The sequence below is a fragment of the Protopterus annectens genome, chromosome 8.part0 (assembly GCF_019279795.1).
Source record: "Protopterus annectens isolate FY-2018-M chromosome 8.part0, PAN1.0, whole genome shotgun sequence".
Taxonomy (NCBI): domain Eukaryota; kingdom Metazoa; phylum Chordata; order Ceratodontiformes; family Protopteridae; genus Protopterus; species Protopterus annectens.
Window position 1 is genome coordinate 1,185,979,040 of NC_056741.1, and position 144,179 is coordinate 1,186,123,218.

Below are 144,179 nucleotides of genomic sequence, written 5' to 3' on the forward strand. Positions count from 1 at the left end.
AGCTCTATTCAGTCACTTACCGCTTGCTCAGAGGTGACCTGTGCCTGACATACAAGGCCATGTCAAACCCTGATTTGATGAACATGCTTTACCTCAAAAAATCTAGATCCATCAGAGCCACAAGGGCGGGAGACTTAAACCTCAACACGGCTATTAATAGGACGTGCTGGAGGGATAGATTCATCACCCAAAGACTCCCTATGCTGTGGAACAAAATCCTGGTATATGTGAGGCAGAGCACCTCGCTGGCCTTGTTCAAGAGAAATCTTGACCAATGGATGGGAGATTGCAGATATACCCCAGGGATTACCTCAGTGTCGCTGCTCAACAGAGGCACAGCGAAATAATGGGCATAGTTCCCCAAACTAAAGGGGTGGCGTAAGCCACAAAACTATGGGCTAGGCTTGTAAATGCCCTCGGGCAGATAGCCTAGTATGAACCTATGAACCTAAGAAAATTATAACTGAAAAATGGGTGCTCTTTAGAAACATGTCTGACGTTGAGGGTATTTTTGATGAACCAATTAAATGTACTTACAGAAAAGGGCTTAGCATAAAAAATATTTTGGAGAATGACAACATAAGAAATAATGGGAGAAATGATAGAAAGAAATGTGGAAGGTGTGCACAATACCCTTACATTAGTAACAAAAGTGTTGTTTATACACCCACTAGAGATAGGCTCATACAAGCCAGGGGTTTTGCTACATGCGATAGTAAAGGGATAATATACATGGCCTCAAACTGTAAAATCCACAATAAAAGGTGGCAGGACCCAGAAATGGCAACTAGTCCAAATTTATACACCAAACCAGCCATGGTTAGCCCTTTCGTCTGTAATAAACAAACTTCATCAGATGATCATTGATGAAGTTTGTTTATTACAGATGAAAACACTAACTGTGGTTGTTTTAGTGAATGAAGTTGGACTAGTTGTTGTTTCTGGTTTCTGCTGCTTTTTATTGTGGATTTTATAATATGCATGGCCACTTGTAAGCAATGTATGTCTTTCTATATAGGAAAGACAGAAAGAGCTTTGTAACATAAAATTTATGAACACTTCTACAATATCAATACAAAAGATACTAATATTGCTGTTCTTAAGCACACCTTGAGATGTAAGGAAGCCAGGTTTTTGTTTTTTGTACTTGAAGAAATTAGTTACGATCCAACAGGGGATCCATGGGAAGAAAAAAACAGAATACTGAGAGGCATATTGGTAAATAATTTTACAAGCTAATATGCTCCCAGGGCTTAATGAAAACATCTCCCTAGCTCCTGTTTTCAAGTTAAGGGCTGGTAGACTATAAATACATTTTACTGCAGGAACTGTAACTTGATATTTTATGTGTAGAAGTTGTTATGTATTTTATAAATAACTATATATATATATATATATATATATATATGTATATATATATATATATATATATATATATATATATATATATATATATATATATATATATATATATATATATATATATATATATATATGTATATATATATATATACATTTTTACATGTTTTCTAGTGCATTTATTTTTACATTGTTGATTACCTATGCAGAGTCTGCATGAAAAATGAATTATAAGGAACTTCTAATATCAATTCCCCCGGATTCATGAAGCTCGTCGCAAGGCCGGTGTAAGGCCTGCCGCTTGCGTCTTGGATATAAATGGTGTAGTAGCGCCATATGCATATTAATGAAGGTGCACTGCCACCACATCCATGTGCATAGGACACGTGCGCGAGTGCATGGGGTGTTACTAATCACACCTATCAGTGTCTGTGGATAATGAAACGTATGCAAAGCATGCAAGACAGTTCCCGGCCACACAAAATGGAGAACCAATCAGAAATGCACGCAACACAATATGAGTTTCGGTCCATGGAACAAATGATATTTAAAATTGTGTGTCCGTAATGTACTGCACTGTCAGTAGTTATACCCAGTGGAAGTGAAGCGCATCATGTCAGCGGCCACCAATACACACGTCTAGCCCCATGGGCATGGTCACCAGCAGTCCCACAGTGGTAGTGATAGTACACAGCTGGGCAGTTTTGGCTATATAACAACCATAAAGAAACCTGACAGTCCAAATTGTATACCAAACACACACAAACATATGTATATTAAAATGTGCTATACACATGAACAGGAATGTAACCGGCACATACACATAGGATGCTATATGCTAACCAGGATATCCAAAAGCAGAACCCATGCATGCAAATGCAATACACAACAACCCCTGTATAGCACATAACCCGCACCCATGTCCGAATGTCCACCAAATCCAGCTACCAGCCTTGTGCAGCCGTACACCTACACATATCGAGTATTCCCCATATGTAGTAAGACGTATCGTCCTAGGCAGTGTCAGGAATGCAAATATGTATCCCATGTTTGTAAATATCCCATCACAGTTACGTAAATCCAAATGCCCGCACGTTCATGTTTCGGCAAAATGTGTGTACATCCCGCGTGGGATAAGTAGCCTGTTGAAACCCCAGAGTTGTTTACACGCCACGGCGTCCAGTACTGTACACATCTGGACAAAACATGTATGTGTAGTCACGGTACTGTTCAGTGTCTACACAGACAATCAAAACATACTACGCAGGATGGAACAGCTGTCCACCATGCAGGTCTCCCCACTAGGGTTGCCACCTGTTCAGATGCCCAAGATGGGACATCCCTTGTAGAAATGTGAGAATTTGCAGGATAAAACATACCCCCGGCCAGTGCAAAGGACAGAATTACACTTGTTTGCCAAGATAAAAGCTCATGTCATAGCATGTGAATAGCTTATGCTAACCCAAATAATAGTTATGTGTTTCAGATACAAAATACCTGTATCAAGCAACTATTAAAGAAAATGAGAAATATACCTGTGTCTTAAAATCACAGGACACTTGCCATGTCTTAGGTGTTGTCGCAGGACACAACTGTCCAAAGTGGGAATTCCCCTCGCAAAGAGGAAGAGGTGGTAACCCTACTCCCCACTGAATTATCGACAGTATATATTCAACCCAATCACATATCGACACCACCACTCAACCTATTACAGCAACAAAATCTGGACAAAGCCTAAAATGACGGGTGGACAAATAGGGATAGATGTAAGTACTGCTCTCACAAACTTCGAAAGTTCACAGAATAATAGTATGTACATTAGCATGAAATGTTGTGAAGGATGTGGGGTAGTCCCCGAGTATTACAGAGGTCCATACATTCTTACTGTAACAAACCTTCACATATGTTTACTGTACTACTGCATACCTGTAATTAATTCATAGCTAATTCATGTCCAAAATAATAATCCTCGTATGAATGAATACAGGAAATAGTCAAATGTGAATGTGAACACCACTCACCGTGGATAATGTATTGTAACCACCCCAACCCATATTATGTATTGCCAACATTATAAGCTGCTGACAGGTGCTCAAACACCTGTGTCTGTAAACACAGATAAAATGTTTAAAATGGACAAACTCTGTCCATGTGCTTTGTCTGACATTTGAACATGGTCAGGTCAGTTCTGTTCACCAGGCGGACAAGCTTAAACCCAGATCACCACATGAACACCCTGACAATTAAAGACTTGTATGTGTCAGGACTATAAGCCTTGGGGTTCTGAATATCCCTGCAGTGATGAAATATGCAGCTTGGGTCCAGAGCAGTAGGGAATAGGGAATGTGTAATATGTAGTACCGCATTTTTCCCAGCAGGAGAATGGATGCCTGTGTCGTAAGTGAAGCGGTGAGGCATATGTTAATGTAGCTATGTACTATGGGTATGCATATAAATGAGTCAGAACACCAAACGTACAGTGGTTACAGCATCCGGCCAACGTGAATGCAGTCCCGGTTCAACTATGACTACAGCACATATAATGTTAAAGTGTAATGAATGCGTCTGTGCTGTACAGACATTTAAATATGTAAAGGTGAACGTGTGTTTCGCATATGTCCGTTAACTGGATTGCAGATATTCTACTGGTACTGTCACAAGTAATAAAGCCCACATAAGCACAAAGACTTAGTAAACATATGTAACCCACAATAAGGATATGCATGTGCGCCTGCGCGTAACCCACAATAAGGAAATGCAAGTTCGCCTGTGCGTGTGTAATCCGCTCACAGCATAGCAAATGAATGCTGGTTTCTACACGTAAATGTCTATATATGGATATATACATTTGTGTATAGATATATATATCCACAGACTTAAACTAATGAAATAAAGAATGTACAGATATATATATATATATATATATATATATATAGATATATAAATATATATATATATATATATATATATATATATATATATATATATATATATATATATACACATATATATATATATATATATATATATATATATATATATATATATATATATATATATACATATACACACTCAAACACATACAACATCAATTGATATATACCTAACAAACATATAAACAAATGTCCTCGTAGATATAACACATGTACATAAATAGGTTACACCATAGCTAGTATGGATACACATAACAGACATGCAATTAAGGTAAATGCACTGCTGCTCTCCAAACTACTGCCCGGAAAGTATCAGTGTGCCAGATCTGTAAGTCCTACTCTTTAAACATGGATATAGGTGTCCTTTGCAAAATAGTGAATCTATAAACGCACTGTCCTGTAATGATTGCTGCAAAGAAGTGTCATCCGCAACTACAATATAGCTGTACATGCAACAGTAGCTTGTGCAAGTGTAATAACACATGGGTTGACAGAATGTAAGACATATGTACCGACATGCGGAGAGTGGATAGTGCTTAGAAGTGTCATTATACTTAATTATCGCTCACATTAAATATGTGTTATGACTACTGTGGAGGGGTGTCAGGTCTGGGAATCATGGGTATGCAATAATGGGCCTAGGTGCCTAGGTGTTGGTTGGCACAGATTTATGAGGTCTGCCCCATGGGAGTGATTAATATACCTATGTGGGTATAGCAGACGCCTCTAACTTCCTAAAATGAAGAACCCATCTACTGGATATCGTGTAAACTATTGTGGGAAGATGTAGGGAGTTATATTAGTGTCATGTTAGCGATTATCATGGACGTACATGCGTACGAATAAGATGGTAACCATACCTCTCAATCAGAATAAGACATCTGGACAAAGGCATTTTAAAATAAGTACAAATAGGGAATATCTCAAATATTCCTCTTACAAAGTCAGAACGTTGATAGAATAATGGATCAGTCAATAGTATGAATGTTTTGAGGGTTATTAATTGTAAACAACAAATGTATGTCATTGTTGTCTAACCCCACAGTCCCAAATGACTTCCCACTAAATTACCAGAAAGGCACAATATCATTAAAAAAGGAACAAAATCAGACGTCTAAGTTCGGGACATTTACCCAAAATGTGTACAGTTGAGAGGTATGAAGGTAACTCTGACCTAAAAAAATGTACAGAATTAGTGCGATTAGGTGGACAGCTGTGAAGAAAGACGTGATGACAAATGACAAAACATGTATAAGTCAAAAGCATGTACCTCAACAAATCTGGATGAATACTAATGCCCTGTGATAGTCAATGTGGAAGGTTAATAGAAAACACATAAATGCGTCCCTCAGGGTGCTATGCAGTGCCCCCGATACAGTGTTAGTCTCCCACACACGCATGTGAGCTCTGCCACTGACAGAAAGCGCAAATACCGGTGAACACATAAGGTAGATGATAACAGAATATGTTTTGATCAGCACCTGTTGGCTTTTGCGAGGAACACAACACTCTGGGCAGGTGTGTCCTACAAAAGGAATGTAATGGCATCTGGCCTGTGATTTCTCCATATATTGTGTGTAGTGGTGTAATAAAATGACATATCTTGTATCAGAAACAGATACATATTATAGGAAACAGTATCATCGACTATACCACTACAAGACAAATCTGAAGGTATGAAAAGTGCTGAAGTAGTCAGTTTAGTATTGACCGCAGGTATGTGTGGACTTGTCAAATGTCACAGCTGTACATATAGTTCCTATAGGGCTGTCACCTCTACAAATGATGAAAGTGAGAGGTGCTCTGTAGAAATGACAGACGTAGCAGGTCAAAACATACCTACAACCATGCTTACTCCACAAATAGTATTAGCACACATCAAAGCTTAGGCCAGGATTCACAAAGCTTTGGTCAGTGTACGAGTAGAGTAAGAGTAGAGCAAGGCAAGATGTCCGCCGAGCTATTCAGCAATATCCTTTAGGGGCGTGTAACACAGCCCCTCAAATGAACATTGCACGGACAATGTTAGGATATGCAAATTACCCCATTTGTAGGTGAAAGCTATGCAAATGATGCAAAATATGCGATACATGAAACAGTAAGCTGTCCATGCAAGAGTAGAGGTATGTGCAGAAATGTACACGGATGTTAACCGAGTAACGTTCTGCAAGTAGCTAAACGGAGCAATGTCATCTGCAAATAAAGGATGGTTTAGTTGAAGAAGCATGCCAATGGCCAAATATAAGGCCAGTGGCATGTATTCCCATTGGAAATTAATAAAACTCTAGTTGTCCTCCCCCAATCTCCGGTGTTTAAGCGTAGAGCAGCGCTGATGAGCTGTGCATACAAAACAAGACAAATATGTAAAATATACATACAAATTGTAATGTCAGTTAAAAGTTATTGCGTCATGCAGGTGAATGGCAAGCTGAAGACAGCATGGCTACTGAGTAGTGGTTGCTATGTGTGGGCGCACACTCAGAGATGTAACCAAGCATTAGTAGGCAATCCTATGCAATTGAGGCTGAGGATAGTGAAGCACAATTTGTCATGCCATATGGGCCAAGCCTCTACAGTGTAAGAGTAGGTTAAGGGGACTATCAGCGTAGAAGATAGATGACATCATGAGTGTGTATGTATAAAACACTGTAATCTTATTGGAGCAGTGTGTCACATGTCTGCTGTCAGTGACTCTTCAGTGGAAGAGGCGTGTTATGATTTATCCTAGGTAAAGTCAGTAAACTGACGGTGTACGCCATGGATATCACTGAAGTTCCTTGCAAACCTGGTGAAGTGTGTTTGTGCCCGTGCAAGCCTGTAAGCCCGAGTAAGCATGTGTGCATGTGTGTCAGCCCGTGTGCGTGACTTGAAGAACGAGTAAGCTACTGTAAGATTGTTGAAGCCCGTGTAATGTTGTGTAAGCCAGTGTAAGTGTTTGTACGCATGTATAAGCTTGTGTGCACACGTGGAAGCGGATATGCACTTCACTGTGCTCCTATGCGTGGCGCCGCTCACTGTGGACACAAACAGTGAAAAGGAAGGTAAACAAATAGCAGTAAGTTAACCAAGGAGAACTACCACAGCTAGCAGGTGAAAACAATCAGACTGAGTATATTACCCAGCCAGTACAGTAGGCCAGCACAGCACAGCACGTACAGCTCTACAAACAGTAGTCCACCATGTTTTTCTCAGACACACTGCAACACTGTAGTATACTAAGAGAAGTGCAAACTGTAAAAGCTTAACTGAGACAACATAATGTTAGGGGCTGCCATTGCTATTATACGTCAACATATGCAACATGTGGAGGGTTGTGCCAATGTGAATGCTGCTCAGCATCACACAGTGAGTAGACGGAGAGGAGTGTGCAGGCACAGGGTAACCTACCAGGGGCTACATGAGCTGGAGATAGTAGAGCGCTATAGAGTGGAGAGAGACCTCCTGCAGAAGATTGTGGATCTGTGTAGGCCATGTCTCACACACAGAACCAACAGAGGGAAACCTATCCCAGTGGAAACCAAGGTATGTGTTGCCCCAAGGATACCAGCAACAGGTACCTTCCAGAGATCAACTGGTGATATGATGTGGATTTTACAAACATCAGCATCCAGGGTACTGCACCAGTTCATGAATGCCATGTCAGCACATGTCAGTGATGATGTATATATCCCCAATTCCCGTAAGGTATTGGGCAGCAATATGTGTCATTTCCACACAATAGTGGAATACCCTAAGTACTTTGTGCAATACACTGCACGCACATATGCATCAAAGCACCAGCCAGTGAGTGTGGTAGGGCCTACATCATCCACAAGGGCTTCCCCTCCATGAAGTGGCGCATTGTGTGTGATGGCCAGCCCGTAATAATGAATGTGTGTGCTGGATGCCCTGGAAGCTGCAATGCTTCCGATATGTGGCATCTGACGCAGCTGTACAAAACATTTGGCAATGGGGACAACCCTCATGGTCACCTAGTGGGGATGCGGATGTGCAGTTCAACTGTGGCTGATGACACACATCAGAAATGCACACACACATAAACAGGAATGCCATAATGAGGCACACGCACATACAGAAACCTTACTCTAGCATGTGTTTGTGTCGCTGAAGTCACAGTTCTGGTGCCTGGACACATCTGGTGGAGCATTACCGCACTTGTCAACTACATGTATCAGAATTGTCTGTGGCCTAGGTCATCTGTGTCTCTCACACACACACACACACACACACACACACACACACACACACACACATGACAGTTTATATACATAGTGTGAGTGACTGTTCATGTATGTGTAATACTGCAGAACAGTTCAAACACAGCAAAGTATGTCAATAATGGACATTCATCATAGTTGTACAACCACCTTGGAGGATATGCATGCAGAACTCTCATTGCATATGTGATACAGTGATGTACTTCACAATACCATTGTAAATGCAAATATCAAATGACAAATGACATAGCACATATCTATATGTACACATTGTTACCCATTATACATATTGGGGTGTAATACCTATGTGTTACTGTTGGTAAAGTATGTATAGTAAATGTGGATAACTGACTCTGTTTAGCCTTATAGGTGTACAGCATGGGTTGGATAACATGTATCTGTCTGTATGATACCCTTGTGTAGACTAACTGTGTCATGTGCAGAATGCATTCTAGGCCACAGCATGAATTCCCAGATGTGGACAGGAATATCCCTATTGTCTTTGCTTGTAACTAACATGGCTACATGTCAAACAGTAATGGTCCCAGCAATGTGTGTTGGTCAATACCAGTGCGAACTGGTATAGTATAGTACATGTAGGATCCACATGCTACTGTGTGTCCTACATGTGTGGGTCAGTTGTGAAGATATCATATAACAATTGGTCATTCAGACTGTTGAGGTCGTGTCTACTACCATAATGCAAAACTATGACAGATAGTAACAGTATCACCCACAGCACTGTGTAAAACCATAGCAATCACACATGTGTAGACAAGTACAACAATATGTGTAGTATAATGCATACTGGCCACCAATAGAAAGTATGATGTGTTAACAGTGTGAAATACAGGGCATGTCACCATTCCAATGTGTCCACTATACATGTAGATACAGACAGTGCACCTTCACCATGTTCACATATAGATACATGTAAATCTGTACTACACACATCACACACGTACTGCACACTCTGTAACACATGCTGCCAATACTACACACGTCAGTCAAATGGCACATGGCTGGATAATACATCTTCAGAATTAACAGTGCTGTACACTATACTACATTGATGATCATAGCTGGAATGTATCATGCCTGCTTACATACACCTAGAAGGGAATCACACTTTGTGTTAACAACATTGCAACATTATTGCAGTGCTATGAAGCCACCCTGTGCATCAGCACCATGTTAGTCTGTACCTGCATCAATGTTACACATTACAAGAGGTGGCACAGGTGTCATCATATGCACAGGGTATTTAGTTTCTTTTCCAGAGCCTGTCAGTGAACCAGCCAATCAACATGTATGCATTTGTGTGTGTGTGAGGGACAACAGGTTTTGCATAGCCTAATGTTGATGCAATGTGTGTGTGTGTATGTGTTATCCCTATCTGTTTGTTTTATGTGTGTCTCTGCATGTATACTGTTTCAGCATGTGTCAGCCATATACTGGAGGTTGTGGGACAGTCACAGACTGTACCTGCCAGGCTGTACAGATCACCATTCCTGGCCATGGACACCCCTCCATGCATTCAACCATAGTCCAGTCCCGCACCTGGCAATGTATACACATACATACATGGGATCTGTATCACAACCTGTGGATAAACGGGTGTCAGTAATGTTAACCTGATCTGCATAGTATTGCCATGTAATACATAGGTATATGAGCCATAGTCATCCTCCAAAGTAATAACCACTGCTGACTGCTGCTGAGATGTGCACATGACCTTTTGAAGGTGCGGTACTATCATTGTTTTCAATGTCCCTGGTAATACCCAGCAACAAAATAACTGGTCACTACACAACTATAACCCAGGATCACTACAGCACACAGTATGTGCACTATCACAGAGCCATAGCACATTCAGATACATCCAAGGTGAACATGTACAGACAATGCAGCACATTCAATAGTGCTAATATCTGCATACATATTACAAAGATATATAACACACACACACACCTGGAAGGGCTGGGAGTTGAACACACACCTAACTACTTTAACACACTACAGCAGTACGCATTTACAGAACATGCTACCGAGATTACTGAACACAGCACTCCCAGAGGCATACTTCTAGGTGGGTGACATCATCCGCAAAGGCAAAGACGCTGATAGGGAATGTATGTGTTGTGAGGCATCTAAAAGCATTACTGTGTCCCCAGGCAGCTGGAAACTCTCACACACACACACACACACACACACACACACACACACACACACAATTGGAAGGGCCGGGAGTTGAACATACACCTACCTACTCTAACACACTACAGCATTACGCATTTACAGAACGCACTACCGAGATTACTGAACACAGCACTCCCAGAGATACTTCTAGGTGGGTGACATCATCCGCAAAGGCAAAGACGCCGATAGGGAATGTATGTGTTGTGAGGCATCTAAAAGCATTACTGTGTCCCCAGGCAGCTGGAAACACACACATACACACACACACACACACACACACACACACACACACACACACACACACACACACACACACACACTTGGAAGGGCCGGGAGTTGAACATAAACCTACCTACTCTAACACACTACAGCATTACGCATTTACAGAGCGCGCTACCGAGATTACTGTACACAGCACTCCCAGAGGCATAATTCTAGGTGGGTGAAATCATCCGCAAAGGCAAAGACGCTGATAGGGAATGTATGTGTTGTGAGGCATCTAAAAGCATTACTGTGTCCCCAGGCAGCTGGAAACACACACACACACACACACACACACACACACACACACACACACACACACACACACTTGGAAGGGCCGGGAGTTGAACATACACCTACCTACTCTAACACACTACAGCATTACGCATTTACAGAACATGCTACCGAGATTACTGAACACAGCACTCCCAGAGGCATACTTCTAGGTGGGTGACATCATCCGCAAAGGCAAAGATGCCGATAGGGAATGTTTAGAGAGTGTGCAGTCTGAAAGCATATTACTGTCCCAAGGTAGACATACACAAACACGGCAGTGCTGTCATCGGGCCAACTAAATATCTACGGAGCACTACAACACTAAATAGATACGGGATGCGCCACAGACAGTACACCCTTCGAGAGAGCAATCAGTGTGTTCAATATAGGCATCCATCGTGACATTGAAATTGGACATCTGTTGCCTGGATGACCACCATGGCTATGCAGGATGTCAATGGCCATGCCCACACACTTAGTATCACACGTCTGTTTGGAATGTACTGTGTGTCCATCTACTCAATGGCGTACTGGGCATGCTCACACACTTAGCAGTTGCAAAGGGCCATCTTGCATGCACACGGAGTCTAATCACGGAAGGGCGCAGTGTGGAATGTACTGTGTGTCCATCTACACAACGGCATACTGGGCATGCTCACACACTTAGCAGTTGCAAAGGGCTATCTTGCATGCACACGGACTCTAATCACGGAAGGGTGCAGTGTGGAATGTACTGTGTGTCCATCTACACAATGGCGTACTGGGCATGCTCACACACTTAGCAGTTGCAAAGGGCCAACTTGCATGCACACGGAGTCTAATCACAGAAGGGCGCAGTGTGGAATGTACTGTGTGTCTAGCTACACAATGGCATACTGGGCATGCTCACACACTTAGCAGTTGCAAAGGGCCATCTTGCATGCAAAGGGCCATCTTGCATGCACACGGTCTCTAATCATGGAAGGGCGCAGTGTGGAATGTACTGTGTGTCCATCTACACAACGGCGTACTGGGCATGCTTACACACGTAGCAGTTGAAAAGGGCCAACTTGCATGCACACAGAGTCTAATCACAGAAGGGCGCAGTGTGGAATGTACTGTGTGTCCATCTACACAACGGCATACTGGGCATGCTCACATACTTAGCTGTTGCAAAGGGTCATCTTGCCTGCAGATGGAGTGTACACACAAAAGGGCACAGTAAGGTATAACTGTCCTCACGCACAGGGCGGTCACACATGCAGTGACCTGTACACACACAGCTGCCATCACAGCTGTCACAGGTGCAGGTCACACACGTACACACTGCAGTGTACACTGTAGCTGTCAAGTCAGCACCATGTCATCGGTGCAGCACTACACAGCCTTACGGTCCCACAACACCATGTGACACATGACCACTGGGCTGTACAGCGGTGTACACAAGCTGTGCAGAGTACACATGTACCAACAGGGATCCAACAGGTGTTATGCATTGCAATGATACCAGTATACATGAACAGGTCGGCTCAAGACATACCATGGCCCTTACACAGCTGTGACACCTGACTGTTGCTGTACACCAATGAACACATGTCTGGGTATGTCATACATGTGATTGTGTGGATGTGTGCATGGACTGCACACACAACACATACATACATAGCCTTTGATGTACCTCATGCATAACACTGACCTAATCAATGCTACACACGCGAATGGAAGGTGGGCCCATGTCTGTTGAATGCTCACACTACAGGGGGTAGCAGTGTTGACCGGGACACATACCCTTGTACTGGTCACCTGTGACACCCATGATATCATACCGCAGTCCATGTGTTATGTATGTCAACACACATGTCCAACAATAGCAATGCATACAAACATGGCAACAGGAGACATGTGACATCTGTACTGTGCATGCAGCAACCATGCATGTGCAGTGGCCGATGTCTGTAACATAGTTGCACCTACCTACAACATGCAGACGCAATGCAGACCCATCATTGACACCTGTATACGGTGACATACAAACAGCACGTATGGAGGGATTTGTGTACATAATGTGGTGAACCACCTGTCTAGATGTATGTGTGCAGGGGGTGGCTCACAGTTGTGTCACACACTATCCTATCATGCCATGTGCAAACAGTATGCTATGTCGCTGTTACGTGACGGTGCTGACATAATGCATACACAGCGGTCAGGTGTTAACAACTATATGTCACATGGCACCTGTAACACCTACAACCTCCCATGTGCATATAGCAGAACATTTGCCAGATATAGCGTTGGTACACATAATGCAATCAGTACCGCTGCATGTCTATCAAACGTGTCATCATATGGCAGGTGTATCATTCCCAGCACTGCCATGTGTGTCCGAATGTGTGACCAGGGATGCCACATATCGCGGGGAATATGTCCCAGTTGCTACACATCCCTGTACACCATTGTAGAGATCTGTACATACGTCAGTGTGGGAAGCGTGACGTCGGCCGGTGAGGTGCATCACACACGTCGGCTGTCCGTATACATGTGGTCACCACAGTGTGTGTGTGTCTGTATGTATGTCTGGTGCTTGGTGTAGGGTGTATGCTAATATACGGTGAAATGATCACTAACCCCATGGTGACTAACCCGTAATGGTGATGCATTGCACAACCCTGTTGATGCCATAGGTCCCAGCCATACTGGCTACCTGTGCATGGCCCTTCTCTGTGACACGTCGTGTTGGTGCATAGTACTGTGAGGGTGATGACCACACAGGCAAGAGTCCCAACCTGCACACTATGGGGTGTGCGTTATAGTGGTGTATACCCCGTGAATGCGGCCATGTTCCCGTACTGTTGCAGGGTCCTACTGCTGCACAGTGTGGCATCCTGCTACCAAATGACACCTCACATCATCATTGGCCAGGCTGCTGTGTACAACCCCTGCACCATGTCACCATACCTGTAATGTGTCCTGCTATGTATGTCACATCTCTGTCCAGTGTAGCCTGTGGCACCGACCACATGCATCAGGTGCAGTATATGTGCGGACATCTGTGTCATGTTGGTGTGTCCAACAGTCAGGTTGAGGGTACATGTAGCATGCTGATATTGCCAGACGTGCCTGTGAGTAATCCACAGTTACACGTGGGGGACTGCAAACACTGCTACGTGTAGGCACATGCAAGTACACCATAGGAGGGAACCAGGGTATCACAACCAACATGGTGCTACAGATGTAACGAGACACATACCGTGAACACATCACAATGTATGCTGCACCTGCACTACATGGTATGACTGGTGCATGTCGACAGTACACAACCTATGTCACATACACTTCTCTCAGTATTCACACACAAACACTGCAACATACACATCCCTCACTATGCATACACAGGTAATATTACATACACCTCTCACTATGCTGTTCACCCTGTGCATCAGAATATTTGTGCATAAACCTGCACCGATGGTGTGGATGACAGGGATGTGGCACAGGCTTCATCATATGCACAGGGTGAGATGTTTGCCAGGGGCATAGGCTGCACCAATGGATAACATCATGTGTGTGTGTAAGGGCCGGTGAGTTGACTGGACATGTCTGTGCAGAATGCATGTGGATGTTGTGGAGCCCTACAGTTGTGTTTGCTGTGTGCGTGTATGTGTGTACACAGTTCTGCCATTTGTAAGGCCTACACGGGGTATAATTGACAGCCCCAGATTGTACAGAGCAGGTTGTACAGCTCACTGTGTCTGTCCATGACCATGTGACCTGTGTCTGCCTGGGGTTGCACGGGCACTACCAGGTGGAGGTACAGAGTGGCTACTATCCAACGGCACATGTCCGCTGGAACCGTGTCCCCACTGAGACCATCCAGGGCCACGTCCATGTGGCCTGCTGTGTCCTGGTGTTGACAGCGCAGCACCAGCTGCACTGCTACTGCTACCGGCACTATGGGAGCGGGCATGTGAGGTAGCATGCTCACGTCGACTTACACTAGGTGGTGTTGCTGGCCTACGTCCACGTGGCCTACACCTCACTCCTACCAGGTGTTCCAGCACAGACAGCTCCCGCTCGTGGATTGCCATGCCTCGGTCAAGGATTCCAACCATTTCACCTAATTGCCTATCCAGAACATTAGCAATCTGCTGTTGAGCATTTGCCAATGCCTGGATGTTGTCATTTAGGGTATGGATAGCAGCCCTCTGCAGCCCCTGCCCTTCTCTGTTCTGCCGTTCAGCACGTGCCTGTGCTGCCATTACAGTCTGGAACATGCATCTGGTGATACCAGCTGCTGCGCTCTGTCCTGCAGGTGCATGTCTGCCAGAGGTCCTCCTATGAGCAGCACCAGCCACATGCCTGTGTGGCACATCTGCAGTCATTACACTGACACCATGGTGTGTAGACACATCTTCTGTAGCCACCACACGTTCCTGTTCCACGCTAACAGATGCTGACTGTCCTTCCTCTATGGCCACTGGTGATGTGGTATGTGTTGGCAGCTGAACTGTGTGCGGGGAAGATGGGGACATAGCTGGGATGGTAACCATTGGCACAGATTCAGCCCCTGACAACCCTGCCTGTACCTCATGCATGTGTTCATCACCGCTAATATCTGTGGGGACACTAACATCAGATGGACCGCAGGAGGGTAACACACCTACATCACTTGTGAATGCAAAGAAATACTGTAAAGTACAATAGACACAGACATACACACAGACACACACACACAGACACACACAGACACACACACGAACAGACACACACACACAAACACAGACACACACACACACAAACACAGACACACACACACAAACACAGACACACACAGACACACCATGCATGTGATTTCTCAGAAGGCATGCAGCATACCTGCGATACAGCTGAGGGCATGCAGCTCTGACATTAATAGTGTTAGTAAGCATACCTCCCTGGGGTGCACACTACAGCAAGCAGCTGTCATATCAGTAGCCATGCAGTTCACACAATCATGGTAGTATGCATGCATCCCCGTGATACACCATGTGGCCCAGAACAGGATAACAGTACACATGGCTGACGTGACCTTGACATGTATTCTGCTGACATGTGCATTAACATGCATACATGCTTGACACAATGGTGTCCTGACACATGTACAGCATCATAATGGGCTTCACATTGCAGTGTTGTGTGTATGCCCTACAGATAGAATGCATGTTTAGCAAATGTGCATGAGCATGGGAGGGTAGTGTGAGCCATCTACGTTGCTATACAGTGTGAAGTACATACACTGTGCCATTGCATGGCAACATGAGGCATCTATGTTGCTATAGAATGCATAATATGTACACATTGCATAGCCATAACTGCAACACAGTCGTGATGTTCAACAGATTGTATATGGTAGACCTCAGTGACACCTCCAGTAGCTGTGCACAGGCCTTTAGGTTGTCCAGTGTACCACATCAACTGTATAATCGGTCAACTAAGGCGATAATTGGACCATGTGTGAACAATGTGCAACAGGGTGTATACACATCCCAAGTACTGTGTGGCTACATGTCTCTGGCCATCCCCCATGGCCATGTGTGCACATGTGTTGGCCAATTGTGTGTGATGGGCATCTTTTACACATGTCTGTGTTGTCCCATATGACATACACCCATAGATGTCAGATATGTCACAATCCACAGGGCTATGCAGACAATGGGTTGTATGTTTGGTATGTGGGGTATAGGTCATGCGATAGTGTGACAATATTGCAGACAGAACACTACATGTCTGGAACATGTCAGGTGGCACATCACAATGTGTGCACCCAATGCAGGGGCATATGACACAATGGTGACACCTGTGGGCTGCCCATATCACAGCTCACTGTGTGGTACTGTGTGCGTACCACACATGTTGTTCCAATGCATACTACATATGCCTCCATTGTAGAACACCTCCACCGTTGTATGCACAGCTGATCACACATGTTGCAATGACAAGTACTGTGGTTTCAAGTCGGTGTATCATTACATTTGTATATATTGCACATGGGTGGCGTGTGTGAATGAAGGGTGGTGCGAGCTGCATATCGTGACTGGAACAAACATCAGGTGTGCAATTGTTAACTGGCTACATGGCAAATAGATCTACACTGTAACATGCCTGATACTGATGACAGTCTTACCTGCAACGGACCCATGTCTGTGCGGCATGCCAGAGGTACCTGTATAGGGGTGACACACCAGTATGAACATTCTCCATGACTGTATGACAGCCACAGGTTGCACTGTGCATGCAAACACATTCACCTGTGTAATAGCATATAGTATGCACATGTGTGCATACACAACGTAGCATACTGTAGTATGCAGCATGTGTGTCCACATACCTTGCATATGTTGTTACTTTACATAATGTACAGTGACACATGCAACTACATAGGATATAATAGCCATATGTGCAGTACTGACTTACCAGGCAACTCCAGGCTCATTGGTTGGGAGACACCCACCTCCACGATGGCAGCTAGTGTTTCTGGATGCTGTTCCCTGGGTGTCCCCAGACTGGCCAGTAGCTCCTCGGTGTTTGTGTGTGAGTGGGGGCTTGGTTGGTGGCCCACCACCTGTTCCACCTTGTTCCCTGGCAATTCAAGTGGCATGCTGTTTTGCATGTCGTATCAGGTCCGTGCAGTGTCTGCACACCTGCTGGTAGGTGCGGTTATGGCCACCCACATCGTTCACCCTCATGCGTAGATCCTGCCACAGGTCATCCCGCTGCTGGGCATACTGTGGCACATGGCTGAACAACAAGTCATAGTTGTCATGGAGCTGTGGGATGAGGACATCATCCTCCTGGTGGGTGTATGCTGAGAGGCGTGTACGGGGCATTATCTGTAAGACATAATGATGGTGACAGGTCACAGTTTCAGCGATGTACAGAGATACTGCTGCACATACATTTCTATGACATCTACTACATCTGCACAGTTATCTTTGCAAAGCATCATGACACTGACACGACTGACGTGTTTGTGTCACACATGTCACACCCATTATGCATTGGATATCATCACCATATATGTGTGTCACCTCATTACAGTGTTCATACTCCATGTAAATGCTGTCTTGCTGTGGGCATGTCTATTTGCCTGCACTTGTGTTCTTACCTATCTGCACATGCCTCGATGTGTCCACAATACTACTGTTGACCTGGATGCTGTGTATATGTCATATATCAACACAGACACAGCTGTAATGGACTTGAGCAGTGACAATGCACACATACGCATGGACACCTGTACATGCATGTGTTTTGTCATATACATCTACACAGCACTGTACAACTGTTCAACATCCTGCCACGGATCACCTGTATTGCACATGTGATAGACATGGGACAATGGCTAGTCAGATGACATTCGCAGGGATGGTTATCAACCATAGCATGTGCGGGCATGGTTTCCAAGCTGTAACAGACAGCCATTGTGCCACTGCAAGGTGCATCAGTGCCACATTACTGATCCAGTCAGTTGATAGTACATCTACCATGCGGCCATCACACCATGTATGACTGGGATGACATGTGCAGCTTTGATGGACAGGGTTGCATGGTATGGTGGGAGTATGTCACATATATGGCACAGGGATCTATCCAGCCTGTGGCGATCCTAGTATTGGGACGGTGGCTGTCCATGACATATGTCATATAGCTCAGGATATGGACATGTAGCATGTCCATCATCATGGTGTAGCAAATGTCCTTCTGCAAGGTAGACAGCATGCTGCATAGTGGAGGTGCAGATTGTGAAGGCTGGTATCGCACATCCATGCATAGCCATTACCCCTTACAGGTGGTATGTGATCCAATATTGGTGACCACAGTGCTGTATATGCCTGTCCAGTGATCTCCGTGCTCATGGATGACACCCTGACATGACATGGGTACCTCATATGACTACCTAAGGGGCCTGGAGATGTCACCATGTCGGGGGGTGCACTGCACAGCACCATCCCTTACACAAAGTCCATAATGTTGACCACAGCCTAGGTAGTAGTTTACGGGTACAGGGATGTTCACCTAGCGGTGACACTGCTGGTATCATCCATCAGACTGTGCACATATGTCACACACCTCACCCACACAGCCCATTCTGTATGTTGTTCACAACACTGACACAGCTATACTGATAGGTCATGGCCATTCACAGCCTTACATACACAGATGCCTAACATTTGTCTGTGTGGTATGGGCTACAATGAGGGTGGGGTACAACACATTAACCCTATTCTACTGTAGCTGGCACTAGTGTGCTGTGCACATGTCACTCTTGCACCTTTTGTAGTTGTGAGTCTGTCAACAGGCCACTGGTGGAACACTCCTGTGACATGCAAAGGTATTTGTAATCAAATATCCGTGCTGTCTTGTACATCTGTACTGCTAACATCTACAGGGCTAATGGTTCATGGACATGCACACCATACTCAGCAGGGTTATAGTGCGGTGCCACCCTAAATGACTGTCATCACCACTTGTGGGTTGATATTATCCAACATCCTATCTGTATTGTATGGTCATGCTAGGCACTTATTCAGAACTTGTGAGCATGTCATGAGCTACTGATTACTATAGCGCCCATTCCACACCATTTCCCACAGGTACACTGGCTGTCCTACACTTCCCAGCTTGCTTAAGGTACGACAGCTGTTGTACACACGTAACGCACATATCCTGTGGGACATGGTTGTATATACAGGCATGTCCAACTGTCACGTACCAGTGCTACTGCCTGTCTATATGAGGGATAAGTCATACATGTGGCAATAGAGCAATTGTCTCATGTACACATTCAGTGCTCACCTCCCAACATACGGCACTACAGCCTGTGGGGGATGCACTTCTGCAGCCGTGCTGGGGGCATAGCTCTCAGGTGTACCTCATTACGAGGAACGTACCTCATTTGGGGTTCTAAAAGGTGCATGTTCCTCAAGGTTCCACATTGGAAGGGTCTGTCACACATTCATTGTTGTAAATAGTTTACCTGCTAGCCATAGCTAAATAGATGGGAATCATATTAATTCATTGGAATATCTTTTTTATACGTAAGACCAGCCTATTTTAGCCATCATATTCCCTTTCTAGTTGACGCTGTTAGTAAGCCACTTGTAAGTGTTCCACGTTTTGCCCATGTGTCACGCAGTATGAGGGCTAATGTTCCTCAGTTTGGGGACAGGAGGTTGACAGCTATGGCAGGGGGTAATGCTGTCACCAACCCTGACTGCACCTGACAGTCATTTGGGGATGTGTAACATTCGCAACACACCCCACCCATCACATAGTCTCACATGATCTACACCACTGGCCACACCTACGAGGACAACTTGTGCAGTACATCTCCATACTCACTGTAGTCACCAGAGGTAGCCCCCATCATGGAAGACAACATCACCAGCTTATAGCCCACAGACTCATGTGTGCCCATCACATACAGCCAATAGTGAGTTATAACATTCACAACACACCAGTCATAGCTGACTCTGTAGGGAGTCACACTGCAGTTCCACACAGCAGGCTACACAAGGCGTTAGTTGCTTACATCTTGCTGTCGGGTAACTGCTTCTGCAACATAACCTATGCACCCATGCCACACCTCACCAGGTACGATATGACTGTCATTCTCCATGTTAGTGTGACTGCCCTGTGATGCCACTTCACAGACTACGTGTGCAGGGACATGCAATAGCTCACCAGTCTTATAGCCCTGAGGGTGTGAGGCAAGCCCTGGGGAGCATTTTGCATTTGTCCGGACACAATACTACTGTACAATGACTGACTGTGTCACTTCAACAGTTGCCTATACTCCTATTGTCATTCCACAGGCATCTGGTATCTGTCCGCTATGACTGACCTGGTCAAACACAATGCTGTGGCACAGATGACTTGCACCTGTCAGCCCTGGGAGTACAGCTCATGTAAGGCACTTGCTGCTTCTATACTGCCTGTCTTGCACAGTTTCCAATAACTGTCACCAGCAGGGCTGTAACTGGCAGGCACGATATGGAGTCATGTGACACAATGCTTGCATCTTCCTCTGTGATGCACGCAGGCAAGGCATACCTTATAATGCACCACTCAAACATCTCTGCAGTGACTGGGACCTGCCTCTAGGCTCTGCAGAGCACACCTGCAATGACAGGTTATAGACAGACCATACCTTTCAGGCACATACCTGGACCGGCACACCCAGAGCTGTGGGGTTCCCATATCCCACTATGTTTTTCACACATCCTGTGAAGTTACTTAGCACAATGCATCAGAGGTGCTCCACGTGCAACTAACTGTGTCCGGGACCGCTATACACATTGTAACAAGCGACAGAGTCAACATCATACCCCACGGGTAACATGCCTTCTATGTTGGTATAGTGGACAGTGGGCCTCAGACAGCTACTACTGATGTGTGAATGACACTACCCCACATTTCACTGGGATAGCCACTCATGTACCGACACATCCATGAGTCATACCCTCCGCTCTGCTGGGTCAACCCATACACACCACCTCCAAGACCTACATTACCCTTGGCATGAACACTACCACCATGTGACTGGTGTTACACACCTGGGGTTATCCCCTCATTGGTGGATTCCGAACATATGCTAATTGAACTTGTTAGCCACATCCCGGCAACACACCCATCACAGCATACACAGTACATGAGTACTACAACACCTACTACAGACGTCTGCTGACAGCGGTTGTTAACATCTTGACACCCGTGCAGATGGACAATGCACATACAAATGCTGACACATACCCCAGTGCACTTCATTAGCATGTACACAACTGCATGGATCATGCTATTCCACACAGAGCCATGATGGTACACACCAGATAACAGGCGCCACTCTGGTGGTCATGTTCCATGGACGTATGATGTACAACAACAGGTGTAGGCTGTTGCACAGTGGTGTACATTCCCATGTGTGGGGTGGCTCACTGGTCAGCCGTGGTGGGGCCACAGGGTCCCTCATCACATACTCCAAGACTAGCTACATAAACATGACTGCCACACATTCCGGGGTGTACCACCAGGCATTATGGTGGTATATCAATAGTCGATGGCAACACCCACATCTGCTGTCACATACAACAGTCACTCAGGAACATTGCAGACCCAGGTGTTGTTGCCAACATGCTGGAGGATGGATTCAATGCTGACATTACACCTTCTCACTCACTACAGGGCCGCAATCCATACATGACCATTGTGGTGTCCCTGTGGTCACACCTACACAGTACTGACCTACACTCTATATGTCCTGGGACACTGGTCCCATGTCACCTTCCAATGTCCCAGGCTGTGATGTCCACCAACCTCTGAATTACATGTCTCCCCACTAGGCCACCATATTCAGTAATAGCCTTGTTTCAGACATTGTAGCCCCTGAATGGCACACAGCAGCATTTATCACACTACACACAGGTGGCACCACATTGCACGAGTGGGACTATAGTCCTACACACCTGACTGGACTGTTCTGCATGGCTATGGGGCACATCATCAAGGACGTCATTCACAGAGACATTGTTGGGCTGCCGTCCTTTGCTGCCACCCAGGTTGGGCTTGTTAAGGCCAGAGTATGGCCCCTACACATGGTGGACTCCTTTCATACAGTTACCAGGGCAGTTGCTGATGGTACACACATCCTACATTGTCCTCTCATTGCCTTTCAGCACCATTCCCCATTCTGGTATTGACAACATACACATCCACCTGCACATCGTATCCTGTGTCTCAGGATGTTATGCTATGTGGCTCATGGACAGGACACACAGTGAGGCCAGCATACCATAGTACCTACTACATGTCAGGTACATTTGGCATACCACGGTCCTCAGTCATAGGGCCCCTCATGTTCAGTATATGCTTCCCTGCAGAACAGGCTAGCACATGGGACGTTCCCTGCCTAGCTTTCAAACCCCTGCATACCAAGCGCCATGATTGCTCCACCAGCTGATACTGACTCCAACCATACGGGTGTTGCTGTGACAGACACATAATATGACTATCATGGCATCAAGCTGCATGACACAAGGTGCATGCACATCACCTTTGCATTACACCATTCACCCACTGACTATCACATGGATGGTAGTCCCCTACATACATATCACATTGTACATGTTTGCAGTACACACATATGTCGCACCCACTCCTGTGATTACCGTATTGCCACTATGGCGTGGATATCCTTCTATGTGGCCACACCTATCTGTACTGGGTGTGTAGCTGGTACATAGGCACCCATTGTACCTCTGAACTCAAGACATCTACACACATTCAAGGGTACACCACCCCATTTAGGGTGTACCTTACACAACAGCTACAGCTTTACATGCCACAACATTAACACGCCATGATGTTTACTGAGCTACGACAGTTTAAATATGCGGCTGCACTACGGACACCACATGTGTACACATTTGCATACTACATACTCAGGGGTGACCTCTGCTGATCAGACAGGGCCCATGTCCACAACATTATTAATGGATATACTCCTCATACGCGACATAAGCAGAGATCACTGTGAGCAACATGCTCATGGATATGTGCACACATGCACAATGAGTGGAATGTGCTTGTGGGTTACATTCCCAAACCGGACACTCACCATGCTTTGGAACATAAGTCCTATGTACATCACGCAGGGACACTCAGTAGCACTGTTCATGTGATACCTCCCTTGGTGGTTTGGAGACACATGTAGGCCTGGGATCACTGCAGTGGCTGTACTGTGCAGAGGTGCAGGTGACACCTGGCTCTGCTGTTCACAGGACACTACCCTAGAGAGGTGGCACTAGTGTGAACACTGTAGTTGTGCTTACACATGGACTTGCCAGACTGCATAGTACCCCACTATGCACCTGTGAAGCTATTATATGTCCTTTGTGCATGGTTACTTGGTAGCCCTTCCATTTAGATTAGCTATCATGCTATTACCTACAGGCCATATGTATCCTGTTATTGTACATACCAATAGACAATACCTGTGGTATGCATGATATGCCTGTTATTCTGTGTAGAATATCTGTCATATCTACCTATAATACTATACGTTACACATATTTCACATAGTATCCCATAATGCAAAGCATACTTGCACAGTGGGACCACCTTACATATGTCATTAATGTTATATGCCCATACACATGCGTGCTGTGACAGTATATCAACATATACTATCCCCTGCTATGGCACGTCCTTGTTGGACATACCCTACCACTGACGGCGGGTTGTATAGAATTGTTCTGTTTAATGCCCTCATGTAGCATCCCTTGTGGTGTCTGTGCTGTGTACCTTGTGTCCCACTGCTGGACGCACAGTTTCTACAAGCGTTAGTATGCTCAGCAAGACATCAGTACATAAATACCTTTCCCCACTTTATGCATCATGGACACGTTTAATTAATGCAAACCAGGCTATACATACAGTAAAACTAATTAATACAGATCATGCTATACATAACCTTACATATCAGGCATTCTACATACCTTGTTGTCCTTACGGCGTTTCGTTTCTATCTTTCTCACAGTGTTTCAACTGGTATTCGGTATGAGCATACGGTTTGAATGTCTGGCAAGTCATCCTTATATACATCGATACCTGTAACATGTGGATTCATCCCGCCAATTGGTGTTCCTGAGTGACTAATTACTTGCATATCAGCTGTGCAACTACTCCATTCACCAATTACGTGGCAACAGTGGGGTATAATTGGATTCTCCACTTGGGCGTTGCCTATTTGCCCTACCTTCGGGGAGACGGTCTGTATTGTGTTTTGTTATGTGTAACGGCAACTGCTATGCATGGAGACAAGTATAGTTTGGATTCATGTCCCCCGTGGATTGTGTGTGACAGGTAGAGTATTTGGTTCAACATGTGGGTGTACCTGTCATCCCAACGTGTGATAGTGGAGTATTGCAAACAAAACCTGTAACATGACTGTTTGTTCCATTATACAACGCCTGCAATTTTGCATGACGCCTTTAATTGTGTCTCTCACATGGTATGCTGAGGGTTCTGCAGATGTAATTGACTGACTGGATGTTTGTGCTGCTATTACAGTCTGTATTGCTTTAGTTTCTAGTGTGGGGGATGTCGGTGGGTGTACGTCGCATATACAGGTTTCTGGGCCTTGCATTTCTACATAATCCATATATATGTGTGTGGGCTCCGTCCCTAATTATAGAGCTAACAGTTAGTAGACTTATGTTATGGGATTGTACGTTGGGCCGTTGTTAATTGGTTTCTATATCGTCTGCAGGTGAGCTTGCTACTTGTATACCTCCATAATTGCGGCGATATATCACGGGATATGTGTAAGTGACAGTTATCCCTTGTATTTCTGTCCCAGATATTTGCAGTCATTGTGGTTGTGTTGTTAAAAGAGCCTGTTTGCCATGGGTTGCCACCTTTTCATATGGTCATTGTTGGACACCTGCAGGACACACAGCGGTGTTTACAGGCCAACAGGTAGCCACGGTCAGTACACAGGTTAACATATACTTTTATCCTCACTACATACCTATTATTGTGTGACTTTGGCTACTTATCATATTGCATGTAACATTTACATTTCTTACATACAGGCATAACTATTACATATGACTGTTACATTATATATGGGACATATTTATGTCCTACCATCTCGGACATTTGCCCTTTGTACTGTTTTATGTCTGGACACACCTGTCCAGGGTGGGGCTGTCCCTCCTACTGTGGGACATGTAGTAGCCGTATGCCTATGGCTAGCTATACCCACACCTACCATACTGATCTGCCTCTGACTTGGCACTAACAAACCCATGTTGCGGACACACACACACACATTACAGTCACACAGAGATGCACATGGCACCCTCAATGCACACTTACACAGACTACGGCACTCACAGACACAGTTGAACACAGTACCTACGTGGACCGCGACACCGGCAGCGGTGACTAACTGTCCCTTCATATCATCATACTATTACTCGCGGATGTACTGTTTCGGTACTGTGTTCTATCGGTCTTTCAGCCTCGTGGTTACGCATGTCGTTATGTTACACATTCCATGGTTGGCGGTATCCTATTTATTTGTACCTCCAAGGTGTTATGAATGTCGTTGAACTATCTATTATATTTGCAGATATCGCTGAATCCATCTATATCACCATATATCCCTCTATTGCCCTTTCTATCTGTATTATATATATGCATATGTGTACATATATATATCTGGCGGGGAACGTGACAGGCACACAGCACCACCATATGCTGTAAGGCTCATGTACTGTTCAGGTGCTGGCATTCCGTGTGACACTGGCTGTTGTGTTTACAATGTTTGAGGGCTGCCTATGTAGGAGTCACACAATGGGCCACCTATACATTACAATTTACAGGTGGTCATGTTTGTGTGCCATCCATTTTACTGTGTGTGCAAGTGGAGAGGTGTCAGTCCATAGGGGCCTACACTGTCAGAGTATGTGCTATACGTTCCCTCTTTGCCAAGGCGTAGGCATATTGGGCATGCCTCCATCTGCCTACTGGGGCTGGCACAGTGTGTTCATGGTCTGAATCCCTCTGTGCCTGTAATGGCCTTGGCAATTGCGGTGGGCTATGAGGGCCTTCACCATTTTGTCCCTGCTGCAGCTGCTTCCGCAGGATCATATTATGTAGCATGGCACATACTATGACGATGTGGGCACACGTGCCTGGAGAGTACTGCAAGGCTCCACCAGATGTATCCAAGCACCGGATCCGGGATTTCAGCATCCCAAACACACGCTCTATGATGATTCTGGTTTGTACGTGTGCCTCATTATGGCGTTCTTGCATGGCTGTGTGTGCATTTCTGATGGGAGTCATCATCCACGGCTCCAGTGCATAGCCAGCATCCCCCACGAGATGGCCATGTGGGATGTCCCCCCTGACAAATACCTGATACAGCTATGAGGCATGCCAGATATGGAAGTCATGGTAGCTTCCAGGGCTGCCAGCACACACATCCATGATAATGCCCTGGGCATTGCACACGACATGGCAGTTGATGGAGTGGAATCCCTTCCGGTGTATGTAGCGCCTACCCTGCTCACCGGGTGGTGACTTGATTTGTATGTGCGTGCAGTCTATCGCACCCAGTACCTCCGGGTATTGTGCCACATGGTGGAAGTGGCGCATATTGCTGGCCAACTCCTCTTGAGTTCTGGGGAAGTATATCTGCTCATTGGCATGTGGTAACATGGCATCCAGGAACTGGTATAGTACCCTGGATGCTGATGCCTGTGAGATACCCATTATATCTCCAGTTGGCCTTTGAAAGGTACCTGTGGCCAGTATTCGCAGGCTTACACATACCTTCGTGTCCACTGGGATGGGTTCCCCTCTGTTGTTTCTGGTTCTCAGGCATGGCCGGCACAGCTCCACTATTTGCTGTAAGATGTCCCTGTCCACCCTGTAACACTCTACTATCTCCAGGTCATGTAGCCCCTGGTAGGTTACCCTTGGTCTGAACACTCTCCTTCTCCTTCGAGGCCTGCGGTGGTTGTCGGCATCATCCTCCACAACACCATCAGTCTCTAACACATGCTGATGAATCACAGCTATGGCAGCTCCCAACATGTACATTTTAAAAGTTCCCCATGTGTTTACACCTATGGTGCGGTGTTTAGGAATACACAGGTGTGTGTTGGGTGCTTTCACACTTTATACTATTGTGCTGTGAACACTGATGATGTCATAGGGTGTGTATGTACGATCATAGCTACAGGTTATCTTATGTGTTTTACTTCCAGAACTACTATTGTGGTGCCTTTGGTGTTGAATTACATTTGCCTGCCGTGGATTACCTCTTGACCTTCCCTTTACATTTCTGCATGTTGCATCTACCATTTTCTGGCGTGCATCCTGCAGCCTACTTTCATTTGTACTTTCCTGGACCTGGCGTATCTTGCGTTGTGTGCTACTGCCAGTCTGCTGTCGGTTTGCTTTGCTCTGCTGTGTCAGGTCTACTATCTTTGCAATCCAATACCTCCCCTCCTTTCTTTGCATTCCAATGCCTCCCCTATCCTGTTTTTCAGGTTTCTGCAAGCAGACTTGTCAGCTGCCGTCAATTGGCCTTCGTGGGTTGATTGGTGTTGATTGCTCATTAGTACTCCAGTTACCCTACTTCCGCATTTCCTTCTTTTCTTCCCCTGACCTTCCTGTTTCTGCTATTGTTTGTGGCGCGTGCGTCTGATTACTGGGTTTTGGGCACGTTTTCATCCTCGTACACATGCGCTTTTGGGCACCATGTGTGCTCTCAGCTAAACGATTCCTCCCCACCCCTGTCCTGCAGCTTTGCTTAGCAACGGACAGGCCAGATTTGCAATGCTCCAATGTGCTTACTGCTACAGTGGCACACCCCTCTGCTGATGTCATGTATCCCCTCTGAGCCACTCCTTGGTGTTATATCGCTACGCCGTATGGTACAACCTTCATCCGGCGGGACATTTGCAATTCAGTATTATCTGCCTCATTTGCATGGCATTGACTACTAATTCATAGTTACCGCGCTGAACACTATCGCAAGCCCTTAGCAACCCTTGCACCTTGGTTGTGGTGTTCCATGCCTACCATTGTGTATTATGCTGTAAACCTGATTTCTATTACGTTGCGATTTTATGACATTTTTATATTATTTCTTTATGTTACAGCTTCCGCACACATGCCCTGTGGTTGTGCTGTGTGTTACTGTGGACATGACATTAAACATTGTTATTTACGTGTTGTGCATCTTTTCTTATGCCATTGGCTGTGTATTTCACCATTGGCATATGTTAACGTTGTGATACCTGGGTCTGGCCCTCTTCCATAGCACCGATGTTCTGTTTGGGAAAATGTAAACCATGTTTTTTGGTTTACATTTCCATGGGCTTACGCTACACCTGCACCACTTTATGAATCGCTATATGCCTTCATTTGCATGGTGCGACACTGCACATGGGGTGATTAGTATACCTACGCCGGGGGCTGCGCAGATCTGGTGTACGCCGATAGTGCACGTGGAATTGGATCATACCTGAATCACTCGATGGCCATATTTGGCGTTATAATGCCTACGCTATGCATGCGCCTGGCGCAAGCTTCATGAATTCCGGGGAATGTTTAAATTGACTGTTAAAACCTTCTTTAACAAATTAAAGTACAGAAATGTTTTTGTTGGGGACATTGGTTTACATAATTAAATTATTAAATCTAATTGTATGATTGGTGGTTTATAGAATAACTAAGGGAGGAGTAGGTACTGTATATATTCTGTGAGGTGGTAAATGGGAATTGCCAGATGAAGTTTGATATTAGCAGAAAAAATGTGCTAATAAAAGTTAACCATTTCATGTTTTATTTATATTTGTGTATCTTAAAATAAAGACTGGTAGAGCAAAGTCTGGTTTGCTTGGATTGAATTGCCTGCATCTCTTTAGTATCTAGTTGTCTGTATAACTTTATGTCACTAGTACAATTTACCATCCCTTTTATTGAGCCAACTGATTTGCATAAGATTTTGTAATTACATCTATAATTTATTGTGGCTGATAATACATTTTAGACTCTAAACAGTTTATCGGTTTATATGTCTCTAATCTAACACATCATATATATATATATATATATATATATATATATATATATATATATATATATATATAATGATTTTTTACTACATTCAATATCTTTATATAATTTCTTAATCTTCTCTCACACTATGTTTAATTTTCTGTCCAGCTTGTTCATTTTAGTTTTCAAGGTTATAGTTCAATTTCTTTTTGATTTCTTATATTTTTTGTCTCATACCTTAGTCAAGTATCTTGTTCTTATGGAAATAAATCCTGATGTTGTGTGCCTAGATCCTGATGTTGCACTTTTTGTTTTGCATTTAAACAATTTCTATTTCAAAATTCCTTTTGCAGTTTTTCCACTGAACACATCACTCCAACTAGTTTTATTTATATAGTGACTGTTTTTCTTCTGTATATTTTTTATTAATCTTCTGTGCATTGGTTTAGATTTCAGTTTGGCAGAATTATCTAGCAAACAAATTAACCTTTATAACCTTGTGATGTCCCTCCTCTGAGCCAGTAATCAAGGATCCTCAATCCTTACCACTGACACCGGTGAGGGACGTTCACTTGGAACAAAAATAGATATACACAGTATTTTCTGATGCAGATCTCTGCACCAAGCACACTTTCCTTTAAGAGCAAACAGGAAGCACACTCTGTCCTGGGGCTGGGTTCCCTTCTCTCTTTCTCTAGGCCACAAATAAATCTCCCCACTGACACAGCTGTAGAGCTGAGTCCTCAGCCAAGTGTTCCAAGCCAAGTCCTCCACCACCCTCTATTAAAAAACAGTGCTCTGTGTCCCTGCCCCAAGTAGCTGACACACATACTCTTTGAGATTTCATTTTCACACACACACACACACACACACACACACACACACACACACACACACACACACACACACACACACACACACACACACACACACACACACACACACACACACACACACACACACACACACACACACACACACACACACACACACACACACACACCTGGGAAAGGCGGACACAGGTTTATCAGCTATGCCCCCTCTTCTCAGACTATAAGGTAAATATTGCCATCAAAACACTCCAAAGCCAGCTACTCTAAGAATCTTACCAGGGTATCCAATAATACTTAGTAAAATCAATCCTAATACAAATTGTAGTGTTTGACCATTGCAGCAAAGTTTTCAGGAGCAGCCACAAATTAATAAAATGAATATAAGTGCTTTCAAAGGTTAAATATTCTCTAGAAAGACCAGCCACAATGAAAAGTCTAAATATATTTAATAATAAATAATAAAATAACATGAAAATACTGAATATCTATTTACAGTAAACAGCAGAGTTTCAATAACAGGAAATATTAAAAATAATATGGATGGAAAGATTCACACAGATACAAAAAAAAAATACTTAACTAATCTCACAATATTTTCCTGACTGATCTGAAGAATTACAATTACCTGGTTCCTTACTAAAGCAAGCAAGATGAAGTAGATAAGTGGTCTTGTCAGGTCCAATAACAGAGTGCCCTGAGACTTCTGTCTCATCTAGAATTAAAGCATCATTTCAGGGCTGGATTATAGAATGACATCACATACTTCTGGCGTTCTGACTCTGGTTCCCACACTACCCCCTTTACTAGAAGTTAAGCCAGAATCTTGAATGTATGTGTCACCATACACACACATAGAGCTTTGCTAAGTTGTGTTATAGCATATGGAAGTTATAAAACAATTTTAACACTTCCACTGTTTCTACAGAGCCAGGCTTCTCACAGACATTTTAACTTTGGCTGCAGTCAGAACTGTGAGATACAATCATTATGGTGTAAACCATGTAATTTAATTTCAGACTCTTTTTCAAAGTTATCTGGACTGAGATTCACCTCTTCTCTTCCAGTATCCCCTGTTATAATATATTCATTTTAACAGTTACAATACAGTCTGACATACAGATGCATTTTTTTCTGTCCAGCAGGATGCACTGTTGGTATTTTTTTAACACAAGCAACCTTAGAAATACATTTTCAATACAAGCACCTGTACAAATCAGTTTGATGTACAAATGACATATAATTATTTACAAAACTCTAGCTAGCTATGGTGGCATATGTACACATCCACTGCTCTACTCCTCCTGGTGTAACTGGCACTACTTCACATTGTCACAAACCTCATGATCATTGCACATTAACTGTGGTAAAACATGACAAGAATTAACAATAATTACTTTAGGAACACAAACAGTATCTAGTATATGCTGTTCTTTGGTAGACTTTTTACAGTCTCTAGCAATTGTTGTTCCTGAACATATGTTGTAAATAATTTCCTTTCTACTGTTGTTGAATCAATATTGTTCCAGTTTCTTTCTGATAAATTTAAGTTCTCAGCCAATATTAATCTTCCCTCCTTTGTTTCATACAAGAAATGTATGAATTCCTCTAGTCATCAGCACTTGACTTTGGTGGTCTATATACTCCCACAATTGTTATATGTTACAGGTTTGTCTTTATTGTCACAGTTACACAATCAACAACATTGGTGATATTACTGAACGTGTAATAATCACAGATCTCATAACAATCTTTAATCTCGATCATAACACTGCCACCTGATTTTTTGTTTGAATGTCTGTTACAGTAAAAACATTTATATCTTGACAGAAGTGGTTTCCAATCATTGTTTTTTAACCATATTTCACAAGCAATAACAACATAATCATATGAGAACATAGAAAACTTTCCAGTAAAAAAAAAAAAAAAAACTTTGTTAATAGTGTTCCTAGCACTCACAAACATCAGAGTCAAATGTTGCTATCTGTGAACTGTTATATTTTTGACTTGGCAAAACTCCTGTCTTGTGTCAAAAATTGCAAAATATCTGCTATAAAAGCTCTCTTCTCTGATCTTGACAAGTTCATATGATCCTGTCTAAAGACATCTGTCAAAAATTCAGCTTGGAAACTCTACGCATTTCTGTTTTTTTAAAGTGAGACATGTTTTTCATGTAGGTATTTACCAAAAAAATATTTTTATTCACAGTAACCTGACTTTCCTTTCTATGCGTGATTATTGAAAAATATGTCCTAACATCTGTATGAGTTATTCCAGCTAAGAGGGCTATAAACTCCCTACTGACAGTCAGAGAGTCCATGTGGATCAGATAAATTGTACCAACATGAATAAAAATATCCATACCTTCTTACATGAAGGCATTCTATGTCCTTTCTCACATCCTCTGTTTTTGCTCCTAGCAAGCATTACACCATTCAATGATCGTTATCTTCTCTGCAAATGTAAGAATCAATTCCTCTAATACTTGAATCACCAGTCACAAGAATATCTTTTCTGACTAGATCTGAATAGTCTTCAACTTCTAATTCATAATATATGCTCTATCAATTGTTAAAAAGGAATGATCTACATCACAATTAGTCTTACTAATCCCACTTTTTTCATTGCTTATTACATTTGCAAGCATACATTTCTCATCCAGTTGGCTATGTATATCCACAGCTTGAGTCATGTTGTCAACTTCTGTCTTTCTCCTTTTTTTCTTACAGTAATGTTCTTCAATACTTCCACATTCAACTTCCTTTTCACCTGCCACTCACCTCTTGTTTTCTGTCTTCTCTTTTGGAAAAATGATGCATTTTTCTGTAGACTAAAGGTTGTTCTTCATGTTTCATTGTTACAGTCATCACATTTGGGTTATCTGCCTGCAGGTAGCCCTCAGCCAGCCTGAATACCAGAATCTTAGAATTTCTGCATCAGATGCTGTTGCTTCTTCCATGATGTCAAGTCATCAGGGGTATAAAACATGCAGCCAATGCTATTACCCCAGTCTTTCTTGCCGTGCGGTGCCTGAAGCAGAAGCAGTTCACAAGTGCCGGTCGGCTATCTCCTGAAATTTTCATTTTCGAGTTTTAGACCCGAGGTCTTCACAAAAGATAAGTACCCCGTTGGGGATCCTTTTTTCTGGTTCTAACCGATGTCAGAAAAAAATTAACAATTGTCTTGCCTGTGGAAAGCAGATACTTCATAGAGATTTTCATTCTTACTGCATCACCTGTTTAGGCCCAGACCACGACGTCCCTCGTTGTCGGTTTTGTGCCTTGTTCAACACCTGAACTATTCATTGTCAGGCTATTTTTGTAGCCAAGTACTTTCGTTCTCGATCTCCATACTCCAAGATGGCTTCATTAAGCCATCCGACTACTAATGTTTCGAAAAAGCGTAAGGATAAAGACAGAGACATACTGCATAGGTCCAAAACTGCCGATGATGCTTCCGTTAAGCTAGTCGCCAGTCCGCAGGTACTCAGTGAGGTGCTTTTGCAGCCCCTGATACCTGCTACTACAGATTTGCAGGCCTCTACTGAGATCCATTTGGAGTTCAGTATGCTGCGAGATGCTTCTTCGAGTATGGAACCTACGGATGTTTCTACCTTGGATGGGATTGGAGCCACTGTGCAGGAACCAGCTTCTGAGGGTGTATTCAGACCTACAGACTTTCATATTAAACTGACGGCATCATTTCCAACTAGAAGTACCGAATTCCTCAGGCCTAAAACACTTGCTTGCTATGTGATTAATGAAAACACTAGCATAACTTTAAATAATTACAAGCAATTAAAAATATATCCTGCTAAGGGTAATTGCAGAAGTACTATGTTAGTGTATATTGCAGTATGTTCAGGCTGTGATGCGTACTATATAGGAAAAACGGAAAGGCAGTTGAGGCAGCGAATATATTCGCATTTATATTGTATAAAGAAGGGAGATATAAAAAATGCCTTGTCAAAGGTCTGAATACACCCTCAGAAGCTGGTTCCTGCACAGTGGCTCCAATCCCATCCAAGGTAGAAACATCCGTAGGTTCCATACTCGAAGAAGCATCTCGCATTTTATCGTACGTATCGACTTATTTTGTCCCTTTTTGTGGCATGTTTCTTTATTTCTCTCTAATATATACTTGATATTACTACCCATCTTGTATACAAAATTAGGGCTCTTACCTACTAGGTCCACTAGCTCCTGTGAATTAGTTAAAATATGCCAGTTCTTACTCACAATTTCCTTAATAATCTTACTGAACATTCCGTATTCTATAAGGGCTCTACTAAACGATTTTTTCCCCATAACTTGATGATGGTCAATAGTGTCATTGGTCACCTTTATATTCTGCTGATGCCCAGATGGGTTGAGTGTATTAAATCCTAAAAGTGGACTGTACTTTTTCCCCCATTGTTTAGTAACATAGCTTGTAATATCTTCCATAAGCTTGGGGTCATAACCTCTATCCTCAAATAGAGTGGATATTATGCCTAGAAAAGCAATGACCAAACCACAGACTCAGGCCCATATGCCTCAAAAACAAATGCTTAGAATGGCTGAAGACCTTATTACCTTAATTAGGGGAAGCCAGCATTCCCCCTCTAAGAGACCTAGAACTGATTTTCTTTCTGATTCTTCTGATCAGGAATCTGATATCTCTGCTCCTTCTGATTACCAGGATTTGCCCTTATCTACTTATGAACCCAAAGCCTGCAAGATGGACAAAATAATGTTGAAACCACAAAACGGCAGCAATCCAAGCAAGCACACTGCCTCTTCACACAGTTAATTCAGCACTATAAATGAATGCCAAAACGAAGATAAACACCAAATGTTTAATACGGTTTAGCGCTTTCACTCGATAACCGAGCTTCCTCAGAACAACATACAAAAATAGACATACTCCTTAAATACAAAGTTTGGCGCCATATACAAGTATCAATTAACATTAAAAGCAACAGAGCACAAATTACTAAATATAAAAAGATATAAAAATATAAAAATAGAAAATATTTGCGTTATAATGTTCAATGTGCATAATGTATAGCATGTACTTACTGAACTATTTTACCTATTTCCCTCTTAATATTAAATGATGTATTTATTTTATATACAAAAGAGGTTTTATGGAGACGTAGTCGTTTATTCCAGGGGATGAGGTGGCATCAGTATACACTTGCCACCAAAGTTCTCTGTATAATAGAAAATTTTTATAATCTCCCCCTCTAGGATTATGGATGATACGCTCCAATATCATAAAGCTGAATGTATGTTCCCTTCCATTCTGAATAACATGTTTTGACAAGGCATTTTTTATATCTCCCTTCTTTATACAATATAAATGCGAATATATTCGCTGCCTCAACTGCCTTTCCGTTTTTCCTATATAGTACGCATCACAGCCTGAACATACTGCAATATACACTAACATAGTACTTCTGCAATTACCCTTAGCAGGATATATTTTTAATTGCTTGTAATTATTTAAAGTTATGCTAGTGTTTTCATTAATCACATAGCACTGGTTGCAGTTTCCACATTTTATCGTATGTATCGACTTATTTTGTCCCTTTTTGTGGCATGTTTCTTTATTTCTCTCTAATATATACTTGATATTACTACCCATCTTGTATACAAAATTAGGGCTCTTACCTACTAGGTCCACTAGCTCCTGTGAATTAGTTAAAATATGCCAGTTCTTACTCACAATTTCCTTAATAATCTTACTGAACATTCCGTATTCTATAATAAGGGCTCTACTAAACGATTTTTTCCCCATAACTTGATGATGGTCAATAGTGTCATTGGTCACCTTTATATTCTGCTGATGCCCAGATGGGTTGAGTGTATTAAATCCTAAAAGTGGACTGTACTTTTTCCCCCATTGTTTAGTAACATAGCTTGTAATATCTTCCATAAGCTTGGGGTCATAACCTCTATCCTCAAATAGAGTGGATATATACTCAACTTCCTTTAACATATCTGCATATCTAGAAGTCATCCTGACAGCTCTTATAACCTGTCCTTTAAATATATTCCTTTTCATTCTAACTGGATGACAACTACTATAATCCAAATATGTATTACTAAATGTAGATTTTCTGTAAATTATAGATTTGAAACCTTCCATATCTTGGGAAACATATGTATCTAAATAAGGTACGCCTTCTTTACTTGTAATAGAAGTAAACTTTAAATAATTACTGCTAGTGTTCAAATAGACAATAAATTTCTCATAAGTTGTCTCATCTCCCTTCCACAGAATATATAAATCATCTAGGTACCGGGAGTAATAGCAAATATGCTTGTAATAGTCACTTTTGAATATAAACTGTTCCTCCCAGTCCAGCATAACCATATTTGCAAACATGGGGGCACATGCTGCCCCCATGGCCACTCCTCTGGTTTGCCTGAAAATTTCCCCTTCATAAAATATAAAATTGTTCTCTAAAATTAAACTCATTAATTCCACTAACAGGGAGATTTTATCCCAACTAAAGTTGGTATGTTTACGTAGACTTCGGCTAAATGCCTCTATACCCTCATCCATAGGGATACAACTAAACAAGTCTATTACGTCAATTGAACTAAACACCATTTTAGTACTATAACAATTGACGGGATAGTTCCGTAAAAAATCCCAGGAATCTATAACTAGATGTCCTAAATCATTGTAAATATGTTTTAAAGTTGTATCTATGTATACTCCCATGGGAAAAGTTTTAGAATTGCTTCCTGAAATGATTGGGCGGAAGGGTGGGTTTCTATGGTCCTTATGTACTTTAGGTATGCCCACTATAGTGGGTAGAATAGGAAACTCCACACTAAGATATTCAAAAAGTTCTTTATCAATTCTGTTTTCTAATAAATATTCATTCAAGTACGTGTCTATTCTCCTATAAGCCGTATTGACTTCATTAATAGAAGCCACGGAGTAGTTCCCAGTATTATGTAAAATGTTGTGTATATTAGTACTATAGGTGGTGGCATCATAAAAAACAATGCCACCACCCTTATCAGGTTTCATAACCCTGACAGTCTTATCTTGCTTTAAATTACTTAAAGTTGTTATTTCTTCATTGGAAAGGTTAATTTGTTGTCGGTATTTCTTACTGTTCTTACTAATATTGTATAATTCCTTAGTAACCCCTTGTTCAAAAGCCATCACCACCGGGTTACTTATTGGAATAAAAGTACTTTTTTTCTTTAATACACTTTTATCAAGAAGAGCATCACAATCATCCTTGTTATTAAACATGGCAGCCAGATTTAATTTCCGAGTATATTTCTTAAGTTCAAATATACTATCTACTACCCGGAAATTAGGTGTAGGTATGAATTTTAAACCTTTTGAAAGGAGGCTAAAATGGGCCTTTTCTAAATTAATGTTACTGTAATTGAATATTTTAAAACTTTTATATTCACTAGTAACCTCATCTATCCTACATATATCTTCCTGAGAAGCCTCATTATTTAATACGGGGGTGGATGCTGATACTTCTTCCTCCATTTTGCCCCTTTTGTCCATTTTCCCTGAAAATTCCTTTCTTCTGTATAGTGAAAATCCTGTTTATTTCTACCTATCATACCTTCACCTTCCCCAGCATCCTCCTTTTGATATCTGTTCTTGGATTCTTTACTAATATTCCAATTATAGCTCACATGTCTCTTGTATTGGTCTTTGTCCCTATTCAACTTCCTTAGCTTACGTTCATAAGCCTTCTTTGCTCTTTCCTCTGCTAATGTGTATTGTTTTAAATACAACTTCTCCCACTGAGGGAACAGTAAATCAGAAGTAATGATACTATTCAGATGTTCCACATCATCTATACATTTACAAAGCTTAACATCATTATGCTTAATTAAAAGTTTTATATATTCAAGTCCAAACGAATCAAACAGACAATTAAATTCATTTTCTACATTGTCATCTATATCAATACCCAGTGGTCGCTTGAAAAACCTCAAGCCCATTGGTATAATATTAAGTGTAATGCACTGATTTAAATATGCGTTGTCAAGTTTCAGTGCATTGATGTTATTAAGTTTTTTACCAAAAAGGTAAATGTTGTCGCGTAATGTTCCATTATCTGCTTCTCCCTTTCCCTTGGTTTTCTTAGTACTAGCGTTGTCGAAACAACAATCATACTTAATAAAATCTTGTAAAACATGTTCAGTGTTAATATTGTCTTTGTTCATGACTAAAGACTTATTAGAATTGATATGAACAGTACCTTTACTCTGAGTAGTTTCTTTCATAGTTTGTGCGTAAGTACGCACTTGTGTGCTCTTAGGTCTAGTGCCAGTCCGCCTCATTTCATCGGTATAGTTGCCGAAAGAAAAGTCGAAGGTGAAGTCAGAGTTGTTCCTGTAATAATCCAAGGATCCCTCGGCAGCCGGCATATCTATACCCCCTCTACCCGTACCTCGTCCTTGTCCGTTAGGTATCTCGGGTGAGGATGTTGAAGCTGGCTCCACGCTAACTACGTCATTAACGTTGCGAAGTAGTTGCTGTTGTGCAGGTTCACCTTGCGAACCGCTTGTGACGCCAATATTGGATTTGGTAATTTCCGATGTAATAGCAACATTTTTTAAGTCCTTTTCGGCTGCCAAATTGCCGAACAGTTGTAGAATCTTGGCCACCTCCCCGCGCAAAGATGAAACTTCGGCTTGAAGCAAAAGTAAATCCTTGCTATAATCAGGCAAGGTCTCACCATCTGAACTGTGTGAATTATCAATACGACAACAGAACCCAAAGCCTGCAAGCTGGACAAAATAATGTTGAAACCACAAAACGGCAGCAATCCAAGCAAGCACACTGCCTCTTCACACAGTTAATTCAGCACTGTAAATGAATGCCAAAACGAAGATAAAAACCAAATGTTTAATACGGTTTAGCGCTTTCACTCGATAACCGAGCTTCCTCAGAACAACATACAAAAGTAGACATACTCCTTAAATAAGAAGTTTGGCGCCAAATACAAGTAATTAATCAATTAACCTTAAAAGCAACAGAGCACAAGTTGCTACATGTAAAAAAATATAAAAATATAAAAATAGAAAATATTTGCGTTATAATGTTCTATCTACATAATATATAGCATATACTTACTGAACTGTTCTACCTGATTCCCTCTCAATATTAAGTAATATATTTATTTTATATACAAAAGAGGTTTTATGGAAACGTAATCATTTATTCCAGGGGGTGAGGTTGCATCAGTATACACTTGCCACCAAAGTTCTCTATATGATAGAGAATTCTTATAGTCTCCCCCTCTTGGATTATGGATGATCGCCCAATATCATAAAGCTGAATGTATGTTCCCTTCCATTTTGAATAACATGTTTTGACAGGGCGTTTTTTATATCGCCCTTCTTTATACAATATAAATGCGAATATATTCGCTGCCTCAACTGCCTTTCCGTTTTTCCTATATAGTACGCATCACAGCCTGAACATACTGCAATATACACTAACATAGTACTTCTGCAATTACCCTTAGCAGGATATATTTTAATTGCTTGTAATTATTTAAAGTTATGCTAGTGTTTTCATTAATCACATAGCACTGGTTGCAGTTTCCACATTTTATCGTATGTATCGACTTATTTTGTCCCTTTTTGTGGCATGTTTCTTTATTTCTCTCTAATATATACTTGATATTACTACCCATCTTGTATACAAAATTAGGGCTCTTACCTACTAGGTCCACTAGCTCCTGTGAATTAGTTAAAATATGCCAGTTCTTACTCACAATTTCCTTAATAATCTTACTAAACATTCCATATTCTATAATAAGGGCTCTACTAAACGATTTTTTCCCCATAACTTGATGATGGTCAATAGTGTCATTGGTCACCTTTATATTCTGCTGATGCCCAGATGGGTTGAGTGTATTAAATCCTAAAAGTGGACTGTACTTTTTCCCCCATTGTTTAGTAACATAGCTTGTAATATCTTCCATAAGCTTGGGGTCATAACCTCTATCCTCAAATAGAGTGGATATATACTCAACTTCCTTTAACATATCTGCATATCTAGAAGTCATCCTGACAGCTCTTATAACCTGTCCTTTAAATATATTCCTTTTCATTCTAACTGGATGACAACTACTATAATCCAAATATGTATTACTAAATGTAGATTTTCTGTAAATTATAGATTTGAAACCTTCCATATCTTGGGAAACATATGTATCTAAATAAGGTGCCTTCTTTACTTGTAGTAGAAGTAAACTTTAAATAATTACTGCTAGTGTTCAAGTAGACAATAAATTTCTCATAAGTTGTCTCATCTCCTTCCACAGAATATATAAATCATCTAGGTACCGGGAGTAATAGCAAATATGCTTGTAATAGTCACTTTTGAATATAAACTGTTCCTCCCAGTCCAGCATAACCATATTTGCAAACATGGGGCACATGCCCCATGGCCTCCTCTGGTTTGCCTGAAAATTTCCCTTCATAAAATATAAAATTGTTCTCTAAAATTAAACTCATTAATTCCACTAACAGGGAGATTTTATCCCAACTAAAGTTGGTATGTTTACGTAGACTTCGGCTAAATGCCTCTATACCCTCATCCATAGGGATACAACTAAACAAGTCTATTACGTCAATTGAACTAAACACCATTTTAGTACTATAACAATTGATGGGATAGTTCCGTAAAAAATCCCAGGAATCTATAACTAGATGTCCTAAATCATTGTAAATATGTTTTAAAGTTGTATCTATGTATACTCCCATGGGGAAAGTTTTAGAATTGCTTCCTGAAATGATTGGGCGGAAGGGTGGGTTTCTATGGTCCTTATGTACTTTAGGTATGCCCACTATAGTGGGTAGAATAGGAAACTCCACACTAAGATATTCAAAAAGTTCTTTATCAATTCTGTTTTCTAATAAATATTCATTCAAGTACGTGTCTATTCTCCTATAAGCCGTATTGACTTCATTAATAGAAGCCACGGAGTAGTTCCCAGTATTATGTAAAATGTTGTGTATATTAGTACTATAGGTGGTGGCATCATAAAAAACAATGCCACCACCCTTATCAGGTTTCATAACCCTGACAGTCTTATCTTGCTTTAAATTACTTAAAGTTGTTATTTCTTCATTGGAAAGGTTAATTTGTTGTCGGTATTTCTTACTGTTCTTACTAATATTGTATAATTCCTTAGTAACCCCTTGTTCAAAAGCCATCACCACCGGGTTACTTATTGGAATAAAAGTACTTTTTTTCTTTAATACACTTTTATCAAGATCAGCAACACAATCCTCCTTGTTATTAAACATGACCGCTAGATTTAATTTCCGTGTGTATTTCTTGAGTTCAAATATACTATCTACTACCCGGAAGTTAGGTGTAGGTATAAATTTTAAACCTTTTGAAAGGAGGCTAAAATGGGCCTTTTCTAAATTAATGTTACTATAATTGAATATTTTAAAGTTTTTGTATTCACTAGTAACCTCATCTATCCTACATATATCTTCCTGAGAAGCCTCATTATTTAATACGGTGGTGGGTGCTGATACTTCTTCCTCCATTTTGCCCCTTTTGTCCATTTTCCCTGAAATTTCCTTTCTTCTGTGTAGTGAAAATCCTGTTTATTTCTACCTATCATGCCTTCACCTTCCCCAACATCCTCCTTTTGATATCTATTCTTGAACTCTTTACTGATATTCCAATTGTAACTCACATGTCTCTTGTATTGGTCTTTATCCCTATTCAACTTCCTTAGCTTACGTTCATAAGCCTTCTTTGCTCTTTCCTCTGCTAATGTGTATTGTTTTAAATACAACTTCTCCCACTGAGGGAACAATAAATCAGAAGTAATGATACTATTCAGATATTCCACATCATCTATACATTTACAAAGCTTAACATCATTATGCTTGATTAAGAGTTTTATATATTCAAGTCCAAACGAATCAAACAGACAATTAAATTCATTTTCTACATTGTCATCTATATCAATACCCAGTGGTCGCTTGAAAAACCTCAAGCCCATTGGTATAATATTAAGTGTAATGCACTGATTTAAATATGCATTGTCGAGTTTCAGTGCGTTAATATTATTAAGTTTTTTACCAAAAAGGTAAATGTTGTCACGTAATGTTCCATTATCTGCTTCTCCCTTTCCCTTGGTTTTCTTAGTACTAGCGTTGTCGAAACAACAATCATACTTAATAAAATCTTGTAAAACATGTTCAGTGTTAATATTGTCTTTGTTCATGACTAAAGACTTGTTAGAATTAATATGAACAGTACCTTTACTCTGAGTAGTTTCTTTAGTGGTTTGTGCGTAAGTACGCACTTGTGTGCTCTTAGGTCTAGTGCCAGTCCGCCTCATTTCATCGGTAAAGTTGCCGAAAGAAAAGTCGAAGGTAAAGTCCGAGTTGTTCCTATAATTATCCAAGGATCCCTCGACAGCCGGCATATCTATACCCCCTCTACCCGTACCTCGTCCTTGTCCGTTAGGTATCTCGGGTGAGGATGTTGAAGCTGGCTCCACGCTAACTACGTCATTAAAGTTGCGAAGTAGTTGCTGTTGTGCAGGTTCACCTTGCGAACCGCTTGTGACGCCAATATTGGATTTGGTAATTTCCGATGTAATAGCAACATTTTTTAAGTCCTTTTCGGCTGCCAAATTGCCGAACAGTTGTAGAATCTTGGCCACCTCCCTGCGCAAAGATGAAACTAAGGAATTATACAATATTAGTAAGAACAGTAAGAAATACCGACAACAAATTAACCTTTCCAATGAAGAAATAACAACTTTAAGTAATTTAAAGCAAGATAAGACTGTCAGGGTTATGAAACCTGATAAGGGTGGTGGCATTGTTTTTTATGATGCCACCACCTATAGTACTAATATACACAACATTTTACATAATACTGGGAACTACTCCGTGGCTTCTATTAATGAAGTCAATACGGCTTATAGGAGAATAGACACGTACTTGAATGAATATTTATTAGAAAACAGAATTGATAAAGAACTTTTTGAATATCTTAGTGTGGAGTTTCCTATTCTACCCACTATAGTGGGCATACCTAAAGTACATAAGGACCATAGAAACCCACCCTTCCGCCCAATCATTTCAGGAAGCAATTCTAAAACTTTCCCCATGGGAGTATACATAGATACAACTTTAAAACATATTTACAATGATTTAGGACATCTAGTTATAGATTCCTGGGATTTTTTACGGAACTATCCCATCAATTGTTATAGTACTAAAATGGTGTTTAGTTCAATTGACGTAATAGACTTGTTTAGTTGTATCCCTATGGATGAGGGCATAGAGGCATTCAGCCGAAGTCTATGTAAACATACCAACTTTAGTTGGGATAAAATCTCCCTGTTAGTGGAATTAATGAGTTTAATTTTAGAGAACAATTTTATATTTTATGAAGGGGAAATTTTCAGGCAAACCAGAGGAGGCCATGGGGCAGCATGTGCCCCATGTTTGCAAATATGGTTATGCTGGACTGGGAGGAACAGTTTATATTCAAAAGTGACTATTACAAGCATATTTGCTATTACTCCCGGTACCTAGATGATTTATATATTCTGTGGAAGGGAGATGAGACAACATTTGAGAAATTTATTGTCTATTTGAACACTAGCAGTAATTATTTAAAGTTTACTTCTATTACAAGCAATGAAGGTGTACCTTATCTAGACACATATGTTTCCCAGGATGTGGAAGGTTTCAAATCTATAATCTACAGAAAATCAACATTCAGTAACACATATTTGGATTATAGTAGTTGTCATCCAGTTAGAACGAAAAGGAATATATTTAAAGGACAGGTCATAAGAGCTGTCAGGATGACTTCTAGATATGCAGATATGTTAAAGGAAGTTGAGTATATATCCACTTTATTTGAGGATAGAGGCTATGACCCCAAGCTTATGGAAGATATTATTAGCTATGTTACAAAACAATGGGGGAAAAAGTATAGCCCACTTTTAGGATTTAATACACTCAACCCATCTGGGCGTCAGCAAAATACAAAGGTGACCAATGACACTACTGACTGCCATCAAGTAATTGGGAAGAAATCGTTCAGTAGAGCCCTTATTATAGAATATGGAATGTTTAGTAAGATTATTAAGGAAATTGTGTGCAAGCATTGGTATATTTTAACCAATTCACAGGAGCTAGTGGACCTAGTAGGTAAGAGCCCCAATTTTGTATACAAGATGGGTAGTAATATCAAGTGCATATTAGAGAGAAATAAAGAAACAAGTCATAAAAAGGGACAAAATAAGTTGATACACACGACAAAATGTGGAAACTGCAACCAGTGCTATGTGATTAATGAAAACACTAGCATAACTTTAAATAATTACAAGCAATTAAAAATATATCCTGCTAAGGGTAATTGCAGAAGTACTATGTTAGTGAATATTGCAGTATGTTCAGGCTGTGATGCGTACTATATAGGAAAAATGGAAAGGCAGTTGAGGCAGCGAATATATTCGCATTTATATTGTATAAAGAAGGGAGATATAAAAAATGCCTTGTCAAAACATGTTATTCAGAATGGAAGGGAACATACATTCAGCTTTATGATATTGGAGCGTATCATCCATAATCCTAGAGGGGGAGATTATAAAAATTTTCTATTATACAGAGAACTTTGGTGGCAAGTGTATACTGATGCCACCTCATCCCCTGGAATAAACGACTACGTCTCCATAAAACCTCTTTTGTATATAAAATAAATACATCATTTAATATTAAGAGGGAAATAGGTAAAATAGTTCAGTAAGTACATGCTATACATTATGCACATTGAACATTATAACGCAAATATTTTCTATTTTTATATTTTTATATCTTGTTATATTTAGTAATTTGTGCTCTGTTGCTTTTAATGTTAATTGATCAATTACTTGTATATGGCGCCAAACTTTGTATTTAAGGAGTATTTCTATTTTTGTATGTTGTTCTGAGGAAGCTCGGTTATCGAGTGAAAGCGCTAAACCGTATTAAACATTTGGTGTTTATCTTCGTTTTGGCATTCATTTATAGTGCTGAATTAACTGTGTGAAGAGGCAGTGTGCTTATCTACTTATGAGGATTCTGATGCAGAGGATTCCATTCCCACTGCTTCCCTTCCAGAAGATTTTTCTTTTGGTGAAACCTTGCATACCCTTACAGAGCATTTCTGCTGGGAAAGCCAAGACTATTCTCAGTCCAAAAAGAGACTTAGGGAATTCTTACTCCTGCCTCAACACAGGCCTTTAGCTATCCCTCCAGTTCTGGCTATTGTAGATGATGTTTTCTTGGAATCTAGCCTTACCCCAGAGACTTTACCTCCAGCTCCCAGAAAATCTGATAGGTACTATAGAGTACCTGACTCTCACAAGTTCCTCTTCAAGAATCCTACTGCGGATCCAGAGATCATTTCCCAAGGACCAAAAGGCATTAAGGCTACTGCTGCCAAAAACTCTACCCCTTCTGATAGAGATTCTAGAGCCTTAGACAGATGGGGTAAGCAGGTATACACTTCTGCTACTTTGGCCATTAGGGCTTTAAATTGCCAGTTTCATATGTTAAAATATCAGCAGCATATTATGGGACTACTTAAACAGAACATGACGTTGATTCCTGACTGTGCTGAACACAAAGACGTGCAAGATTTAATGCATTCTGCAGAACAAGTTGGTAAACATACTTTTCAATGTGGTTTTGATGCTTTAGAAACATCTTGCAGGGCTGCTGTCACTGGGTACGTACTTAGAAGGCATGCTTGGCTTAAGGAACACAACATGCCAGATCATGTTAAAGCTAAATTACTGGATGCACCCTTAAACCAAGACCGCCTTTTGGCAACAAAGCAGAAGTCCTCAAAAGGATGGAGTAAAAAGCTAAATCTATGCAAACTGTTAAATATTTCCTACAAGTGCAGCCTCCCAGATTCAGTAGGCATTGGCCTTCAAAGAATTAGTCCTTTCCAGTCCCTTCCAGGCCTTCTCAGTCCAAACCCAGGAACAGCAGACAACCAAGACTTCAGTCTTAGGCTACGCACAGATCTAAGCAGTGGGGGGCTCCCACTCCCAAAGCAGGGAGTAGTAAGCCACCCCCCTATGGAAAAATAGCACAATGACTTAACCTTAACCCTTCCAAGCCCTACTCAGCTACTTGCTCCCTTAGGAGGAAAGCTCACCCTGCATGCAAAAAACTGAAAACTCATTACCCAGGACAAATGGGTTTTGAACATAGTTTCCCAAGGATACAGATTCCACTTCCACACACTACCAACCCCAAATGGTTGGCCAGACATCCCCCCAAATCAATGGATGGAGGCCCAAATGCAGGCTCTCTCTCTTCTCAGTATCAGGGCTATTCAACCTGTCCCAGCAGAACAAAGGGGACAAGGTTTTTATTCAAGACTTTTTCTGGTACCCAGAAAAGAAAACTCCTGGTGTCCTATCCTGGACCTCTCTATTCTCAACACCTTTGTGGTGGTTCCAAAATTCAAAATGCTAACTCTTCAACAGCTTCTTCCTATGCTAGCCAAGGATGCCTGGCTGGCAACCATAGACTTAAAGGAAGCTTACCTGCACATCCCAATAAGAGAATCCTGCAGACAATACCTATGTTTCAGGATGGGCTCCATGCACTGTCAGTTCTCTACATTTCCCTTTGGCTTATCTAATGTACCCATGGTGTTCACAAAGTGTCTAGCTCCAGCCATTGCATTTTGCAGGCAGAGAAATATTCAAATTTACCCATACTTGGATGATTGTCTGATTCAGGCAGAAAGCCAGGACTTGCTATTACAACACCTGGCATTTGTAAAGAAACTTCTAACCTCACTGGGGTACACCATCAATGGAAAGAAATCTCACCTAGTACCCTGCCAACAGATTGTATTCCTGGGAGCAAGCTTGAACACAACTTCCCAGATGGCATTCCTCACTCCAGAGAAACAAGTTTATTTGGCAACCTACTTCAAACTATTGGCCACAAAACCCAGTTATCTGCAAGGAAAATACTGCAAGCTCTGGGGTTCATGGCCTCTTGCATTCTGCTAATTCCATATGCAAGACTGCATATGAGGAAACTCCAATGGTATCTAAAAAGTCTATGGTGTCAACATTCTCAGGACTTGGAAACAATTATTCCTATCATTCCTTGTCTAAGGACAGAGTTTCTTTGGTGGGCAGAGGCCTGCTACTACAACAAGGGACTCCCTTTCACTCTACCCCCTGCCACCCAAACCCTAACAACAGATGCATCAGACTATGCATGGGGGGCTCAAATGGCAGGGCAGTGCATTCAGGGCAAATGGAACCTGAGACAGATGCACCTGCATATCAATCAAAAAGTAATGTTAGCTGTACAGAATGCTCTGAAAGCCTTCAAAGACTGTATTCTTCCAGGATAACTATTGGTAAATACAGACAACACCACAGATATGTGGTACATAAACAAACAGGGAGGAACCCACTCCTACCCTCTTTGCAGACTAGCCATGGCTCTGTGGAACACAGCCTTGAGCTACCAAGTACACCTACAAGCTCAATTCCTGCCAGGCAAACTAAATTCACAGACGGCTTAAGCAGAAATTTCATAGACCCACACGAATGGAAACTAGAACCCAAAATATTCAACTTCTTAAGGAACAAATGGGGGACTCCAGAAGTAGACCTGTTTGCCTCCCTCTAAGAACTACAAATTGAACAAATTCTGCACCAGAACTCCCCACAGTCAAGCTTGGAAAGTTGATGCCCTGTCCTTTACCAGGGAAAGCCTCTCAGTTTATGCCTTTCCCCCTCTGCCTCTCCTCTCGAAGGTTCTACTAAAGATCAAACAGGACAAGCCAAGGGCAATACTGATTGCACCAGACTGGTCACGCCAGCACTGGTACCCCCTCTTGCACAGTATGACAGTGCTGCAACCATGGCACCTGCCTCAGACCTCTTCCCTGCTGTCTCAGTAGGTGGGCCAGATTCTGCACCCTCACCTTCAAATGCTGAACCTTGCAGCCTGACTAATTCCATGAGCTCTCCTCTAGTATCCCTCAGTAAGCAGGTACTGGATGTCATTCTGGAGGCAAGGAGGCCTAGTACCAGAAAATCCTATGCTGAAAAGTAGAAAAGATACTGTTCCTGCAGCCAGGCTCAAGGGATGGGCACAATGGTGCCCAGCTTACCTCATATTCTAGAGTACTTGACAGAAATGCTCCACAAGGGCCTATCCTTCTCGTCAGTTAAGATTCATGCCTCTGCCATTTCAGCACATTATAATACTGAGCCACCCCTCTTCTCTCACCCCTTGCTAAAACAATTCCTTAGAGGGGCCAAAAATTTAAGACCCCCCCCAGGACAGCTCCCACTCCAGCCTGGGACCTTAACTTTGTTTTGGAAAGCTCACTCTTCCCCCCTTTGAGCCAGCTGCAACAGCAGAGTTGAAATTCCTTTCTTGGAAAACAGCCTTCCTTCTAGCCATCACTTCAGCAAGAAGAGTATCTGAATTACGGGCCCTCATGGCAGTGGAACCCTTCATTATCTTCCATGCGGACAGGGCTTCCCTCAGGACTAATCCTTCCTTTATGCCCAAGGTGGTGTCTAGTGTGGCCCTAAACCAGTCCATTCATTTGCAGACATGTTTCCCTAATCCACAAAACAAAGGGGAATGGATACTGTACTCTCTGGATGTGCACTGACAACTTAGATTCTATTTGGACAGGACTAAGCCTCTCAGAAAATCTGAGCAGCTGCTAGTTGGCTTTGCTGCAGGTGCAGAGGGGAAGGCCATTTCAAAGCAAACCATTTCCAAATGGATAGCCCATTGCATTCATTTCTGCTACAAGCACCACAGAAAACCTACCCCACTGGGGATAAGATCTCATTCCACCAGGGCTGCATCCACCTCTACAGTATTTGTCAGAGGAGTCCCTACCAGGGACATCCTGGAAGCTGCTATCTGGAGCTCCGTACATGCCTTCACCAAGCATTACCACCTGTCTATCTTTTCTAAATCCAGAGCTGGATTTGCCACAGCAGTCTTGCAGGGCTTAATAGCTGGCCCTAATGCTCTTTAACTATCCCCTCCCTTTCTTAGCTTTGGGAATCAACCCAAATGTGATGACTGCAACAGTGAAACATGAAGAACATAGTACATTTGTGTACAGTTACCATAAATGTAGAAGTTCGAGTGTATTCACTGTTGCAGTCCTGGTTACCATCCCTCTAGCCCCCTGACTTCTCTTGGCTCTACCTTTCCTTCTTGTTTGGTATATATTTTTTCATGTGTATTTGCATTTTGATGGGAGTGTACCATACTATATAATTGCTTCCTGTTGTGGGGGCACCTGACATCTGGGACAAGAATAGCTGATGTAATGGAGTCAGATGCATGTTTTATACCCCTGATGACCTGATGTCATGGAAGAAGCGACAGCATCCAATGCAGAAATCTGAAGACTCTCGTATTCAGGCCAGCTGAGGGCTACCTGAAGGCAGATAACCCAAATGTGATGACTGCAACAGTGAATACACTCGAACATCTACAAGCGTACACAACTGTACTTTTTCTAGTAGAAAAATGTTACCATTCTCTGTAATCTGTGTATCACATAATAAAGCAGTGTCCTTTTAAGTATGTATACCATTTGCTTTATAGACGTCATCATCAACACTTTTTCATATGGGTACAAGTTTGTACACCCATAACTTTCATCCCCTGTACTTCTTATACTAAGCTAACTAACTCTGAGTTCACAAAACATGGAAACACGAATTTTCAATGGTTTCTTTAATTATAATTCAGAGCACTTTCAATTTTTGTTGACACGGAAATTATAGTAACTGCATATTGCAACATTAACAACTCCCTTGCTACCACAATCTGACCCTCTGTGTAAACACTTCTTGTTAAACTATCTGAAGACAGGTGTACATGACAGAAGAATCCTCTGTAAGGTCTAGTCATCTGATTAGAATGTGTTCCCTGGATCCTTCTTGGGTTTCTTATCAATAGTCTAAACTTTTTAAAAATATCAAGGAAGTATTTGAAAAAGTCCCAAGTAAAACAAAACTAGTTAGAGCTTCTTTTTTTCACTTCTTTCACTCTAAGGTGTTTTAGGACTACTGTCCAAGGTATGTACTTTCAAAGTGAGGCTTGCATAAATGCCTTCTATTTTAGCTTTTGTTGAATTCTATCTACTTTATTATACTTAATTTTGATCTTTACTGCAGATTTTAGTAAGGTGAAATATTGAGTTATAAATGTTACTGCACTCATTAACATTATTGTTTGACTGTGTAAGTAATGTTAGACATCAGTGGAATCATGAAATAGGTATGCATTGAATGGTTTATGGACAGAAGGCTATTTGGCACACTGCATGCTTAGTAACAATTATTAAATAGAAATAGATAGTGGTTTTAATAAAGCATGTACATTTTGGACTAGCTTGAGAAACTTCTGTGAAATTTCTGCTAGGATAGAAAATTCAGGAGAAGCATGTAACTGTCCATCCACAAAGGCACTGATTTAAGTAAATGAGTAGGTTAAGTGACTGGATGAAAATTATATTGTCAAAGAGGTTCAAATTGTTTAAGATAGAATATTAGCCAGTGAGACTGAACCAGTTACAATCGAGCATTTTATAGGGCATAAATCAAATGAGATATCACAGCAGAAAACAATGATTAGAAAAAAATGGAATCAGTACTGAAGACAACTAGGTAGTACTAAAAAGCATAAGGTGTAGGCAGAGGGCATAAACACAAACTCAAAAACAAAGGCAAGACTCATTGCTAAGAAATATATCAGATTACAGTCTAGTTATAAAAAAAGGAAATTAAAGCACAAAGTGTAGGAACAAAAAGAAAGTGCTGCCTGATAAATCAGTATTGTCTTCTGTAACCCTTTCATTTATTTTCTGCCTTATGCATTATTTGATTGTAACTATTTCAATATTACTGGCTAATATTTCATCTTGAACAATTTTAACTGTCTTTTATTAATTATTCTGAGAAGTGTGGAAAGCCCTGAAGTGTGAAAAGCAAACTTTTCATCAAAAGAGGAAGATAAAAGCTTTTATTTCAGCTTTGCTTGAATATACTGCAGTCACATTTAAAGAAACCTGTGTGGTGATCCTGTTATTTTGGGGTCTATATTAAATCAGTGAATGCTCAAAATAGTGAATGCTGATTTATTGACCCTTTAAGAGCGAAACCTGACAATCCCGAAGACACGGAACAGCGATTTTTTTTTTCCCAGGGGGAAAAAAACCGGTGGTCTGTTTTTGGCACTTTGCCATTTCCTCCACTGTGGTGCAATCTCGGAGTTGGTATATTTAAGTAAGGGTTGTGGGAGGTACACCCTCTCCACATTGGGGGGGGGGTGAGAAGCCCCCCACTTTATTTTGTGTTTTGAACTTTTTTGTGGAACAGCGATATTTTCCCTGGGAAAAAATTGCTGTTCCATGTCTTCGAGATTATCAAGTTTCGCTCTTTAAGTGTTGATAAATCAGCGTTCGCTATTTTAAGCATTTGCTGTTTTAACATAGACGCTTATTTTGTACTTTTCTGCATTTTTCTGTGTTTTAGTCAAAAAGTTATCTGATTTTGCATTTTTTAACTTATTTTGGGACCTTAGTCTTGTAACTTCATTTGAAATTGTGGGATAATTGTTAATTACTGCAAAATCTGAGCATTGTGTATATATTATATTACATTGCACTTCTATCTCTGTAAGAAGAAATACTTGCAAAAGTTAACTGTTTGTATTTGACCTCGACCTGGTGCTCTAGTTTGATACTTCAATTCTGAGGTTAATACAGAATAAGAAATGACACAAGACACCAAGGCTCAAACTTAACACTTATTTCATTGAACTAAGAAAGAAATTTACTAACAAATTATCAAATCTGCTGATAAACAAGACATAATAGCTATTAAATCATGTAATCACAAGGATATCATCTTTGCCAGTATTAGGGGGACTCCAATCCTATTCAGTGTAACTATCTGTTCAGTCATGACAAGGTCAACACTGGCAAAATGGCTATATGCTCAATTCAGGCTGATGCTTCTTTAATCAAATCTGGATGATAAGTTTCAATCTATTACTAGCCTTTGAGCATTTTATAGTCTTGAATAAACAACAAGGTTTCCTGAGTTGTAAACAAGACTCGTAATGTCTGGTTTTATACATTACATCCCCTTTCCAAAGAATGGTTAGCCCACAAACTTGTGATATATTTCCTCATTGAAATCACCCATATTCTGGTAACATTTTTTAAGCTGATAAACAACTTATAGGGCAAGAAAAGTTCAATCATACCAGTGATCAGTGAGCAAGGCCTGCCTTTAAGCATATTTTCATTATTTTCATATTCTAGCAGCCTGTAGTATTTTAGCAGCACATCAAATCAAGCAAATAATCAAACATACACAGTAGTAAGGAGCTCGAGGCATAGAACTCAAGCTGGGTAGGCTGTGTGGTTCCGTCACAGACCACCCCTTGCATCGAGCAATGTACACTGTGTATCTCTTATAAGAGTGAATGTTGACAGGATTAACCTATGCCTTCTTATAATTTTACAATAAATGCAGCATGATATCACTGAAAATAGCACAGAAATGATTGCAGCCAGTAACAATGGATGCAAGTGCAAATTAAACCAAGCTGTAGCTTTATGTGACCACATAAAAATATCATACCAAGGTGAAGCAGTTATTTCTTGTATTTTATTTACAATTTTTACAATGGTACCTTTGTCCTTAATTATTTTTATCACTGTTTGACGCGCGCCATATAATGTCTTATTCAGTAGTTGCAACACACTTTGTCTCTCCTGTTTGATCTGTTGAAAGTCCGGATTGACTAGAGATGGCCATCTAAAAGTATGTAATGGTTCTATGCTAGCATTAAAGGTAATCTTTTTCCATCTAGTCAGTCTAATAAGTTCTCCAGTACAAAAGTCAATGATTGCATGAATATTACTCTTACAGTGTGCCCCACCGTCTGTAATGATACTATCACTCCATGCTAATTAACAGGAGGATATTACACAGACCATTGTGTCATTCAATTGGTAAATATCTGTACCATTTACTACATATCTATGTCAAATACATTTTCCCATTCCATTATGTAAGCATGGATGAAGTTTTCTTTTTACCATCATACATACCCACTCCTGGGGCCAATTTTCACAACCTGCCAAATCAATGGGTACATCATTATAATTAATTAAGGTAGATTCAGTTATCACCAAATTGCAAAGGCAGTGCAACAAATGGACAGACCTGTTTTGTTCCTTTTTTACTAGCAAGATGGTCAAAAATCAGTATGCAAGAATTATTTTCACATGCAAAATCTATAGGTTTTAGCCAATAATACAACTGCAGTTTTTCTTTGCCAATGGGCTGCTTTTTAAGCCCCCCCCCCCCTAAAATTTGGGTAAATTGCAAATTTGTTTATCAGTGCAGTTTCGGGTACTTGTGACCAACTTGCTTGTTTCGTGTAAATTGCAAATATTGCTGATTAGCAGCCAACTGAGAGAATACAAAAAGTTTGATTTATCTTCTTTGTAAGGTTATTCAAAACTTGTTCTGTGTATATATTGGCATGGCCAATCCACCTCCACATTACAGTTTATGTTAATATGCTATCTACAGTTCTTTGGCCAAGTTCAGGATCGCGAACAGCTAACAGTTTGAAGTCCATATTCAGGTCATCACCTAGATGTCTTAGTTTATTATGCAAGGTGTCAATATCTACACTATTTAAAAATCTATTTCCTGTTTCATCTGCATCCAAAGCAGTGCCTATTATACCTGTTGCATCACACTTATTTCTTTTATATATATAATGTTTGTACGTTACGTGCAAGGAATTAATCAGCCATAAATCTGCAAGTTTACACTGTGGATATCTAGTAGTAATATCCACTGGTGTCATATTAATCATCATTTTAATACATTGTATAACTCTAGCACTACTTATAGTTTTACATCCTCTTGTATATCTTGCCACATGTCCCAAACCATTAAACACAAGTGAGCTATTGTCCATAGCACATACCTCCAAACTTGAAGAGAAAGTATTCCAGGTGTCACTCTCTCTCTGAAATTCAGCTATACAGGAGGAATCTAATGGGGACTTCGCCAATGGAAACCCTGACTCATTTAGTCTCTGATATAAACCTCCTGCAGGACTGGAAGCACATTTTTCAGGATGCCTGTCACAATTCAGTCTGTACACAGTTGTAATATTTTTTATCTGAGTGATGCTCCAAGTTAAGCCAGGCTTAGGGGTTACTGTAAATAGATAAATTTCCATCTTTCAGTAGAAATTGCAATTTACTGCTAGACTAGTGATATTTTCTTCTTCGAATAGAGGAATAGAATTAACACAATCATATGGCCCATGTAGGTGTCGTCATTGGAAAAGGTTGGCACCTTTCCAAACTGTGGCAATAATCTATGGAGAGGAAAGTACAGTGGTTGTTTAGCAGAATCAAGCAATACTAACACAGTATCACCAGGTCCATCACAAATCACAGTTTTGTGTTCATTTGGCTGGTGGGGTGTGGTCACCACCACTCTCATTAGTAGGTCTAAAAACATTTGCTTTCTTGTAATTTTCTCGCCAGACTTAGTTTTTGACTTACCTGTGCTTGCTTTTCTAGCCCTCTTCTGCTCATTCTCCTTTACTAATTCTGGCATTTGGTTCAGGATAGTCATTACATCCCATATTTATTGACCTACACAACCTGCTAGGGCAGCCATCAGCTGCCCTTTTCACCACTGTGGTGCATTTTTAATCAATTTACTTCTCATATTGCTTATTGTCTGTGCATCTGGTCCTCTAGGAATCACCAGTGCTCCAGCTCTTATTTCTAATAAATAAATGGTGGCTAACATAGCCACCTCCCTCAGCTGTTGAATTGCCTCTGCTATCATTTTCCAAGGCTTATGTTTATCAGCTACTGCTGTAGCATCAGGTCAAGTACCTCAGAAAGCCAAGGCTAACCACACCACCAGCGTATTTACTTGAGTATCACCGTGGTTTATATTATTAACTATTTGCTTCAAATGTGGGTGAAACACTAAAGAGTATTGGTACATTTCTTCAACATTTAGTGACACTGCTTCTCCTCCAGTGTCCCAGACTTGAAGAAACCAAGTTAAAACAGTTTATCCCAGCTTTTGTTTGTAAGTCTGAATTACATTTAATAACTCTGCTTGGGTATACCTTTGCACCTCTACCCATTGTTGTGCCCCCCCCCCCCAAGTGTACTGTCCCTTTTTCCTCAGTAATTGGACATGCTTCCACAGATGGAGGATTTATTAATTAAAATCACTATCACCCTCATCTGTTGAAGGGAGGTCACCCTCCCATTCCTCTGGGTTAAATTCTAATTTATGCACTAAGGCACGTACCCGTGTACTTGAGGGAGGGTGATGTGAGCTCTTCCCATGCCGCTGTCTATGCTGCTGAATTACTCAAGTAGCTAATGCCACTGAATTAGTCTTCCAGTGTTCTGCTTCCTCTTCTACCTTAACGAGTGCCATATTTGCTTTCTCCAAGGCATCTCTATCCAGTTGGTGTGTATGTATATGTTCTTTACATTGCTCTTCTAACTCTAAAACTTTTTCTTTTAGTTTTTCTACATCTTTGTCTAATTCTTGTATTGCTTCAAAAAACAGCCATCCAGCTGCTCTTACTACTTCCTTCACCTTTTTCCACCTATCGTCTAACTTTAACTCTGATAGACCCCTTCTAGCTCATCAGGATCTGCCTTAGGTTTTGTTTGTAAGGGTTTTGGGGAAGGTGAATGTGAAACCTGGCTTAACACTTTAGCAAGAGGATCCCATCTCCCAAACAATGCTGGCATCATAGTACCCACACCCACCTTACTTGAGGTATCTGCTGTAACATCCTTCTTGCCTATACCAATATGTTTCAAAGGAAAAAACATTGGTTGTTGTGACATTCCTACTGCAAACCTCAGAATCCTGCCAACTACGCCAAGATGTTCTAGTTCAATACTTCAATTCTGAGGTTAATACAGAATAAGAAATGACACAAGACACCATGGCTCAAACTTAACACTTATTTTATTGGACTAAGAAAGCAATTTACTATCAAATTATCAAATCAGCTGATAAACAAGACATAATAACCATTAAATCATGTACTCACAAGCATATGCATAAACAAAATCATCTTTGTCACTGATAGGGGAACTCCAATCCTATTCAGTGTAGCTATCTGTTCAGTCAAGACAAGGTCAACACTGGCAAAATGGCTATATGCTCAGTTCAGGCTGATGCTTCTTTAATCAAATCTAGATGATAAGTTCCAATTTTTTACTAGCCTTTGAGCATTTTATAGTCTTGAATAAACAATAGGGTTTCCTGAGTTGTAAACAAGACTCATAATGTCTGGTTTTATATATTACTCCCCCTTTCCAAAGAACAGTTAGCCCACAAACTTGTGATATAGTTCCTCATTGAAATCCCCCATATTCTGGTAAACATCTTTTAAGCTGATAAATAACTTATAGGTCAAGAAATGTTCAGTCATACCAGTGATCAGTGAGCAAGGCCTGCCTTTAAGCATATTTCCATGATTTTCAAATTCTAGCAGCCTGTAGTATTTTAGCAGCATGTTAAATCAAGCAAATAATCAAACATACACAGTAGTAAGGAGCTCAAGGCATATATTTCAAGTAGGGTAGGCTGTGTGGATCCGTCACACCTGGGACCTAGGTCTTGTTTCATTTACAATTATGAGAGAATTGTAAACTAATGCAGAATCTGAGTCTCATTTATTAATTTTTTTACTGCATTTTCCAAAAACAGTTTTACTGATAAATATCTGACTCAGATTTTGCCTTAGACTGTAGTTTGGATTGCAATAGGGGCAGTATTGCAATTTTTGCAGCAGGGTTTCTGCTTCTCTGCTGCTAAATGTATTTAAATTCCAGCGTTGCTGCTAGACTGTTATATTCTGCTTATCATTTATCTGTTTAAAGTTGTCCTCCCAGTCCCTATTAATATATTAAATACAGTTCTCCCTGCTACTCCCTGAAGTGAGTATAGTATTTCTACTTTTCCATACCCCCCCCCCCCCCGCAAAAGCTAAACACTGTGAAATTCCAATCTCTCTGTAGTCATTGACCTGTAATTCAGTCAGGACTAATAAAACTATGACTTGCTGCAAGTTCTAAAATCACAGAACTCCACTATTGGCTGTATTTGATTGGATCACTGTCTAGCTCATCTGCTATAACCCAAGTAAGGTATTTTATTGAAGACTTTGAGAAGTGTGGAAAGACATAAACTGCCAGAAATGAGCTTTTCTTCAAAAAGGAAGTTAAACAAGCGTTTATTTCTATTCAGTTTGAATATTGCAGTTGCTCTTATAGTAGCCTAAAAAACGAACACCCCAAGGCAAGGGGCAACACAAATGAACATCAAACACTAATCGGACCACCACCAAATGAGAACCACAATTGCAGGTAACACTTTAATCACAGAACATCCAGAACATCCAGACTAAGCGCTTTCACCATTCAATAATGGCATCATCAGAGTCAACGTAAGCACACATCAACTGTTCTTAAATACTTAGCCTAATCAAATTCAAAATTACATAATTACTTGATTAAATACATAATTAATTAATTACATTGTTGAATAAATAATCATGATAAACTTGATTCTAAAACCTAACCAATGGGTCACTAATTTCTACGTTTTACATATTTTGTTTTACTATCAATAAATAACTTTGCTTAAAAACAACATCACACCATATGTTAAACACAACATATAAATAACATTTATATAAAAAATAGTAAATAATGTTTAAATGATGTATGATTTTTGCTTTAAAACTGGCTTCAATGAAATATAATCATTGAGCCCTGGTTGTCTCGTTGCATTCAACCTAAATTGCCATTCGGCTTCTAAACATGCAACCTTATTACACACATCTCCCCCTTCCCCAGTAAACACTTTATCAATGATAAAAAATATGAATTTCTTAAAATTCAAACATTTAGTGGAATGCAAATACAAAGCATTGTGAACATCTTTATTTTTGATAGACCTATTGTGCTCCATAACCCTATCCCTTAACCTACGGGTCGTCATGCCCACATAGAAAGCATCACATGAAATACATGACGCCACATAGACTAGATTCCTACTGTTACAGTTACACATACCTGGACAGGCCAAGGTACGCTTGAAACCTGAAACACAAACATAGGCACCCTCCGCAACGAACCTACACATACTACAAGCTCCACATTTGCCCATCCAGGATCTCGAAGTTCTACTAAATCTCTCTAGCCTGTTCTTCAAATTAGTTCCCTTAGAAAACACGATTCTAGGCTCATTACCTAAAATAGCTTTTGTTTCAAGTCCCAAACATTCTTTCCAAGCATATCTAACAACAGAACACAATTCAGTTGGTTAGGTTTTAGAATCAAGTTTATCATGATTATTTATTCAACAATGTAATTAATTAATTATGTATTTAATCAAGTAATTATGTAATTTTGAATTTGATTAGGCTAAGTATTTAAGAACAGTTGATGTGTGCTTACGTTGACTCTGATGATGCCATTATTGAATGGCGAAAGCGCTTAGTCTGGATGTTCTGGATGTTCTGTGATTAAAGTGTTACCTGCAATTGTGGTTCTCATTTGGTGGTGGTCCGATTAGTGTTTGATTCTTATAGTAGCCTATGTGGTGATGCTCTTTTTTGTACCTTTCTTCATTTTTTCCATATTTTAGCCACAACGTTGTCTGTTTGCAATTTTGAACTTGTTCTAAGACCTTATTTTTGTAGTTTAATTTGCAATTGACAGGAAGAATTGTAAATTACTGCAAGATCTGAACATATTTTTTAACATTATACATTTGCTACACCTACATCTCTAGCAATTGAATTACTTGTAAAAGTTAACTGTATTTGAACTTGGTCTGAGACATTAGTCTTGTAGTTTCATTCACAATTGTAGGAGAATTGTGAAGTACTGCTGGATCTGAGCCTCATTTAATCATTTATGACTGCATTTTTCCATACACAGTTTTACTGATAAATCTCTGCCTTATCTGGCGCCTTACAATGCAGTTAGTATTTGTATTGCAGTAGTGGCAGTGTTATAATTTTGCTTCAGGATTTGTGCTTCTACAGTGGTTTACTTTCCAGCTTTGCTGCTAGAGTCTTAAATTCTGCTTATCATTTGTCTACTTAAAATCAAATTCGAGTGCCTTTCTGTTACATTTGCTACTATGTTCTCCTTTCTTGTGTCTGCTACTTTTGTTACAGCCCTACCAGTTCTCACTGAAGTACTGCTTTCCCTGCTCTAACTGTAAAAACTAAAATTTTTGAAATTATAACCTATCTATGGGTCATTGACCTATAGCTCAGTCATAGGACAAAATGAACTGTGATTTGCTACAGGTTCTGAGGGCACAGACCTCCACTTTTGGCTTTACTTGATTGGTTCCCTCTGTAGTTTGTTTGCTATATCCTGCAAAGAGCAGCACCCAGGTAGGATCTTTTATTTGAGATTGAGAAGTGTGGAAAGTCATGAACTTTGAGAAATGAGCTTTTCATCAAAAAGGGAGGAAAAAAGGGTGTGCTGAGCTGCAAACAGCACACCACCGTTTGACTCACTCTATAGTAAATTTACTGTGCAAGAGCTTTTTTCCCTATAAGAGACTTGGAAAATCTATACATCCTTAGAAATCCAGGTCTGAGGCTCAAATAGCCCATGCCAACCACAAATAAACACACAGTGAGCTGCAGTAGATCCCTGAAAAATAATTAATGATTTTCCCACATTTTCCCTCATTATATTCAGCCAACAGTATTCTAAAAGAACTGAGCTCCAAGCAGTTATAGTCACTAATGCCCCTGAGTCATTCCTGTCCAAACCAAGGACCAGTACATCCCCACAATGTCTTTAGCCAGCCTGATTGAGATGGGTGTCTTAAGAATGTGTAAGAATTGTCTCATGCTGTCTGATGATCATCTTCTTCTTCTTCTTTCGGCTTTTCCCAGTTAGGGATCACCACAGCGGATCATCTGTCCTCTCATGATTGGCAGTGAGGTTTTACAGTGTCGAGTTGCCAGCCCGACGCCCAACCTTCCACAGAAGGCACACGCATGCACACACTCACACCTAGGGCCAATTTAGAGTGTCAAATCCACCTACTGCATGTCTTTGGGATGTGGGAGGAAACCAGAGCACCCGGAGGAAATCCACATGTCCACAGGGAGGACATGAAGACTCCACACAGAAGGCACCTCAGCCGAGAATTGAACCGGAGAACCTCTTGCTGTGAGGTGGCAACACTAACTGCTGCACCACTGTGGCCACCCATGCTGTCTGATGATCATTTATTACTCAAACACCATATCGCAATTTGTGAAAGATGTACATATATAATGTTCCTGGAGACAAAAATCTCACAAGTTGTAAACTCAGACCCCAAAATGGTTAGCAGTACACCACAAACCAGACCTCACTAAGCCCAGCACAAAACACATAATCCACCATATGCTGAGGTTCTAAAGATTAACTTGACAAAACCTCAGAGACCTCCAAAATAGAACTTAGGTACAGAGTACACCTGATAAGTTAAGCTTACCTCCTTACATAGTAGAACAAGCCCCAAAATCATAGTTGCTGAACCAGTAAGGCAATGTTCTTCCAAACCAAACATTCTAGTTATAGGTGACTATATTGTAAAACATATAGATGTACCTCTTACCAGGTGAAGCAAGGAAATAGTGAGAGTTTGTTGCTTGTCTGGTGCCAGGATCAGTAAAATCACATATCAACTCAAGTCCTTGAACAGGTACTTGAATGACTCTGTCATAATACATTTATGTATCAATGACTTGAGATGTATCTCGCTGGACTATATGAAGAGAGATGTTATGGAGTTCTCAGACTATGTCCCAGGCAGGTATGAGCTTAGCACCAATATGCATTCTATGTTCTCCAAGGATGATGAAGGAATATGAGCAAAAAATTATTGACTTTAATAACTAGCTTAGTTTTTGGAGTCAATCAAATGGGTCAGGATATGATTGACAGACCAAGCTGCTTCTCTAGGGATAGCCTGCATCTATTCCCTTTAGTAAAAGACATTGTCCACCCCATAGTACCTTTTTCAGGCAATGCAAACCTGATAAATTTACCAATATAATGAAGCTAGCAAAGAAAAATATGAAGGTGTTATTGATCACTGATAGGAGCCTAAACAAGAAACTTGACTCTCAAAAAGCAGGCCTTACCCTGGAGGCTACCAATGCCTGTTTAGTGACTGAGACATTGTTTAAAATGGCAGAGAGCACTCCTGCTGAACAGGGCTATAATGCCTTCCAGATGTTTAGACCAGTTACTGCATGGGAGGGATAAAAAGATGAAGGTGTCTCAGTCATCATCTTATACCAGGGCTGGTAAAACAGAATGATGCACTAGAGAGTTTCTTCATGTCCAAATAACAATCTGAAATGTCCTATAACACATATTAGCTAGTTATAGAACTCCTTCTATGACCCAAGAAAGCCACAATGCCTATCTACAGAAACTGGAATCACTCAGTATTAAACTCAATACTATTTTCCTAGGTGATCTAAACTATCTGACTATAGACTAGGAAACCTATATCACCATCAGTGCATGAGCACAGAGATTCGAAGACATTGTCAATGCAAACACCATGGAAAAATTAATCAAGGGTACCCAAAAGGGGAAAACACATCTTGGTTTTTGTCCTTAATAATATGGGGGATCGGATATGTATCTTCTTCACTTGTAGGGACCAAAAAGCAGTTTCCTTCAAAATAAAAATAAAATTATAGACCCCTTCCACCTGAAGTACCTTTAGAAATGTCTCTAAACAAATTATCTACTCCTAAGACATACACTGGTAAGCTTCAAATCCCCAGAAAACCCAGTTAACGTTTATGAATACACAGAAATATACACCACCAGACTACACCAGCATGTAAACAGCTGCACAGATGCAACAGTACCATGTAGGCACAAGTAAACTGCAAACTGCAGAAATAAACCCCAGTGTTGGAACCATGATATCAACAAGCTTTACAACAAAAGGAATAGAAATATATAGAATTTTGATATAAGGTAAAAAGTAGAGTTCTCAGAATGATAGCCCACTCATCAGTGAAATAAACGAACAAATCAGAAGCTTAATAAAATCCACTAAAGCCAAGTTTGAGGCTAAAATAGCCACCCAAGCCAAAGACATTTACAAGGCCTTTTTTGTTATGTTCATAATCTCAGAAGCACAGTGTAACAATGTGCTGATTATGAATGATGTTACTTACACTGAAGTTGAAGATATAGTAAACCTACTGGCTGATAAATTAGCTCAAACTTTACGCCCTCTCTCCCCTCAATCTATCCCACAAGTTGTTGTTGTGTCTTTTGGCTTTTCCCGGTTAGGGGTCGCCACAGCAGAACTCCGGTCCGCTAATGATTGGTAGTTGATTTTTATGTGCCGAGTTACCAGCCCTGATGCACAACCTTCAATGAAGGTACGCCCATTCATGCATGTCTCCACGCAGAAGATGCTCTAGCTGAGAATCGAACTGGATAGCGTCTTACTGTGAGGTGACAACGCTACCGCAGCACCACCACCGCGGGTATCAACCAACTCAACTCCAGCTATCACAAGTCCTGAAAGCACTATCAAAATCTAAAAATACTACATTGATGGATCCTGACAATATTTCTGGATGCATCTTAAACAGCATGAAGCATAATTTAGCTACCTCCCTAACAGCATTCTTCAATCTCATTCTCCATACAGGTTTACATCTACATCGACTCCAAAGAATCTGAGGCTTGATGATCATGTGGCTCAACCTCAACCTACATTCCTCCACCAGATCTGGAGATAGGGACTACCATAACTATTCATGATTCTCCAAAAAAAGATAGAGAAGTTACCTTGAAGACCCTGTTTCATCTTGTGTATGAGGTCTTTCAGATCCTACAAGAATGATTCAGAGGTTGATTTGGATTGCTTGTTGCAGACGTTTCTAAAGACTCAAATCAAAATGTGGGTCATTGCTACACCATCACCTCCAAAACTGGTCAGATACATTCATTTTACCCCTATCTAGGCTTCCTCACCTGTATGCCCTTTGGCACTGGTTCCTTTCGATCCATATTGTCAGCCAGAATCTGTGGCCTGGGAAACTTTGATCCATATTTCACTGGCTCCAGATCTGACTCTTCTGACTCTGGCCTTCTCAGACCTGATCTTGGAGTCTCAGAGCTGAGGAACTGGTGCATGGCTCTGTTGTTACAGTTAAAAATGTTGACCTTTGACAAATTGGCTCTGACCCCTCCCTTCATTACCATATTCAGTTGGATCCAAGAATTCCACCCAAGTGCTATTCACACTCTTATTTTGAAGAGTTGGCTTTGACTACAGGTGCAGGTTCTTCGGATGCGCTGGAGGTGGGTGTGGCTTTCCATGTGTTGGGGAGACTTCATTTCTTCACCATGTAAAGTGAGTCCACAGCTTCAGCTGGCTACATGTTCCCCACCATGACCCCCCCCCTTCTATTGGGTTGACTTCAACAAAGGCAGCCAAAGGGCAGATTCATGCTGTAGACAATAAACTCTCTGCCTTGGTGCAGAAGCAGTCCTCTGAGGGCTCAGGAGACTCATCACTTGAACTTCCTAAGAAGAGGACATGCAAGAGGATGCATCTGAACTCATCAACTGAGTTGGTCACATCAGATACCAATTTGGATGATGGCGAAGGTTACTCACAATCCCCTCCCAAACACATTTCTTTTGGTGAGATCATGAAACTCTTGAGACAGAGGGGATCTTGGATAACTAAACCTCCCTCTCAAGATGAAGCTATATTGTCTGAAGTATATGGAATGACCCCCTTCTACGTTCTGAGTAGTTCCTCTTACTGACAAGTTCATGGTTTTAGTAGTGAGGAAGTCTTGACTGGAACTCAATGCCTGGGAGCAAGTCCCAAGAAAGGCAAGCAAAATTCTATGCCCCCACCAAAGATAAATCCTTTTGGGCTAAGACTCTCCTGGTAGATTCCATAATAATTGCAGCAGCCACAAAAAAGTGCTGTCTGAAGATGCCTCAACTATCCAACCCCCTAACAAGGAGTCCCAGCCAATGGATAGCCTGAGGAAGCAGGCATATACTTCCAGCTGTTTTGTCGTATGGGCTGTGAACTACACCATATATATAACAATATTTTAGAGGGACCTTGCACCAATGTGTTATCCAGTCTGAAGAATCTCATTACATCAGAGTCACAGAAGTAACTCCAAGCCACTTTGTCAATGATATCCAGCATTACCAATCTCTCCATGCACCTGTTAGATAACACAGTGTATGGGGCAGACAGAGCAGCAAGAGTAGACATAGCCATGTTGTGCTAAGCCTGGCTGCATCTGTGAGATTTTGTGGACAACTTTAAATCATCCTTCTCAAAACCTCCATTTGTAGGAATCACTTTGTTTAGTTCCACTGTGAAAGAGAAGATACAGAAGAGTGAGCAGGACTGCAGGACCCCCTCTGCAGTAGGAGTGAAGATCAAGATACCTCATCTCACCTTTAACAGGAATGAAAAGGGGTCTCACTAACTCTTAGTTTGTAAATCTAGGCATCAGTATTCTTCCTCTTCAGAAAGAGGTGGCTGTGGCTGACGTAACCACTTCAACAGACACAGACCCAGATGTGGAGGTAATTTGCAAAACCAGGGTTTCTGAGGGCCTTTCTCCAACAGTTGCCCTCAAAAGCTCTGAAAAGTTGCACAAATCCTTTTCTCTGGAGGAAGTTGGGAGATGCATATCCCTCTACCCACACTCGTGAGTCATCATCAAGCAAGATAAATTGGTAAGAAGGATTGTATTTAGAGGTTATTGAATTTCATTTCTGGAAAATTCCCCATTCCCCTTCCCCTTTCTCCAGTATCAGATGTCCAATCAAATCAGGTAAAGGCTGCTATGTATGAGGTTTGTTCTTTTCTATAAAAGAGAGCCATCCAGGAAGTCCCACCAGATCAGATTGTGTCAGAATTTTATTTATGCTTCTTTTTGATTACCCAAAAAAACAAAGGACCTAAGCTTCCTAAACAGCTAAAGACCCACTTTCAAATGGTCTTGATTCAGTTAGTTCTTCCACGTCTCTAGAAGAATGAATGGATGTGCTCTATAGATCTATAGGTTGATTTTCTTCACATAAAAATAGAGAAGGGGTTCAGGGGATTCCTGCTTTTCTGTTTAGGAACCATTCATTACCAATTCAGAGCACTGACATTTGGTCTCACCTTAGCCCTTAAGGAGTTCACCAAATGCATGGTGTAGCTGCTCATCTACAGCTTCAGGGATTCAAAGTCTTTCCATATCTAAATGATTGGCTCTTGGGTGCCTCCTTAATGGGGCCTCTTATACAAGCAAGTGAATCTCTACTTAACCTTTGAGCTTCCCTAGACATTTCAATAAATCTGGGAGAATCCAACCTGATTCCTACTCAGCATTTAATTTTTCTGGATTTCCATTTGGATAGCTCTATTACTCTACTCTCTCTACCAAAGGACAGAGTGGTTTCTTTGAGAAACACAGTACACAAACTCATGGAGTTTGATCAACTCTCAGAGTGACTGATCCTGTGAGTTTTAGTTCTCAGGGCATCGTTGATTCTGATGCTGCAGTTTGCATGTTATCAAATGAGAATCTTACAACAGTTACTCCATTCTCAATGGTCTCCGAAGTATGATTCCCTGTTTCAACCCATCATGCTAACCTAGTCATGCATAACTTATTTAAACTGCTGGCTTCAATCTCCTGTGATATCTACAGGCAAACCCTTTCAGATTCCCTTCCCAGTAGCAACATTAACCATGGACAAATCCTCTCTCAGGTGTGTGAACGGAAAGGCATTTTGAGGGGAGAATGGTCCAAGGATTTTGGCCAGAATCAAAAGCTTGTCTTCACTTAAATTTCATAGAGATAAGGGCAGTTCTCTTGTCTTAACTTAAATTTCCTAGAGATAAGGGCAGTTCTCCTTGTGTTGTGGGAACCACAGAACTGACTCCCTTTAGGGGTGATAAACATACAGATGAACCATATGATGATAGTCTGGTACATAAACAAGCAAGGGAGAATCAGATCTTATCCACATTGTTGCAAGGCCATAAGAATGTGCCAATGGGTGATGGCCTCTCACTGATTTCTGATTGCAACACACATTTCTTGAAGGTTCAGTGATCTAGTGGATAGTCTCAGCAAGAATCTCTTTCTACCTCATGAGTGGTCCATGACTCCAATTATACAGCAAATTTTCATTTATTGGAGCAAACTCAGCATTGATCTGTTTGTGACACCACAGAACACCAAGTGCAGTAGTTACTTTGTCATTCTTTCATTAGGGAGAGAACCTTAGGGATGCTCTGTCCCATCCTTGACCACTGGGATCACTTTACACTTATCCTCTTGTTTCTCTCATGATCAAATTCATACAGAAAGCCATTCAGTGCAAGGCTAAAGTCAACCTCATTGGCCCGTGTTGGCCCAGACAGATATTATTTCCTCTACTTAGACCTTACTTATAGGAGTCCCTCATCTCTTTGATCCACTACCAAATGTCATCATTCTCTCATCCAGAAAATCTCACCTGGATGTGCATGATCTGAAGCTCCAATTCCAATGATGGCATGGGACACATCCTTTCCTACTGATATGGTTCACATTCTTTCAACCTCTCAGAAATCCTCCATGAGTAGGATGTATAAAAGCAAATGGAAAAGACTTCCCTTATGAGCAAACTCTCAGAATATAAAACCCTTTTCGGCTTCATTCACAAATATGGTATGATTTTCATCATCCATGTTTTCTTTGGTGTCAGGTTTCTCCACAATTAAGGTTCATTTGGTAACCATTCATCATTCTATGTCAGTTTTCAGGACTCATTTCTGGCTACTCATAGGCTTTGCAAAATTTTTCTTAACAGTACCTTCCATTTGAGACCTCCTCAAACTCTTGCATGGGATTTGATTCTTGTGAGCATTCTCTAAACCTCCATTTGAAACACCTGCTTCTGCAGAATTAAAATTCCTTTAATGGAAAACTATTTTGCTAGTGATAGCCCAAAGGATTTTGGAAGTGTTTGCCTTATCTTTCATGTCTCCTTACATTGTTTTCCTTAATTATAGGGTTATTTTGATAACCAATCACTCCCTTGTCCCCAGAGTAGCTTCTGGGACCAAACCACATCTTTCATTGTTCTTTTCAAACTACCAAAACAAAGGATGATACATTTTGCATACACTTGATGTACATCTGCAGCTCCATTTTTATCTTCACAGAACACCTTTTAGAAAAGATGAGCAACTCTTTGTATCATTCACACAAAAGAAATTGGGTAAGAAGGCCTCTAAAATCTCCTTGTCTACATGGTTATCAGACTGCACTGATTTACAAATTTCAAAACAAAACCTTACTTTGCAAACCCAGAGTTAATTCCACTAGACGGATGGCAACTTCTACAGCATTCTTCAGGTCTCTATCTTTAGATGACGTCTCTCAAGCTGCTACATGGTCTTTAACTCACACATTCATCAAATTTTAAAAATTGGACTGTATATGCAGAGCCAGAGCTTCTATCGGGACATCCATCCTGAAGGGTCTCCTGTCTTGAGGCCACCCATGTATCACATTGCTGGGGATCCTGACCCATATGTCAGATTAGACAGACTGGACGAATAGGATACTATAGTTATGCACTTGCCATAATGACAGGTCATTTAATCCCAGTCTGTCTGATGTGAAAACCCATCTTCCATTCCCCTACTGATATGTGCGATCCAAAAGTCTATCTTTCTGGGACCAAGGACAGTACAGGTATGCATAGGTTAGGTGCTAAACTCGATCAGAGTTAGTCAGGGAGAAGCAAGGTATTATGGAGTTGTAAAATCTTGGAAAGACTCAAGGGTGGAGCACTAAGTTGGCCAGACTGGATCTGAGTTAGGCTGTCAAGAACCCTTATATCATATTGGACAGATTGGGATGAAAGTATCTATCGTTATGCTAAGTATATAACTTTCATTTACTTAGTGGTGTAAAACTAACAGAATTAGCCAAATACACTAGAGTATGTGTTTTAGCAGGTATAAATGACTTATAAAATGCCCCATTGGGCAGATATAGAAAATGACTGAGGACATTGTTCCTAGGTTTGTACTAGGCTAATGACCCTGGAGCCTTAACAAGCTTATCCCATAGGATTACCCTGTTATTGTGCCACCCAACCTTAGTTCCCAGTGCCTCTGTTGAGTAGAGTCACTGGAGTGATCCCAGGGTGAATTTTCTATAGCTTCATAGGTGAATGCCTATCTTGGTACTCAAACCATGAACGCCTGTTTGAAAAGCTGGGACTCTAACCACTACACTATGTTGGCGTTAAAGAATGGATTAACAGCATGGCAACTGATGTAGGTTAGTACTAGGACAGCTGCCCTTGTGGGTCATTTTAAGCCTAGCCAATTACCCCATGTGAGAATCAAACCCTGCACCTTGTGACTATAAGGTAAACACCTTAACCATTATGTCAACTTCCAACATGTTGAACATAAGGAGTAAAATTAAACAGATAAAAAAAGAAAATTATTAAGAATGTGTATGTTTTTGGCATCTTGGTAAAATAGAGATATATTTTTGTGAAATTCCTCCTAGTCTAAAACTTAATGATTATATATTTAGAAAAGCCAAGCTTTTTAATACATGGATCTGAAGGTAGGGTTACCTTAATAATTAACTCTGAAAAGAACTGTTTGCTGACCGAGTTATGTTTTGTAATAGCTTGCACCATCCAAGTAAGAAAGGGATGAGCTCCTGACAAAAGTCAAATAGCGCAGTGAAGACTTGCCCCATAGTGACAGTTGGTGAAATGGTTAATGTTTTTTCCTGGGGAGTAAATGGAGATGATAGGAGGGTAAAGTTGGATCTAAATTTATTGGCCAGTAGATTTGCTATATCATCTCTCTTTCTCTGTGATGGTGGTTTTATTTACAATTAGTTCAGCACATTGTTGGGTGGTGTTGCTTGTTCAGGTTAATGAGGGCATTTTTCTTTGCTGGGCAACAATCTTCCTGTCTTTGACATGATTATCTTTCTTTTGTTATACAACCTATTTATACTGGAATTCTACCAGGGTGGTTTGTTTTTGGAGGCTGTCCCATGTTTATTTGAGATAAGTATGTGTCTCTACGTATGATTGTAGAGGGGTTTTGTGAACAATTCCACATTGACAGCTGTGTTCTCATAGTTTGGCGGGCTTGGAAATTATCTAGACTGTCACTTAGTAGGAGGTCTTTAGCCTTTGAATAGTTTTTAAATGTTCAGAGATTAGCTGGGGTCTTGGGTTATAGTTTCTTTCAAAGGAGTCAGTGATGAGGTCTGACCTGACCAATAAGGACTTTACACAAGTGAGAAGAGCATCATTCCTCCATGTTTGTCAGGACCAGTTCAAAGATACTTGAGCTCCAGGTGGGCATGCAGACTAGCTGTTCAAAGTTATTTATGCTGGGGTAATTACATTTTCCCATGAATATTGTTTTAGTTTGAATGGGGAGTATCTCTAATATTTTCATGTATATGGTATGGACTTCTTCGATCATAGAGCGGAACCTATAGCTTGCAAGGATATGGTATGGGACTTTATTTGTCAAATGTGTTCAACTGTTTTGTGTTCATGTTTGAAGTAAATTGAGACTCCTTTATTTTTAGACCCTTCCTGTACAGTATTTGGTCTAAATATGTGGAAAGCATTATAATATTGCACAGCCTGGGTGCCATGTGCTGCATTAAACTATGTTTTAGTAATTACACAGATGTCTATACTCTCCAGGCTGAGGAGAGCTTGCAGGGAGTGATGTTTTTTTATTTAGACTCCTGGTACTGAGCAGGAACACCTTCAGATTATTTTAAGCTGGTTTAACTATGTCAAAAGATTTATCAGGTTGGCACTGCCTAAAAAAGGTACCACAATAGGGATGGACAATATTTTAGCCAATATTCAAAAACCTGATGTGGGACCAGTACAGACCATTCTTGGAAAAGCAGCATGATCTATCTACTATATCCACCCAGGCAGACAAATATTGCATCCCCTGGAGAGACTCCAAAAACTAAGCTAATTATTATAATCAAATACCTTTTGTTGGTACTGTAGCATCATCTTTAGGGAAGGAAGAATACTGCCGAATACTAGACTCATGCTAACCAGATGCATAGTCTGAAAACTATTATGTCTCTCCTCATATAACCTAGGGTAGTATGTCTCAGGTCAGTTACATCCATATGGACTATTTAATTTCTTAGCCAAAATATTGTTAAATTAATTATATGCCTACTCCAGTTTCATTCTATGGGCATGAATAGGAGCACAGCCTATGACGTGAAGTCATTTTCTGAAGGTGATTTCAAACTCATCACCAGCATTCACAGATGCTTATCCATTACTTAACATCATTGGATGGGAATACAAAAGACACTTTAGGCAGGAAAAAAACAGCAAGGCCAAGCTGCTGTAGATTCATAGCATAGAGGCTTGCATTATGAGAGGTAAAACATTTCCAGTGCCTACCCTCTTTTTTAATATGGATGTAACAAAATAAACACTAGAGGAGGTATTTCTTTTTAAAATCTTATCCAGCAAATTTTTGTGCTACTCACCAAAAAGCTAGTGAGATGTAAATAATTTTTGAACTCGGGGGCAGAAAGGAAGGAGGCACGTGATTACCTATAAGCTGTTCAAGGCTAAATTATCATTACTTAAACCTGCTTTTCTTCTGTTTCATACTTCCTGTGTGCTCTTTTTGTTTACTATACAAGGAAGGAATTTTTGGTATGCAGCCCAGCCACACATAATGCAGTTAAATATTGATTTTTCTGAAGTAAATTCTAATGAGGGAGGATATATGGTGTCAATAAAAGATAGCTTCATTTTTTATCTTATTATATTGTTTTATTGACTACATTTTACCTTGTTTAATGCAAGTAATCTGATACCATGTGTTAAAATTTAACGTTGTTTTTGTGGAGTAACTAACTAGCTGACTAGACTGTAGAAGTAAATCTGATTCAGGCAGATAGTCTATTCATATGCAGAGTTGCAATAAAAGGAGGAATGTAATCATTTTTAGGGTTGAATTAAACTGCTATCTTGTCAGAAGGATGAGGCATCTCCATTATCACTTATCTACAGAAATATACATCAGTCCATCTGTTTAAAACCCGGGAGTGGGACTCTCTTCATCATGTTCATTTAACACCCTGCTGTAACCTACTACTTTTTATATTAACAAATATTTTTTTAATAAACTGTTAGTGGTTTAACTGGGCAAGAAAAGCTATGACTTTATTTATTTACATTTCTTAGCAAATCCCACTTTCAATGGAGTCATATGGGAGAAAAATGACAATGTGGGGTGGCTTGCAGATGCACCAACCTTGGGCAATTTGAGTGGCCTGACTCCTAACACTTCCACACTCCCAGCCTGGAGGTCTCTCACTAGGAGCTTGTGCCTCCCCTATAGCTTAGCAAGATCCCCCATCATGTTTTCTCTACCCCAATCACTAACAAATTTTGGGTCACTTGGACTGTAGTCAGGCATTTATCCCTGTATAACACTGGCACAGTTGTCCATGTATTGTAAAATCTATTGTATATTGTATGTCTTCACCAACTTATTTACTGTTATTTTATATTGTTGCTCTATGAGCTCAGTTGTGGCTGAAAAGGGTCAATTGAACAGTCCACTTACTCTGTCAACATATATACAAAAATAAATTAATAAATTCTACTCCTTCTCCTTTGATGTATTCATAAAAGTAGCAAGGGAGTCGGCAAGGCACCTAGATTAAGTGCCCTTCTAGTTAAGGTAGAGAAAGATGGTGAAAGCTAGTGGATGTACACCATGAATCATGTTCAGAACAAAACAGTTGCAGAGGACAAAAGAATGGAAAAAAGAATAAAGGCATGGGCAAGGAATGTCGTAAAGAATGTCATGAGTGGAAAGATGGGAGCCTTTCTACAGGGCAATAACCTCTAGGAGAGCAACCAGTATTGATTCACTGCCAGAAGGACATTTAGGTACAACTGGATCCAGTTTTATGACTGGATTATAGGTGAAGTTGGCAAAGTTGCCAATGCAGGTGGGCTGTGATGACCTAGGCAACACCACTGACTCTGCATCACTTAAGGGGCTAATATGAAAATTGCAGGTTTTGGGATTAGAACCAAGACTGATGAAGTGGTTAGATACATGGCAGAAAAATAAGAGACAAAAGGTTGTAGTGAGAGAGACAATGTAAGGAAATAAGAAAGCATCTAGTGGAGTACTACAGTGATCTGTCCTGGATCAAGGGCTCTGTATTGTGTTTGCCTTAAGCATATCTGAGGAAACCAAGAATAATACCAATCTCTTCTCTAATAACACAAAGCTAGAAGCACCAGTGAATGATGTGGGCAGGGTCTAAGTAAGGATGTAGAATGGTTGAGAACGTAGACAAAAAGGTGTCAGTTCAAATTTATTGCAAACCAGCATTAAGTATTGCACATGAGTCTCTACAAGTCTGATATGATGCATCAGGTAGTGTGAGGAGAACTGAAGAGAAGAGAGCAAGATAAGGTTCTTGGGGTGTTAATCCCACTTACATTGCACTATTAAGGGCAGAATGAAAGGGTAATGACAACAGTAAACAGAATGTTGGGGTGTATTCTCAGATTCACTCACTTTAGAAGCAAGCAGTTAGTAATTTCATTATGCAGACCACACTTTGAGTGCTTTGTATAGGTTTAGAGTCTTTGGAGACTGTTCATGGAAAATGACTAATTTGCTAGGAGTCTAGAGAAAAACTACCAAAAAGATCCATGTGATGGAGTGAAAGAGATCTGATCAAAAATTAGAAGAGCCACCATTCTTCATACTTAAAAGAAATAAGATGGGGTGGAGATCATAGTGGTGCATTAGATCATGTTTAGGAGAGCTGAAGGACTCATCCTGAACAGGAAGTATAGAAGGAGGGACTGCTATCAATAGATTATGACATAGTTATTCCCTGGATCTCTGAAGGCACTTCTTCACAGAGTGAGAATGGTAGACCCATTGAAAAAACAACCAAAATAGATAAGGGAGAAGGGAGTTGCAGAAGTATTCAAGAGTGCATGAGACAGATGGAGAAAGAATATGGGAAAATGGTGAGGTAGAATGCAGATATAATGCCTAAATGCACTTAATTATAGATTTATGGTTCTGTCTCATGTCTGAACAGTACTACACTGTACCAAATGACTCACCATTAAGAATAAGCAGTTTATTTGCTATGAGTGTTACTGTTTAAATTTCAGTTCATTAACCACTGTCATCCTGTAGAAAGGAGATAGTATGAGAATTAAACAGTATTTTCAGAGATCTAGTTCTAGTGGTAGATCTACTTACATCACACTACAGATGCACATAAAGGTGAGGGAACACTTTTCAGGTTTTCCCCATAAGATATGGGGTTTTGCCAATATGACTTAAGATCTTGCTCTTCCATCAATAAACTCATCAATAACATCTTAGGTTAATATTAATAGCTAAAGGACATGTGTTGCTGCTGATCCTTACTATTAGAATTAATGTTTGCATTATTCATCTTGTATACTGTTTTAAAACATTGTTCACATGTTCTTCGCTATTTGTTTTCACTGCACATTATCTTCTCTGGTAATTATACAGCATGATCTGTTTACATTGTGGTCTTTGTGTAAGTTAATATATACCTGCACATTCAATTTGTCTAACTACACTTATTTTAGTCTGCTTTTCTGATTATTAATTCTTTACAAAGTACACCAGTTATGACTAATATTTCCAATTCTGGTTTTGAGAAATGTGCTCCCTATCTCGTCACACTGTTCTCTTATACTGCTCCCTAGCTTTTTATTTATCTTGACACAGTGCCCCTGCATGGCTTTTGATTTAGTTGTATATAATTAGAACTCTTAAGTTTCTTTTCCTCTTCACTCTTCTCTAGTTTTTTTACACCACTTTTGGTACTTTGCCCTCTTCTTGTTATAGTGCACTGAAGTTGAGCTGAAAATTCTTTGCCCACTTCTTTGATTTCTTTAGGTCCTGCCATTGGCAATCCTTGTCAGCACTGACCACAGACCCTGTTTTCATGGGATCCATAAATAGACTTGCCTTGTTCACCAGCCATCACATGAGATATGCCACAAGCACACTAACCAGTACTGGCTCCCACAATAATCCATTAGTATCTACATTATTGACATTCAGCCCCCAAAAACTGACCCCTTAGACTAAGAATCTGCTCCCTCTCTTGCATTTAGTTGGAGTACTTTTCTCATTCCCACGTTCATCTTTCTGTGCTTCCTAGTCAGGCTCCCGTGTGGCATGTTGTTGCATTCCTTGTTGAAGTTCAAGTATGCACGACCACAGAGGTTCCCTTCTCTCCTATATGGTGACCCAGTTATAAAACTGGATCTGGCTGCCTTGATATAACCTACTTCTGTGAAACCAGACTGATTTACATCCACTAACACATTGTCTGTAAGAAAATGTGCCAGTCTCTTATTTAACATTACCTTGCATAGCACTAACACCACACTGATCAGTCTGTAATTCTCTGATTCCATCTCTTCCCTATTTCTGCAGTTACAACCCTGTTGTTGTTTTTCTTCAGTCCTGTAATATTGTCTCAGACTCACTTGTATAGACTTTTCAAAGCTTCTGCTAAGATACAAGCTAACTTATTTACGATCTATGGTGGTATGCTAGCCCATCTGATCTCCTTGATCTCATGACCACTCAGGTCACATAGCTGTTTTCCACTTCCTTGGGCTGTAACTTCCTTTTTTGACCTTTATGACTCCCTTTGCCTTGTGTATTTTCTCACAAGGCAATAGTACCATGATGCATGAAACAGATATAAAAAAAGTTTACTGTCCTTCCTTCTCCTCCATGTTTACATACTCTTTCAAAGTTGCTTCCAATATTTCAGCTGGCACCCCCTCACCTCCTACCAGTTTTATTTCTATATTTGCATCAGCCTTCTTTATTTCACTGTTTCCTGCTTTCATTATTTAGTCATACTCTTACTTTGCTCCATCTCCATGTGCCTTCCATTTTATACATATATTCTCATGCTTTCCTTTATGGCCTCTGTCACATGACTGATGTACCGTGACTGCATACTGTTTGCATTGCTCTTCTTTCTCCTAGATGTCTACCTCTTCATTCTTCTCATCATTTCAGGTTTTATTAGTTTCCAAAGATATGCCCTAACCACTTTTAACCCCAATCTCTCCGTTTGCCTGCTTAACTTTTAAACTTACTGTGCTTCACCCCTTTTACAGTCTGGACTGGATCCCCCATCCCATGCTTCCTCAGGAGAAGAAAGAGCTACAAGTCAACATTAAATTTAAACTGTTTGAAATCATTCTCACTGGCAGAAAATAAAATAGGTAGTCATCAGCTGATTCACAGTGCCCACACCAGTACCAAAGTGCCGACAGACAAATATGTTTCATAAGTTCATAGGTCATTATGGCATAAGGCCAGTTAAGCCTTCTGAAGAATAGCCAGTACAGTTCCACTGATAAATCCAGCTAGTTACTCCCTTGTCCATAAGAAATGGTGGTGCTAGGCTTTGTATAAATTTATGTTTTCCAGCACAGTTCGAAAGAATACCCTGTTTCCATGCTCACAATATAAAAAGTCAAACTCTGTTTTGAAAATGTGTTACATTTTAGTATTGAATTTGTCTCATGAATCCCTAGCCTATTTAAAAAGCTTAACTGAATATTTTAGAATAACATGCATATGAAGAGACTGAAGAATGGAAAGGCTGTTGGTCCAGATGACATACCAGTGGAATCATGGTGGTGCTTAGGAGAAATGGCTGTGGAGTTTTTAACCAGATTGTTTAATGAAATCTTGGAAAGTCTGAAGATGCTTGAGGAGTGGAGAAAAAGTGTTTTGGTTCCTAGTTTTAAGAATAAGGGTGATGTGCAGAGCTGTAGTAACTACAGAGGGATAAAACTGATCAGTCACAGCTTGAAGTCATGGAAAAGAACAGTGGAAGCTAGGTTAAGAAGGGAGGTGATGATTAGTGATCAGCAGTATGGTTTCATGCTGGGAAAGAGCACTACAGATGCGATGTTTGCTCTGAGAGTATTGATGGAGAAATATAGAGAAGATCAGAAGGAGTTGCATTGTGTCTTTGTGGACTCGAAGAAAACATATGCTAGTGTGCCTAGAGAGGAGTTGTGGTATTGTATGAGGAAGTCAGGAGTGGCAGAGAGGTATGTAAAAGTGGTACAGGATATGTATGAGGGTAGTGTGACAGTTGTGAAGTCTGCAGTGGGAGTGACAGATGCATTTAAGGTGGAGGTAGGATTACATCAAGAATCAGCTCTGAGCCATTTCTTATTTGCAGTGGTGATGGACAGGTTGACAGATGAGATCAGACAGGAGCCCCCATGTGCTATGATGTTTGTAGATGATATTGTGATCTGTAGTGAGAGTAGGGACCAGGATGAGGAGACCCTGGAGAGGTGGAGATATGCTCTAGAGAGGTGAGGAATGAAGGACTAAGACAGAATATATGTGTATGAATGACAGGGAGGATAAAGGAATGGTGAGGATGCAGGGAGTAGAGTTGGTGAAGGTGGATGAGTTTAAGTACTTGGGATCAACAGTTCAGATTAATGGTGAGTGTGGAAGAGAGGTGAAGAAGAGTGTAAAGGCAGGGTGGAATGTGTGGAGAAGAGTGTCAAGAGTGATTTGTGACAGACGGGTACCAGTAAGAGTGAAAGAGAAGGTCTACAAAAGGGTAGTGAGACCAGCTATGTTGTATGGGTTGGAGACGGTGGCATTGACAAAAAGGCAGGAGTCAGAGCTAGAAGTGGCAGAGTTAAAGATGTTAAGATTTGCACTGAGTGTGACAAGGATGGACAGGATTAGGAATCAGTATATTAGAGGTCAGCTTAAGTTGGACGGTTTGGAGAAAAAGTCAGAGAGGCGTGACTGCGTTGGTTTGGACATGTGCTGAGGAGGGATGCTGGGTATATTGGGAAAAAAATGCTAAGGATGGAGCTGCCAGGTAAGAGGAAAAGAGGAAGGCCTAAGGCAAGGTTTATGGATGTGGCAAGAGAGGACATGCAGGTGATTGGTGTGATAGAGGAAATATGCAGAAGACAGGAAGAAATGGAAACAGATGATCCACTGTGGTGACCCCTAATGGGAACAGATGAAAGAGAAGAAGATATATATATATATATATATATATATATATATATATATATATATATATATATATGCATCTCCATACACATATATACATTTATATGTATGTACAAAACCTGACTAATGTTAAAAAACCTTTCCACTACTGTTGAATGACTGTGCTGAATGATATGTTTGAAAAAACATCAGTCATATCTACAGCTCAGATGGCTTAGTGGTAAATCGCTGTGGTGTGCAGGGTCCTGGGGTCAAGACTTGCAAACACAGTTAGCCTTAAAAAGTGCTCCATCTGTGTAGGCATTGCTTAACACAACGGAAACAGGCTTACTCCCACTTACTACTGCTTACTCCCATTTACCCCACACTAATTTCTTTAAAAGAAAAGAAAAAAAAGGAGTAATAGGAAAGTGTTGAAAAAGGGGGCATGAAGAGAGAGAAAAACAATATGAAAGATAGCTAGGGATGTACAGGATGGGTGTAGGGAAGGTCCATTGTTGTCCATTTCCTCTACAGCAACAGCTCTGCATATATACTGAATTTGAAGGTACATTTGTACACTCAAACCCCTGAGAGAGGGGTGAGGACAACAATAATGTTTTGTGAAGCCAATTAGACTAGATTACATGTGTCCAGTGGACACATGAGCGAAATGGACAGCTATGTATGGGATGACATTTTTTGTTTGGGAACAGATTGCCCTTTTTTTAAGGTGAGAGTGGGATGTTGGGGAAGGAGCGTAGGTATATTTGGGGAGGTAGGTTTGGTAGGAAGACAGACAAGACAGCATATAGGGGTGGTATATGACACATGTGGGGGCAAACACCTTGGATAGAGAGGAGAGTTTCATAATCAGAAGCCCTTGAGCCCCCTAATGGATACAGTGGGACTGAGTTCCCCACCCATGGGCAGTCACCACTGCACCTTCATGGCCCTGAAGGTGGCTATGCTGGGGGCTAAGCAGGAGGGCCAGACTGACCCTCTAAATGCACCATGTGGCCCTCAAGCTGGTGTAGTAGATCTCCCAATTCCTTGTGGAGCTCACTACGCACCATACTCCAGACCTGGCTGCAGTTGACAGGTTCCTGTCCGTGCCCACATCCGGGGGGATGAGCCCCATCCGCTGAGGTGGTTCAACCTGAAGGTGGTGCAGGACCAGTGGATGAGGAGGTCCTAGGGTGGGTCCCAGATGTGCTGGGCCCCGTGCCATGGCCAGATGAGGTGGAAGAGGTGATTCCACTGTGATTGGCCTTCCCAGATGTGCTATGTTGTTGCAGTTTTAGAATATATGATGGTTAGTAATGGTAAACACTTTCCAGGATTAGTTATAACAGCATGCATTAGTATTCCCATTAACCCAAAACAACAGATTTGGAACATTTGCATAGCAAACAGAACACATGCATATATGGATCCACAGTGGGCATTACTCCGGCATGCATCAACCAGCCACCAATGATAGTATTTGAACAGGAAACATTAATTGGAATACATTTCAACATTTGTAGAGCAATAGGACATATGTTCCAACAGTAGGTTTGGTGGAAAACATACCCATTCATTTATGTGTTTAGATTACTGGTGAAGATAAGGTGGAGGGGGGAGAGAGAGGTCAATTAACAAATTTAGATTCTTGCAGTGGTCACAGCTTTAAAGATCATTGCTTTAATCATTACTCTATAGGTATTATTACAACAACCTATGGCCTTGGGTTGAGCAGTGGTATGTTTGTACACAGTGTATAATTACAGCCTTCTTAAAGCTACTTTATACCTTCTCTTACCTGGAAGACCTTTGGAGGGAATTTTTGTTAATACTACCTGAATGTTTCTACCCATAGTCAGATAGTCAGGGTTACATATGTGCACTCATACTGTTTGTGTGTGTGTGTGTGTGTGTGTGTGTGTGTGTGTGTGTGTGTGTGTGTGTGTGTGTGTGTGTGTGTGTGTGTGTGTGTGTGTGTGTGTGTGCGTGTGTATGTGTGTGTGTGTGTGTGTGTGCTACTGCCATACTTTGCCTTGACTTCTATTGGTCACCCTGGTTGTTGGCAGCAGGGACCGTTAGCTGTGACAGCATGTCACTTTTGAACATTTCTTGGGGGAGACCACTTGGTGTATGTACTTATCTTGCTGTCATTTGCAGCCTTGGGGTTGGACCATGGGTGTTGGACCCAGTATAACTACAGCCTTCTTATAGCTACTTTATAACTTCTCTTACCTGGAGGATCTGTGGAGGAAATTTATATTAACACTGCCTGACTGTTTTTACACATATTCACAAAAAACAACTTGAAATTATGCATACAGCTTACTACCACTCCCAGGATTCGAACCGTAGCTGTTTCTGCTAAAAATACAACACGTTTGTGTTTCACCAGAATGAGCAATTGAGAAATTGCTGTCTGTTTCTTGTATGTTTTCGTATTCTCTCTTGGTTGTACAATCTGACCTTGTAATTGCAACATTCTTATACATACATTCCTATACATAACCTTTTGACAAAGCACAGTGTGGAAAACAGTGGTTAACACAACATTACTATTCAGATATCAGATCTTGGTGCGTGACACATTTCGTATAAGTTACTCTCATGTCTTACAGAGGTACTAACTTTGTCATATGAGACTTGATTGTTTAATACTTTCAGAGCTATAGTTGCTATGCATAACCTGTACACATTTCAATTCATACAATATCAGAGTAAACACAACCAATCCAGGGTTTTGAATTTTACTGACAGGCAGTTACAGTTTTATTTATATATAACCTATATGAGACTATTACTGTAATATTGTCTGGTTTATTCACTACAAACCATACCCATTTTTAGTACAGCCAGGTAACAGTCTACCCCTTTATATTTATTTGGTATGAATACTACAAGCTAGATTATTTCTCACCAACCTCTCGACATAGCCTTTGCAACCTGCTTGCATGGGCTTCCTGGTTTGCAGCCCACACAGCTGAAGCTGAAAAAAAGATAGAGATACATTTATGCATACTTATCCATCACATACACAAGCTGGAGTTTGGTAAACAGTTATTGCTATGAATACTTACACACTGCTGGGACATCACCCCTCTGCCATGCTTCTTGGACCTACTGGTCCAGAGCTTCTTCTTTCTCTGCTTCAAGTTGGCTTAGTGGTACCGAACCTGCTCACCAGTCCGAGGGATTCCAGTGGCACTGGAGAGATCACGGGCGAAACTTTCCCAGGCCTCCACTTTATATTGGGAGCCCTGGTACTGGTCCTGCAGCAGTCTCACATCATGGTGTTTTACAAGGAGTCCTACCATGACCTTGGACTCCTGTATGCCCCAGTGCTGCACCCGAAGGTGCATGCCTTCTCCTATACCAGCCATACTGCCTACATTGGGGAGCTACAACCGGTTATGGGTTGTATTCCCACCTGCAAGGTTTAAATATGGCCAATTTCCCACACTTTGCCGTGATTGGATGGTTTTGAATATGTTGAGCTAAGCTAAGCTATGGGAAAACCTGCTTAGCTAAGGTTGGCAGTGCTTAAAGGGGCAGGTTCAGCACTGCTTACCTATAGGCAAATCCACTTAGCTGGGCTACTCATTACTTGGCATTCATATTTATGCAATACTTTCACCCAGTAAGCATAGCTGAGCAATGCTTAGCATTGCTTAAGTTTTATTTTATAGACTATCACCTGTATAGAACTGATTCATCATTTTTGACATATTACAATTTTGTTTACCTTCCCTGACATCCTCCTATGTGCTTTCATTATAATTATTCTTGTGTAACTATACTGTATGGGGCACATGTGTTTATATGGGGGTTTCACAACTTTATTAACTGACACCTCACATCTGGGCCTACTACACTACTCTGGTTTACAAATATATGTTATTTACTACCTAATTATTAAAAAATATGCACTACTTTCACATGTAAAATGCCAATTGGTTTCAGTGGGGATCAAATAATGAATGACTTATTTGCCAAGTGAATGCTCTAACCACTTCACTATTTCCACATTGTCATTTCCTGAGGTATATTCTTATTTAGCTCCTTGTAATGTGTAAGCTAGGCTGAGCACAGCTGCATGATGCACACACCCACTCAGCTACACTTAAACTTTAATTTGGATTGAAAACAAATGAAACTGTTGTGTTTTATTTTCTATACATTATTTGTGAGGGGCTGCACTTTTCAAACAGTGATGACATGACAGGTTTTGCATTTGAGAGGTAAGTTCCAAGGACACTTACAGTGTCTGCCATACCTCTCAACTGTACAGATTTTCACAGAATGTGCAGATTTTTACCTTATATTTTTGGTCCATTTTTCATACAATTGTGGCTTTCTGGCAGATTAGTGGCAAAGCATTTAAGACTGCAGTTACTTTACATTTACTTTTAGTTACTTTACATTGCCATATGACAATTATGGAGTGCAGGGGGCGTGTGTACAGTGAAAGCATTGCTCTAAGACACAACCCCTGAGCTCGTGCACAGAGCGGTCTGTTTTAGAGCATGGCAGTGTGCCTTCATGAATATGCACGGTGCGCTGACGTGCTGTACAGAAACATTCTCTTCCGTATAAGAATAAGCTATTCTTGCGCAGAAGTTTGCTGACTCCCGGGGTTTGATTTTCATCATTTTGCAACTGTTTTCCATGCCAATGGCCATATTTTTGGCCATTGGCATGCCTAATAGTCATAATATATGCTTTACTTTGAACTGCCATGCCCCCGTTTTGACTTTTTGCAGAAATGTACATGGTTAGTAAGCGAATACATTTCTGCCATGAACACTGCTCTGACATGGATGCCTGCCTGCTTACTGAATTGCTAACTCACCTCATTTGCATGGTTTTCACCAGCAAATCAGGAAATTAGCATTAGTCAGTGGTGTCCATGTCAGAATAGTGCTTGCAGGCTTGTGCACACCACTCCCAGCCTTGTTTACTGGATCGCTCGGCAGCCATATTCCATGCAGAAGCTGCTACACTATTTTGACATGGAGATTTTCCTTTATTGAATCTGGCCCATTGTTTTATACATAGTAAGTTAGAATATATGGTGCACCAGGTTTATAAACTCAATGATTTGAATCTTGAGGTCAGAGTATCCCACTAAAAGTTCTTTTTTCTCGCTGTAATCCCCACCACTCCACGCTGTTATTCCTACTAATAAATCTCAAATTTTTGTGGTGTATACTGCAAATTAAATCAGGGGCTAAAGGGCATCAAGCCTGTATCTTGTCTAGAGTTCCACCATCTGACAAACAAATTGCCCTGTAAGAACAAAGAATCAGGGAGGACATGCTCTATGCTTTACCAGAGCTAACACATTGCCAGGAAGGAACCAGACTGTATCCTAGTATGGTTGTCATTGCTGTGCAGCCTATGACTTCACTTCAGTCCAGTACATCAGCAACCATCTACTTGCGACCATAGGGCCAGCTCCAACTAGACACACCTCTGCTGGGATCACAAACCTAAGATTTTCAAATATCAGCTGCTCAATATCCAAACTCATATTGATCCTGGCAAACCTTCTAATTTACATCCACATTTTTGCATCTATGCCAGAGAGAAAGCCAAACCATCATAGTATCTAACATAAACAAAGGTAATTTCTCTTTCTGCCACTGTGGAAGAACATAAAATGTCCCAGTCATTCCAGACAAAAGAGTGGGGCACCATATTTCAGGTCTTAAACATCTACCAATAGAAGTATGGCTACCACAGAACTGAAAAATATATATTGGGATCTGGAAATTTCACTCTGCTGTTACTACTGGTGAAGCAAAGATCCATAGCCGTTATTCTAGGCAAACATCTTTAGCTTTGCTAATGTCTAACCAAAATGAGACAAAACACCTCCTAATCAAACTTGCTGGCAGCATTCACATCAAACAAGGCAATCAAGAACACCATTCATTTTAATTACACATCTTCTAAATCTCATTAAAAGAGGGAGGTCTTTCTAACGGTTAGAGTTTCTAATGACTATTATTTCTGATCATGTCAAATATGCAGTGACTTATTCCACTGGGGTTAGTTTACAAACTAATAGGTATTTTAGCTTGTGCAGTTCCCACCCAAACACTAAATGCTGAAACTCATTGCTTTGCATAAAATAGGGTAGATATAGCACACTAGTTTTCCCCCTGTTCTTAGTATAATCAACACCCTTATTTATAACCTGCAAAACATGGTTGATTGATGTTGCTGGGGATCTCATTTTTCATGACATCAAATTGTTATAGAAACAGTTTAAATGGGATCTCCTTGATGCTCATAGGAATGCACTCTCATCTTGTGTTAGCATTAAGGCAAAATTTTCAGGTTTAACTTAAACAAATGTAAAAGTGGATTGGCTATTCCTGCCACATACAGACATTCAGCAGGAAGAATGTTCAGAACATCCAACTGATCTTGATGATGGAATGGAGTGCAATTCTTTCACAGAGTTCCAGAATAAAAAAGTAAAATTAATCTCCTCCATGCTCATGTTCAAGAAGGCACAGCTCCAATACTTGAATGCCTTATCACTCTTAACGGCTGGCATAACTTCTACAATGTACTAGCTATGTTATGTGGTTTGCTGTGTTTTTGACCATAAACATTATTTGTGCTCATTAACACTTACAACACTTTCTCAAACTTATACGCAAGAATCTTTACAAAAAGTTTCAGGTCTGACTTAAATTATAGAAATCCATTGGTATGAACCAGGAAAATGGGAATAATTAATAACCAACAAAGTAATTTGGTGTTGGCTCTCCCAGTTTAATCCAGGCTGGATATTTGTGCAAAATACAATAATTTATTACTTAGTGCTTTTGTCTCTCCAGAGACTTCATCAGGATAACAGTAAACACGTCCAAAATTAGACAATGCTGAAATGAATGCTTCTAAGAAGGAAGTAGCTACTCAGAAATATTGAGCAAAGATTTCAATAACTTCAACAGATATGGCTCTAGTTCCTCACACAGCATCTTGGAAAGGTCTACACTAAGGCAATGTGGACATGGAGTTTTATCAGACCTAATGGTTTTCATTACCTTGATGACATCTACCAAAGTTAGTGGTGCTCACAAATGAACTGTTCTTAACCTGTCAGCCAAGCCGCATATGTAAGACATACACTGTCTAATCTATTGCATAGTATCCCACTTTGAAAGGAATTATCCATCCCTGAGCAATTAGTGGAAAAGCCACTCACCTGCCTTACAGTTGAGTACACAATGGACAGAATACCTTGACTCTACCCACTGCTATACCTTTAACAACATCCATCTTAGTATTTGGCTCAGCCTTTGTACAGTGTTTCACTATTGGCCCTGGCTACATTCATGCAGCTCATCACATAGTAGTAACTTACTGTGTGCTGGCTCATGTCAGGTAAAGAAACTAATCAGTGATTCCTGCAGCTCTGAATTATCCCCAGCAACAGTACTGCTCCATTCTACTCCTTGTTAGTCCTCATTACTACCAACCACTGCCATTTACCCGTAACACATCCTACAGCATTATACATTTCCTCACTAGGAAGATGGATTTAGAATCACTGTTCTCCATAAAGATAGCTAGTTTGGCTGCCAAGCATTTCCAAAATTATCCCTCTTATGAACTAGAGTACATATCCTCCAAGTAGAATCCCTGCCACACACAACTAATAGTCATAGCTAGTAAAATGTGGAAATGGTCAGCAGCTTGAAATGGCATAATTATAGTCTCAGATACTGAAGGTAACATCACCTCTGAAATATAACAATAGTTGTTATGAGAATGTGTTGAACAATGCACTAAACCACATGTACTGCTCCATGGATCGACTAACCTAAGGACAATGCTGAACTGTTCTAAGGCCTTTGCATCTGCATACTTGGTTAGTCCTCCAGAGAAGGAGAAAACACTACTTTACCATCCCTGCCAAGAAACAGTTGACTGATAATCTTAGTTTAAAACTCTAACCTCCAGCATTATATGGAAGCACAGTATCCCTTAGTTGGGCTGTAGCTCAAACCTAGTTGCATTCAGCTCCCTAAAATCCTATGCTTCTGTAAGGTGAATCTGTGCTTGATTGTCTCTGTGTACTGAATCTTCTTGCTAACCATAATTACCACACTCAGCATTGCTAAACCCTAAACAGTAGACAGCAGCATAGATGGGGTGGAGGAAGGTGGCAACTGGCCTTGGTGCTAGCTTTGAGAGAGAGAAGAATTGCATGCAATAAATGAAGTATATATATATATATATATATATATATATATATATATATATATATATATATATTCATAAATATATATATATTTTCATAAATCTTTTGCATGCATGCCTCTGGCCTACCTTACTCATATTCTCAAACTTTCATTGTTTGTTTTTCTTATCCATTGTACCCATAATATTGTTTTCCTCTGTAATATTGTTACTTTGTCTCTATTCGTATGTATTTGTATGTCTGTTTGGGGCTTTTCCCCTCGGGTCTCCACTGAAAAAGGGTAATTCTTACCCAGCTGGACCAACCCGGTTAACAAATGCAAATAAATAAATACATATATATATACATAAACATTTGCTTTTTTACTTTCATGCACTTTCTGTTTCTGCAATACCATACTTTCTTGCTGTTCTTGTTCCCTTTAGATGTCCCTTACATGATCATCTGCTCATCCTTACATTTTACATAAGAGATGAACCTCAGGTATCATCCCAAAGGCTTCTAACTGGGTTGCTAGCTGGAGGGTTAGGGGGTAAAGAAGACAGTTACTAGGCTTTATCTTTGGTACCCATTATGAGAAAGAAGTACTTATTTTGTTCCATTGTTTCTCTCTTCTAAACAATTTCAAACAAACCTATTTTTGTATAGTATCACCGCTACAGCTACTCTAACTCTTTTACTTAATATAACATCAAATTTGGAATTTGACTGACTTTCTTTTTCCTTAACTTTATAAATTTTAATTTTTTTTTAAATTTTTTTTTTACTGGAAGGGCTGGGAGATTGGGTTTGGAATGTGACAGCCTGATACTTATGTATCTGGGCTGTGTCTGAAGGGATAAAAAGGCATAAACTTCAAGGAGCAAACACACATGGTGACAGCCTGGTAAGTTAAATCAAGCGGACTACTGGTCACAGTAGAGTGGGCACTAGGTGGGCTGAATGGCCAGCAGGCCTCAGTTGGCACTGGCAGTTATTATTTTAAATATGGAATGTTAACCAGATGTTTCCTGTGGTACAAGGTTTGACTGCCTCAGCATTCACTGCTATGCTATATATATATATATATATATATATATATAAATATATATATATATATATATATTTTTTTTAGAGAAAGCTACTTGTGCTTACTTGCCACTTTGCTTGCTACTGCTTCTAATAATAATTTGTTTTGCAAATGGCAATAGCAGCATTAGTCTAGTATAGTACTTTGCTAATTTTAGCACTAAGTAGAGTAGTACAGCATGCATTGATTTTGGGCAAAAACATGGTCTATCACTGCTGCTGTTTATAGTGTTTAAAACTGCATGTTTTGCAACTTGCATTATCTACTAGTACTTATTTTTTGAATTCTGAAGTTTCAAACATGAAAGTCAAACATCTGTCTTTATTAGTGACTTGGAAATCTGGGGGGGTCAGTAAGGGGCAAAGTTTAAAATATTACTGTTATAATTTAGAAACTTAGATACTTGATTGAATAATGTGTTTTGCAATATGTGTATTCTGAAGGATATGAGGTCAAAAAACTCAAATAAATATCATTATTTAGAAGTTCTAGTTGGGAGGATCATATCAAAGAGAAAGTGAAAAATGTGGCTTGCTGTTATAAACTTAGAAAGTTGCTGGAAGAATATGTTTTGCTTGCACTACTCCGCACTTGAAGGATGAAGTCTGAAACCCAAATATCTGTGTCATTATATGATGATTTGAAGTTGCTGTTGTCAGTCAGTTAGGTGATCAGGGACAACAATTTAAATACTCCTATTTATTTTGAATAATGAGTTTTGCACTAACATGTTGATATTGGGGGATCAGATCAGGAAGGATTAAAATATTGGTGTTATAAACACAAAATGTTGATGGCTGGTGGCTGGTGTAATAAGGTGTTTTGCACTAATATGCTTTCTTTAAAGCCAGGATATGAAGTTTGAAAGCCAAAAATCTGTCATTTAGTGACTTTCAAGTTGGACGAATCACATCAAGGACAACGTTTCAAATATTGGTTGCTATTATAAACACAGACCCCCGGATTCACTAATCCTCCGTGTAAGACTAAATAAGTCTTACAAGGAAACTGCAGTTGAATGGTATGATGTCAACGTGCTATGCATATTCATGAGGACATGCTGACTCATCCCCAAGTCTAACACGGACCATGCAGGAAGGCAGGGGGCGTGTCCGACTGCCGAGTAGTGCAAAAGTCCATGCCCCTGCAAGAGTCAGATATGTGAAACGTCAACACACATGAGCGAGTCCGCTCAAATGTCAACAAACCCAACACTACACATCCCCGCATACTAAACCCCTATCAAATTGTAAAATGTAAAATTTGTATTTATTTTTATAATTCCCGATATAGCTGCCCGTATTTGCGTGTGTGCGGGTGTGCCCATTGCTTAGACACAGTTAGCAATTTTGACATAGAAGAGCATATAAGAACTATTTATGCAAATTAAGCCAAATAGTAATAGCGTAGTGGTAGAGACTTCACCAAAAGAGGAGGCAGTCACCGTTCAAGTCCCACCACACCTCTTTCTATTTCATGTTTTAAAGTAGTATATGAAATAATTCCTGACATATATAAATAAAATTTTACTAAAATGCATTGAAATGGCCTATGTATCAGTGAACAAAAAGTAAATTATTTACATATAAGAAGGATCCTGACATCTAATTGCTCGTAGCTAAGCAGCGTTTTACCCAGTGCAATAAAGTTGCCCATAGCTAGGCAGCACTTTACCAAGCGCAATAAAGTTGCCCATAGCTAAGCAGCGCTTTACCAAGCACAATATAGTTGCCCATAGCTAGGCAGCGCTTTACCATGCGTAATATAGCTGCCCATAGCTAAGCAGTGATTTACCTAGCGCAATAGGTTAGCGCGGAGCTGCACACCCTGCTAACCAGTGCACCACAGTGCAACGTGGATTAACGTGGAGCAACATGGAGCAACGTGGAGCAAAGTCGGCTAAACACAGCCACACCCCCAGCCAGTCTGGACAGTTGTAAAATAAAAAGCAATAACAAGGTTTGAACCTGGGACACTATGCACCATAGTCAAAGCACTGAGCCACTAAGCCATAACAGCTTAGGACAAATTTGCACTGTTAACATACATATAGTAATAAATGGAAGATTAACCATTGCTAAGCAGGTCTGCAGTCAGCCGAGAAATTTCAAAAATGGCCTGTCACCAAAAGGTGTGGGAAATTTGGCATATATAAGCTCCATAGGTGGGAATACTCACCATAACTGATTGTAGCTGCCATCTGTAGTCAGAATGTCTGGTGCTGGAGAGGGTATTCACTTTGGAGCGCAACACTGGGACATCGAGGAGTCGAAATACATGGTTTGGCTCCTTGTCCACCGTCATGAGTCAAGACTCCTGCAGGGCCAGTTCCAAGGGATGGAGTACAAAGCAAAGGCTTGGAACCAGTTAGCTCATGATCTTACCAGTGCCACAGGCATCCCTCGGACTGATGAGCAGGTCCATCACCACCATGCAGACCTGAAGAGACGGAAGCAGGACCTACTGAACCAATGGATACAGGAGGCCCATGACATGCAAGATGCCCAACAACTGAGTAGGTAGCCATGGAATGAAGTATGTTGGACATGCTAATTTAGTGTATATAATGGATAGGAATGTCTCAATATCCCATCATTTACTCCACAGCTGCAGGTGACCGTGCTGCGAATCAGCAAGCCTTTGCAGATAGGCTGCTAAGGCTGTGCCACCAGGCAGGTTAGTAATTCTTCTGCATGTATTGTTATTTAAAATAGGTGAGAGAGCCTGGAAAAAAGTGTTGCATCTCTATAATAAAGGCATATAATGCCCTGAATAATTTCTCTGCATGTACTGTTATATAAAATAAGTCAGAGAGCCAGAAAAAGAGTGTAGTAACCCATTAATAAAGGTAAAAGAAGTCCAGAATAAATATCTCTGCATGTACTGTTATATAACATAAGTGAGTGAGCCTGATAAAGAGTGTTGTAACCTTTTAATAAAGGTACAATATGTCTTGAATAAGTCTGCTGTATGCACTGTAATATCAAATAAATGAAAGAGCCTGAAGAAAAGTGTGTAATGTAATTAATAAAGGTATAATACTTGGAGTGTGTGTGTGTCACTTACTTTGAAATGTAGTTGTACCCTTGCATTATATAAATAATACTGTTGTATTAAGTGCTGTCAACCCACAGTTGGGCAGTCCCATATAAAGTGGATGAAGGAAGTGCCAGTAGTTGTGAAGCATATATACAGTCCTCAACAGCTGGTTATTGGCTGGCATGCATAGGTAAATCTGGCACATGAGTAGCTTGTTAATGTGTTCTCCAGAAATGTCAGTGTGCTCCATGAAATGTAGGTTTCTGTAGAAATATAACTGAAAATGTCACGTGAACACATCCAGATATGTAGATATATAAATATAAATAAAATATATAAGTATGTAGCAGTAAAATCTGCATCTTGGACAGTTAGTATGTCAGATATAGGTCAGGTATATAATGAACTAGCCAAACCCATTACACAACTAATGCACGTTGCCTAGTGTAATAATACATGTAGGGGATATACACCTGTAGTCAATAGGAATGTAGTGTAGACTAAAAGTACTTATAAGATGTTAATGGAAGTATCATTTTACACCCTACTGTATGTGCATAAGCAATGCAATTCCACACCTCAATGGGTATGTCTGATCTCATAACATTTGTTGGGACATATGTCCTATTGTTCTATAAATATCTGTATGTACGTTGATGCATGTGCCCTGTTCAAACACGACAATCTTGGTGGCCTGTTGCCACCAATCATCCTGCATGCTGTTGGAATGTCCACTGTCGTTTAATATATGCATGTGTTATGCTTGCTGTTCAACTGTTGGAAACCTGGTGTGTTGGGTTAATGGGAATATTACTGCATGCTGTTACAACTAATTTGGAATGTTGTTGTCTAACTTGTAATTAAACACACCTAAACACAGAACGTATGGGAAGGCCCGTCCCAGCGGACCCACCTGTCCCTCCTCAGCTGGCGATTGCACCTGGCACCAGCAGGTCCGGTGCCCAGCCCGGGCTCCCCTCCTCCATTGGTCCTGTGCTACCTTTGGGCGGAAGCACTGCAGGGGATGGGGCTCGTCCCCCCGTGCAAGCGTGGGCAGAGAAGAGCCACCTGTCACCTTTCGAAGGGTCTGGGCTGTGGTGCATAGGGAGATCCAGTGTTCAGTTGCTGATCCCCTATGCCAGCTCGAGGTGAGAGTGGCGCGACTCACGGGCAAGCCTGCCCCTCCTATGCAGCCCCCAGCACAGCCACCCTCGGGGCTGTGAAGGAGCAGTGGTGACTGCCCATGGTTGGGGATCTCATTTCCACTGTTACCATCTGTGGGCTCATGGGCTTGCAATTTCCAAACATCTGTCCCTGTCAATTTTGTACACCCACCCCATGTGTCATATTCCGCCCCTGTATGTGTCTTGTTTGTCTTGTCTGTTTACCTCCCCAACCTACCTCCCCAAATATACCTACTTCCTCTACCTCACATTCCACTCTCACCTGAAAAAAAAATAAAAAAAGGGCAATCTGTTCCCACAAAAAAATATGCCCCATACATAGCTGCCCATTTCGCAGACATGTCCACTGGACATGTAAACTGATAATTATAATTGGCAGTACAACATACTCTGTTGTCCTCACCCCTCTCTCAGGGGTGGAAGGTTTCAAATTTCACACCAAATTTCTAACATATGCACAGCTGTTGCTGGTAAAGAAATAGGCAGCTATGGACATTCCCTACACCCGTCCTGCACATCCCGAGCTGGTTTCCCTACTGTCTTTCCCTCTTTGTGCCTGCTTTTTCACCACTTTCCTATCTCCCCATTTTCTTTTCTTTCAAAGAAATTAGCACGGGGGTTAGCGGGAGTAAGCACTTTTAAGCAGTAGTAAGCTGGTTTGCGTGACTGTGTGCTGGTGTGTGCTTAGCTAAGCATAGCTAAGCATCGCACAAACCCACGCAAACTCGCTTACAACTGCTTAAAAATGCCTTAGTCACTCTGTATGTCAGGGCCCTTGTTCTGCTCAGCAGCAAAATAAAACACCTCTGTCAGTCTCGAACCCCAGACCTTGGACACACTAGACTGCATGAAGTACCACTTAGCCACAGCAGCTATACAGTAACTTGGTGCTGAAATAAATATATCATGCATTACAATGAGTGAATGTAAAGGAAAAATAGGAAGGCCATAACACAAAGCTTGTTCTGTGGATCTTTACCAGCAATTGTTGTGGAATTGCATTACATGAGTGTGATAAGAGAAGCAGCCATTCTAGCAGCAAATAATGTTGCAGAGGCACTTTACAACCCCCACACAGTATCATAGCAGGACAAACATTGGCATATCTGATTAGGGCAGAGGCCATACTTCCTAACTGTGACTACATTTCAGGGCTGTCCCTGATTCGTAAACAAATGTTAGCTGTGCCCCTCTGAATCCCTCTGAAATGTACTAACAGTAGGCAGAAAAGTGGGGAATCACACTTAATGAATAATGTCAATAAGTGAGAGTAGACCCTGCTTGCACATCAGAAAAGGTGTAGTAATACATATGCTACGATTCCCTTGAAGTCTCAACTGAAATATGTCTGTAATATATTACAGGTGTATCTCACTTATATGTACCTTTCCCTGAGGCTGTTCAAATATATACCTGAGAGTATCTGAGGCCTGGCAGAGGCAGAAACACACAGGCTTATCAGCTTTTCTGCTGTTACACACTCTGCAAATAGTTTTGGAAGGAGTTCCACAAGCATGCCCTTATGTAGGAGTACAACACAGAAATATCAAAGGATGTAGCCATGTACTGCTAGCAACCAACTGTGACAATGCCATTGTTCCAGTACTGAAAAGACTGGTGTGGTGCACAGACAAAGAATAATAGGCTAACCTCTGGCTACCATCTGGATATGTCTACAGGTGGGAGCTATGCAGACAGACTACTTGCCTTGATAGACTAACAGGTACACAGCAACCCTGTATGTTCAGCAAGATAAACATCACACGATAATAAATTATGCTCTCTGCAGTTTTGCACCCCTACCCAACAGTACTATATACCTGTGTATGCAGGCACAACTAAGGGTGTAGGTGGGCATACTCAGTACTGAAATATGTCCAGTTGTCTTGAGCAGCCTGTGCTAATGTCAACACAAACAAACCACAAACTGTTCAGACGTGAGTAACTTACTAATTACAGTATAGCAGTTCACAAACAGTGCATGTGCCTAATAATTATAATTGGTAGTACAACATACTTTGTTGTCCTCACCCTTCTCTCAGGGGTGAAAGGTTTCAAATTTCTCTCCAAATTTATTGCATATGCACAGCTGTTGCTGGTAAAGAAATGGCCAGCTATGGACCTTCCCTACACCCACCCTGCACATGCCGAGCTGGTTTCCCTACTGTCTTTCCCTCTTTGTGCCCCCTTTTTCACCACTTTCCTATCTCCCCATTTTCTTTACTTTCAAAGAAATGAGCACAGGGGTTAGCGGGAGTAAGCACTTTTAAGCAGTAGGTAGCGGGTGTGCACCAGTGTGCTCATAGCTTAGTATTGCTAAGCATCGCGCAAACATGGGCAAACCCATTTACAACCACTTAAAAGTGCCTTAGTCACTCTGTATGACAGGGCCCCTGTTCTGCTCAGCAGCAAAATAAAACACCTCTGTCAGTTTCGAACCCCAGACCTTGGACACACTAGACTGCATGAAGTACCACTAAGCCACAATAGCCATCCAACAATTTGGTGCTGAAATAAATATAACATGCATTAGAATGAGGGAATGTAAAGGGAAAACAGGAATGCCATAGGAATACATTGCAATAACTACTTTTGTATGGCAGTTAATTCTCTAATTCGAAAAGAAAGTACATACTCCCATGTATCCTGTGTTAGCATTTGGAGGGGTGAGTAAAATTCTACACTGAGAAGTGTGTACCAGAAGCAGCAACATTCAGGTTTGAGTACAACATGCATATCACTGGCTACAACCCTAGCTTCAGATATAAGACATATACCAACCTTCTGACTGACACAACAGTGTCCAGAGCAAACAAGCATGGGCCCCACCTTGAAAAGCTGAAAGGGCTATGCCTATCTAACCTAGCATTTTATAGCAGTGGGCTGCAATCACAGTAAGTACTGCAATTACAGCACAGCAGGCTGCATGCAATTACTAATTGGTGCAGAGGCTGTCACATGCACATTTGCAGATACCTAGAAAAGCAGGCTGTACCTGCTGTCCACACATGCAATAATATCATTGCAGGAACAGAGAGAGAGAGTGAGAGCAAGACAGAGACAGAGACACAGATAAAAGAGACAGAAACAGAAACAGACAGAGAAAACAAACAAAAAAAAAAAACAGTAACAACAGACGGAGCAGAGAAATACAAAGGTAAGGTATGTAACACATATGCATTTGCTGGCATGTAGTAGATGTTTATGAAGAGTACTCTACATACTGTGAATCATGCATATGTGGCAGCAGTATGTATCTATATGTATCTGCACATGTGCATAGGGCAAGGGACATACTGCAACTGTTAGTGAAGGGTGGACATATATATGTTGTTGAAGGTTGTTATGTGCATATATCTATGTAGGTTGTAGTGTGTGGCATAGAAAACAGCATGCAGTGCTGGTATATGTCATGTAGTGGTTAAACACTGTGGGACTGATTTGTCAGATCTGCTGTGTTAACAGCCAGTGAGGCCTGCTAAAGCTACATGGGCTGAGGACACCAAAATGCATTCTGCACAACACTGTGCAATATTATTACATAACTGTGTATCTCACAACTGTCGCATAATTGATATTCCCACCATGAAAGGTGGACTGTATATGTGCCTATATGTACATCTTTATGTACAGCAATGGATGTTTAGATGTATGTGTATGTATGTATATATATATATATATATATATATATATATATATATATATATATATATACATTGAGAGAGAGAGAGTGAGACACAGGGTCATACGTACTGCAACAGGTGCCTGGTGACCAAAGCATGGACTGAAGACCAGTGTTGATACTGCAGTGCCATCCCTTCTTTCCAAAACACTGTACCCATTAACTACCACATAGGTGGTAGTCTACCTAACACTGAAGGTGTGATAAGGGAACATGGGACACAGGTGGACAGTAGCCTCCCTTTGATAATCACAGTGCCACACTAGTCTTGCAATCTGTCTATGTGGTACGTGTCATCACAAAAGGTGTGTCATCTTGGGAAATATAGGTCAGTGTTCCCCTCTAATCATCACAATGCCCCATGTGGTATGTACCTGACATGACAACTACAGCAAGTGGAAAGGCCACAGACATACCTCACAAAGAGTAATACTGGCCTCAAACAGATGTCCTATGCAGACTGACTCACAAAATCACAGCTAGACTGTGTTGCATGCTGCCCACCCAGAGGTGACCTCTGCCGGACATACAGAGGTATGTGACACCCATAGCTGTTGGACAACCACCATGTCAACATATCACAATCCCTCCGGACTACACGCTCTAGAGCCCTAAACCTCGTCAGCTCACTAAACAGCACATGCTGGAGGAATAGGTTCCTATCTCAAAGATATGCCATACTCTGGAATAAACCACCTATCAATAGCAAACAAGGCTCCTCATTAGCAGTTGTCATAAATACCCCTGATGATTATTTGGCAGATAGATAATACACCCCGGGAATCACCTCTGTGGTTCTGGTTGACAGGGGCAAGTGAAATCAAATTACATGTGTGTCAAAGGTCAGGGTAGCGTATGGCTAGGCTGCTCAAGGCCCTAGGGCCAATAGCGTATTACCTACCTATGACACGATGCACACACACACATGTACTCAGTGCAATACCTGCTATGTGAGGTTGAATGAGTGTGACGGTGAATGTGTGCAAGGTCTGTAAAGGTATGATAGCTTACTGTGAATTTGTTTCTGTCATGGTAGTTTGTGTCCTAGCTGTGAGGCCAGCAAAAGATGTGTATGTTATTGCTAGGCAGATATAGTAGTATGGCATACGTTGTGACGTAGTTCCTTGTTGAAGACTGTGGTGTCCCATTGTAGGCTAAAGCAATACATGTATGCTTAGTGAGTGGTACAGCTGGTGAATCCAACCCCCATATGAACAGTAGTACTACCTGAAGCTGTAGGCCTAAACAGCACAGTATGGTGTATGTTCTCATTGCTTGGAAACACTGTCTTGTTTGTTTCCTGTAGTCTGCACAGATGACATACCTCAGGCATAAGGTTTTGTAAATAGTGGCACACAGTACTGTATGGTACACAGGTAAAGCTCATCTGGGTTGGCATACATTTGTGTGTTGTATGTATGTCTGATGTGTGTGTAATTATGCCTGTACCATGCCCATAATCATATGTGTGTTACAGGGTATACGTGTGTATCTAGCAACATGTATACTCTGTTACAGCAGTATGCCACCTATATTAACAACTGTGCACATATGTTAGGCAGGGGTATGGCATCAACGACTAGGGTGGTTTATAGGTACTACTGTAACTGTACTTTACATTCATTGCAATGGATGACATCTTTCTTCATGCATTAGCTTGATATATACCCCTGTGGCGAGGTTGTGCATTGTGTCACAAACAGTGTGCCAGGTACTGGTGTATAGTGGTTTGATATATAGAGTGTGCCAGGCACCAATATGTGGTATTGAACGTGTGTATCTTCTGACAGACAAACGGATGCTATATATGGCAGTTAAGTGATATCTGTACTTAAGAGTGTAAAGTGTGCCACATGACTTGCTCACACATATTGTTCATTTCTCTTTCAGGGTGATGGCCCACCAACGTAATCCCTGTTACACAGCAGCGGAAGAACAGGAAATCTACCACAACCTGGTGCAGCACTACTCCCTGCTGTCTTCCAGAACTAGCCAGCACCAGCATGAGCGGACTGCACTGTGGCAAGATCTTGTCCATCGGGTAAATGACATAGGCATGCATAACCGGACATATGAGCAGGTACGCCATCACTGCAGTGATTTAATTAGACATGTCCAGCTGCATGTGTCTGATATCCATAGACAACAGCTTGCCACAGGTGGTGGGGTGGCCATTCATCCCCCCCTCACCAGAGTGGAGGAGCTGCTCCTAAGCATGGTGGCTCCTGGCCAATAACAGCAACTGCAACAGACATTTGATATCATGGAGGCCGGAGCCACCCAGCATGTTGACATGGAGAGTGCAGGTAACATGCCCTATCTGTAGACTACAGTTACCTGTATTGTTAGAGTATGCATATGTGAGATGTGTACTGTGTGTTTAGCAGTTGTGCTGCCTAGTGTTGTGCAATACTGATATTTGTAATATTATCTGTACACCTGTGACTGTCGACTGTTGTTCTACTGTAGTTTAGCAAACTCACAGTAGCAATGCCACAGTTGTGGCCACTGGCAAACTGTCTCATATTCTTGTAGGTCCCCCTGGTCTGACAGCAGGGCAGACAATCCATGCTGGTGAGTGTGCTATAACTTTAATATTGGTAATGAAATGTGCATGTCATAGGTGAGGTGTAGGCCATGTACACATGACACTCCTACGCATAATGCACGCTGTGCATGTTTGCTGTGAGACGTTGCACATCTCAGTAATGTTAGTAGCTGCCTCAATCACATGCAATACACAGAGCTTCAGACACAATTGTGGCAACACCGTACTGCACATTGGATAGGCATAGTTGATACACATGTACACAACATATGCAGTACACCTCTACATGCTACACATGGCATAACCAGACACCCGCTGTAAGGTCACACTTCAGTATCCCACATGTCATCCACACAGCACACATAATATACCTGAGGGGTAGAGGCCTATCATGGGGCTGTGCAACACTCTTCAACACATAACGCAGTCATGTTAGGCAATGCTCCTTATTGGGCACCTCACACACCCATGTACAATGTGGCTGTGTAATTGTGAACGTCGCCATGGCACTGCAGTTCAGGTACAGCATGCTAGGCAGTGGTCTGGCACACATTAGCAGCCTTGAGTGACCACATGATGCATGATGATGATGGCTCATGGTACTACACCCCATCCAGTTACAGTGACCACATTACTACATATAGCAGTCATTGCTTTGCACCTCAGTGTTGTGTGTGTGCAAACATATGCACCTAAACGCAATATGCATAGCATGTTGTGTGTGTGCAAACATATGCTACTATACACAATATGCATAGCAGTCGCCATCTGTACAAAGTGACACATATATGTCCTGGCATTCTATTGAGTGTATAGGTCACATGACACACATTGGGTACATGTGATGTTTAATGTTGCAGTCAGGTAGCATGCCATGTCATGGCTGGCACTGGCATGTCTGCAATATGTCGCACACTCACCATAACCACTGTACAATGGCCATGTCGAGCATTGGTATTCCATCATGTATTCATGCACCACTCATCCCGTGTGTGTACATAGCATGCATGTGCTACACCTGTGTCCACAACTATCTGCTACAGACACAGACACTGTAATCAGACATGGAAATCTATGTGACACACACATAACACATCCAGCCATGGTATGTATATCTGTGAGTGATGGTGCGCAGGACATTGCAGAGCTTATAATACTTGCATAGCAATGTTGTGTCCTTGTACACATTCTGTTCCAGGGTGAAGCCAATCACTGAACAACTACACACATGCATCAAAGCGATGCATACTGTTATTAAAAACTTTTAAACCCCCCCTTCCAAATTTTTTTCCCCTTTTGGGGTGACTGTTTGCCTTGTATCCCACCCACCCAAAATTGGTTTTTTTGTTGCTGGGGTGGGTGGTGGTTTTGTGTTGTGTTTGTGTGAAATTTTTTTTTGTGCATGGTTTTATTTTGCATGGTTTTGTTCATGATGTGTGCATGTTTCACTGTCAGTGTGTTTTGTCGTCTGTTGGGGGCAGGGCTGGTTTTATGGGATGTGTCATGGAAACAATTTAAGTTTTTGGGGGCCTCCCCCGGGTTTTATTTTTCGCAAACCTGGTCACTGCCCTAGTGGGAGGGATACATTTGGGGAAGGGTTGTGGGTAAACAACATCAAGCCCCCATACATCTATCCAAAATTTCCCCTCCCAAGGGTTAGTGGGGGCTAATTTGGGGAACCCGGTTGTGGGTTTGGCATATCCCCCCAGCAGCCAACCCAGTTCCCGGGAAAGGAAATGGGGGCCAGGGGTTTCGGGTTTTGGGCCCCCAACCCCTTTCAAACCCCCCTTTTTTTTCCTTCCACATTCCTCCCCAAAAGGCCAGAGCACAGGCCAACCTTTTTTCCAGGGCATTCCCCAAACCCCCAACCCAGGTTTGAATTTTTTTCCACCAAAGTCAAGTTTCCACCTCTAGCCCAACTGCCAAAAACCCCCACACCAAGGTTTTGGGCACTGGGTACCAGGTATGGGTTTTCCCGGCACAGCTCCCCACGCAGCCTCCCAGATTCCTGGAACTCCCCAAAGGGAGATTAGGGGTTTTGGGGGAAAGTTCATAAAGCCCGGGAGGGCTTCAATGGTTTCCCCTTAAAAGGGCCCCCCCAGGAATCCCCCAAAAAAACCCAGCCCCAAAAACAAAAATTTTAGTTCCGGGCATCCCAAAAAAACCCCCCACAGCCCTAAAATTCCGGGGAAAAGACCACAGGGGTTTTTGGGCCGCTTTAAAGCCCAAAGAAGGGCCACAACCAAGGTACCCGTTCAAAACACCCCCCCACTAACCATTTGGGCATCCCCCACGGTCACAACCCCCACCCCACCCCAAACCCCAAAAAACCCAAAAAACCCAAGCAGGGGCTTTTGAAAAAACCCTAACCCCTTTAAACCCCGAGGGTTACAGGCTTTAATCTTTTTGGGGTTTCCCGTTAAAAGGGGTTCCCCAAAGGAAACCCCGGGGGAAAAAGGGGGAAAAAACCCCCCCCTTTAAAACCCGTTTTTAACAGCCCAAAAACAACAACAAAACCCACAAAACACAAACAGAAAATTTTTTTTTTTAAATCTTTTTTAAACCGAAAATTAAAATTTTTTTTTTTTTTCTTTCCCCCCCAAAACCAAGTTTCAGGGAAATTTCCCCCAAATTCCCCCAAAAATTCCCCTTGAAACCCCCCACATCCAGCCGGGGTGGGCCAAAAGATTTACATTTAAAAACAAACTTTCCCAGGCTTTAAACCTTTTTTGGTTTTTAATTCCCCCAAAAACTTCCTTTGGACAAAAATGTGTCAATTCCCTTTTGGGTCCAAAAGGCTTCCCCAAAAAAATACAACCCCCAAATTTTTTCCCCCTTTGGGGGACCCCCGGCCCCCTTTGCAAAAACCAATAAGCCCCAAAACAATTTTTAGTTTTTTTAAATTCCTAAACAACCCGGTTTTTGAAAAACCCCAAAAATTCCCAAAACACCGGGCCCCCAAAAGGTTTTATCCCAAAAAACCAAAATCCCAAAAACCCCAAAAATCAAAAATAATTTTTAAAAGGGCAGCTTAACTTTTTTTTCCCAAAATTTTTTTTGGGGAAACCCCCCAAGAACCTTAAAGGTAACCCAAAAAAAATTTTCATAAATTTTAATCCCCAGATTTCCCCAATTAAATCTTTAAGGGTTTTCCCCTTTAAAAGGATTCCCCTCAAAGGGAAAAAAAAAATTTTTTTTTTTCCCCAAAACAAAACCCCCCAACTTTTTGGGTTTTTACCCAAAGGGATTCCCTAAAGGGAATCACCAAAAACCCTAAAAGGGTTTTCCCCCCAATTTTTTGGGCCCATTTTTTTTTTTTTTTTTGGGGGTCAAAAGACTCCAAAAAACCCTTTTAAGGTTTTACTCCAAAAGGGATTTCCCCAAAGAATCAAACAAAATAAATTTTTTTTTTTGGGCTTTACACCGGCTTTTTTTCCCCTTTTTAAAATCTTCCTCGTCTAAACCTTTTAAGGGCATTCCTCTCAAAGGAAGTCACACAGACCCCCCCAATGCCCCTAGCAGACGTGCCCCCACAGGTCTTACAACCTCTTTTAAGGTGTTTCCCTAGTCTCCAAAAAGGGCATTCCTCTCAAAGGAAGTCACGGCACATGCATCCCCTCACAGCAGCCATACCCAGATTCCTGGGATGGTACCACATAGGCGGATGTCCAGGGGTTCTCGTGGGAGCACCGCTGGTCGTAATGCCCCTAGCAGACATGCCCCCACAGATCTTACAACCTCTTTTAAGGTGTTTCCCTAGTCTCCAAAAAGGGCATTCCTCTCAAAGGAAGTCACACAGAAGAGTACTACATAGGCGAATGTCCAGGGCTTCTCGTGGGAGCACCGCTGGTCGTAATGCCCCTAGCAGACATGCCCCCACAGGTCTTACAACCTCTTTTAAGGTGTTTCCCTAGTCTCCAAAAAGGGCATTCCTCTCAAAGGAAGTCACACAGACCCCCCCCCCCACAAACACACTCAGCAACTGCAGGATTCAAACCCCGACTTATGTTATGATATTAGAGACACATGCATTAATACAGCATGCTGTATGCTTTACTGGAGGCTTTTTTTCCACTGCTATATTTGCAGGATGCTGACATCATCAGACTTGCCAAAGAGGAATATACCTCTTTTAAGGTGTTTCCCTAGTCTCCAAAAAAGGGCACTTCTCTCAAAAGAAGTCATACAGACACATACACCCCACCCACACACTCAGCAGGATTCAAACCCCTACCTAGCTATGTTATAACACTAGAAACATATGCATTAACACAACACACTACATGCTTTACTGGGGCTTTCATTTCCACTGCTATATTTGTAGGATGCTGACATCATCAGACTTGCCAGAGAGGAATATACCTCTTTTGCGGTGTTTCCCTAGTCTCCAAAAAGGGCATCACCCTCAGAGGAAATCACACTGACACATTCTCCCCCCCACACTCAGCAAATGCAGGATTCAAACCCCTATCTAACAATGCTATGACACTAGAGACATACACATTAACACAACACACTACATGCTTCAGTGGGGTTTTCATTTCCACTGCTATATTTGTAGGAAGCTGACATCATCAGACTTGCCAAAGAGGAATATACCTCTTTTAAGGTGTTTCCCTAGTTTCCAAAAAGGGCATTCCCCTCAAAGGAAGTCACACAGACACATACACCCCGACACACACACTCAGCAATTGCAGGATTCAACCCCCTACCTAACTATGTTATGACACTAGAGACATACGCATTAACACAACGCACTATGTGCTTTATTGGGAGCTTTTATTTCCACTGCTATATTTGTAGGATGCTGACATCTTCAGACTAGACATGGTAATGTGTGTGCACTTTGTTTTATGCAATCCCAGATCTGCACCATGGGGGACAGCAGGTGTTAACAGCTTGAACAGGACTCCACAATTCTTAGCTTGTGTGATCTATCTGTGGACCAGTTGCCAATCCATCATATGACAATACATATTTATGCACAGAGTGTTGATTTTGTGGATACGACATGTGTCAGGGATATTGGAAAAGGGCTATTCAAGGTCTATGTGGGATGTGTGTAGCTCATTTCATTGGTGTATGTCCTGGGTGGCTGCCTTGCAAACAGTCTAGGGTTTGGGAATCATGATCTGCCCATGAACAGACCACAGTTGGTAGGGTTGTGTGTTTGTCTGCTTCCAATAGCTCTGTTTATGACTTCAATCATGATGGACCCCATGACCTTGCAGATCAGACGTCATAGGCATATAAGACTATAGTTCCCATGGTCTGTTGTGCACCAACACTTGTGGAGTGTGCCATATGCTGCTGCAACCCATTCAATGGTTTCATATCCTGTAGAGAGGGTAAGGCTCAACAGACTGTTCAGGTGCAGGGTCTGTTTGTTCTGCAGTTCACTTATGACACATATAGGGAAATAATTTAATCCAACTGATGCCATGTTTTCAGCTTTGGAAGGAGCTGTTTACCCATTCTACATGTGATATCTCCTGGTATGATGATAGGGCATTTTGTCAGTGGGAGGTGGCTATGTATGTAAGGGCTTGTGTGGCAGGATGTTGGCATTGTCAGTTATTTACAGTTGGCCCTGACTCAGGACATATATGAGTGTACATTGCTATTTATGACATAGCTGAAGGAAGTGTCATAGTTTTGTCTGGACTCCTTCACAGATAATCTTACAAAACACCAACAAACACAGGCACTAAACCCGTGTTATACTGTTTTACACACTTAACACCCTACTGATCCTTTTTGATCAGTCAAAAGAGTATTTCATCATAATATCCTGACATGTCTAAAGGTCGGTTTTGTGTGTACTCTCCAGTCCAGCTGGTGAATATGGGGATTTTGAGGCAATGTTGCAACTGCCTTATGTACACAGACAACCCTCTCCTCCTCCCAACAAACTCAGATATTTGTGAGAGATGCAATTATATGGACAAAATGGAGGCTGAACTCTCTAGACCCATGACTGGCACAGTCTATCAGGAGGAGAAGGTAACCACACACACCACGACTCCAGTGTCATGTAGACCTATAGCAACAGCAGACCAAACACATAAGCACACAAAAACATACTCGGAGGCTTTAAATAAAACTCTGCCTAAGCAGCAGAGACCCCCAAAGCAGACACACAAACAACTGCTTCCCCACAACTATACCCACATATCACAAAGTACACAATGTCAGTGTGCCACACAGTCACTGCCCTTAAGGCTAAACAACACACCTAATACACCTGTGATAGGTGACCCTATTGTCAGACACACTGATGTCCCACTCACCAGGCTGAACAAGGAGAAGGTCACTGTAAGCTGTCTGTCAGGTGCCAGGATCCGCCACATAACACATGCACTCAGGTCACTCCAAAGCAAGTACAGATATGACTCTGTCATTGTCCATGCTGGTGTGAATGTCCTAAGACATTCCTCCCTGGACTACATGAAAAGAGACATAGAGGAGCTCTATGATATTGTAGCCCAGGCTGGTAAGACCCTGACCTTGTGTAGCATCTTACCCTCACCAAGAATGATGCCACAGTATAAAGACAACATGATCAATTTTAACAGTTGGCTAACGTATTTGTGTCATTCACAGGGGATCCAGTGTCTGTTGGCCTGGGATGTCATGCTCATCATGCCACGTTACTTCCCTAGGGACGGCTTGCATCTGTCACCCCTGGGCTTTCAAATACTGGCTAAGGCACTTGCCACCCCCATAGTGCCTTTTTTAGGCAAGGCTCAAAAGACAAACCCACCTCCATAGACAATACAAGGTAAAAGAAACTAAGGGTAATGCTGCTCAATGTCAGAAGTCTACACCTCTAAATGCACGCACTCAAGACTCTCTTCAGTATGGAGAATATCAATATCTGTGCAGTAACAAAAGCCTGGTTTAAGGCTCCCAAAAGCACCCCAGCACTACCACGTTACACTTCATACCATGCTTTTTGGCCACAATAACCAGGCCACACCACAAAAAGAGGGGGAGTATCTATATACATCAAAGATACACAAACCTCTAGGTTAGTAGCACTGCACAAAGCATCGGAGACCATCCATGTGTAACTAACAGTGGGCTAAACTGCCTTTCAGGTTGTAGCCTGCTACAGACCACCCTCCCAAACTCAAGGACCCCAATCGGCTTTCCTGAGAACACTGGAGAATATGTATGTCTCTCCAAACACCATTATATTGGGTGACTTCAACTAGCCAAACATTGACTGGGAATACTACTCAAGCCCCAACACCCTCGCCCAATGATTCCTCGAATATATAAACTCAAATGCTATGGAACAACTGGTCACCATCCCCTCAAGAGGGGTATACATATTGGACCTGGTCATCACCAACATGGGGACTCTTTGTTCCACACCAGAGGTATACCCCTCATTGGTAAGGTCAGACCATACATTTATCTCAATGGACATCCATAACCTGTCCCCACCCCCAGCCAAGGTAATCTCAGTGAGGAACTTCTCAAAAGCAAACGTCACACTTCTCAGAACCGAGGTGGTTTCCTTCAAAGCCCCTGGGCCAGTGGGAACTACGACATACCACAGTATCCTTTATAAACCCATTGTATTGACACCTACAGGTAAGCATGGATCATGCTATCCACATGAATCCAAGACTCACTCCTCTAAAGGCAGGTGACCTGTCTGGTGGACCCCGGCTATAAATAAGCTATGCAACAAAAGGAGGAGGCTACTACATGATAGAGCAGTATCCCACAAAGGGAAGGCATCTCTGATTAGTACTAGCAAGAAGCTACAATCACTCATAAAATCATCTAAAGCCAGCTTTGACAGTAAGATTGCACAAGACACTAAAGACAATCACAAGGCCTTCTTTAGTTATGTCAGAAACCTGGGTGGCAACTCCCAGATATGCTCTGAGTTAGTGCATAATGACAACAAAATACACTGAACCCACAGACATTGCCAACATCCTGGCAGACAGGTTCAGTGCACATTTCTCCCCCCATCCCCCAAAAGTACAAATGTCCATCCCAACAGACTGTAGCCTCCCTGACATCACAGATGAACATGTGAGAGCTGCCCTCTCCAAAGCAATAACACAGCATCAATGGGACCAGACGGTGTCCCAGGCTGCGTCTTACACGAGCTTCATGAAGAACATAACCCTCACATAACGTCACTGTTCAGTATCAGACTTACTACAGGATATGTACCCAAGGAATGGCGTACAGCAACAGTGGTCCCACTTCACAAAGGTGGTGCCACAAGGGACCCTGGACACTATCACTCTATAAGCCTGACTAGCCTGGTCTGCAAAGCTATGGAGCGTATCATCATGGAACTCATAAACAGACATCAGCAACCTCCAGACACTGGATCCTACTCAGTTCACCTTTGTTAAGGGCAGATCTTGCCTCTTGCACCTGGTCGGCTTCTTTGAATCAGTTACCAGGGCCATAGACATGGGGAAGGTAGTCCACACAGACTACCTGGACCACCCAAAAGCCTTTGACACAATACCCCACTCAGGCATCTTAAATACACTCACCAGCTTAGATATCAACACATATGTCATAAGATGGATTGAAAACTGGATCAGGGATAGCACCCACATGGTCAGAATTGCAGGTGCCATGTCAGACTGTACACCAGTTACATGTGCCGTCCCACAAGGCTCAGTTCTGGGACCTCTCATGTTCAGTATATATTACTCTGAGGTACAGGCTAACATGGGAGGACTATGGCTGACCAAGTTCGCAGATGACTGCAAACTGGGTGCCATAATTGAATCTCCAGCTGACACGAGTATCCTCCTAAAGAGTCTCACAGATATGGATAACTGGTGCCAGAGCCATAGCCTAAAGCTAAATGCCATAAAATGCATAATCATCCCCTTTGGGAATAACAAAGTGCACACAGATTACCACATAGGTGGTAATCCATTATGTACAGAAGGTGTACTTAGGGATTTGGGGACCACAGTAGATAGTAATCTCTCCTTTGAAAATCATGTTGCCAAATTGGTTAGGTAGAACTTCTATATAGCCCACCTTATCCTAAAAGGTTTCACATCTAAATCAAGAGAGGTCTTTGTGCACCTCTACTCATCATGCCCATACTTGGGTACAATGCCCCATTTGGGATGTACCTTACCTGACACCTGCAGCAACTGCAATGACCCCAAAGGTACCTCACCAAGTGGAACAGGAGACTCATACAGATGCCCTATGCAGTTCAGCAACAGAAACTTCAGCTGCACTCAGTTGCTTACCGCCTACCCAGATGCGATCTGTGCCTGCCGTATACAGCCATGTTCAACCCAGACTTATTGGTCATGCTCCACCTCAGGATATCAGAATCCCTTACAGCTACACGCTCCAGGGACTTCAACCTCAGCACAGACTTAATAGGACATGCTGGAAGGACAGATTCATATCCCAGAAGCTCCCCTCACTCTGGAACGACATCCCAGTCCAAGTTAGGCAAAGCCCCTCACTGACCCTCTTCAAGGGAAATCTTGACGAGTGGTGATGGGTGATCATACGTTTACCCCTGGGATCTCTTCTGGGTCCCTGCTAGGCAGAGGCACAATACACTAACCGTATGATGGCTATCTTGTGTGACCTACTATTCAAAGGCACCGTATACTAGTCTACAGGGTGGTGAAAGCCAAACACACTCTGGCTAGGCTTATGAATGCCCTAGGGCTGATATCTAGTATCAACCTATGAACCTATGATAATGTTTGGAGTGCACATTGTTTATTGATGATACTGACTGCAGGTTTGTTATCTTCTTTGCTTTCCCACTTTCTATGTAAAACCTAAGGATCTGTAGTACATATTTGATTATGACAGGGTTTCAAGATGTTATATATGTGTCTGTTGTCTTATAACTGTGTGCACAAGGCAGGATTGGTGGCTAGTGAGAGGTTCCTGGGTTAACACATGAACTGCTGGATATGTCTGGCCCACTGCTGCACTCAGACATGGCCTAAGTGTGTGAGCATGCCCAGTGTGACCTTTCAGTATGTTGCTGTCTGGAGTCCACTACATTTGTTACCATGTGTGAACACACCCAATATTAACATGTGTACTATGTGTGTTGGAAATCAAGTTATATTTATACTGCAGGGCTCACCTTTGTGTCATAACTCGACATGAATTATGATGTGCCTTCAGGGTTTCCATGAGACACTTTGCATAGACTTATCAACATGTCTTCATACTGACTGACCAGTGAAATACTGTTGTGGTTTAGTGGTTCGGTACTGTGACTATAGTGCACAGTATCCTTGGTTTGAGGCCTGTCACTGCTTTAAATTTTCATACTGGGCAGACAAGACTGCTTAAGGTCCAGTAAAGCATATATGTGCATGTTTACCTGCTTTTGCCCAACTTTGACCAGACTTCCCCAACATTGCTCAACACTTTTCAACATTGCTGAACGTTGGCCAATATTGCTCAACATTGCCCAAAGTTGTGCCAGTTAGTATGTACGATTATGTTTACATATACAAAGTAGTGGCAAAGCTGTTTAGCACTGCTTTATATTGCTTAAAATAAGGCAATCATGCCTCAGGTGGTGCTGCAGGGCTGCCTATGTCGGATGCACATAGTAACTCCCTATACATGTGTCAAATGAAAAATTAACTTCAAAAAGATCAATACACGGCAGGTTCAGGTTAAGGCACTTTAATCTTACAGCAAGGAGACAAAAACATTCTAATACAGAGTTTGTCTAACTAGAATCAGGAAATACCAGCATTTTTATACATTTTCTAATAAGACATTGCCTACCAAGCTGACGTAGCAGATCACAAGTTTTAACATCATTACTTCATAGCAGCTGTTTTCATACTTTTCTGCTTGCACTATCAATTTTGTGAAAAACTTCCTAAGAAAAACAGCGTGGCCTTGGCTACCACCGGTTAGATATATGCAATGTTGCCATTCAAGGTACTACAGCTAATTTGAGCACAAAGCAAGTATAGATTGCAGTTCATTTCTTCAACAGTTCTTTGTCTGTCTTTATCTCTTCCCTCTACAGCTGTGCATGTTCTCATAACACGAACAGAGCTAATTGTTCAAAATTATAACATTATAGAATATAGTATTGTTTTCATTTATTTCTTCCTGACCTAGCAGATAACCACCTGCTTCTCAGTACATTTCCAAAAGGCATAAGCATGAATTTTGCTGTGCTAGCAAGCATTAGGTCAGAGGGCATCTTGCAAGTTTCAGAAAGCATACTGCAGTTTTTAAAACATCTTTTAGTCTCATACAAAACTAAGCTGTACATAAAATAGAATGAAAAACGTGTTAACTCTTTTAGCTTCTAATTAGCATTAAGCACACACATTAATATATATTTTTCTAACATTTCCCCCCTGCTAATACTTTTTAATTCTATTTTCAAAAGCATAAACAGTTTGCTTCTTCTCCTAACCTCTTCCATTCAGGATTTGCAGTTAAGAGAGTCATTTAGTTCAGACTTATGAAAGCATTTCACTTTTCAACGACTCTTCAATTTCAGTACTTTGATACAAAGTCTCAGAAACTGCCATGTCTATAAAATCTGATTAATCTTTTCATGCAGGGAATACCACAACAAATGCATGCTCCTAATAGGAGTAATCCCACACAAATGGCAATCAGGATGTTCATTAGGATGGAACCCCACCCCCAAACAAATTCTGGAAAAAGTCCGTCAGAGGGTTTGGGCCTGGTTTGGTCATGGTCGACACTTGCTGGATCACCTCAAGGTGATCATTTATCTCATGCTGATTGTCTGGAATGTACAAACAGCATTCTTCTTTGATTAAAGCACACATACCACCCCTCGCCGCTAGGGTGAAGTCGAGAGCCATGTGGTTTTGTAGCACCACAGTTCTCATAGCATTCAGTTCATCAGTCACTAATTTGAGAGCAGAAAAAGTTGCATTGCTCATAACTTCGAGAAGTTTGGACAGTTTTCTCAGCTCCCAAATTTATTTCACTGCGCCATATGCAGGGGCTATGACAGCCCACGATATAATAGTGTTACTCAAGTCCATGTGTGTTAGTTTATCTTTGTTCTTTACGGAATTATGGTTTCTCCATCCTGCTTCGATTCATCCCAATGGATTTTCGGGTCTCTTGATTGGACTTCTGGGTTTACTGTTGACCTCTATGATGTTTTGGATTTTCCCTCGAGGCAAAGCTGAAGTGTGTTGTATGGCCGGAACCAGGTAACCAAAAAATCAACTGCCAGACCAATTCTCAGGTAACCATTTGTATGCCTTTTTCCCACAAATGAAATAACAGTTCTCTACTTTAGTAATGATATAAGCTTGCCCTGCATGAAACATTTTCTTATCAATGATAGAAAGCTGCTTTAAAAGAACAGGATTATGTTGTACTTCGCTAACAGTTCTATGCATCTTTTCAAAATATGCATCATAGTTTGTATCACAAATAGTTTCCACCTCACTAGCCTTAATATAACATTTATAAGAAACAGTCATATTGCAATTGCTCCAACCCACCTGAATAGTATAATTTTTATAAAAACATACAACTCCCTTTTGTGTAACAGGTAGGTACAATGCTATTTTATCTTGTGATTTTACAGGTGTAGTATCAAAGATCAGATTTTCCCAGGTCTCATTGACCCCTAGGGGGACAGCAGTCATTAATAATCCCCCGTATGCTGTTGGTATAGCTGTGCAAATCCAGTAATTCGAAACATTAAAAGTTTCAGCATACACATATTTAATTGCTTGGCAAGTGTTAAAGTTTGGATGCCAGTGTATGAGTAATGCATCATGTTTGTTCAGTTCAACTCGTGTGGCTGAAAAAAGGAAAGGCCACAGCAAAAAGATCATTGTCACCAGTATAGCTAACAGGATAATCATGCAATTTTTCTAAGATTGTTCTGTATCCCTGTTTACTCTATACCTGGTCATTTTGTTCTTGTTGTGTAACAGTAACAAGGTTTTTGTCCAGCTCAAAGTTCTTGACCAATTTGCAGTGTGTTAAATGGATCCAGGATGCACGCTCAGCGATCTTAACTGCAGTGGGTGTTGTCAGCAAAACTTGAAATGGTCCTTCCCACTTTGGAGAGCTCCAATTCTTTTTCTTAATGACCTTTATCCAGACCCATTCACCTGGTCGAATGCCTGGTCGCACTGCTGCTTCCGATGGTCTGGTCTGTTCTTTATCTGAAACAGAATTTAACTGTAGAAGTTTTTTATTATTCAGTAACCTCCTCATATACTCTGCCAGTGAACTGTCGGCCTCCTGATCTGCAGGCATGAGAAGTTTCCACTGAGGTACATAATATGCCCTCCCAAATATCATTTCAAAAGGAGTTAACCCCTTTGCATTTGGAACAGTTCTCATACTCAGCAGTGCCAGAGGTAAACAGTGCACCCAATTCTTCTGAGTCTCTGTCATTATTTTCCAAAGCTTACCCTTCAAGACCCCATTGTGCCTCTCTACTAGTCCTGCAGATTGTGGATGATATGCGCAATGGTTTTTTAAAGAAATTCTGAAAAATCGACTCAGCTGTTGTATAGTTTGATTTACAAAGTGTGTGCCATTGTCACTGTAGATCTTTTCTGGTATGCCAAATCTAGGAATAATTTCTTTGATAAGTATTTTCACAACAGTAGCTGCATCTGGATTTTTGGTCGGAAAAGCTTCCACCTATTTGGAAAACATATCTATAATGACAAGACAGTACTTCTTATTTTCGCATTTGTTCAATTTTATGAAGTCCATACAAATAGTATGGAACGGGTATGGTGGTGTAGGGAAACTCCCTTGCTTAGGCTTCAATGCCCCTTGTGCATGATGTTTATTACAAACATGACATGCCGCACAAAAATTTTTAGTGTAATTTGTAAATCCATACGTTGTAAATACTCGATTCACTAACTGTACCATCCCCCCTGTTGAGACATGGCTCTGCCCATGGCTTAACAAGGCTGCATATCTAAACAAACTAGAAGGCAAAATTGTTTTTTCCTTCCTTGGAGATGTACAGCCCCTTCTCAAGGATTGCTCCTCGTTTTACCCATTTCTGTTTTTCTACTTTCGTAGTGAGTGTCTGCATTGTTTTTAACATTTCTAAATTTAAAATCTCAGAAGGTTGTAATTCCTCACTCAAAAGAAATACTTTTCATGCTGTAGCTGCCTGCTTTGCAGCTGTGTCAGCTCTCGCATTACCTTTTGAAATCCTATCCTGTTGTTTGGTATGAGCTACGCATTTGCAAATAGCTACTTTTCGAGGTAACTGAATAGATTCTAACAAATCTAAAATAAATTGCGCATGATTAATCAGTTTATCAGTAGATGTTATCATTCCTCTATTCTTCCACTGTTGCACAAAAACATGTACAGTAGAAAAAGTGTACTGGCTATCAGTAAAAATGTTTACACATTTACCCTTTGCTAAGGTGTATGCCCGTGTCAAGGCAATCAATTCTGCCGCTTGTGCAGATAAGTTGTGTGGTAAAGACTTTGCTTCTAAAATCTCAGTATCAGAAACTACTGCATACCCTACTAGATTCTGCCCTGTAGGACCCTTTTTGCATGAGCCGTCCACGTAGTATGTCACCTCGGCATCATCCAAGGGAACATCCGTAAGATCTTTTCTAGGTAGTGTCTTTTGCTAAATCTCCTGCAGGCAACAATGTGGTGTGCCATCCACAGGGGTTGGGAGCAAGGTTGACGGATTCAAAGTTGTGCATCGTTCAATTGTCATATGAGGTTGGCTCAAGAGTATAGTCATACAAGAAAGATGTCTAGCAGGAGAAAGATATGCTACTTTTTCTTGCAGTAAAACAATCGCGACTGCATGAGGCACTCTCAATGTGAGAGGGTGGAACAACACTACTGAGGCTGAAGCCTGCACTGACATTGCAGCTGTGACTACTGCTTGTACACAGTGGGGCAGAGATCACACCACTGGGTCTAGCTGTGATGAATAGTAAGCTATGGGCCGTTGCTTGTTCCCATCTTGCTGTGTCAATACTGATGTCATATAGCCTTGCTTACAATTTACAGTTAGGAAAAAACGTTTATGATAATTCGGTAATCCTAAAACTAATGAAGATGCTATCAATTGCTTCAGTTTGCAGAAAGCTGATTCTGCTTCTGGAGTCCATTGTAATAAATCTTGTGCTGCCATAGGTTTCTTGTATATCAAGTCGGTCAACGGAGCAGATTCCAAGGCATCGTTTGGAATCCAACTCCGACAAAAATTAGTCGTACCTAAGAAGGACATCATTTCCTTCTTGGTAGTTGGTTTTGGTGCTTGTAAGATTGCTATTTTTCTATCTTCATCTAATATTCTGCTTTCTTTGGATATTACATATCCTAGGTACATAACCTGCTTTTTCCAAAGTTGCAGTTTGTTTTTGTTTACTTTGTGTCCTTGAGTGGCTAAAAATTGTAGTAATGCTATGGTATCTTCTCTGCATTCTTGCTGGGTGGGGGCTGCCAGCAGAATGTCGTCTACATAAAGTAAAATTTGGCTGCCTTTCGGTGGGATAAATCCCGCCAAGTTACTTGCCATTTCCTGTACGAATATTGTTGGGCTTTCACAATATCCCTGTGGTAGTCACGTATATGTGTACCTTTTCCCCTGAAATGTAAATGCAAACCAATGTTGGCTGTCAGGGTGTATCAGTATTGAGAAAAATGCATTGCTAATATCTACCACAGAAAAATACTTTTGTTGAGGTTTTAAATCATTTAACAAGGTGTGTGGATCTGGCACCGTAGGTGCTCTGGGTATTACTGCATCATTCACAGCTTGTAAATCTTGGACCATACGCCATTCTCCATTTGCTTTTCTAACAGGAAACAAGGGTGTGTTACATGGTGAATCGGGAGATTCTACCAGTACTCCTTCCTTAAGTAAGGCTGCTATTATAGGTTTGATTCCTACTTCTGCATCCTTTCTCAAAGGATATTATCTTTTCTGTGGTCTAAATGCTGACTTTGGCGTGATCGTAACTTGTCTTGCTGTACGAATAAGTCCTACATCTGATTTCCCTGTTGACCATAGAGTTTCTGGTATGCTTCGTAAGGCTTTCTCTTCCTCTTCTAGTAAAAGTGCTAATCAGCTGTCCTCGCTAGATTGCAGGTGCACAGCTGGGTGTGTCTGTGTTATCCAATTTATCTTCTGCTTTTGTACTTCCTGTTCGGATAGCTCTAATTCTGTCTGTTTTCCCACCTTGTGACTTTTTCTCCTAGGTCTGCCCATTTTACATTCTTGTCCTTAGTTAAACTAACATGTGGTAGTCAATTAGATTTAGAAAGTGCAAAGAATTCCTGGGGCAATGAACAGCTAACTACACTGTTCCCCTCTGTGTCCCAGTACAGATTATGTAGCACTAATCTGTTTGCACGGTTTTTAAACAGTTCTTGCTCATATTCCCTATCAGGTCCTGGTGTGCTGCAGTAATACAGAGTACAATGCAATAAATGTTGTTTATCAGTGTCAAGGGAGAGGGACTTACTAATGGCTACGTTCATCAGTTCTTCGGTTACCGCCCCTGGACCAGTCGTAACCAAGTCCTGGCTGTACCAGTAAAATGTTTCACCCTCTGATCGCACTACAAACGTGTCCATTTGTCACTGTGCCTCCACACCTTGCATAGTTGGAACTACTGCTATGCCAAAAATCTGCATAAGGTCTCTGCCCAAAAGGTTTACTGGGCATTTTGCCGAAACAACAATTTTGCTTTTCTGGGTCATCCCTGAAACAGGGTCAGTTATTGCTATGTTATGGGAGAGTGGCTCCCGTTACAGCTGCCCATTAGCTGCTTTCGCTAATATATAGTCAAGTGATTCTGAATTTTCTGGTAGTTTGGAAGGATGTATCAGGGTTCGTGATGCCCCTGAGTCACACAAAAATTTTACTTCCCTCCCCTCTACCAGAAACGTAACTTCCGGTTTTGTATCTGCCAAGTAGAGCTCCAGGCTTAATAATGCTAAATCCAAAATTTCATTTTCTTCACTGTTTGTGATTTCTTGCACATCCTCTATTTCTCCCATCACATCCTCTGTTCCCTCTATCACATTTACATTTGTCTTTTCTTGGTTATTTCATTCTAGTGATTCCTGACTACCATATAGTCAGTCCTCACCCTCCTTATCTTCCGTGGTTACCTTTTTATTTTGCTTGCAATCCCTTACCAAATGTCCCTTTTTCCCGCATTTAAAGCATTCACCCCTTTTCTTTCTCTCTTCAAACTCTTCTGATTGCTTATCAGATTGTTTGTTTCCCTGGGCATTTTTCTTGCCCTTTTTCCCGGACTGTACTACAAAGACTTCTGCTCCATCTTCTACTGCAAATACTTGAGTTTTCTTTTTCTTTTTACTATTAAAATGCCTTTTGGCATGTCTTGCATATTCAAGTAAGGACTGTAATCTACTTGTACGGTGATCTACCATGTGTTTTGTAATAAAACTACTGATAGGTGCAATACTACCTTTCATAAATGCATTCTTTAGCTGCTGCTCATATGGGGAATCTTGTGTTTGGTCTTCAGGTACCTGCATTCCACAACAATTATTAAAACATTCTAGTAATCTAGCAAAATATCGATCAACAGTTTCACCTTCTTGTTGGATGCATTGATTAATGCAAGTCCAGTCTGCCCTAGGCTTCCATTTCTCAGAGATTCAGTCTGTCAGACCTTTCACTCTGTTATCCAGCTCTGCATTGCTATGTGGGAGTGGCTTATGTTCTGCATCATGAGGATTCCAGTTGCCACTGATCATGTGCCAATCTGGACCTACGATTTGTCTGACTACTTTTTCTACTTCTTCCCCATTTAAATGGTAACAACCTCATGCCCTGTAGATCTTCTAAGAATTTTCTAAAATTAACTTTTGGATGGGGAATCCCCTCTGTGGCTTTCTGGATGTCTTCCAGTGTCCACGGACTATATACTAGGATAGTCGGGTCCTGCCCTTCCTGTCCTGCCTGAGGATTTGGTACTTCTATGAGCGGACATATCTCTTCTTCACTCATAGGTTGTGAATTTTCATTTATTTGATATAGCTTCATATCCACTCTTGTTTTACGTGTTCGAGACCTAGTCTCGACAGGATCTCTGACAAACGGTTTTGGTTTCGCAGGGATAGTCAGGTATAGCGGAGGTGGATCAGCTTGTCCACTCGCTTCATATTCTGGTAAGGGAAATGGAGGGGGCGGGGGGGGCAATGCTATTACCAGGTTATTGTCTTCCTTATCTAAAAACATTGCATTTGAATTCTTAATCTTTTGTTCCCTGCGGTTTGCTTCCTCAAGCCACCTGTGTGCCTGGGGAATGCCTAATTGACGTTGCTTTTTTACCTGACCTTTTGCATCAGTTTTGAGCTGTTTGACCAGTTTAATAAGCGAAGATTTTTCTAGTTTACCATCAAATTCATATTTATTAACCCATTTTGTATAGTATCTAACATTATCGACACGCTGTAATTGCATATATTTCGCGTTTTCGGTTAATGGCGGGTCTTGGGATTTTTTTGTGCACTTATTTCCCATGTTGTCCTAACTTAGTTAAAGAAAAAATGTTACGTAACCCTTCTTATCATGTGGTACCACGATTTCTCTTTTTCACATTTTATCTAGAATAACTGTCTACCTATTCTGTTTCCCTGATCTATGACAAGACAGCAATCTTTTTTGTCCCTGATCTGTACTTTTACAGATCTCCCTGACAAAAACAAAATACTGTAACAAGTCCCTGATCTAAAACAGAAAAAAGGTAAATTCCTCCTTACCTGAGCCTCCATGTTTGATTATTGCACTGGGGCCGTCGACTCATCCTCCAATCGCAGATCAGAAACAGTGGCCGGCCTCTTTTGAATGACAATTTAGTCGGAGGTCTTTCAAAGCAGAAGAACCAATGTGGTCTCTTCCCCGTATGGTTTCATGCCACCAGGCCCATCTGACCTGAGTCAGAGTGAGAGTTTTCTGGTCCGGCGGACCAAATCTCTCAAATAAAAAATTAACTTCAAAAAGATCAATACACGGCAGGTTCAGGTTAAGGCACTTAAATCTTGCAGCAAGGAGACAAAAACATTCTAATACAGAGTTTGTCTAACTAGAATCAGGAAATACCAGCATTTTTATACATTTTCTAATAAGACATTGCCTACCAAGCTGACGTAGCAGATCACAAGTTTTAACATCATTACTTCATAGCAGCTGTTTTCATACTTTTCTGCTTGCACTATCAATTTTGTGAAAAACTTCCTAAGAAAAACAACGTGGCCTTGGCTACCACCGGTTAAATATATGCAATGTTGCCATTCAAGGTACTACGGCTAATTTGAGCACAAAGCAAGTATAGATTGCAGTTCATTTCTTCAACAGTTCTTTGTCTGTCTTTATCTCTTCCCTCTGCAGCTGTGCATGTTCTCATAACACGAACAGAGCTAATTGTTCAAAATCATAACATTATAGAATATAGTATTGTTTTCATTTATTACTTCCTGACCTAGCAGATGATCACCTGCTTCTCAGTACATTTCCAAAAGGCATAAGCATGAATTTTGCTGTGCTAGCAAGCACTAGGTCAGAGGGCATCTTGCAAGTTTCAGAAAGCATACTGCAGTTTCAAAAACATCTTTTAGTCTCATACAAAACTAAGCTGTACATAAAATAGAATGAAAAACGTGTTAACTCTTTTAGCTTCTAATTAGCATTAAGCACACACATTAATACATATTTTTCTAACAACATGTTTGAAAGCAGGTTGTGTCAAGTTAGGCATCCCTTTTACTATATGTGTGGGTCAGGGAGAGGTATAATTTCCAGGGTTCCTACTGAGCCAGTGTATGTGCTATGCGTTGCCTCTTTGCTAAGGCCAAAGCATACTGGGCACACCTCCTTCTGCCTACTGGGGCAGGCTCAAGTTGTTCCTCCTCCGAGTCACACTCTGCCTATGATGGCCTTGGCAATGGTGGGGGGCTGTTTGGCCCGGGCCTATTCTGATCCTGCTGCAGCTGTTTTCGCAGGATCATATTATGTAGCATAGCACATACCATGACAATTTGGGTACATGTAGTTGGTGAGTACTGCAAGGCTCCACCAGATGTGTCCAGGCACCGGAACCCTGACTTGAGCAGCCCAAACACACGCTCGATTACATTTCGTGTTTATGCGTGTGCCTCATTATGGCATTCCTGTTCAGGTGTGTGTACATTTCTGATGGGTGTCATCAGCCACGGCTCCAGTGCATATCCAGCATCCCCCACTAGGTGACCATGAGGGATGTCCCCATTGGCAAATGTCTGGTACAGCTGTGTCAGATGCCAGATATGGGAATCGTGGTAGCTTCCAGGGCAGCCAGCACACACTTTCATTATTATGCCCTGGGCATCACACATGACCTGGAAGTTGATGGAGGGGAAGCCCTTGTGGTTAATGTAGGCCCTACCCCACTCACCAGCTGGTGCTTTGATGCATATGTGCGTGCAGTCTATTGCACCCACTACCACAGGATATTCTGCTATTTGCTGGAAGAGACGCATATTGCTGGCCAATACCTCATGGGAATTGGGGAAATATACATGATCACCGACATGTGCTAATATGGCATCCAGGAACTGGTGCAGTACCCTGGATGCTGATACCTGTGATATCCCCATCATATCACCAGTTGGTCTCTGGAAGGTACCTGTTGCTAGTATTCGTAGGCCAACACATACCCTGGTTTCCACTGGAATGGGTTCCCCTCTGTTGGTTCTGTGTGTGAGGTGTGGCCTGCACAGCTCAACAATTTTCTGCATGAGGTCTCTGTCCACTCTATAGCACTCAACTATCTCCAGCTCATGTAGCCCCTGGCAGGTTACCCTGGGCCTGTACACTCTTCTACATCTCCTCACTGGGGGTTGGTCAGCAGCATTCACATTGTCACCACCCTCAGCATGTTGCATATGTCACCTTATGATAGCAATGGCAGCCCCTAACATTTCTTTGTCTCAGTAAAGCCTTTTTAGTATTCACTTCTCTTAGCTTACTGCAGTGCTGCAGTGTCTCTGAGGAATACCTGGTGGAAAGTTGTTTGCAGAGTTTTAAGTGCTGGGCTGTGCAGGGCTAGTGTACTGCCTGTGTAATTGCCTGGTTCTGATTGTTTTCACCTACTAGCTCTGCTGAGTCTCCCTGGTTAACTTCCTACTCTTTGTTGTGCTTCCTTTTCCCTTTCTGTTTCCACACAGGGCAGCACCGCACACACAAGCGCAAATGTGCGCACACCAGCTCACATGCACGCACACATGCTTACATGGCCTAACACTTGCTAATTCCTGCTTAAACGCACGCACACAGGCTTACACGGCCTAACACTTGGTAATTCCTGCTTAAACATGCTCACACATGTGCAAACACGCTTACACAGATTTCAACATCCTTACACATGCTTACTCCTGCTTAAACATGTGCACACAGTCTTACTCGGAGATACAGGCATGCACCCATGCACAAACCCATTGCAAACACTTTTACAAGAAACTTTAGTGATATCCACGGCATAAACCTTCAATTTCTTGACTTTAGCTAGGATACCTGGTGACACATCTCTTCCAGTGATGAGTAACTGACAGCAGACACATGCCACTCTGCTCCATTGAGCTGACTGTGCTCATTTGCTATGTAAACTTGGGATTCACTATCCTTACCCTCACTTGCATAGGATTGCCTACTAATGCTTGGTTACATCTCTTAGACTGTGTTCCCCCCCTTAGCAACCTCTACTCGGTAGCCATGTTGTCTTCAGCCTGCCATTCACTTGCATTGTATGGTATAATATTCTATAAATTCCCTATTTGTGCCTTTTAATTTTTGGTTTTCTGGTCTTTAGAGTGCAGCACGTTTGCACGGTGCTGCTCTACACTTAACCCTGGGAGATCGGGGAAAAAAAATGTTTTTATTTTAATATTGCATCTGGGAACATTGCCACTGGTCGTATATTTGGCCATTGGCATGCTTCCTCAACTGGATGCAGCCTTTATTTGGAGCTGTCCCTGCTCCGTTTTGCTATTTGCAGAATGGTACTCAGTTGTGAACTGAGTACATTTCTGCAAATAACACTGCTTTTACTCAGACAGGTTCGGGTTTCCTGGATCGCAAATTTACCTCATTCGCATGCCTTTCGGCAGCAATTGAGGTAATTTTCATATCCTAACCCTGTCCGTGTAAGAGCCGTTTTAGGAGCTCTCTTGCACGCCCCTGCCGGCTGTTCCTGGATCACTCGTCAGACATGTTGGCTGCATGGAGTCTTACTCTACTCTTAGACTCCGTGCAAGCCTTCATGAATCTGGCCCAGAAAGTTGCTAGAGTAAAATGTTTTGCATCACTATGCATTTTCTGTAAGATGAAGTCTGATGTTCTGATGCCTGAAACCCAAATGTCTGTCCTTATTTACTGATGACTTCAAGTTGTTGCTGGTGGTGTAGAGATCAGATCAAGGACACCATTTAAAACATAGATTTTATAAACATAGAAAGTTGCTGGCTGGTGGACTAGTGTGTTATGCACTAAGGTTCAATTGTTGTTTGTTCTTCTAGTTGTCTGTCTTTTTTTTTTTTGCTTCTCAGGTTGTGTGTGTGTGTGTGTGTGTGTGTGTGTGTGTGTGTGTGTGTGTGTGTGTGTGTGTGTGTGTGTGTGTGTGTGTGTTTGTGTGTGTGTGTGTGTAAATGAAGGTCTCGTCCTGGGCCTAGCTACTCCTCTGCTAGAAGAAATGATATATGGGAATTTGAGCATGTACATTAGGGACTAATTTTCTTCAGTCATGGGTTGCCTTCCTTAAAAATAACAGTAATATTCTGGTTACAAAGAAATATAATTCAGACTATCTAGCTTTGTTTCTGGACCAACTGTTATTTGTGGTTAATGATTTTAGCTGTCAACCATAAACATCAGTTCAATCCTATTAACCTTATTGTTGCATAGCATCCCTCATTCAATTCCCTCCTCCACTAACATGATCTATGTACAAACAAGTCACTCCTGTTGTACTGAGTAGTAAAACAATCTAAATCCTTTTGAGCAGCTGCACAAAACTCTGATGAGTCAGTGCCCTAAAGCACAAACTAAAGCCCAGTGATAACTTTTGTTTGATAGCACCACAGAAGGCAGACTTCTTGTCCACCTAAAGCTCTTGAAATATATATGATTTTCCAAATACATGGCATGCTGAAATGAAACTATCTCCCCCACTCCTATACCAGCTGCAAACATTGCTGAGGGTGCCCCAACCTACAATCAATCATGTGCCTAAGAGACTACCATTAATGACCCACAACAGAAGATCTACCCCTGAAGAATTAGAGCAACATTTGAAAAGGCTGTTAGTCATGCCCCGGGATTCATGAAGCTTGCGCCAGGTGCAGGTGTAGTGTAGGCAGAGTAACGCCAAATATGGCCATCGAGCGATTCAGGTACGATCCAGTTCCACGTGCACTACCGTCGTACGCCAGAACTGCACAGCCCATGGCATAGGTATGCTAATCACCCCATGCGCAGTGTCGCACCATGCAAATGAAGGCAGATAGCGATTCATGAAGTGGTGCAGGCGTAGCGTAAGCCCACGGAAATGTAAACTAAAAAACACGGTTTACATTTTCCCAAACAGAACATCGGAGCTATGGAAGCGGACCAGACTCATGTATTACAAAGTTAACATATGCCAATGGCTAAATACACAGCCAATGGCATAAGAAAAGATACACAACACCTAAAAAACATTTAATGTCATGTCCACAGTAATGCACAGTACAACCGCAGGGCATGTGTGCGCAAACAGGAACATAAAGAAATTATATAAAAATGTCATAAAATCGCAATGTAATACAAATCAGGTTTACACCATAATACACAATGGTAGGCATGGAACACCACAACCAAGGTGCAAGGGTTGCTAAGGGTCTGCGACAGTGTTTGGCGGAGTAACTATGAATTAGTAGTCAATGCCATGCAAATGAGGCAGGTAATACTGAATCGCAAACATCCTGCGGATGAAGGTTGTACCATACGGCGTAGCTCTATAACACTGAGGAGTGGCTCAGAGGAGATACATGACATCAGCAAAGGGGTGTGTCACTGTAGCAGTAAGCACATTGGAGCAATGCAAATCTGGCCTGGCAGTTGCTAAGCAAAGCTGCAGGACAGGGGTGGGGAGGAAGGTATAGAATCATTTAGCTGAGAGCACACATGGTGCCCGAAAGCGCATGTGTACGGGGATGAAAACGTGTCTGAAACCCGGTAAGCAGATGCACGTGCCGCGAACAATAGCACAAACAGGAAGGTCAGGGGAAGAAAAGAAGGAAATGCCGAAGTAGGGTAATCAGAGTACTAATGAGCAATTAACACCAATCACCTCACGGCGGCCAATCGAAGGCAGCTGACAAGTCTGTTCACAGAAACCTGCAAAACAGGATAGGGGAGGCATTGGAATGCAAAGAAAGGAGGGGAGGCATTGGATTGCAAAGATAGGAGATCTGTCATAGCAGAGCAAAGCAAACCGATAGTAGACCGGAAATAGCACACATTACGCAAGATAAGCCTGGTCTAGGAAAGTACAAATGAAAGCAGGCTGCTGGATGCATGCCAGAAAATGGTAGGTGGAACGTGCAGAAATGTAAAGGGAAGGTCAAGAGGTAATCCACGGCAGCCAAATGTAATTCAACACCAAAGGCACCACAATAGTAGTTCCGGTAGTAAAACACATAAGATACCCTGTAGCTACGATCGTACATACACACCCTATGACATCATCGGTGTTCACAGCACAATAGTATAAAGTGTGAAATCACCCTACACACACCTGTGTATTCCCAAACACTGCACCATAGGTGTAAACACATGGGGAAATTTTAAAATGTACATATTGGGAACTGCCATAGCTGTGATTCAACAGCATGTGTTAGAGACTGACAGTGTTGTGGAGGATGATGCCGACAACCACCGCAGGCCCCGGAGGAGGAGAAGAGTGTTCAGACCAAGAGTAACCTACCAAGGGCTACATGATCTGGAGATAGCAGAGTGTTACAGGGTGGACAGGGACATCTTACAGCAAATAGTGGAGCTGTGCCGGCCATGCCTGAGAACCAGAAACAACAGAGGGGAACCCATCCCAGTGGACACAAAGGTATGTGTAAGCTTGCGAATACTAGCCACAGGTATCTTTCAAAGGCCAACTGGAGATATAATGGGGATCTCACAGGCATCGGCATCCAGGGTGCTACACCAGTTCCTGGATGCCATGTTACCACATGCCAATGAGCATATCTACTTCCCCCAAACTCAGGAGGAGTTGTCCAGCAATATGCATCACTTCCACCATATGGCACACTACCCGGAGGTACTGGGTGCGATAGACTGCACACACATACAAATCAAGTCACCACCCGGTGATCATGGTAGGCGCTACATAAACCGCAAGGGATTCCAATCCATCAACTGCCAGGTCATGTGCAATGCCCAGGGCATTATCATGGATGTGTGTGCTAGCAGCCCTGGAAGCTACCATGATTCCCATATCTGGCATGCCTCACAGCTGTTTCAGGTATTTATCAGGGGGGACATCCCACATGGCCACCTTGTGGGGGATGCTGGCTATGCACTGGAGCCGTGGATGATGATTCCAATCAGAAATGCACACATACCCATGCAAGAATGCCATAATGAGGAACATGCACAAACCAGAATCATCATAGAGCATGTGTTCGGGATGCTGAAATCACAGTTCCGGTGTTTGGACACATCTGGTGGAGCCTTGCAGTACTCTCCAGGCACATGTGCCCACATCATCATAGTATGTGCCATGCTACATAATATGATCCTGCGGAAACAGCTGCAGCAGGGACAAAATGGTGAAGGCCCTCATAGCCCACTGCAATTGCCAAGGCCATCACAGGCACAGAGGGATTCAGACCATGAACACACTGTGCCAGCCCCAGTAGGCAGACAGAGGTGTGCCCAATATGCCTACACCTTGGCAAAGAGGGAACGTATAGCACATGCTCTGACAGTGTAGGCCCCTATGGACTGACACACCTCTCCACCTGCACACACAGTAAAACGGATGGCACACAAACACGACCACCTGTAAATTGTAATGTATAGGTGGCCCATTGTGTGAATCCTACATAAGCAGCCCTCAAACATTGTACACACAACAGCTATTGGAACATGGAATGTCAACACCTGAACAGTACATGCGCCTATCAGCATATGGTGGTGCTGTGTGTATAGGTTCCCAGGTACATCAGTAGGTACACGGCCGATTGTCAGAGGCCATACACCAAACGGGGCAAACAGTGTCCACTGTCACCCCAACATCGAGTAACCAACTGTCGCTTAGTGGAGCAGAGGCAATCGCAGGAGCACATGTGTGTAAGCACTGTTCTGCACACACTCATCATGGAGTCCCTGCTGCGTTAATGAGGGGCTCCACATAATAAAATCATGGATGTTGTGTCAAGGCATGGGTTGTACCCATGACAGGTATTTGTCACCCCAGCATGCCCCACCTACGGTCGTTTGAAGGTGTAGCACAGTATCGTGTGTGGCTCACTGTGATATACGTACCCAATGCCGGAGCACATCCAGTAAACATCACATGGACACACCATTAACTGGACTCATCAATTTGTAAACTAACTGAGTTACCCATGTGAGTGCAGTATGGAGTAACAGCCGTAGTATACTCCATGTACAAAACAACATAACACGTGTACATATCCCAGATATCAATGTGTTAAATGCAGTGACCATCGTGCATGTTCCTGGTCCCACGTCCTGCAAGGGATGTAACGTAATCCCGAAGGCACGAGTAATGCATGTCGGATGTAGGTCATCAGATCATGTTTAGCACACGTTAGCGGGAATATGCATTGCCCACTGCTGGTAAGCAATGTTTAAATATGACTATACGGATATGCGTGAAACAGGGATAAGCTTCTCCGAATATCACATAGATCATGGTCAATGATGTCCAGAACAGGTGAAACCAGCATTATCCACCCCTGTACTAATAGCGCCTGCTCTGAAGAGTAAAATGACCACTGCCAGGAGTAGAACACACAATCATGTATAGAATCACCTAACACTATTGCTAGCCAAGATGTACCTGTGGTAGGGTTGCCACCTCTGCAAATGACCAATGTGGGACATACGTCAGATGTCTGCAGGCCGATACATACACCCGGTCAGTACGAAAATCAGAACTTCACTGTTTTGCCTAGATAAATGCTTATTCTTGTAATGTTTACTTACTTATTCTGTGTCTATAACATATAGGTGGTTCAGATACAGAATAACTGTTTTATGCAACTATTACATAAACTGTAGGAAATAAGTATGTCCTACAATCTCAGCACATTTGCCATGTTTACAAATATTTTGCAGGACACAACTGCCCAAAGAGGGACTGTCCCTCGCAAAGTGGCACAGCTGGTAACCCTAACCTATGGCAGGTGTGTAATGTGACAGGTACAGACACAAACGCGCGGAGTCCAGGAAACAGTATATACCAACAAGTACACGATGAAAGGTGTAGCTTGCCTGTCACTTTCCCTGTCAAATATATATATATATATATATATATATATATATATATATATATATATATATACATATATATATATATATATATATATATATAATACCGATAGAAAGGGCGATAAAGTGATATATGTTGATATATACAGATTCAACGATATCTGCAAATATATATAGATAGGTCAACGACACTCATAACACCTTGGAGGTACAAATAAATAGGATACCGCCAACTATGGAATGTGTAACATACTGACACGCATAACCACGAGGCTGAAAGATAGAAAGAACACAGTACCGGAACAGTACAACTACGAGTAATAGTATGACGATATGAAGGGACATGTAGTTACCGCTGCCGGTGTTGCGGTCCACGTAGGTACTGTGTCCAACTGTGATTGTGAGTGCCGTAGTCTGTGTATGTGTGTTGAGGGTGCTGTGTGCGTCTCTGTGTGACTGTATTGTGTGTGTGTGTGTGTGTGTGTGTCCACATCGTGTGTCTGTTAGTGCCAACTCAGAGGTAGATCATTATGGTAGGTGTGGGTATAGCTATTCATAGGCATACGGTTACCACCCATCTCACATTAGGAGGGACAGCCCCTCCCTGGGCAGGTGTGTCCTGACATAAAACATAACAAAGGGCAAATGTCCAAGATTGTAGGACATTAATATGTCCCATATATTATGTAATAGTTGCATTAAATAGTTATGCCTGTATGTAAGAAACGTAAATGTTACATGCAATATGATAAGTAGCCAAAGTCCCACAATAATAGGTATGTATTGAGGATAAAAGTATGTGCTATCCTGTGTATTGACCATGGCTATGTGTTGGCCTGTAAACACCGCTGTGTGTCCCGCAAGTGTCCAACAATGGCCATATGAAAAGGTGGCAACCCATGGCAAAGAGGTTCTGTTACCAACACAACCGCAATGACTGCAAATATCTGGGACAGAAATACACGGGATAGCTGTCATTTAGACATATCCCTTTACATATCGCTGCAATTCTGGAGGTATGGAAGTATCAACCTCACCTGCATACTATATAGAAACCAATTAACAATGGCCCAATGTAAAATCCCATAATATGTCTACTAACTGATAGCTCTTTAATTATGGATGGAACCCACACACACATATATATGGAATATGTAGAAATGCAAGCCCCACAAACCTGTATATGCTACGTACACCCACCAACATCCCCCACACTAGAAACTATAGCAATACAGACTGTAATAACAGCACAAACATCCAGTCAGTCAATTACATCAGCTGAACCGTCAACATACCTTGTGAGAGACACAATTAAAGGTGCCATGCATAATTGTAGCCATTGTATAATGTAACAAACTGCAATGTTACAGGTTTTGTTTGCAATAGTCCGTTATCAGACGGTTGGGATGACAGGTACACCCACATGTTGAACCACATACTCTAGCTGTCACACACAATCCACGGGGGACATGAATCCAAAGTATACTTGTCTCTACACATAGCAGTTGCAATTACACAAAACAAAATGCAATACAGGCAATCTCTCAGAAGGTAGGGCAAATGGGCAATGCCCAAGTGGAGAATTCAATTATACCCCACTGTTGCCACATAATTGGTGAATGGCGTAGCTGCACAGCTGATGTGCAAGTAATTAGTCACTCAGGAACACCAATTGGCGGCAGGAAACCACATGTTACAGGTATCGACGTATATCAGGATGACTTGCCAGACATTCAAACCATATGCTCATACCATATACCTGTTTAAGCAGTGTGAGAGAGATAAGCAGTGTGAGAGAGATAGAGATGAAAGTCCAGAACGATAACAAGGTATGTAGAACACTCGGTATGTAGGTTTATGTATAGCATGTTTTGTATTAATTATTTACTGTATGTATAGCCTGGTTTGCATTAATTAAAAGTGTCCGCAATGCATAAAGTGGGAAAAGGTATTTATGTAGTGATGTCTTGCTGAACATACTAACACTTGTAGAAACTGTGCGTCCAGCAGTGGGCCACAAGGTACACATCACAGACACCACAAGGGGTGGTACATGAGTGCTTTAAACAGAACAATTCCATACAACCCGCCATCAGTGGTAGGGTATGTCCAACAAGTACGTACCATAGCAGGGGATAGTATATGTTGACATACTGTCACAGTAGGCATGTGTATGGGCATATAACGACAATGACATGTGTAAGGTGGTCCCGCTGTGCGAGTATGTTTTGCATTATGGGATACTATGTAAAATATGTGTAATGTATAGTATTGTAGGTAGATATGTCAGATATTCTACACAGCATAACAGGCATATCATGCATACCAAAGGCATCATCTATTGGCATGTACAATAACAGGATACATATGGCTTGTAGGCATGGGACATTGTAATAGCATGATAGCTAATCTAAATGGAAGGGTTACCAAGTAACCATGCACAAAGGACATGTAATAGCTTCACAGGTTCATAGTGGGGTACTATGCAGTCTTGCAAGTGTATGTGTAAGCACAACTACAGTGTTCACACCAGTGGCACCTCTCTAGGGTAGGGTCCTGTGCACAGCAGAGCCATGTGTTACCTGCACCTCTGCACAGTACAGCCACTCCAGTGATACCTGGCGTACATGTGTCTCCCAACCACCAAGGGAGGTATCACATGAACAGTGCTACTGAGTGTCCCTGCATGATGTACATAGGACTCATGTTCCAAAGCATGGTGAGTGTCCGGTTTGGGAATGTAACCCAAAAGCACATCCCACTCATTGTTGTGTGTGTGCACATATCCATGGGCATGTTGCTCACAGTGGCTTTTGCTTATGTCGTGTATGTGGAGTATATCCATTAATACTGTTGTGGACATGGGCCCTGTCTGTTCAGCAGGGATCACTCCTGAGTATGTAGTATGCAAATGTGTACAGACGTGGTGTCCGTAGTTCAGCCACATACTTCAACTGTCGGAGCTCAATAAAAGTTAAGGCGTGTTAATGTTGTGGTATGTAAAGCTGTTGCTGTTGAGTAAGGTACACCCTAAAGGGGGTGGTGTACCCTTGAATGTGTGTAGAAGTCTTGGGTTTAGAGGTACAATGGGTGCCTATGTACCAGCTACACACCCAGTACAGATAAGTGTGGCCACGTAGAAGGATATCCACACCACTGTGGCAATATGGTAACCACAGGAGTGGGTGCGACATACATGTGCACTACGAACATGTACAATGTGACATGTATGTAGGGGACTACCACCTATATGATAGTCAGTGGGTGAATGGTGTAATGCAAAGGTGATGTTCATACAGCTTGAGGCCATGATATTCATATCAGGTATCTGTCACAGTGACACCCATATGGATAGAGTCAGTATCAGCTGGTGGATCAATCATGGCGCTTTATATGCAGGGGTTTGTAAAGCTAGGCAGGGAAAGTCCCTCTGTGCTAGCCTGTACCTCAGGGAAGCATATACTGAACATGAGAGGCCCTATGACTGAGGACTGTGGTATGCCAAGTGTAACTGAAATGCAGTAGGTACTATGGTATACTACCCTCATTGTGTGTGTCCTGTCCATGAGCAACGTTGCATAACATCCTGAGACATAGGATACGATGTGCAGGTGGATGTGTATGTTGTCAATACCAGAATGGAGAACAGTGCTGTAAGGCAATGAGAGGACAATGTAGGATGTGTGGACCCCCGTACCGTCATCAACTACCCTGGTAACTGTATGAAAGGAGTCCATCAGGTGTAGGGGCTATGCTCTGGCCCTAACAAGTCCAAACCAGGTGGCATTACAGGACGGGAGCCCAACAATATCTCTGTGAATGACGTCCATGATGATGTGCCCCATAGCCGTGCAGAACAGTCCAGTCAGGTGTGCAGGACTATAGTTCCACACGTGCATTGTGGCACCACCTGTGTGGAGTGTGATAACTGTTGCTGTGTGCCATTCAGGGGCCACAATGTCTGATACAAGGCTATTACTGAATATGGTGGCCTAGTGGGGAGACATGTCGTTCAGAGGTTTGTGGACATCACAGCCTGGGACTTTGGAAGGTGACATGGGGCCAGTGTCCCAGGACATATAGAGTGCAGGTTAGTACTGTGTTGATGTGACCACAGGGACACCACAATGTTCCTGCATGGATTGTGGCCCTGTAGTGAGTGTGAGGGTGTAATGTTAGCATTGAATCCATCCACCATCATGTTGCCTACATCACTTGGGTCTGTAATGTTCCTGAGTGACTGTTGTATGTGAGAGCAGATGTGGATATTGCCATTGACTACTGACATACCACCATAATGCTTTGTGGTAGACCCCAGAATGTGTCACAGTAATGTTTACGTAGTTAGTCATGGAGTATGTGATGAGGGATCCCGTGGCCCTACCGAGGCTGATCAGTGAGCTACCCCACCCATGGGATTGTACACCACTGTGTAATAGCCTCCACCTGTTGTTGTATATTATGTCCATGGAACTTGACCACCAGAGTGGCGTCTGTTATCTGGTGCGTACCATCATGGCTCTGTGTGGAATAGCATGATCCATGCAGTCGTGTACGTGCTAATGAAGTGCACTGGGGTATGTTTCAGTGTTTGTATGTGCATTGTCCATCTGCACGGGTGTCATGACATCAACAACCGCTGTCATAAGACGTCTCTAGTAGGTGTTGTAGTACTCATGTACTGTGTATGCCGTGAAGGGTGTGGTGCTGGGATGTGGCTAACAAGGGTGATTATCATATGTTCAGAATCCACCAATGAGGGGATAACCCCAGGTGTGGAACACCAGTCACATGTTGGTAGTGTTCATGTCAAGGATAATGTTGGTCTTGGAGGTGGTGTGTATGGGTTGATCCGGCCGAGTGGAGGTTATAACTCACGGATGTGTCAGTACATGAGTGGCTATCCCAGTTAAGTGTGGGGTAGTGTCAGTCACACATCAGTAGTAGCTGTCTGAGCACTACTATCCAGTACACCAACAAATGAGGTCTGGTAACCGTGGGGTGTGTTGTTGAATCTGTAGCTGGTTACCATGTGTATAGCAGTTCCAGACACAGTTAGTTGCACATGGAGCACCTCTGATGCATTGTGCTAAGTAACTAGCCAGGATGTGTGTACAACATAGTGGGATATGGGAACACCTCAGCTGTGGGTGTGCTGGTCCAGGTATGTGCCTGAAAGGTATAGTCTGTCTATAACCTGTCATTGCAGGTGTGCTCTGCGGAGCCTAGAGGCAGGTCCCAGTCACTGCAGAGATATTGGAGTGGTGCATTATAAGGTGTGCCTTGCCTACGTGCGTCACACAGGAAGATGCAAGCATTGTGTCACATGACCCCATGTCTTGCTTGCCAGTTCCCGTTCCACCTGTGACTGTTATTGGAAACTGTGCAAGACAGGCAGTATAGAAGCAGCAAGAGCCTTGCATGTGATCTGTACTCCCAGGGCTGACAGGTGCAGGTCATCTGTGCCAAAGCATTATGTTTGACCAGGTCAGTCAAAGCAGACAGATACCAGATGCCTGTGGAATGACAGCAGAAGCATACGGAACTGTTGAAGTGACACAGTCAGTCATTGTACAGTGGTATCGGGTCCGGATGAATGCATAATGCTCCCCAGGGCTTGGCCCACACCTTCAGGGCTACAAGACTGGTGAGCTATTGCATGTCCCTGCACACATAGTCTGTGAAGTGACATCTCAGGGCAGTCACACTAACATGGAGAATGACAGTCACATTGTACCTGGTGAGGTGTGGCATGGGTGCATAGGTTATGTTGCAGAACCATTTACCTGACAGCAAGATGTAAGCGACTATCACCTTGTGTAGCCTGCTGTGTGGAACTGCAGTGTGACCACCTACAGAGTCACCTATGACTGGTGTGTTGTGTATGTTATAACACCCTATTGGCTGTATGTGATGGGCACACATGAGTCTGTGGGCTATAAGTTGGTGATGTTGTGTTCCGTGATGGGGGCTGTCTCTGGTGCCCACACAGAGTATGGAGAGGTACTGCATGAGTTGCCCTCGCATGTGTGGCCTGTGGTGGAGATCATGTGAGACTATGTGATGTGTGGGGTGTGTTGCGAATGTTACATATCCCAACATGACTGTCAGGTGCAGTCAGGGTTGGTGACAGCATTACTCCCAGCAGGACTGCATAAGTGCATCCCCCACAGGCTGTAGTGTCGTATGTTGGGAGGTGAGCATCTAATGTGTACATGAGACAATTGCTCTATTGCCACATGTACGACATATCCATCATATAGACAGGCAATAGCACTGGTACATGACAGTTGGACATGCCTGTATATGCAACCATGTCTCACAGGATATGTGAGTTACGTGTGCACAACAGCTGTTGTACCATAAGCAAGCTGGAAATTTTAGGACAGCCAGTGTACCTGTGGGAAAAGGTGTGGAATGGGTGCTATAGAAATCAGTAGCTCATGACATGCTCACAAGTTCTGAACAAGTGCTTAGCATGAACATACAATACAGATAGGGTGTTGGATAATATCAACCCACAAGTGGTGACGACAGTCATAATGGGTGGCACCGCACTATAACCCTGCTGAGTATGGTGTGCATGTCCATAAACCATTATCCCTGTAGATGTTAGCAGTAGAGATGTACTATACAGTACGGATGTTTGATTACAAATACCTTTGTATGTCACAGGAGTGTTCTACCAGTGGCCTGTTGACAGACTCACAACTACAAAAGGTGCCAGAGTGACATGTGCATATCACACCAGTGCCAGCTACAGTAGAACAGGGTTAATGTGTTGTACTCCACCCTCATTGTAGCCTATACCACACAGACAAATGTTAGGCATCTGTGTATGTAAGGATGTGAATGGCCATGACCTATGAGCAATAGCTGTGTCACTGTTGCGAACAACATGCAGAATGGGCTGTGTGGGTGAGGTGTGTGACATATGTGCACAGTCTGATGGATGATATCAGCATTGTCACTGCAAGGTGAACATCCCTGTACCCATTAACTACCACCTAGGCTGTGGTCAACATTATGGACACTGTGTAAGGGATGGTGCTGTGCAGTACACCTCCCTGACTTGATGACATCTCCAGGCCCCGTAGGTAGTCATACGTGGTACCTATGTCATAACAGGGTGCCATCCATGAGCACAGAGATCATTGGACAGGCATATACAGCACTGGGGTGACCAATATTGGATCACATATCACCTTTAAGGGGTAATGGCCATGTGTGGATGGGTGATACCAGCCTTAAATTTCCCCCCCCCCTTAGCTAAAAAAAATTTGGGAAAATGTGTACATGCTACAGCCCAACCTATTAAAACCCCTTTTTGGGGAAGCAAAAAATTTTTTTTAAAAAACCCGTTTCAATTTCAATGGCACCCGGGTCCCCCTTTTTTTTTTTGGTTTTTGGTTTTTTCCCTTGTTTGGGCAGGGAAACCACCATGGATGGAATAGGTGTTTTCCTTGGGGTGTTAACATAATTGATCATTGGGCCCTTTTTCATTTTTGTCCCCCCTGCAAAGTACTAAAAAATTCCCCTTTCCGGGTGGAAAAGGGCAATCCCAAGCACAAAGCTTTTAAAAAAAACCCAGCTGGGGGGCCCAAAAAATCCAAAGGAGGGTTCCCGTGGCACAAAAGGTAAACACTTTAATCACTATGTCAAACTCTTTCACCAAAAAAATTTGGGGTGAAACTAAAAGCAACCATGGCCCCTTTTTAAAAAACCAAAAACCCCAATATGCTCAGTTTTAAAAAAGTGTAAGTTTACGCCAATTGAAAAACGGGTCAGGTTTCAGTAAAACCTGGAGGCAACCAGATTGGAAACATCTTTAAAAGTGAGTGCCCAAAGCAAAAACGCCCCAGGGGTGGGGGTTGGGGGTTGTAGTGGAAAAAACCCAAGCGGGGAAGCTTTTTAATTGCCCAATTTGCCCGGGAGGGGCCAGATTTCCCCCCAAAAGGGGTACCCCCAAAAATTGCCCATTTTTGGGCCCCATCTGCACCAAAGGGGACAAATGTTTAAAAAAGACATGGTTTGCAACAAACCAGTTTTGTAAAAGGAGATATGTTTTTAAACGGGTTGTTTTTTCAAAAACATCACCTTGAAGGGGGAAAGGGTAAGTCCTCGTTAAACCTTAAAATATGGGTTCATTAAAACTAAGTTTGTTCCCCCAAAAAAGGGGGTTAAACCTGGGACAGAAACGGGGTCAATTGGGGATTGATCAAACCCTTCACAATGGGAAGGGCTAGCCTTTTTGGACCCCTTTCAAAAAAAACAAGGGTTATGGGAAAAGTTTTAAATCTCGGGCTTATAAAACCATTGCAAAATTTTAGAATTCCGAAACAAAAGGGGCCAGGCCCAGGGCCTAAAGAAACCCAATGTTATATACCCTTAAAAAAAAAAGGTATACCATTGGTCCATGAAAAAAAAGGTTATAACCTGAACAGTATTCAGAAAATTTCAAAGTTTTGAAACTACATTCCCCAATTCAGAAGTTAATCAATCAAATTTTTCCCCACAGACCAATTTGATAAACCCCCATTTTGTAAAAAATTCCATGGAAACAACCCCCCAAAATAAAGGGCCCCTTGGTGCTCCCATGGAACCCACCCATTAGGTTTGTGAGGGATTTGGAATCGGGATGTAAAACCCAATTTGTGAATATTTTTCCCCCAAAAATCAATGGGGACAAATTAAATAAGGTTTTAAATAAGCTGGGGGGAAACACCCCCAAAATCCCTTCTGTGGAACAAAATCTATGTGAGGGGTGTGGCAAGGAAACCCAAGGTGGAATGAAATACCAAATTTTGTCCCCTTTAGACAGCATTGGGGTTTTTCCCCAACAAACAACCACAAAAGGGGCTTTTGAAAGTGCAATAGAGTATGAACCTATAAACCATGAACTATAGCCAGGGACAGCCAAAATATGGCAAAACTAAAACCCGGGAAAATGGACATTCCCATCCCACCCCCGCCCTCAAAGCTGCACTTTACCCCTGAACAGGGGGACCCAGGGTAATTTTTCAACTTCACAGTAATGGGCCTGATGCCCCCCTGGCAAATGGTGCAGCTAAACCCTTGCCAATGGTTAACCACCCCTGCAAATGAGCCCACTGCATTGCCCCATTTTACAAAAACACACCGGGCAGGATGTTGAACAGTGTAAGTGTTGTGTAGATGTATATGGAAAACACATGCATGAAAGGGTTTCCCATATGTGTGCATTGTCACTCCCAAGTCCATTAAGGCTGTGTCTGTTGATATGTGACATATACACAGCATCAAGGTCAACAGAAATACCTGGACACATCCAGGCATGTGCAGTTAAGAACACCAGTGCAGGAAACAGACATGCCCACATCAAGACAGCATTCACATGGAGTATGAACACTGTAATGAGGTGACACACATATATGGTGATGATATCCAATGCATAACTGTTACATGTGTGTGACACAAACAGCAGTCATGTCATTTCATGGTGATTTGCAAAGATAACTGTGCAAATGTACTAGATGTCATAGAAATGTATGTGCAGCTGTATCTCTGTACATCTCTGAAACTGTGACCTGTCACCATCATGTTGTCTTACAGATAATCCCTCGACATTGCATACAGCTGCCAGGAGGATGATGTCCTCATCCCACTCCATGAGAACTATGAGGTGTTGTTCAGCCATGTGCCACAGCATGCCCAGCTGGGGGAGACCTGTGGCAGGATCGCAGGAGGGTGAAATGTGGTGGCCATAACCGCACCTACCACGGGTGCACAGACACTGCACGGACCTGATAAAAAAAAGGGGCCACTCAATCACCGGGGAACAAGGTGGAACAGGGGGTGGGCCCCCAAACCCCACCCCCACTCACACACCCCTGAGGAGTTACTGGCCAGTCGGGGGACACCTCAAACAGCATCCCAAAACACTGCCATCGTGGAGGTGGGTGTCTCCCAACCAATGAGCCTGGATTTTCCTGGTAAGTCAGTACTGCACATATGGCTATATATCCCTTTTAAATGCATGTGTCACTGTACATTATGTAATGTAACAACATATGCATGGTATGTGGACACACATGCTGCATCTACAGTATGCTACCCTGTGTATGCACACATGTGATACTATATGCTATTGTACAGGCAATGTGTTAAAAAATCACCCTGGCTGTCATCAGTCATGGATAATGTTCATACTGCTGTGTCACCCTATACAGGTACCTCTGGGGCACAGACATGAGTCCTTGCAGGTGAGACTGTCATCAGTATCAGGCATGAAAAAGCATAGATCTATTCACCATGTGGCCAGTTAACACTTGTACATTGATGTTTTTCCATTCATAAAACAGGCCCCATCATTCACACAGGCCACCCATGTGCAATATAACAAATGAAATGATACACCACTTTAAACCAAGTATTTGTCATTGCTACATGTGGTCAGCTGTGCATAAAAAGTGGAGGTGTTCTACAATGGAGGCATATGTACTATACTTTGGGAACAACACTGTGGTATGCAAACAGTACCACACAGTGAGCTGTGTTTGGGCAGCCCACAGGAGTCACCATTGTGTTATATGCCCCTGCAATGGGTGCACACATTGTGATGTGCCATCTGACATGTCCCAGACAGAGTGTATTGGCTGAAATTTGTCACACTATCCCAAAACCCAAACCCCACATACAACCTGTTGTCTGCATAGCCCTGTGGATGGTGACATATCTGACATCTATGGGTGTATGTCATATGGGACAACACAGACATGTGTAAAGAGGGCCCATCACAAAATTTGTCCAACACATGCCACATGGCCATGGGGATGGCCAGAGATATGTAGCCACACAGTAGATGTGATGTGTATACACCTGTTTCACATTGTCCAACATGGTCCAATTATAGCCCTTTTCCTTTTTTTGGGGGGGGAAAAAATGGCAAAGGGGGGTTCCAAATTGGTTTTAAATTGGTTTTTTTACCCACTTTCCCAAAACATTGACACCACATCAGGCCACAGATACTGTACATTTCCCTTGCTGCTGTAGGAACACCTTAGCTGTGCACCCTTTTGGTAAAATGTCATGTTGGACATGGTGAATTGACAAGTCCGCTATGTGTGGGCATGGTTGCCAGGGGCCCCCGATTTTCGGGGTTTTTGTCTCGTAGGGCCTCCAGTGTGTACAACCAGCATGGGGGTAAACCCCAGATCTGGGTACAAAACCCCGTTATGCATGGGATGTCATTTGGCTATGCAATTGACTATTATGCCTGATGCAATTGCCCCCCCAAAGAGCAATGGACGGCTTACCACCTTAGCAATGAATCTAACACCCCCCCATCCTTTCCCTTTGAAACACACATTGAGGGCATACGAAACCCCAAAAGGGGCCCCCTTTGCGACATGTAGGCAATTTGCACATGAATTAAAGCAATCAAATTCAGCAAGGTACTACCTGTTCTGTTTCCTGTTTTCCCCGGTGTATCACGGGGTGTGAACTCCCTGTTGTTGAAACCTGGCTCTGATTGCACCGTTGCTTATTTCAAAAGGGGGGTGCTTCCACTTTAAGCAGCTGCATGCCCCTGATCACAGGGATGTGTGTCTGTTCCTGTGGTTGTGTCTGTGTGTGTGTGTGTTTGTTGGGGGGGGGGTTTTTTTTTTTTTGTGTGTGTGTTGTGTTGTGTTGTTGTGTGTGTGTGTGTGTGTGTGTGTGTGTGTGTGTGTGTGTGTGTGTGTGTGTGTGTGTTGTGTTGTTTTTTGTTTTGGTCTTTTTTATTTTTTTTTTATTTTCTTCCCCCCGGGGTTTTTTAATTCCCCTAAAGGGGATGAACATATGCATGAGGTACAGGCAGGGTTGTCAGGGGGTGAACCAGACATACCATGTAGTACAGGTGTAGCATGCATTGTTACATGTGCACAACCATGTAGTACAGGTGTAGCATGCATTGTTATATGTTCACAGTATGTGTCTCGGTAATAACAATAAAAGTATGTTGGTAATGATGCCCAGGTTCCCTCCTTATGGTCTACTTGCATGTGTCTACAGGTAGCAGTGTTTGCAGTCTCCCATGTGTAACTGTGGAGTACTCACAGGCACATATGGCAATCTCAGCATGCTATATGTAGCCTCAACCGGACAGATGGAAAGTCTGACATACCACAGATGTCCACACATATACTGATCCAGCAGCCTGTGTGCAGTTTAATAGGCTACAGTGGCTAGAGACATGACATCCATACCAGGTCACATCACAGGTATGTTGACATGGTGCAGGGGTTGTACACAGCGGTCTGGACAATGATACCATTAGAGCCACTTGATAGCATGAGGCCTCACTGTGTAGCAGTAATACCCTGTCACAGTACAGGAACATGCCCACACTCACGGGGTCGACAACACTATAATGCACACCCCATAGTGTTGAGGTGAGGACACTTGCCTATGTGGTCATCACCCTCACAGTACTGTGCACCCACACAACGCAACACAGAGAAGGGACATGTACAGGTAGCTAGTATGGCTGAGACAGATGGCATCAACAGGGTAGTTGACTGCATCACCATGAGGGGTTGGGATCCTGTGTGTTCCATATGGTAGCATACACCCACATTCCATGCACCAGACAGCCATATATACATACACACACACACACACACACACACACACACACACACACACACACACACACACACATACACACACACACACACACACACACACACACACACACTGTGGGGACCACAACTGTCATACACATATGGATAGCTGATGTGTGTGATACACGCACCACACCTGCCTGCGTCATGCTTTCCACACTGCAGTATGTACAGATGTCTACAACAGTGTACAGGGGTGTGTCACAATTGGGATGTATTCCCCACCATATGTGGCATATATGGTCACACATGCAAACACACATGGCAGTACTGTGAATGATACACCTGCTATATGGTGATACATCTGACAGACATGCAGCAGTATTGGCCGCATTATGTGTACCAATGCTATGTCCGGCAATTGTGCTGCTATATGCACATGGGAGGATGTAAGTGTTACAGGTGTCGAGTGACGTACAGTCGGTAACACCTGACTGCTGTGTAGGTATTATTTCTTCACCGTCAGGTATCAGTAACATAGAGTACTGTTTGCATATGTAATGGTATGATGGCATGTGACACACCTGTGAGCCGTACTCGGCGAACATCCATCTACACAGGTGGATCACCACTTTACATACACACATCCATCCATACCTGATGTACATCCTACCATACTGTCAGTATGTCACCATATACAGGTGTCAATGATGGGGCTGCATTGCAATTGCATGTTGTAGTTCAGTACAGATGAGTTACTTACATCAGCTACTGCACATGCATGGCAGCTGCATGCACACTACAGTTTGTGCATGTGTGTTGGTCCTACATGCCTGTCATATAGCCATGTTTGTATGCATTGCAATCGGTGGACATGTGTGTTGACATACATAACACATGGACTGTTGTATGATATGATGGGTGTCATGGGTAACTAGTACAGAGGGAATGTGTACTCTGTCGACATTGCTACCTCATGTACTGTTGGCATTCAACAGCCATGGACCCACCTCCCATTTGCATGCGGATGATTGCTGTAGCCACTTGTCTGCACGGAGGACAGCAAAAGCTATGCTATGTACATATGTGTTGTGTGTGTGGTCCATGCACATATCCACTGCAATTACATGTATGACATATCTGAACATGTGTGTTCATTGGTGTACAGTGACAGTCATCTGTCACAGCTGTGTAAGACCCAGGGCCCCTGTTATGTGTAGAGCTGACCTGCTTATGTACAGTGGTATCATTGCAATGCATAACACATGATGGAACCCTGTCAGTACATGTGTAGTCTGCACAGTTGCTGTACACCTATGTACAGTCCACTGGTCATGCGTCACACGGTGTTGTGTTGATGTATTGTTGATCCAACGACATGGTGGTGTCTGAGGGCTACATTGCAGACTGCAGTGTGTACCTCTGTGATCTGCACCTGAGACATCTGGGATAGCTCCTGAGTGTGTACTGGTCAATACATGTGAGTGGCCATCATGTACATGGGGACAGTAATACCATAGTGTGCCCTTCCATGTTTAGTATCCATAAGCATGCAAGACGGCCCTTTGCAACTGCTAAGTGTGTGAGCATGCCCAGTACGCCGTTGTGTAGTTGGACGCACAGTACATTCCAAACTGCGCCCTTACGTATTTAGAATCCATGTGCATGCAAGACAGCCCTTTGCAACTGCTGTGTGAGCATGCCCAGTATGCCGTTGTGTAGTTGGACACACAGTGCATTCTAAACTGCGCCCTTACATGTTTAGAATCCATGTGCATGCAAGATGGCCCTTTGCAACTGCTGTGTGAGCATGCCCAGTATGCCGTTGTGTAGATGGACACGCAGTACATTCCAAACGGACGTGTGATACTAAGTGCATGGGCATGGCCAGTGACACCTTGTGCCTCTGTGTATGGGCATGGCCATTGACATCCTGTATAGCAATAGTGGACAGCCAGGCAACAGATGTCCATTTTCAACGTCACGATGGATGCCTACATTGAACACACTGGCTGACTGTCTTGACGGGTGTACTTTCTGTGGCACGTCCCATATCTATGTAGTGTTGTTGTGGTGCTTCGTAGATATTTAGTTTCCCCAGTCCCACCACTGCCGTGTGTTTGTCTACGTCTGCCTTGGGACAGTAATATGCTTTCAGACTGCTCACTCTCTATACATTCCCTATCGGCGTCCTTGTCTTTGCGGAAGATGTCACCCACCTAGAAGTATGCTTCTGGGAGTGCAGTGTTCAATAATCTCGGTAGCACGTTCTGTAAATGCGTAATGCTGTAGTGTGATAAGGTAGTTAGGTGTATGTTTGACTCCCAGCCCTGCCAAGTGTGTGTGTTCCCAGCTTCCTGGGGACACAGTAATGCTTTTAGACGCCTCACACCACATACATTCCCTATCAGCGTCTTTGCCTTTAAGGATGATGTCAAGGATGATGTCACACACCTAGAAGTATGCCTCTGAGAGTGCTGTGTTCAGTACTCTTGGTAGCGAGTTCTGTAAATGCGTATTGCTGTAGTGTAATAAGGTAGTTAGGTGTATGTTTGACTCCCAGCTCTGCCAAGTGTGTGTGTGTGTGTGTGTGTGTGTGTGTGTGTGTGTGTTACCAGCTGCCTGGGGACACAGTAATGCTTTTAGATGCCTCACACCACATACATTCCCTATCAGCGTCTTTGCCTTTAAGGATGATGTCACACACCTAGAAGTATGCCTCTGAGAGTGCTGTGTTCAGTACTCTTGGTAGCGAGTTCTGTAAATGCGTATTGCTGTAGTGTAATAAGGTAGTTAGGTGTATGTTTGACTCCCAGCTCTGCCAAGTGTGTGTGTGTGTGTGTGTGTGTGTGTGTGTGTGTGTGTGTGTGTGTGTGTGTGTGTTACCAGCTGCCTGGGGACACGGTAATGCTTTTAGACACCTCACACCACATACATTCCCTAGCGGCATCTTTACCTTTAAGGATGATGTCACCCACCTAGAAGTATGCCTCTGGGAGTGCTGTGCTCAGTAATCTCGGTAGCGTGTTCTGTAAATGCGTATTGCTGTAGTGTGATAAGGTAGTTAGGTGTATGTTCGACGCCCAGCCCTGCCAATTGTGTGTGTGTGTTTCCTGCAGCCTGAGGACACGGTGATGTTTTTAGATATCTCACACCACATACATTCCCTATCGGTGTCTTTGCCTTTAAGGATGATGTCACCCACCTAGAAGTATGCCTCTGGGAGTGCTGCACTCAGTACTCTCAGTAGCATGTTCTGTAAATGCGTATTGCTGTAGTGTGATAAGGTAGTTAGGTGTATGTTTGACTCTCAGCCCTGCCAAGTGTGTGCCTGTGTGTGTGTGTGTTTCCTACAGCCTAGGGACATGGTAATGCTTTTAGATGCCTCACACCACATACATTCCCTATCGGCATCTTTGCCTTTAAGGATGATGTCACCCACCTAGAAATATGCCTCTGGGAGTGCTGTGTTCAGTACTCTTGGTAGCACATTCTATAAATGCGTATTGCTGTAGTGTGGTAAGGTAGTTATTTGTATGTTCGACTCCCAGCCCTGCCAAGTGTGTGCCTGTGTGTGTGTGCAGCCTGGGGACACGGTAATGCTTTTAGATGCCTCACACCACATACATTCCCTAATGGCATCTTTGCCTTTAAGGATGATGTCACCCACCTAGAAGTATGCCTCTGGGCGTGCTGTGTTCAGTAATCTCAGTAGCTCATTCCGTAAATGCATATTGATGTAGTGTGATAAGGTAGTTAGGTCTGTGTTCTAATCCCAATCCTGCTATGTGAGTGTGAGAGTTTACCACTGCATGACAACAGTACATTGCTTTTATGCTATTCACTCTCTGTAAAATCCGTACGGCGTCTTTGCCTTTGATGCTGATGCCAGCAAGCTGGACGTATGCCTGTGTGAATGCTGTGATCTAGTAATCACGGTAGCGCATTCTGTACATGCATAATGCTGTAGTGTGACAAGGTAGTTAGGTCTGTGTTCTGATCACAACCCTGCCAAGTGTGTGTGTGTGTGTGTATTTCTATTTCTATATATGTAATGTAGATAGATATTGATATGTATGTGGATATTAGCACTATTGAATGTGCTGCATTATCTGTACGTGAACACCTTTGATGTATGTAAATCTGCTATGGCTCTGTGATAGTGCACATACTGTGTGCTGTAGTGATCCTGGGTTATAGTTGTGTAGTGACCAGTTATTCTGTTGCTGGGTATTAGACGGGACATTGACAACAATGACAGTACAGCACCTTTAAACGGTCGTGTGCACATCTCAGCAACAGTCAGCAGTGGTTGTTACTTTGGAGGATGAGTATGGCTCATATGACTATGTATTACCTGACACTACTATGCAAATCAGGTTAACATTACTGACTCCCGCTTATCCACAGGTTGTGATACAGATCCCAAGAATGTATGTGTATACATTGACAGGTGCAGGACTGGAATATTGTTGAATGCATGCAGGGGTGTCCATGGCCAGTAATGGCGATCTGTACAGCCTGGCAGGTACGATTTGTGACTGTCCCACAACCTCCTGTATATGCATGACACATGATGAAACTGTGTACATGCAGACACACACATGAAACAAACAGCTAGGGCTAACACATACACACACACATTGCATCAACATTGGGCCATGCAAACACTGTTGTCCCTCACACACACATACTTACATGTTGCTTGGATGGCTCAATGACAGGCTCTGGAAAAGAAACACCATACCCTGTGCATATGATGACACCTGTGCCACCACCTGCAATTTGTAACATAGATGCAGGAACATACTAACATGGCGCTCATGCTCAGGGTGGCTTTATAGCACTGTATTAATGTTAAAATGTTAACACAAAGTGTGATATCCTTCTAGGTGTATGTAAGCAGGCATGATGCATTGCAGCTATGCCCATCAATGTAGTATAGTTTACAGCACTGTTGATTTTGATGATTTATTATCCATCCATGTGCCATTTGACTGACGTGTGTAGTATTGGCAGCATGTGTTTCAGAGTGTGCAGTACGTGTGTGATGTGTGTAGTACAGATTTATACATGCTTACAAATGCGTACACTGGCTTACACGACATTACACGGGCTTCAACATGCTTACACTAGCTTACTCGTTCTTCAACGTGTGCACACATGCTTACTCGGGCTTACAGGCGCATACAGGTGCGAACACACTGCCAGCAGGTTTGCATGAAACTTCAGTGATATCCATGGCATACACCATCAGTTTCCTGACTGTACCTAGGATAAATCATAACACGCCTCTTCCACTGATGAGTAACTGACAGCAAACATGTGACACATTGCTCCGATAGGATTACAGTGTTTTATACATACACACTCATGATTATACATACACACTCATGATGTCACCTATCTTCTACTCTGATAGTCCCCTTAACCTACTCTTCCACTGTAGTGGCTTGGCCCATATGGCATGACAAATTGTGATTCACTATCCTCAGCCTCACTTGCATCGGATTACCTACTAATGCTTGGTTGCATCTCTGACAGAGTGCTTCCACACATAGCAACCAGTACTCAGTAGCCATCTTGTCTTCAGCTTGCCATTCACCTGCATGGCGACCTAACTGTTAATGATAATTACAATGTCTATGTGTATTTTAAATATTTCTCTTGTTTTAAAAGCACAGCGCGTTTTTGCACCACTGCACTACGCTTACACACCGGAGATCGGGGGAGGACAAATAGAGTTTTATTAATTTACAATGGAAAAAAATGCCACTGGCCTTATAGTTGGCCATTGGCATGCTTCTTCAACTGAATTCATCCTTTATTTGCAGCTGACATTGCTCCGTTTAGCTACTTGCAGAACGTAACTCGGTTAACATCCGAGTACATTTCTGCACATAACTCTACTCTTGCATGGACAGCTTACTGTTACATGTATCACAGATTTACATCATTTGCATAGCTTTCACCTACAAATGGGGTAATTTGCATATCCTAACATTGTCCGTGCAACGCTCGGTTTAGGGGCTGTCTTACACGCCCCTACAGGATATTGCTGAATAGCTCGGCAGACATCTTGCCTTGTTCTACACTTCCTCTACTCGTACATGCGGCCAAGGCTCCATGACCCCTGGCCTAAGCTTTGCTGTGTGCTAATATGTCTATTTGTGGAGTATGCATGGCTGTAGGTATGGTTTGACCTGCTATGTCTGACATTTCTACAAAGCAGCTCCCACCTTCATCATTTGTAATGGTGACAGCCCTATAGGTACTATATATACAGCTGTGACATTTG